The sequence below is a fragment of the Prionailurus bengalensis genome, chromosome A2 (genome assembly GCF_016509475.1).
Source record: "Prionailurus bengalensis isolate Pbe53 chromosome A2, Fcat_Pben_1.1_paternal_pri, whole genome shotgun sequence".
Classification (NCBI taxonomy): Eukaryota; Metazoa; Chordata; class Mammalia; order Carnivora; family Felidae; genus Prionailurus; species Prionailurus bengalensis.
The window spans coordinates 18,124,171-18,245,354 of record NC_057348.1 but is presented as its reverse complement, the minus strand read 5'-3'; the positions used below and the strand labels follow the sequence as shown (position 1 = coordinate 18,245,354).

The 121,184-nt window shown below is 40.9% G+C and overlaps 1 protein-coding gene across 1 annotated transcript; it reads left to right on the top strand.

Moving 5' to 3' along the window:
• The first annotated feature begins 2,918 nt into the window (after nucleotides 1–2,918).
• PRKAR2A (protein kinase cAMP-dependent type II regulatory subunit alpha) lies at nucleotides 2,919–115,946 on the top strand. Its single transcript, XM_043587361.1, has 11 exons — nucleotides 2,919–3,504; nucleotides 63,105–63,140; nucleotides 75,310–75,362; nucleotides 78,034–78,117; nucleotides 83,958–84,064; nucleotides 85,755–85,908; nucleotides 95,060–95,161; nucleotides 95,330–95,404; nucleotides 107,658–107,723; nucleotides 111,223–111,364; nucleotides 112,048–115,946. Exons 1-11 carry the CDS (start codon nucleotides 3,252–3,254, stop codon nucleotides 112,179–112,181), a joined length of 1,206 nt encoding a protein of 401 aa, XP_043443296.1. The 5' UTR covers nucleotides 2,919–3,251; the 3' UTR covers nucleotides 112,182–115,946.
• The last annotated feature ends 5,238 nt before the right edge of the window (nucleotides 115,947–121,184 follow it).

The following is a 121,184-nucleotide window of genomic DNA, read 5'->3' as shown; positions in this document are numbered from 1 at the left end:
CCTATCGGGGCACCTGGGTGGCTCAGTTGGTTAAGCATCTGACTCTTGATCTCAGCTCGGGTCTTGATCACACGGTTGTGAGTTCAATCAAGATTACATGAAATCCACTGTTTCGTTGGACATAATAGTTGGTGCCCCACCCATGTTCATTTTCACCAGACCCACTACTATGGGGCTAACCATGTACCCCACCTGTATTACTGTGTATCCATAGTTGTAAAATCTCTGATAATTGGCCCCATTGTGTTCATGTCTGCCTGTGGTTGTTGGTGTGGCAGTCTGTGCAAGATTTGACTGCCTGCTGGGTAGTGACTCCTAGGACTGGCTTGGAGCTGAGTGCCTGTCATGTCAGTGCTCTGGGAACTCCTCTTCTCTACCACAGTCTCTGTATTTCTCTTGCTTTTGAGAGTCTGTGTTTTTGGCCTTTTCACCCACCATCACACTGTTGGCAGCTGTTTCCCGGTTACTGGCTGCCTGTGGGTCTGGTTGCCACAGTAACCTCCAATGGTGCAGCTGGACAGGCTTGAACAAAGGCAGTCCTAGGAGGGTAAGGGTAGAAGATGTGGGATTCGGGGCCCTAGTATTCTTTCTCTAGGGTACCCTTCTTTGGCCAGCTCAGCTAGGCATTCATGAAGGCCCTTGAGACTCCACTTACTACAGAAGGGCTTCTTGGAAGGTGCAGGGATGGGTCCCTGCTCTTGGACCAGGTGTTAGGGGAGGGGAGCCAAGTAGGGCCTCGAGGCTGGCTGGCTGTCCTTCCTCTCTCTCAGGCTAGTTTGGAACAGCTATGGGTTTCCTGCTTTCTGTTGCTGTCGTTCCTTCCAGTTCCAAAGATGCCCTTTGAATGTCCCGTTTGCTGGATAGATGGTGAAGCTTTGGTGCATCTGAGAGCAAACTGACCTGCTCCTGGCAGAGGCTGATGGAAGTTCCTTGGTGTGACTGGGAGAGCCTACCCACACCCAGCTCTGTCATCAGCCCTGGAGTAGCCTTCCTCTATCTTATTTTGTAATTGAGGTCAGAGTCCTAACTGTACAGGCACCTGTCCCCCTTTAAAACATATAAAACCTGAAGAATGAGCAAACTAGGGAGTGGAGTTATGAATTCGCCTTTCCAAAGGGTTGGTTGTAGGATTGTTTGAAGCAGGCAGATCCTCAGGCGTGGTGGTGCAGTGGGAGTCACACCCAGGTTTTCTGGGTATGTTCTGACTCCTGGAAAACTTGGAAGGGTCGGTTTACTCAAGAGCAGAGAACAGTTGGGGAACCCTGCCCCTTTAGCTTCTTACTGCCTATCCTTAGTGCAGTGTTCATATGCTGAGATCAGAAACACAGCTTTGAAGAAAAGTATCCTAGTTCTGAGACGGGTCAGGAGAACAGTTTCACTGGCTTTGCTTGGTGTGTGGAAACCATTCATTCATTCATTCATTCATTCATTCATTCAGTAAATCTCTAAAGAGTGTGCAGTAAGGACCAGCAGGAAACAAGTTGGATACTATCCCTCCTCTCACAAAGTAGAGGGTCCAAGACTCTTTCTAGGGGTCCAGGAACATAACCAGGGAGACACTGCTATTTGGAATCACAGGCCTACCTGGCCTAGAGCGTGGGTGGCTTCTATACCAGTGGGGATCGGTTGCTCTTATTTCCAGAAGCTCAGTTCCCAGCAGCACTGAGCTCCTGGGTGTGTGCCAAGCCAATATGAGAGGTCTTAGTGCTGATTTTAATTAATACTAGGTAATTACCAGGTGGAGCTTAACCATCCTAAATGCCTTTGAGGTTCCCAAGCCTACAGCTAGTCACTTTCTGGCTGGGCCCAGCAACGAGAGGCAGGACTCTGTCCTATGCCTACCCAGCCTTTTGTCAGCATTGTGACCCAGGGCAGTCACCTTTTTCTATTCCCTTCCAATCTGGTGTGGGTGAAGGGGGCAACTTGGGAAATAGCCTAGCCTCTCCAATTCACCTATGCCCCCTCCCTAGGGGCAAAGGATAACAGTGCCTTGTGGTCTGCTCAACACCATCAGTGTGAGTCCAGGGTGGAGTGTGGGAAGAGAAGAGGTGCGCAGGCCTAGTCCTGGGAATCTTGGTGGGAATGCTCAAGAGGAGGAACAGGCATAGAGGTTGTTCCTGCCCTGGGCCTTATTCCAGTTTCTCCAAGTTTGGCTTAGTGACTCTTCCAGGCTTATTTCTCTGCCTGTGGCTCCCAAATTACTGTATCACTGAAACTCCTACTATCTACAAGGCCTTCCCCGTTTGACATTTTGCAGATCTCTTGCCAGACTTCCGAGGGTCTTGTGGTCATGCCACCATTCCACCCAGTGACCAGGGTGGTCCTAACTTTTTACCAGGCCTCCGAGTCAGCTTGAATGTCACCTCCTAAAGTGGGCCCTCTTGCTCTCCACCACAACTGGAACCACACTGAGGTTTTTTTTTTTTTTTTTTTTTTTTTTAATTTTTTTTTTTAAATTTTTTTTTTTTTCAACGTTTATTTATTTTTGGGACAGAGAGAGACAGAGCATGAATGGGGGAGGGGCAGAGAGAGAGGGAGACACAGAATCGGAAACAGGCTCCAGGCTCCGAGCCATCAGCCCAGAGCCCGACGCGGGGCTCGAACTCCCGGACCGCGAGATCGTGACCTGGCCGAAGTCGGACGCTTAACCGACCGCGCCACCCAGGCGCCCCCACTGAGGTTTTAATGTATGTGCCTGCGTCTGGCTCTCTGGCTGTAGGCTGTGTCCGTGGAGCCTACCAGGTGTTGGCAAACAGGAGGCTCTTAGCGAGTGTTGAAACAATACATGAAAGGTCTTAGGGACTAGGTGAAAAGCACTGACGACTCCCTTTGGCGGGTAGACCACTCATTACCGCGACTCGATCTCGACCTCGGACGGCTCTGAGCCAGCGTGCTGCCCAGCGGCGCACGCGCACTGAGGGCCGGCGGGCGGCGGGGGCGCGCACGCCCGCGGCCGCGTGCGTCACAACCCGGGCTCCTGCCCCGCCCGTCCCGCCTGCCCGCCTGTCGGTCCCCGAGGCGGCGGCGGCGGCTGCCCAGTGACAGCGGCGGCGGCGCCAGGCCAGCCGTAGTAGCGTAGGGTCGTGCGGCCTGGAGACGCACACCCGGCAGAAGGGCGGCGCGAGGAAGGCCGGAGCCGGGTCGCGCGGGAGGAGACCTTGCGGGCACCAGGCGAGAGGCCGGCGTGAGGGAGCGCGGAGTTAGTGGCCGCCGGCGGCCCGGACCCGCCTGTCCTCGCGGCCGCCGCCGGCATGAGCCACATCCAGATCCCGCCGGGGCTCACGGAGCTGCTGCAGGGCTACACGGTGGAGGTGCTGCGGCAGCAGCCGCCCGACCTCGTCGACTTCGCGGTGGACTACTTCACCCGCCTGCGCGAGGCCCGCTTGCAAGCCGCCAGCCCGCCCGCTGCCCCTCCTTCCGGCTCCCAGGCTCTAGAGCCCGGCCCTGGCCTGGTCACCGACGCGAAGGCGGAGAGCGAGTCGGAGGACGACGAAGACTTGGATGGTAGGCGGCGGGCTGGGCCGACGTTCGCGGTGGGGGGACGGAGGGGCGGTGCAGGGGTCTCCAGCGATCTAGAGGGGCCGCGGGGGCCGAGCACACTGGGCTGGGACCTTGGAGCTCTCCAGCAGAGTTTGCCCGGGTTTCCCGAGCCGCGGGCGTGAGCCCCGCGTGCTCCACTTCCCAGCTGCGCTCCACGGTCCTTTGAGCCCCGAGCGCACCGAGTGAGTTGTCAGATTCAGCCTGGGAGCAAATGTGCGCGCCTTCGGCCCGCGTGGTGGCGCGGAGCCCACGTCGGCCTCGCCTCTACTGGGGGACACTTCGCCCGGTTTCGTGCCGAAGACAAGGACGCTCACATCCACCGACTCGCTCGTGTTCAATAACCGGGATGGTAACTTTGGAAATCATTCGTTTTGTGAAAAGTTATGGTGAAAACTAAGCATAGGCAAAAGTAGACAGATAAAGGGTGAAATGAACCCCTGTATGCCACTATCCACATTCAACAGTTTAAATATCTGTCACAAATGTTTCATTTCTACTTTTTTTTTTTTTTTTTTTTTTTTTCCTTTGCTGAAGTATTTTCAAGCAAATACCAGTCGGGTCATTTCGCCTCTGCATAACTGGACATGCATTTCTTTTTCTTTTCTTTTTTTTTTTTTTTTTAACGTTTTTTTAAATTTATTTTTGGGACAGAGAGAGACAGAGCATGAACGGGGGAGGGGCAGAGAGAGCGGGAGACACAGAATCGGAAACAGCCTCCAGGCTCTGAGCCATCAGCCCAGAGCCCGACGCGGGGCTCGAACTCACGGACCGCGAGATCGTGACCTGGCTGAAGTCGGATGCTTAACCGACTGCGCCACCCAGGCGCCCCTGGACATGCATTTCTTAAAATATTCTTAGTATTTCTTAAAATTTCTGAAAATATTTATTAAAATATATGTAGTATATATATAAACTTGAGTAAAACGATTGGATCACATTTGGTGAAGGTAAACGATAATTATCTTGTTTAGCATATAGGGTGTAGGAAAAAAGACAACTCTTTTCTATATCTGGTTTAAGCAAGGCTGTCAAAAAGCAATTCCATTTTCCGTGGTTGCTTTAACCTAAGCTTGGTCAGTTTAACAGTAGAATAATCCTAGTTTTGAACCGCCAAAATTTAGCAAAACAATGAAAACAGAGACCAAGCTAGAGACTTTAGTGTTATTAGAGCATACTGGAAAAAAACAAAACAAAACAAAACTAGTTCTGAGTTGAATCCACATTCAGGTCACACTAACAAGGAGTTAATTATCGGTCATTGCTGTTGGAGGTCGTAAGCTTCAGTGTTGTGGACAACTTCCCATAGTTTATTCACCATTAAGAGTAGAAATGGTTCTTCTGTTTCTTTGACATTGCATATTAAATTATGAGGTTTTTGCCTAAAGTCTCGAAATCAAGTTGTTATTTTCCAAATCTCCTGCACAGATTTGCTTTGTGGTCTAAGAGAAGTGGTCAGACCTGTTTGATTTCAGATTCACTTTAAAATGGGGACAGTGACAATGATCTCCCAGGGATAAATGTGTCTTTAAAAGTTTTATTTCAGGAGTGTCTGCTATGTTTGTTTCATTGACACATATATAAATCACAAAGCTGTAACCTGCTTTGTGAAATTTTTATGTATACACGTTAGTATTTTAGAAATTAGTCCCAGATGAGTGAAACAGTTTACAAGTTTTGTGTTATCTTTGTCATCTTTGATATCTTTTTAAAAATTGAGTTGACTTAAATCTTTGTGACTCTGTGCTTTATTTTACTAACATGTAAATATTTGTTATTTATATTTCTAAAGTGGCTGTGCTACGTATAATTATAGAAATCAACACAAGGTGAACTTTTATTTACAGATAATAGACTAAAAATACATTGCACACAATGAGATACCACTTCACACCCATGAGGATGGGTATTATGAAAAAAAATAGCAAGTGTTGATGAGAATGTAGAGAAGTGGGAGCCCTTGTTCATTACTGGTGGGAATGTAAAATGGTCTGGCTGTTGTGGAAAACAGTTTGGTGGTTCCTCAAAAAGTTAAACATAGAATTACCGTATGATCGAGCAATTTCACTGCTCTGTATATATCCCAGGAAATTGAAAGCAGGGAGCCAAACATATAGTTACATGCCAGTGTTCACTGCAGCATTATTCACAATATCCAAAAGGTAGAAACAACCCCTGTCCTATTAGAAGATGAATGGATAAGTAAATTGTGGTATATACATACAATGAAATACTATTCATCCTTTAATAAGAATGAAATTCTGATACATGCTACAACATGGATGAACCTTGGAAACATTATGCTACTGCAATATGCCAGACACAAAAAGACAAATATTTTATGATTTCACTTATATGAGGTACCTAAAATAGGTAAATTCAGAGAGATATAAAGTAGAATACAGGTTAACTGGCAGCTGGAGGTTGCTGGTAATGGGGTGTTATTGTTTAATGGGTGTTGAGTTTCTGTTCGGGATGATAAAGTTCTGAAATTGGATAGGGGTGATGGTTGCACAACACTGTGAATGTACTTAATGCTGTGAGTTGTACACTTAAATGTGTAAAATGGTAAATTTTATGCTATGTATATTTTACCACAATTTTTTAAATGTTTATTTTGACAGAGAGTGAGCTAGCAGGGGAGGGGCAGAGAGAGAGAGGGAGAGAGAGAGAATCCTGAGCAGGCTCCGCACTGTCAGTGCAGAGCCCTACTTGGGGCTCTGTCTCACCAACTGTGAGCTCATGACTTGAGCCAAAATCAAGAGCCAGATGCTTAACTGACTGAGCCACCCAGGTGCCCCACCACAATTTTTAAAAAGACAAGAAAAGAAATACATATCCAGTGATTAGGAACATTAGGGCAATAAGCCTATAATACTTAAAATAAGAAATAGGATATGTAGTGTTAGATATGTATATAACAAAGAGATTTTGTTTAGTATGGCTAACCACCAATTCAGTTTATAAAATTATATGCTATTTGAAACACTCTTTTAATAACAGTTTTGATATCAAATAGCACATTAAGTATGAAGTATTATAACGAATATTTAACTCTTGGGAAAACCTGAAGAGTTCGGATTTATTTTTTAATTTTTTTAAAATGTATTTATTTTGAGAGAGAGAGAGACAGAGCAAGCGCGTGCATGTGCGTGCCTGGGGGAGGGGCAGAGAAAGAAGGAGAGAGAATCCCAAGCAGGCTCCAGTGCTACCAGCACAGAGCCTGATGTGGGGCCTGAACCCACAAAACTGTGAGATCATGACCTGAACAGAAACCAAGAGTTGGATGTTTAATCGACTGAGCCCGCCAGGTGCCCCAAGAGTTTAGATTTATTAATATGTTTCTGTAACTGCATTCTCATGAGGACAATAATTGGTATCCAGACTTGGTTCACTTCTATAATTATCATAAAACATACACCTGTGGGTCTCCCAGCATATATATATATATATATATATATATATATATATATATATACACACACACACACATTAATATTATATTGTATTATATCATATCATATTATATTAGTAGTATATTTATGTGTTATATATATATTTGGTAACAGCTTTGTGGAATATAATTCACATACTATATAATTCACCCATTTAAAGTGTATAGTTCAGTGGTTTTATTATATTCAGAGATATGTGCAACCATCACCACAGTTAGTTTTAGAACAGTTTTTGTCACCCCAAAAAGAACCCCATACACTTCAGCCATCAACTGCCAACACCTCTGTTCCCCTCTCATCTGCTTTCTGTCTCTGTAGATTTGCCTATCCTGGACATTTCATATGAATGGAATCATGCAGTATATGGTCTTTTGCCATTCATATGAAATGTCCAGGATAGGCAAATCTATAGAGACAGAAAGCAGATGAGAGGGGAATGGAGGTGTTGGCAGTTGATGGCTGAAGTGTATGGGGTTCTTTTTGGGGTGACAAAAACTGTTCTAAGACTTCTTTCACATGGCATAATGTTTTTAAAGTTCATCAGTGTTGTTGCATAAATTAATGTGTCACTCCTTTTTATTACTGAATGTTCTATTGTATGGATATACCACATTATTTTATCCATCAGTTGATGGGCATTTAGGTTGTTTTCACTTTTTAGCTTTTATGAATAATGTTGCTATGAATATTTCATGTGTACAAGTTTTCGTGTGGACGCATGTTTTTCTCTTTGAGATGTATACCTTGGAGTAGAATTGTTTGATCATATGGTAACTCTTTGTTTAACCTTTTGAGGAACTGCCAGATTGTTTTCCAAAGTGGCTGCACCATTTTACATTCTAACCAGCAGTGTATTAAGGGTTCTAATTCCTTCATGTCCTTGTTAACACTTATAGTCTTCTTTATAATTAAAAAAAAATTTTTGTGTGTTTATTTACTTTTCAGAGACAGAGTGTGAGCAGGGGAGGGTCAGAGAGAGAGGGAGACACAGAATCCAAAGCAGGCTTCAGGCTCTGAGCTGTCTGCACGGAGCCCGACATGGGGCTCGAACCCACGAACTGTGAGATCATGACCTGAGCCGAAGTCAGGCCTAACTTACTGAGCCACCCAGGTGCCCCTACAGTCTTCTTTATAACAGCCATCCACATGGATGGAAAGTAGTACCTCATTGTAGTTTTGCTTTGCAGTTCCTTAAGTGATGTTGAGCATCTTTTCAAATGGCTCTTGGTCATTTGTGTATCTTTTTTTTGAGAAATGTCTATTCAGGTCCTTTGTCCATTTTTTAATTGGGTTTTTTTTAAATTTTTGAGTTGTGAGAGGTCTTTATGTATTGTAAACAAGTCCTTTATCAGATGTACGACTTACAAATATTTTCTCTCATTTAGTGAGTTGTTTTTTCAATTTTTGATATTGTTTTGAAGCAGAAAAGTTTTTTATTTTGATGAAGTCTAATGTATCATTTTCTTTTTTGTTTGTGATTTAGGTGTCATATTTAAGAAACCATGACCAAAAGCAAGATCATGAAAATTAACCTCTGTTTTCTTTTAAGAGTTTTATAGTTTTAGCTCTTACATTTAGGTGTTGGTACATTTTGAGTAATTTTTTGTGGACAGTGTCAGGTACTTCATTCTTTTGCATGTGGTTATCCAGGTGTTCCAACACCATTCATTAAAAGATGGTTTTTCCCTCATTTAATTGTCTTTGTACTTTTGTTGAAAGTCAATTGACTGTGGTATGTCATTGTTTCTAACTCCATTCTGTTCTACTGATCTGTGTATCTGTCATATCCCACTACTACACTGATTGGTAAGATTTGTAGTAATTTTGGAATCAGCAAGTGTTAGTTCTCCAACTCTGCTCTTTTTCAAAATTGTTTTGGCTTTTTTTAAAATTTTTTTTTTTTTTTTTTTTTTACGTTTATTTATTTTTGAGACAGAGAGAGGCAGAGCATGAACGGGGGAGGGTCAGAGAGAGAGAGGGAGACACAGAATCGGAAGCAGGCTCCAGGCTCTGGGCCATCATCAGCCCAGAGCCCGACGCGGGGCTCGAACTCACGACCGTGAGATCGTGACCTGAGCTGAAGTCGGACGCTCAACCGACTGAGCCACCCAGGCGCCCCTGTTTTGGCTTTTGTAGTTCCTTGAATTTCTATATGAATTTTAGAATTAGCCTGTCAATTTCTGTAAGGAAAGCAACTGGGATTTTGATAGAGATTGCATTGAATTTGTAGATTAATTTGGAAAGTATTGCCATCTTAACATTATTAGGTCATCTAAATCTATGAATATGGGATGTCTTTCCATTTGTTTAGACCCTCTTTAATTTTTAAAGGTAACAATGTTTTGTAGTTTTCAGAGTATAGGTTTTGCACTTCTTTTGTTAAATTTATTCCTAAGTAATTCATTCCTTTTGATGTTATTGTAAATGGAATTGTTTTCTAAATTTCATTTTCACATTGCTCATTGCAAGTGTGTACAAATAGTTAATTTTTAAAAATAGTGACCTTGTTTCTTGCAACCTTGCTGGGCTTGTTTTCTAGTTCTAGTAGTTTTTTTAGTGGATTTTTTAGGATTTTTCCCCAGCATTTTTACTGTACAGCATAGACCACATAACATAGGAGTTGGTTCAAACAACATTAGCAGAACTTTTTTGGAATTGCTTAATAATGATATTCCCGCAGTTCACATATCTGGATCTCTCAGCAGGATTTTGACACTGTTGAACCACCCTCTCTTGAAATTCTCTTCCTCTTGGCAACTGTGTCTTCATTCACCCGGCTCTCCACCACTTGGCCTCTCTGCCCTCTAAATGATGGCTTATGATCTCCAGAATTTAGTTTAACTTTTTTGCCTCAGTGAACAATTCTTTTCCTGAGCATTTTTACTGCCTTGAACCTGGATCTTCAAAATCAAAACTTTTCTGCTCATACACATACCTATTTATGCTTTTTTTTTTTGAACGGGGGGGGGGTGGGGTGGAGGGTGGCGGGGGGGGGGAGGGGACAGGGACAGAGAGAGGGGCAACATGGAATCCAAAGCACACTCCAGGCTCTGAACTGTAAGCACAGGACACCTAACTGACTGAGCCACCTAGGCACCCCTTTCTTGTCTTATTCTTTATTTTTAATAGAAAAGGTTATAGGCATTTAAAAATTTCTCTAATGTGTTGTCATAATGAATTTTTTTATTGTGATAGACTATACATAAAATTTATTATTTTACCATTTAAAAGTATAAAATTCAGGGGCATTGAATACATTCATTATTTTGTGCAACCAACACCACTATTTTGTTCTTCTTTTTAAAGGTTGTTTTTGACGAGGCTTCTGGGTGGCTCAGTTGGTTAAGCTAAATCCGACTTTGGCTCATGTCATGATCTCATGGTCCGTGAGTTCAAGTCCCATGTCAGGCTCTGCGCTGACAGCTCAGAGCCTGGAGCCTGCTTCAGATTCTGTGTCTCCCTCGCTCTCTGACCCTCCCCCGCTCATGCTCTGTCTCCCTCTTTCTCTCAAAAAATAAATAAACATTAAAAAATAATAATAAGTAAAAGTGTTTTGGGGGAGCACCTGGGTGGCTCAGTTGGTGCCAACTCTTGATGTTAGCTCAGGTGTTGGTCTCCGAGTTGTGAGTTAGTCTCATGTTGGGCTCCATGGTGGGTGGGAACCTACTTAAAAGAAAAAAAAAAAGATTATTTTAGGTTTTTGAGGCTCCTGGCAATTCAATATGAATTTTGTGATCAGTTTTTCCATTTCTGCCAACAAGCCTGTTCCTGGGGCACCTGGTGGCTAAGTTCAGTTAAGCATCTGGCTCTTGATTTTAGCTCAGGTTATGATCCCAAGGTCATGGGATTGAGCCCTATGTTGGATTCCATGCTGAGCATGGAGCCTACTTGGGATTCTCTGTCTCTGTCTCTCTCTCTGCCCCTCCCCACCCCCTTTTGCAAAATAAATAAACGTTTTTTAAAAAGAGGCCTGTTTTTTTTATTTAATCATCAGAATGTTGATTGTTAGTATATACAGCTACAGCTTTTTTGTGTGTGTGTTGTTTTGTACCCTGAAACCTGTGGATTTTTTAGAGTTTTCTGTATATAAGGTCATGTAATTTGTGAATAGTTTTGTTTGTTCCCTTTCATTTTGATTGCCTTTTATTTATTTTTCTTGCCTAATTGCTCTGGCTAGGACTTTCAGTACTATGCTGAATAGACGTGAATCGACAAGGCATCCTTGTCTTCTTCCTGATCTAGCGGGAAATTTTTCAGAGTTTTACCATTGAGTAAGGTGTTAGTTGTGTTTTTTTGTTTGTTTGTTTTTGTTTTTAATAAATGCTGTTCACCATGTTGAGGAAATTCCCTTTAATTCCTGGTTGTTGAGTGATTTTATCATGAAAGGGTATTGAATTTTGTTAGATGTTTTTTGTGCTTCAGTTGAGATGATGTAGCTTTTTCCTTTCATCTTTTAATGTTGTATACTACACTGATTGATTTTTGTATGTTGAACCACCCTTGCATTTTTGGGATCACATTTTAAGGTATAATCCTTTTGATATACTGCTGGGTCACGTTTTAAGGTACTGGGTCACATTTTAAGGTATAATCCTTTTGATATACTGCTGGATGTCATTTGCTGGTATTTTGTTGTCATAATGATTTCTTGCTGCATTTTGTAAATTAAGTGAATATATTATACTCTACTTAATTATTCTCCTTTTAGGTTGCCTCCAGATGTTTGCTTGCATGAAGTTTTTTATGTATATGGGTTTTGATAATTTATTAAAGTAATTTAAGCATTGGCATTGATGACTTCATCCTCAGTTCCTGGCTCAGATGGAAGTAATCTGTTTAACAATCTCAGAAAGACTGTGCAGGTCAGTGGATCCTCATCTGAAAAAGATTCCAAGTCTTACTACCATCACCACAAGGAGTTTTCTAAGTAGTGATTCTCAGAGTCTTGTTAGGCATCTGAACTGTTCCATCCATTTTGAGGTTCTTTTCTTTTGTTTCAAGTCAGCACATAACCTTCTCAGAGGTTTTACATTGTGGCTGGTTAGGGTAACTGTAGTTTGGTGAATCACTACCTCTGGTTCCCGGGGTGATTATTCTGTTATATTTAAGAGCCAGGGCTGCAGCTCAGCTTCCTGACAGAATTGTTCCTCTGGGAGAGCCAACAGCAGTGAGTCAAGAGCAGGAGCCAGCACCCCAAGCTCCACTGCAGCTGTGACCATGTCTTCCTCAAAGATTGCATAAGCCTTTTTAAAATTTTTGGCTTATTCCCCTAGAATAGATTGATAGAAATATAATTATTAGGTCAAAATGTACTTTTTTTGGTCATTTAATAAGTATAGTCATATGCTTTTCAGAAGGATTGTTCCAATCAGTATACACAGTCATCAGCAACATATGTGAATACCAAATTTGCTGTGCCATTGATAGCACAAGGTATTAAAATTCTTTAAAAAGTACTAATTTGGAGAAATTTTTTCTCAATGTTTTAATTTCAGTTTTACTCATTGTAGGAAGGTTGAATGTTCATCTTCATCTAATGTTTGCTCATGTTTCATGTAGGGCTGTATACTTCAGATACTTACTTTAACTGAATTGGTAAGAATTACCCCTTGCTTTTGTTTTAGTTTTTTTTAAGTAATCTCTACCCCCAGTGTGGAGCTCAAAGTCAGGACCCCAAGATCAAGGGTCACACGCTCTACTGACTGAGCCAGCCAGGTGCCCTGACTCATAGCTTTTGGAAGGTGAGAGAGAGAGGAGAGTCAAGATTTACTCCTCCTCACACCATATCTGGGGTGAACCTGGTATTACTTTGGAATACCAGAGGGATGGTGCTGTTAATAAAGATAGTAGATAAAGAAAAGCTGTTGTTTCTGTTCTTATAGCACTTCTGACACTACCTGGAGTTAGTGCAGACCTCACAAGTTAAAGGCTCAGTCCCACAAGATGGCCCCCATACTTCAGATGCTAATCACAAGTCCTGGCCTCCTATACTTCTAACAGACCATCCATAAATTTGGGGGTTTCCATGACCCCCTCCTGGAGTTTGATAATTTGCTAGAATGGCTCACACAACTTAGGAAAATGCTTTACTTACTGTTAGCAGTTTATTATAAAGGATACAAGTCAGGAACAACCAAATGGAAGAGATACATAAGGCAAGGTATATGGGAAGGGGCACAGAGCTTCTGTGCCCTCTCTGAGCATACCACCCTTCCAGCACCTCAGTGTGTTCAACCTGGAAGCTCTGAACCCATTTATTTAGGTTTTCTGGAAGTTCTGTTATGTAGGTATGGTTGATTAAATCATTGGTCATTGGTGATGAGCTCAATTCAAAGCCCTTCTCCCCTCCCTCTAGGTCTAGGGACTGAAAGTTCCAATCACCTGGTTGGTTCCTCTAGTAACTAGTCCATCTCATTAGCATAAGCTTAGGTGTGGTTGAAAGGGCCTTATTATGAATAACCAAAGACATTCCTCTCAATCACTTAGGAAATTCCAAGGGTTTTAGGGGCTCTGTGCAAGGAACCAGGGCCAAAGACCAAGTAAATATTATTATATCACAGTATCACACTGGGAAATTTCAAAATTAATCTTTCTCCCTCCCCTCTTCTCTCTCCTCTCCTCTTCCTTCCTTTCCTCTCAAGGGGAAGACAGAGTTGGACCTACTGCATGAATTTGAAAGGCTTGCAGGATGGCCTGGTAGAAATAGCCAGCAGGCCTGAGTTCCTGGGTGGCTCAGTCAGTTGAGCATCGACTCTTGATCTTGGCTCAGATCATGATCTTCAGTTTGTGAGTTGGAGCGCCCATCAGGCTCTTCATTGACAGTGTGGAGCCTGCTTGGAATTCTCTCCCTCTCTCTCTGCCCCTACCCCACTCGTGTTCTCTCTTAAAATAAATGAATAAACTTAAAAAAAAAAAAAAAAAGAAAAGAAATAGCCAGCAGGATGGTAATCACAGGCCTGGAACTGGAAGACAGGTCAAGGCTAGATGAGAAGTGTGAGGAGCCATCAGTGTGATATGGGAGTGGATGAGGCTGTCCTATCCAGTTTGAAGAGAATAAGGCTGTGACAGTGATGAAGTTTTGGAGGTGATGATGGGGTTCATGGGGTCTGGAGCAGACTGCCAAGAAAGAATTTTTGAAGACGTCTTTGGTGCAAAAAGGTAATCTTATTAAAGCATGGGGACAGGACCATGGGCAGAAAGAGCTGCACTGTAAGTGGGGGGCGGTGGTGACTGTTTTATGGAGTCTGGGGAGATTAAGTCAAGAGGGAGTTTCCAAAGAGACTTTCACATGCTAAAAACTTACTGGAGGCTCAGCTATTGTCAAGTTAAGGTTGTTTTTCCCTCTAGCAAAGCATTAACATTAAGACAGTAGGGAGTTCCTGGACTTTAGGCTGTTGATGGGATTGCCTTTTTTGGGTAAACTGGTGGAGTCCCTTATCTTTAACCATTTGTTTTTTGTCCTTTCTTGTTTCGGGGTAGCCGGGAGTGTCCAAAGTATAGGACACCTGTCCCACTGGGAGGGGGGATGGTGCTAGCTTGTGTTTTGCCCTCAGTCTGCCTCCTCAACATGCTCCCTCAACATGCTCCTCAACATGCTCCCTCAGCCACACTGATCCTGGGACCTCTGACAGACATTCTGGTTTTTTGTTTGTTTCTTGAGAGAGAGGGCACAAGTGAGAGAGGGAGAGAAGGAGAATCCCACCAGGGGCAGAGAGGGAGAGAGAGAGAGAAGCAGGGCTCACCTGGGGCTCATGTTTTGTGCTCATCACCCGAAGTGGGGCTGTGCTCATCCAAAGTGGGGCTCATGTGCACCCGATGTGGGACTCGTGACCTAAGCCGAAGTTGATGCTTAGTGACTGAGCCACTCAGGCACCCCTAACATTCTGTGTTTAAAAAGTATGGGTAAATGCCAAGATTTAAGACAAGATTTAGGGTGAGAATGAGACCCTCATGTGGATGTAGTTTCTCCACATCCTCTTGTCTTATTTTCTTATTTATTTGCTTATTTATTTGTTTATAAGTTTTTAAATGTTTATTTTTGAAAGAGAGAGAGAGAGAGAGAAAATGAGCACGAGCGGGGGAGGGGCAGAGAGAAAGGGAGACACAGAATCCAAAGCAGGCTCCAGGCTCTGAGCTGTCAACATAGAACCTGATGCAGGGCTGGAACTCACAAACTGAGCCACCCAGGGGCCCCATTATTGTCTTTTTAAACAAATAATTTGAGGGACTCCTGGGTGGCTCAGTGGGTTGAGTATCCGACTTTGGCTCAGGTCATGACCTCATGGTTCGTGAGTTCAAGCCTCGCATGGGGCTCTGCGCTGACAGCTCAAGGCCTGGAGCCTGCTTCTGATTCTGTGTCTCCCTCCCCTCAGCTCCTCCCCTGCTCGCACTCTGTCTCTCTCAAAATAAGTAAAGATTAAAAAAATAATTAAAATAATTTGAGTGAAATTCATGTAACATAAAATTCATCATTTATTTATTTTTTAAATATTTATTTAGTTTTGGGGGAGTGCAAGCAGGGAGGGGCAGAGAGAGGGGGACAGAGGATCCAAAGTGGGCTCTGTGCTGACATGCGAACAGCAGTGAGCCTGATATGGGGCTTGAACTCAGAACCGCAAGATCGTGACCTGAGCCGAAGTCAAGACACTCAACTGACTGAGTCATCCAGGTGGCCCCCTTATTTATTTATTTTTAAATGTTTATTTATTCTGAAAGAGAGAACGAGTAGGAGAGGGGCAGAGAAGGAGAGAGAGAGAGAATCCCAAGTAGGCTCTGAGCTGTCAGCACAGAGCCCAATGCGGGGCTCACTCTCACGAGCTAGGAGATTATGACCTGAGCTGAAATCAAGAGCCAGATGATTAACAACCTGAGCCACCCAAATGCCCCAAAGTTCATCAATTTACAGTGAACAATTCATTAGCATTTAATACACTTAACTATATTGTATAATAACCACCTCTGTCTTGTTCTGAAACATTTCTATTACTCCCAAGTAAGTGATAATCCTCCATTAAACAGTTTGTACCCATTTCCTCCTCCTGCCTCCTCCCACCCCTGACAGCCACCAGTCTGCATTCTGTTTCTGTAGGTTTGCCTGTTTTGGACGTTTCATATAAATGGAGTCATACAGTATGTGATCTTTTATGTCTGCCCCTTCCTCTTGGCATTGTGTTTTCAAGGTTCATCTGTATTGTAGCATGTATCAATCAATACTTCATTCTTTTTTATTGCTGAATAGTATTCCATTATGTGTATGTACTGTAATTTGTTTATCTGTTAATTGGTTGATGGACAATTGGGCATTTTCTACCATTTGGCTATTGTGAATAGTGCTGCTATTGCATACCTGTGCATTTCCTTGTTTGAGTACCTGTTTTTAGTTCTTTTGGGTATATACCCATGAGTAGAATTGTGGGCTCATATAACAATCTGTGTTTAGCTTTTGGAGGAGATGCCAAACTCTCTTCTACAGTGGCTTAACCATTTTACCTTCTTGCCAGTGTACTTGGATTTCAATTTCTCCATGTCATTGCCACACTTGTCTTTTTGATTATTGTCATCCTAGTGGGTGTGAAATGTATCTTATGGTTTTCATTTGCATTTCCCTAATGACTAAAAATGTTGAACATCTTTTATGTGCTTGTCCATTTGTATATTTTCTTTGGAAAAATGTCTATTCAGCTCCTTTGTCCGTTTTTAAATTGGGTTGTCTTTGTTGTTGAGATGTACGAGTTTTTTTACATATTTCAGATACCAGTGTCTTACCCAATATGTAATTTGCAAATGTTTTCCCCTATTTTGTGAGTTGTCTTTTTACATTCTTGAAGAACACAAGTTTTAAATTCTGATAAAGTTCAATTTGTCTATTTTTTTTTCTTTTGTTGCTATGCTTTGAGTGTCATACCCAGTCTGCTTTTTATGGATCCCTACCCCAAAAGAGCACCTTGTCCTCTCTAGTCCATTTTCCAGCTAGTAGCCAGAGATACTTTTTTTAATGGAGATCAGATCATATCATTCTTCAGTTTAAATCCCCTCATTGCAAATGGAATGAAATCTACATATCTTCCCTGGTCTACACAATCCTGCAGGATTTTGTCCCAGTCTTTCTCTCTACCTTTTCTCTCTAGCCCTACCCATCCTTGCTTGCTAAGCTTATTTCTACATTTGCCTCACTCTCCCTAATTACTGTATGATTGCTGTGGGCCCTTCCTGAATCTTTCTTTCCTGGCTCTGACAAGCTGGCTCCTCTCTTCTTAGGATTCAGCTTCAGAGAGGCTTTTCAAATTGTCCTGCTTAGAGTGGGTCCTTTTGTTGTTGAGATTAATAGCACCCCAGGTAGTTACATTAGAACTCTAGTAATGATCTAGAATTCTCCTTTGCTTTTTGTTGTTTCTCTATCAGTAGAACAGAAGCTCCTTGAGGATGGGAAGCTGTCTTATTCTTTGTCTCCAGTGCTTAGCTTACACTTGGTCCATAATGGATACTTAATGAGTGAGTTTCTGACAGCTGATTTTGGAGACTGGCATCACAGAGTACACTGGGGGAGCACAGATACGGGAGCAGCAGAAGGGACTGGTCAGTCAGTGGTGTTGGAAGCAATGGAGAGGTCAGCAGAGGTAAGGCTGGTGTTGAAGTGGTTGCACTCAGCTGTAATTCTCAGGGTGTTACGTGCTGGTCACAGCCTGTGCTGTGGTTGGACTGGCCCTTGTGCTTATTATAATTGCAAGACACCCTTCAGCAATAACCATCAGGAAACTTTGAAGAAATAAAGGTTTATTATTTACAGGATGTGGAAATTACACAGCACACGTGGAGCCACACAGTGAGGACGTTGAGGGTGGTTAGCCGGGGAGGGGTGGGGGGAGAGTGCACATGCCTGGGAGTGAGAGCAGGAGCACACACAGGCCCAGGATTCTGCTTTTATTGCGAGTTGAGGGTAGGGGCCTAGGGTGTTCCGGCTCACTCTTTATTGGGGAATTTAAAACATAGAAGGAGAAAAAACAAGTGTTCCAAATCATTTATCAGAATCAACCAAGATCTCTAAAACAAAGGAGCCTCAGTGAGGGAAGGCAGCCTGGCTTTTTATCTAATTAAGTGGCTGGCAATGTGTTTATTCAAGATAGCCCTCTTGAAGTAGATGCCTCCTTGAAGTGAATGCCTAATCAGTGTTTAAGTCAGTCCCTTGCTTTACAAAAAAGAACAAAAAAACTGCATACACTGCACAGGGACAGAGGCTCCAAGTGGAGTTGTGGTGGAAGAGGTCTGGTGGCAGCAACACTGGGAGTGTGTGTGACAGCAGATGGCTGCAGAAGATGCACATAAGGAATGGGGAGTCCATTTTGAAGAAGTGAAGAAAGAACCAGTGATAGCTTGAAAGAGAGGTGGGTGTGAAGGAAGGTTTTTGTTATTGGTAAGACATAGTCCCCCCTAGCATGTTCCTGTCAGAGGAAAGGAGCCAGTGAAGGCAGCTGATGCAAGAAGGCCTTAAGGCTGGGTGGGTGAGAACAGAAACTGGGGACATCTATTCAGAGAGTGGAAAGGAATGTTATTTGTCTTTATTTAATTTAAAAGATAATTTAAGATTTTACTTAAAAGCCTTGTCTTTTACTAGTTGAATCTCATAGAGGTGAATGTTTAAGAAGGGAAAATTATTTCTTGAAACGTGTTATTGATTTTTCTAAGCTTATCTGTTGGCTATTTTTAATACCATGGATCCATGAAAGAGAAATAAATGCATTTAAAAAAAATGTTTATATATTTTGAGAGAGCTTGTTCTGCTCGTGCACGAGAGTGAGCAGGGGAGGGGCAGAGAGAAAGAGAGGTAGAAGGATCCCAAACAGGTGCTGCACTTCCAGCACAGAGCCTGATGTGGGGCTCAAACTCACGAACCGTGGGATCATGACCTGAGCCAAAATCAAGAGCTGGACGCTTAACTGACCGAGGTCAGTTAACTACCCAGGTGCTTCTGCATTTTTTTTTTTTAAAGATTGCTATAATGCAGACTTTATTTGGGGGAAGGTTCTTTTTAAAAAATAACAACTTCTTCATACAAAATCTTTTAACTAGAAATTAATGAAAAGACAGCTTATTGGAACTTAGTTCTTTTTATTTTTTTAATAAAATTAAAAAAAAATTAATGTTTATTTACTCTTTGAAAGAGAGACAGAGTGCCAGCAGGAGAGAGGCAGAGAGACATAGAATCTGAAGCAGGCTCCAGGCTCTGAGATGTCAGCACAGAGTCCAACATGGGGCTCGAACTCACGAACCATGAGATCATGACCTGAGCCGAAGTCAGACACTTAACTGACTGAGCCACCCAGGTGCCCTTATAAATTAAAAAAAAAAAAATTTTTTTTAATGTTTATTTATTTTGAGGGAGAGAGAGACAGAGTGCGAGCAGGGGAGGGGCAGACAGAGAGGGAGAGAGGGAGAACATGAAGCAGGCTCCAGGTTCTGAGCTGTCAGCACAGAGCCCGATGCAGGACTTGAACTAGACAACTGCAAGATCGTGACCTGAGCTGAAGTTGAACGCTCAACTGACTGAGCCACCCAGGAGCATGAGTGGAGAGACAGAGCATGAGTGGAGAAGGGGCAAAGAAAGAGGGAGACACAGAATCCAAAGCAGGCTCCAGCCTCTGAGCCGTCAGCACAGAGCCTGTTGTGTGGCTGGAACCCACAAGCCGTGAGATCATGACTTGAGTCGAAGTTGGACGCTTAACCAACTGAATCACCTAGGCGCCCTTTGAACTTCTTTCAAGTCTCACAACTTTTCACTATCTGATGAGAAATGATGAGCTATTGGGAATTTTCCATATGTTGCTCTTATAAACTTCTTACTGTGTTAAAAAAATGAAAGAAACTAAAAGGTCACTATTATAATGAAAATACTTAGGAAGCAATTATGATAATGAGGAAATCACTAACTAACTTTCACATTGTGGTTTCTGGAAATAGCCAGATATTTTAAATCCGCAGTGAGGTGATTTAGTTTTTTTTTAATGGAGATACTTGAGAATACTGAATTTTAAGTGTTTTTTTTTTTTAAGCCCTGCTTCTAATACTTACTGTTAAAATATTCTCAGTTTTAGAAAAAGAATGATGTCCCTCAGTGATCTGCTCACACACTGTTTTTATTATAGAAAAGAACAGAATAGTTTCCAGTTAGAGAAGTGAGCTACACAGTGCTATGAATCACACACTGCTCCTCTGCCTAGTTTTTCTCTTTGAGAGATATGTTAAGTCCTGTTTTTATCACATGGTAATGAACATATCTGTGACTCTGGTGAGGCTCCTGTGGCCTGTATTCCCTGTGAGGCAGGTGAGGGTGGGGCGTGGCACTCAGTAGCTTCCTGGGTGTGAGAATGTGGGGTTACTGCTCCTTAGGAACCCACTTCATTTGTGCGTCTAAAAGATGTGTGGCCTTCTTCCTTCTTCCAAGCTTTTAGTCAAACTGAGAACCCTACTGCTCTTTTTGAAAGCAGCTATGAGAATGAATTGTGTGGAAGAAATAATTTTCCAAATACCGTACAAGAGAAAAAGCAGCCTCTTTTTGCATGGCGGCCCTTACTAAGGAAATAGGATTATTAAAAAAATAATTAGAGGACACTTATTCACAGAACACAAAAGATTTACGCTAGCATTAATACAAAAAACTGAGCTTTAGTGGGCTCTTGGGTGGCTCAGTCGGTTAAGTGTCCGACTTCGGCTCAGGTCATGATCTCATGGTTCGTGAGTTCGAGCCCCATGTGGCACTCAGTGCTGACAGCTCGGAGCCTGTAGCCTGCTTCGGATTCTGTGTCTCCTCTCTCTCTGCCCTCACGCTCTCTCTCTCTCTCTCTCTCCCTCTCTCTCTCAAAAATAAATAAATAAACATTAAATAAAAAAACCTCAGCTTTAAAGTATTTTTAGTAATCTACAGGCAGCTTTGAAATGTCCTCATTTGAAGAACCAAATGCAGTTGAGGACACCACTGTGTAATATGTAGGTAAGGACAGGTTGGGCATATGTGCCCATTCTAGAGACTGTGAGGAGCTTGTTTTCATCACCTGTAGCACAGAATAGCCTTAGTTTACAGTTCTGGTGAAGGATGAGATATTATTTCAAGATTAAATGTTTCCTCAGTAAAAATGGATCAAGGCTTCCCCTTCAAATAAAAAGCAACTTGAGGGAAATAATAGGGGAAACATTTTGCTCATTAAATCTTTTTGTAATAATTTTGGATGATGTGGCTCCAGACTAAAATAGGTGTTGGCACAGCTATTTTGTCTCTAGAAATATGTGGTTGGCTAGGACTGTTCTTGTATATCGTATCTTCAAAATAAGTTTTTCTCATGTCATTTTTCCTCTTAGGTGTAAAACTTAGTTTATGATTCTTTGGAGTTAAAAAAAAAGGGGAGGGGAGTGTTCACAGCCCAGTAACTAAAACTTTTAGCTTCTATTATTTATTTTGCATTTAGGGTTCCACTTAAATGAATTAAAATAAAAAAAATAGATGCCTTGAGTTTTTCTCAGTCCAAGCCCTAATACCTGCCTGGGAGGTTGTTAGAAACAGTTTTAAGATGTGATACCCCCACAAGATACTATGTGTGAAGACAATGATTAATGATGTTCAAATTTGGACAAAAAGTTTTTGGCTAAACCAGTGGCTGGAGAATTACTGTTCAGTTTGCAATGTTACAATTAAAGCATTTCCATTTTTTGAGACATCCAGTATTTTTATTTTTATTAAAAAATTTTTTTTTAATGTTTATCTTTGAGAGAGAGAGAGAGAGCGTGCATGAGCACGAGCCGGGGAGGGGCAGAGAGAGAGGGAGACACAGACACAGAATCCCAAGCAGTCTCCAGGCTCTGAGCTGTCAGCACAGAGCCCGATGCGGGGCTCGAACTCAGGAACTGCACGATCATGATCTGAGCCGAAATAGGACGCTTAACCGACCAATCCACCCAGGTGCCCCAAGACATCCAGTATTTTTAAAGAAAAGTAAAATTATGATTAGGGGAAGATTTGTTTCATACCATAAATAGGCATACTTGTCACCTTTTGCCACAGTCTTGATGGCTCCTTTGGGAAAAATTATTGAGGCTCTTTTGTTTGGTGATTCCATTATTATTAACAAGGAGGTGATTTGTCTTGCCATTACCAGGCCAACTCTCAACTACACAAAAGAGAAAGAGAAGCCCGATCTGGTTGGTGATGTTATAGAGTTTTGTTGCAATCACTAGATAACTCTTGGAATATAGTTAAATTTAACGTATAAAAAATTTTTTTTAATGGTGTGTAGTCTACTAGATGAGTGGTATCTGAAAGTGGTATCTAATAAATGAGAATGGGATTTAATGCTCCTAAAATGAGTGAGCATCTGTGGTCTTAGATATCTTTACATTTGTCTTTATTTTTGTAAGTTGGCGAGAGAATTTTAGCAGTTTGTTTTTGTTGTATAATAAAGAATGTGCTTGGCCTTTGTGCCTTCCGAAATTCTTAGACTTTCCCAAGGGATGGAGTGTCTTTCTTATTCATGAGTTCCTTGGATCACACCTGAGTTAATGTTAATGGGATAATTCAGAATGGGGCCTGGTTACCAGAAGGACCAGCCATATAGTTAGAGGATTGGGACTTTGAGCCAGTCTGACCTCTGGGGAAAAGTGGGGCTGGGGATTGAGTTTAAAATCATGTGGCCCAGGATTCAATCATGAATATGGAATAAAACCCTGAAAAAAACCTTTGAACTCTAAAGCTTAGTGGAGCTTCCTTTTTGGTGAACACGTTTATATTCTAGGAGGGTGATGTGCCCTGATTCCAGAGGGCATGGAAAACTTTGTGTTCAGGACTCTTTCAGACCTTATCCTGTATATTTCTTCATTTGGCTAGCCCTGATTTGTATCCTTTATAATAAAATTGTAAGTATAGTGCTTTCTGGGGTCCTGTGAGTTGTTCTAACAAATCATACCTGAGTTGTGGGAACCTCTGAATTTGTAGCCAGTAGGTCAGAAATATGATTGTCCTGGCGACTCCCAAAGTGTAGTTGCATCTGAGGCGGGGGCAGTCTTGTTAGGGACCATGTTCTTTAACTGTGGATTTTGATGCTACTCTGGGTGGTTAACATCAGAATTGTATTGAAATCCACCAATTGGTGTCAGAATAGTTTTATATTCCTTCTACAATTCTACTTAAATTGGTGGCCATATGTGAGTTGGTGCGAGGATATATACATCAGAAAGGAGATTTGGCTTTTAGTCCTTTTCAGCCTGGATGATAGGAATAATTCATTCAGTCCATTTATATTTAGTGTCTATGTGTGCCAAGGTTGTGCTAGACAAAAGGTGGCAGGGAAGTCCCTGTCTCCACTCTTAGGAGATTTTAGTGTGATGTAGTAGACATATGGGGTTTTTGTGTGTTATGATAGAGAAGGAGTGCTCAGCCCTTGAAATGGAGCTGTCTTCTTTGAGTCTTGGACAATGGCATTGGGTTAAAGATGGATCTTTTTAGTCAGTGGGCACTTTAGGAGCAGAGAGGTATCACATCTACTAGTACACATGAGGCAGGGGTTGTGTCTGGCAATGGTTATTTCAGAATAAGTGACTGTGTTTAGTGGCTGGATGTGTTAGGGCAGTGTTTTGTAAACTGTGTAAGTGAACCATCTGTATCAGAATCACCCTGCCCACAGAACTGCTGATTTTCTTTTTTGTTTTTTTTTTATGACAGAAAATGTTAATAATTGACAATAGCAAGAAGAATAGTGTAATAAACCCATCTACTCATCACCCAACTTCATGGTACTGATACCATGGCAACCAGCTCTGATTTATAGTGCTTGCTAGTTTCCCTTGGGGAATATTTACCCATGTATTTACCGTGCCAATTTCAAGTTCCCAACACAATTTCATTGAACAAAGAGTTGCAAAGAGTTGGGGAAAGATTCTTTTTTTTTTTTTTCTTTCTTTTTTTTTTTTTTTTTTTTCAAATTTTTAAATGTTTATTTATTTTTGAGAGACAGAGACAGACAGAGTGCAAGGAGGGGAGGGGCAGAGAGAGAGGGAGACACAGAATCCAAAGCAGGCTCCAGGCTCTGAGCTGTCAGCACAGAGCCCGATGCAGGGCTCAAACTCACGAACCATGAAATTATGACCTGAGCTGAAGCTGGACGCTTAACCAGCTGAGCCACCCAGGAGCCCCTAGCTGAGGAAAGATTCTTGGAAGCAGTTCTCCTGATCTGGTGTGAGCTTGCACCAGTTTTGAGTCATTCCTACTTAAACCACCTTCCTCCCAGATAATTAAATAAAATTGTAGGAATAATTTTATCCATAAATATTTAACCTTATATCTTTAAGGACTAGTTTTAAAAATATACCCATAAAATTTTTATTACCTCTAAAATAATGAACAATATTTCCTTAGTATCAAATAGTCAATCTGCATTCAAACTTCAGTCTCCAAATGAGGTCCATAGGTTACATTTGGCTGCATTATCTCTTAAGTCTCTTTTAAACTATAGGATCTCTCTTTCTCCACTCCCCCATTCTCACTCTCTTTTTTTTTTTTCTTTTGAAGCTTATTTGTACAAGGAAGTTTATTTTGTAGATATTTTTCAGTCTAGTGTTTACTGATTGCATCCCCATGATGTTTGCATCACAGTTCCTCTCTCCCATTTTTTTCTCTAAATTCATAATTAGTACTAGAGCAGTGGTTCTAAAAGTGAGGTTCTAGGATCAGCAACATCAGCTTCAACTGGGAAACTTGTTAGAAATACAGATTCTTGGTCTTACTCTGTTGAATCAGAAACCCTGAGAATGGGGGCCTGCAATCTGTATTTTAACAAGATCTTCATAATGATTTTGATGTACCCTAAAGTTTGAGAGCCATTGTTGTGTAGGCTTGATCAGATTCAGGTTTGTTCCCCACCTGCTACCTCCCACCACCTCCACCAACTATTTCATAGCTTCTGAGCTTCCATTAGAAGGCACATAAGGCAGGGTGCCTGGGTGGCTTAGTCAGGTAAGTTTCTTGACTTTTGTTTTTGGCTTGGGTCATGATCTTACAGTTTATGGGTTCCAGCCCTGCATCAGCCTCTGCACTGACAGTGCAGAGCCTGCTTGGGATTCTCTCTCTCTCTCTCTCTCTCTCTCTCTCTCTCTCCCCTCTCTCTCTACCCCTACTCTACTTAGTCTCTCTCAACATAAATAAATAAACTTAAAAAAAATTAAAAAAAAAAAGAAGGGACATAAGGCTAACTGGTCTCTCATTTATGATGCTGATGAGCATGTTGACCATTGCCTGGATTGTATCCATTAATTCACTCAAGTTTCAGATGGCATTAATTCTGTCATTCTTTCTTACTGCATACTGGAATGTTTCTGTAAAGAAAAACTTCCTCTCATTAACTTTGGTCACTCTGCAAAATAGTTTGTTCAGGAAAGACTGGATAAATGCGGAGTCTTTTCTTCTATTTACCTGTTTTCAGAATAATAAATTGATTCTCTGGCATCCTCCAAAGATGACCAATGAAGTCTTTGGCAAAATACCATATAAACTAAATTATTTTAATTGTATTTGGTGTTTTAGTCCATTGCTATATGTTCTTATTTGATGCTCATCCCATTTTTTGTGTAGTGGAAACCTCTTTAAGTATATTTGTTTTGCGGGGGGGGGGGGCATGTGTGCGCTAGCACACAAGCAGAGGAGGGGCAGAGAGAGAGGGAGAGAGAGAATCCCAAGCAGGGTCCAAGCTGCCAGCACAGAGCCCAATGTGGGGCTCAAACTCACGAACTGCTAGATCATGACCTGAGCCAAAACCAGGAGTCGGGTGCTTAACCAACTGAGCCACCCAGGTGCCCCAATCTTAGCAGTTTTTTATAGCATCTGTGATTTCTGGTAGAAAATTTCCCAGTCTTGTTACATGTTTAGCTCCAGACCAGCAATCAGCAATTTCTTCAAGGAGCCTTGTTTCCTTTTATGCAAAAATGGGGGAGACCATAATCTGGATGGTAGAGATACTCATTGCTACTGGGTTTAGTTATATTTCCAACTCAAATTCAGGACTATACTGCTTTTACTTAACCTAATTTATATCCTTTCTCTAATGCCAGAAAATCCCCGTGTTCAGTAACATAATTACTCATTTTCTTAATCCCATAATGCACATGAAACAGTCTCAGAATCATAAGGCTGGAAGTAATGATGTTTGAAACAAACTGTTGAAGATTTTCTTGAGTTCTTATTATCTTTAGGATATATCCCACTAGGGTATCAAGTTCAAGTCTCTTGAAACAGTTATTTTTATGGTTTTTCTCTCAATTCAATACACAGTTTGCTTTATGTTTTGGGGATTGCTTTTTCAAATTCAAAGTTAAATCTGCAAAAAAAAGGTATATTCAGAGAAGTCTGGCTTCTACCCTTAAAGCCTCCACTTGATTCCCTCCCTCCTCTGTAGTAATGGTTTTCAACCTTGGGAGGTTTGTTTGTTTGTTTTTGTTTTTGTTTTTGTTTTTTTGGTGTTTATTTATTTTGAGAGAGAGGGCAAATGTGCCAGCGGGGGGTGGGGGAGGTGGGGGTGGGGGTGGGGAGGAGGGGGGAGGGCAGTGAGTTTGGAGTGAGAGAATCCCAAACAGGCTGTGTGCTGTCAGCCCAATATGGGGCTCAGTCTCACAAACCATGAGATCATGACCTGAGCTTAAATCAAGAGCTGGACACTTAACCTGAGCCATTCAGGGTGCCTCAAGCTTGGGTGCAATCAATTCATTATTTGAGGAGAGGAATTGAAGGAGAGTGAGACCAAGCATCAGTAATTTTTATATGATTCCAGGTGATTCTCATGGATAGCCAAAGTTAAGAGCTACTGACATTTAATTTTTTTAATGATATATTGTTCCATTAAAATGTGTGTGTCGGGGCGCCTGTGTGGCGCAGTCGGTTAAGCATCCGACTTCAGCCAGGTCACGATCTCGCGGTTCGTGAGTTCGAGCCCCGCGTCAGGCTCTGGGCTGATGGCTCAGAGCCTGGAGCCTGTTTCCGATTCTGTGTCTCCCTCGCTCTCTGCCCCTCCCCCGTTCATGCTCTGTCTCTCTCTGTCCCAAAAAAAAAAATAAATAAACGTTGAAAAAAAAATTTTTAAATGTGTGTGTGTGCATGCACACACATGTACACATAAGAAAATAGATCTATTTTGATTCCTTCTTTTTCTTTCTTTTTTTACTTTGAGTATAGTTGGCATACAGTGTTACATTAGTTTCAGGTATGCAACAGTGCTTCCACAAGGTTATGTATTATGCTGTGCTCACAAGTAAAGCTACCATCTGTCCCCATAAAATGCTATTACAGTATCATTGACTATATTTCTTATGCTATCTATGCCCTTTATTCCCATGACTTATTCATGCCATGTCTGGAAGCTTCTATCCCTTCACCCATTTTGCCCTTCCCTCCCCTCTGGCAACCATCAGTTTGTCCTCTATATTTATAGGTCTGGTTTTGCTTTTTGTTCGTTTATTCACTCGTATTTTTGGATTCCACATATGAGTGAAATCATATGGCATTTACCTTTATCAATCTGGTTTATTTCGCGGGACACCTGGGTGGCTCAGTTGATTAAGCGTCCGTCTCTTGGTTTTGGCTCAGGTCATGATCACATAGTTTCGTGAGTTTGAGCCCTGTGTTGGGTTCTGTGCTGGCAGTGTGGAGCCTGCTTGGGATTCTGTCTCTCTCTCTCTCTCTCTCTGACCCTCACCAGCTTGTGGTGTCTTTGTCTCTCTCAAAATAAATAAACTTTAAAAAATCTGACTTATTTTGCTTAGCATAATATTGTTTAGGTCCATCCATATTGCCACAAATGGCACAATCTCATCCTTTTTATGGCTGCATAATATTCCATTATATATATTTATACACATACCCCACATCTTCCTTATCCATTCATCTATTAATGGACACTTAGGTTGCTTTTATATCTTGGCTATTGTATATAATTTTGCAGTAAACATAGCATTGCACAGATCTTTTTTGGGGGGGAGGGGGCAGTAGGTAGGCTTCACATCTAGCATAGAGCCCATCATGGAGCTGGAACTCATGACCTTGAGATCAAGACCTGAGCTGAGATTGAGTCAGATGCTTAACCGACTGAGCCTCCCATGTGCCCCACATATATCTTTTTGAATTAGTGTTTCCTTTTTTTTTTTTTTTTTTTTTTTGGTAAACACTCAGGAGTGGAATTATTGGATCATATGGTATTTTTATTTTGAATTTTTTGAGAAACTTCCATACCTTTTTCCCTTCTTTCTGAAACACAGGGAAGTATACTGCTATACTCTTCACTGAACAACATGACCCAGAGGGAAGTTGTGACACACTGTGCAGTTTAACAAGCTCCTCGGTTATCTTGCCACCTGCTAAAGCTGGAGGGAGAATGCCAGCGTAATAGATGTTATAGGACTTAAAAAAAGAAAAGTGACAATTGAGTAATTTTTATTCTAAAATGTATTTTTAGGGGCGCCTGGGTGGCTCAGTCGGTTAAGCGTCCGACTTCGGCTCAGGTCACGATCTCACGATCCGTGAGTTCGAGCCCTGCATCGGGCTCTGTGCTGACAGCTCAGAGCCTGGAGCCCGTTTCAGATTCTGTGTCTCCCTCTCTCTCTGCCCCTCCCCTGTTCATGCTCTGTCTCTCTCTGTCTCAAAAATAAATAAACGTTAAAAAAAAAATTCAAAATGTATTTTTAAAGTACAAAACTAGAAATTCTAAACACATTTATATAATTATAAAAGTTAAGAATACTGGACATCATGAACACATACATGTGTGACTTGGAATCTACAGCTTACATTGCATGATTAAGATTTACTAACTAGCATGATATGTGATTTCCATTTAATTGCTAGTCTGTGACATTTGTTGTGTGCTCTTATAACTTGTGAAATTTTGTTTATAAGAAAATTAAAATGGCTTAATTTTTTAATGTTTTTTAAATTGATTTATTATTTTTTTGAAGTAGACCTCATGCCTAATTGTAGGGCTTGAACTCATGACCCTGAGATCAAGAGTTGCGTGCCCTACCAACTGAGCCAGCCAGGGGCCCCAATTTGGTTTTTATTTGACCATAAAGTTTGTTTGTTTGTTTGTTTTTTAAATATTTTTGAGAGAGACACATACAGAGCACAAGCTAGGAGGGGCAGAGAGAGAGGGAGACGCAGAATCTGAAGCAGGACCCAGGCTCTGAGCTGTCGGCACAGAGCCTGATGTGGGGCTCGAACTCACAAACCGTGAGATCATGACCTGAGCCGAAGTTGGACGCTTAATCAACTGGTCCAACCAGGCACCCCATTCATTTATTTTTGCCTCAGTTACTGAGGCCATGTTTTCCTTTCTATTCCAGTCCAAGAACTCAGTAGATATTGTGAGTGCCAAGTGATATCCTTTTAGTTTAAAACAGTCTTTGGCCACACAAGTTTGGAAAATGCTGCTGTGGTTTGGTGACCCATTAATAAAGCTTTATAGGGGCGCCTGGGTGGCTCAGTCAGTTAAGTGGCCAACTCGATTTCAGCTCAGGTTGTGATCTCAAGGTTTGTGAGTTTGAACCCCACATCGGGCTCTGTGCTGACAGTGCAGTGTCTGCTTGAGATTCTCTCTCTGCTCCTCCTCTGCACTCTCTCTCTCAAAAAATAAACTTAAAAAAAAAAAAGCTTTATAAATGGGAGGGACACCATCATGTTTGTACCCTAGGCAAGCAGTGTGAAGAGCTGGTTTGAAGCAGAGCCAGAGTGGATGCTGGGAGACCCCCTTATAATCCATTATAATGATACAAATGAATAGTGATTAGGGCCTGAACTGAGCCAAGTGAAAGAGTTAGTGTTACGGGTTAGCAGGAATGTTATATTAAAAAAAAAAAAAAAGGATGTTTTCCTTAGTTGAGTCACCACTTCTAAAATTTGTTATTCTGTTTTTCAGGTCCAGAAAATAGATGCTTTAAATATGCCCATATATGATCAGTCCCTTGATGACTGACTCATGTTAATTAAATTCACTGGAAACTGACTTACACTAAATCAGGCAGACCTTGCTTTATACCCTTGCTGTGTCACAGCACTGACCTTTAGTATTTTCATTCTTTTTTTTTTCCTTAAGTTTATTTGTTTTGAGAGAGAGGGAAAGTACAAGCTGGGGAGGGACAGAGAGAGACAGAGGGAGAGAATCCCAAGCAGGCTCCACGCTGTCAGTGTGAAGCCCAACGTGGGGCTTGATTTCACAAACTGTGAGATCAGGACCTGAGCCAAAATCAAAAGGCAGACGCTTAACCAACTGAGCCACCCAGGTGCTCCTTCAGTATTTTCATTCTTAAAAGGGGAATCCTTGACTATTCATCAATCGTGGTGAACATTAAAGATAATGATTACTATATACTTATCATAGTGACTGGTATGATAACTATAATTGGTTGGGCAATCTTTTCTGTTGATCTTAGAACTCATATCCTTGAAAACCAGGGAATGTGCACATATTAAAATCTTTGGTTGGACGATCAATAAGAACTTTTTATTTTTTAATTTTTTTTATTATTTTTTTTTCAACATTTATTTATTTTTGGGACAGAGAGAGAGAGCATGAACGGGGGAGGGGCCGAGAGAGAGGGAGACACAGAATCGGAAACAGCTCCAGGCTCTGAGCCATCAGCCCAGAGCCTGACGCGGGGCTCGAACTCACGGACCGCGAGATCGTGACCTGGCTGAAGTCGGATGCTTAACCGACTGCGCCACCCAGGCGCCCCAATAAGAACTTTTTAAAAAATATTTATTTATTTTTGAGAGGGGAGGAGGGGCAGATAGAGAGAGAGAGACAGAGAATCCCAAGCAGGCTCTGCGTTGACAGTGGGGCTCGAGCTCACGAACCATGCGATCATGACCTGAGCTGAAATCAAGAGTTGGATGCTTAACTGACTGAGCCACCCAGATGCCCCACTACTAGCCTTTTATCAGCCAGTTCAAGGGTTTCCTTTTCTGCACACCAGCAACCCTATAAGGTAGGTTCTGTTACTATCCTGATCTTTAAAAATGTTTTTTTTAATGTTTATTTTTGAGACAGAGGGAGACAGAGCATGAACGGGGGAGGGGCCGAGAGAGAGGGAGACACAGAATCAGAAGCAGGCTCCAGGCTCTGAGCTGTCAGCCCAGAGCCTGACGCAGGGCTCAAACTCACGGACCGCGAGATTGTGACCTGACGTGAAGTCGGACGCTTAACCGACTGAGCCACCCAGGCGCCCCTATCCTGATCTTTTAGATGAGGAAATTGAGGCACAAGGGTTAAGTAATTCATCCAAGGTCACGCTGCCAGTAAGTGACACAACACCGGGATTTGAACTCAAGTGGCAAGACTCAGACTCTATGCTCATAACCTCTTCATCTTACTGCTTTCTAGGAACTCAGTTAAGTACTTGCTATATGAATCGGGTGTTCACAATGCTCATCTGTACATGTGGGGTTCAAAGAAAACAGGTTTTTCCTTTTAGGACAGTATTTCCAGCAAGGCAGAAAGCAATTTCAAAGTGTTAACTTTTCTCTATTCCTGTTACCATTGTCTTGGTTTCACCCTTCCTCTCTTGTCAGGACTATTATTGTAGGCCCATTGCTGGTCTTCCCACTGTGTGTCTTATTCCCTTGGTGTCTTGTTCCTTGGTTACTACTGGAATCATTTTTCTAAGATGCATATATGACCCTGTTACTCCCCTGCAGAAGACCCTCCTTTGGCTGTCCAGTGCCTATAATCAGTCAGAGAATGAGCAATTTAAAAAAGCATGAGCAGTTTTTCTGTCCTTGCTCCACTTGGCTTGGGACAGGTTCCCATTCTGGAAAAGTCATTGTGCTGGGGCAGTGGAAACACTATGATTTTCCCAGCTTGGATCATCTACCCTGTCCTGTGGCCTATTTGGAAATGAGAGTGGGGGGCAGGGTTGATGTGAAGCCCCACAAGGACTTGAAATATTGATGAGGCCACTCCTAAGTGGTAAGTCCAGATACCTAGATAGAAAGAGGAAGGGGTACTAAGTGATGCCATGGGGGTGAAGGTGGGCTTACAGTTAAACCCTGTTGCAGCCTTCAACTCCTCCTCTGCGTTCTGGCTTTAGTTGGGTCCATGCTCATTTTGCTGGGCAATGGGCTACAGAAGAGAAGAGCATTCTTGCCTGCAGGAGCTTATCATGGGATGGGGGTAGCAAACAGGCAACGTGATGTGATGATCCCTCTCCAGGAGAAAGCTGGGGAATTCTAATATACGGTATATTGCTGTGGTTCCATAATTAAACAATGGTGGATTTTTTCCCAAAAAAATATAAACAGGCATTGTATTTAATGACAGCTCTGCTTTTAGTGAGTTGTCTAATTTAGATAAGTTATATCCTGGCTTAACCACTTCCTAGCTGTGTGACTTTCTGTTTGAGGGCACTTCTCTTAGTCTCAGTCTCCTCAGCTACAAAATGGGATGGTAATACGGTTGTTGAGACAATTACATTCGCTGATGCATTTCAGATTCTTGGCACAGTACTTGCACATAGTGGAACTAAAAAAATTGTAACTAAAAAAAATGTATGAACAGGGTACACACGGTGAAATAGTAGCTGTGAAAAATGTGAAACTGAGTTCCAGTTTTTAAAAGATGTACAATTTTGAAAAAATACAAAACAAAACTATGATACCTCTAGCATTTTACCATCATAGCACCTTCATACATAGGGTCATTGAGTCCCTTCTCAGGTCATTTGTGGTGAGTAAATACTGTTCTCATTGAATTTGTGAGGATACCAAGGCCTCAGAGAGGTTAAGTTCTGAACTTTAGAATGCAGACCTGTTTTTGACTTCAAATCTTATTATGCCTCTTCTATTTGTCTTGTTCTGCAAAGTCTTGTTAAATATTAAGAATAAATGACTGATATTGCAAAATGACAGATTAAAGGATGGTGGTACAGCTTTTGTCATGAAAATATGGCAGATACTCCTTGTGTAAAGAATTTGATAGGCTTAGATCTTTGGCTTTCACTTTTCTTAACAGGTTAGGCTGATATCTGTTGGAAAGAATGCCTGGGGTGTGGTAAAGGTGGAAATGAATGTTGGCATATGAAGGAAAATAAATAAAGAAGCCTGACTTGCATCTTTACACCTTTGCATTGGGGCTGAGGGTAGACGAGACAGAGTCTGTGTTCGGTGGTACCTCTTGGATGCAGTGTGTGTTAATGTTTATGGAATAAACAGTGCCTTTGGGAGTGGAAAATGACTTACTCCCCCTCTTCTAAACTGCAACATTTATGTACTTGGAGGATTAAGAATCTTCCAGTTTCAAGGTACCTGGGTGGCTTAGTTGGTTAAGCATCCACCTTCAGCTCAGGTCACGATCTTGTGGTTCGTGAGTTCGAGCCCCACATTGGGCTGTTTACTGTCAGCTCAGAGCCCGCTTTGTCTCCCTCTCTCTCTGCTGCCCCCCCAACAATAAGTAAACATTAAAAAAAAAAAAAGAATCTTCTAGTTTCTTAGTAGCATAGCATCTCTAAATGCCAGTGCTTTCAAAAGAAACAAAAATCTGAAATGGAATATATAATATTCAATCTTTCATGTAAATATGCCAACATTTCTGAATATCAAATGGCTTTAGAACTGGAGAGTTGAAACCACCCATTTTATTCATATCCTAAAAGACATGTTGAAATTCATGATTAAATATTTACAAAACTCAAAGCTTGAAATTAGAAAATAAAAATGGACTAGCTGTTTGCTACTAGAGAGAGCTATGCTTTGAATTGCTGGAGAGCTACTCTGATGTAAGGGCTTCATAAGCTTTGAACTACTCTGATTCTATGATATGTTATCAATTTTTAGCAATGGTTCTCCACTTTGGTGCACATCAGATTTATCTCCTAGAACTTTATGGAAATACAAATAGAATAAGGCATTGAAGAATGTTTAAAATTAGCAAAAAGCTCAAACTTAGTTCAAAATTCAAAATACATCTTTTTTCTTAAAGGTCTTTGTGGGTGACGGACCTTCTGCTGTTTTTGTTTGTTAAAATTTTTTTTTTTTTTTGAAAGAGAGAGAGAGCATAAGCAGGGAGGGGCAGAGAGAGAGGGAGACACAGAATCCGAAGCAGGCTCCAGGCTCCAAGCTGTCAGCACAGAGCCTGATGTGGGGCTTGAACTTGTGAACCATGAGATCATGACCTGAGCCAAAGTCAGACACTTAACTGACTGAACCACCCAGGTGCCCCCTGAATTTTTTTTTTTTAAGAGAGAGAAAGTATGCACACACAAGTAGAGGAGAGGCACAGGGAGAGGGAGAGAGAGAATCCCAACCAGGCGCAGGGCTTGATCCCAGGAATCTTGAGATTATGACCTGAGCCGAAATCAAGAGTCAGATGCTCAACTGACTGAACCACCCAGGTGCCCCCAAAATACATCTTTCTTTTCTTTTCTTTTCTTTTCTTTTCTTTTCTTTTCTTTCTTTCTTTTTTTTTTTTTTTTTTAAGTTTATTTATTTATCTTGAGAGACAGAGACAGAGATAGTGTGTGTCAGGGAGGGGCAGAGAGGGAGAGAGAGAATCCGAAGCAGGCTCCACACTGACAGTGCATGACGGCTGATGTGGGGCTGGAACTGAAACTCAGGAACCGTGAGAGGATGACCTGGACTAAAGTCAGACGCTTAACCAACTGAGCCACCCAGGTACCCTAAAATACATCTTTCTTAAGAGAAGCTGAAAACTACAAACTTGTTAACTTTTTAGGTGGATAGAAAGGATTATAAAGCCCATTGAATATCCTATTCAGTGACCTTTCACTGTTAAAATTCTTGATAACTTCCCTCCTTTGCCTTATCTGGGTTTACTTAGAACATTTAACATGGCTCACAGCAGCTACCTAAGTCACATAAAACTTTCTGGAAATTGCAGTGTTGTCAATCCCAAGGAAGAACTAAGGCTCTGTTGCCCAAATCTCTACTCAAGTGGACTCTGTCTTCTATATCCAAAAGCTGGAAGAGGTACTCCTATCCTCTCCAATGAGTATCACACCCCAGTCTTTGTCTCTTATCTTTAGTTCTTTGTGCTTTAATATGTACTGAGTGTTATGTCTAAGTTGATTACTGTGCTAACACAAGATTAGACTAGGTTTTTTCTGTCTGTAGAAATCAGTTGTGTTCACAAGTTCTCAGAATCTAAAAAATCTGAGCATATTTCAGAGCTAAATTTTCATTTTTATTATTTTTAAATGTTTATTCATTTTTGAGAAAGAGAGCATGAGCGGGGGAGGGCAGAGAGAGAGCCAGAGACATAGAATTCAAAGCAGGCTCCCCGTTCTGAGCTGTCAGCACAGAGCCCCATGTTGGGCTCAAGCTCACAAACTGTGAGATCATGACCTGAGCCAAAGTGAGACACTTAACTGACTGAGCCACCCATGCTAAATTTTTAAAAGTTTAAACAGAGCACAAGTCTTCAAGTAAAATAGTAAAACCTTTTTCTGTTCATAGTTCCAGTAATGCCAAATGAGAAAAGGGTATGATAAATTATTTTTTTTCCTATTAATATACCTCAGAACCTACTGAGTCCGTGCCTTATTTATTGTATGACAGGATGTGTTTGTTTGTCACCACAGCTAGATTATAAACTCCACGAGGACAGGTGATTTGTTTGGCTCTCCACCCTAATCCCAGTGCCTAGTGTAAGTAGGACTCCATAAATATTTATTGAATGAAAAAGGATGATTTTTTTTCCTGCTTTTCTCTGGACTCTTTCATTTCCTCCCCATGTTCCTTGTATTTAATATTAATATGATTCAATGTTTTTTTTAATGAGTTTTATTGATAACATATGCTGTAAAAGTCATTCATTTTAAGCACACAATTCAACTATTTTTAGTAAATTCACAGAGTTGTACAGTCATTACCACAATTTTAGAACTTTTTATTATCCCCAAAGTCCCTTGTGCCCATTTGCAGTCACTTCCCTTTCCCACCCCAGTCCCAGGCAATCAGTAATGTACTTCTGTCCTTCTGGTTTTACCCTTTTTGGGCATTTCATATAAATAGAATCATACAGTATGTGGTCTTTTGAGCCTGGCTTCCTTTACTTAGCATACTTTTTAAAAATCAAGAAATTCACATAACATGTAGTTAACTATTTTAAAGTGTACACTTCAGTGGCATTTAGCATATAGTACATTCACAGTGTTAATGCAACCACCATTCCTCTGGTTTCAAAATTTTTCCGTTGCCCCAAAAGAACGTCCTGTACCTAGTAATCACTCCTCATGTTCCCCTTCTCCCATTCCCTGGCAACCATCAGTCTGCTTTTCTTCTCCATGGACATATGGATTTACCTTTTTTGAATAATTTGTATTCAGAATATGAATCATACAATATTGGAGCTTTTGTGTCTGTCTCCTTTCACTATGTTCTCAAGGTTCATCCAAGTTGTACCATGTGTCACTACTTTATTCCTTTTTACGGCTGATTAATATTCCACTGCATATTCTACTGCAGTTTATCTGTTCATCTGTTGATGGACATTGGGCTATTTCTACCTTTTGGCTATTGTGAATAGTACTTCTGTGAACATTCATAAACAAATATCTGTTTGAGTACCTGTTTTCAATTCCTTTTGCGTATATACCTAAGAGTGGAAATGCTGGGTCATTTGATTATTCAAATATACCTTTTTGAGGAACCACCAGTTTGCCACAGTGACCACACTATTTTACATTCCCATCAGGGGTGTTCAAAGGTTTCTGTTTCTCTGCATCCTTGCCAACATTCATTTACCAGTTTTTGGATTAAAGCCATCTTGGTGGGTGTGAGGTGGTGTCTCATTGTGGTTTGATTGGCATTTCATTAATGACCAGTAGGTAGTGTTGTTGAACATCTTTTCATGTGCTTGTTGCCTCTTTGTCTTTTTTTTTTTTTTTTGAGAATCATCTATTCAAGTCCTTTGCCCATTAAAAAAATTGTTGCAGTATGTAGTTGACATATAGTATATAGTTCTACTATAGTATGGTATAGTAATTTGACAATTCTACATAATGTGCAGTATGTAGTTGCCATCTGTCACCATACAAAGTTATTCCCTATGCTGTACTTTCCTCCCTGTGACTTATTTTATAACTAGAAGTTCTTACCTTTTAATTCCCTTCACCTATTTCAGTCATCCTCCTACCTGTCCCTCCTCTGGCAACCACCAGTTTGTTCTCTGTATGAGTCTGTTTCTGTTTTTGTTTTTGTTATTATTTCTTTGTTTGTTCACTTCAATTGGGTTGTTAGTTTTGTTGTTGAGTCATGAAAGTTCTATGTATATTCTGGATATTAAAACCTTACTAGATATATGATTAGCAAATATTTTCTCCCATTCTATATGTTGTCTTTTCACTCTGATGTCTTTTGATGCACAAAGTTTTGGTGTCAAATACATGAATCTGTTGGCAAATCCAAGATCATGAATATTTACTCCTATTTTTTTCTATTTATAGTTTTAGCTCTTATATTTAGGTCATTGATCCATTTTGAATTAAACATTTTTTTAATTTTTAAAATTTATTTTAAAGAGAGCCTCCAGGGGTCAGGGGTTGAAGAGCAGGCTCCACGCTCAGTGTAAAGCCTAACATGGGCCTTGATCCCACAACTCTGGGATCATGACATGAGCCAAAGTCAAGAGTTGAATGCTCAACTAACTGACCTACCAGGCACCCCCATTCTGAGTTAATTTTTGTATGTGGAGTTAGGTAGGGTTCTAGTTTCATTCTTTGGATATCCTGTTGTCTCAGCACTATTTGCTGAAGAGACTGTTTTTCCCATTGAATGTTGTTGGCACTGTGGTTGAAAATCATTTGGCCATAGATGTTTGAATTTATTGCTGGACTCTAAATTCTATTCCATGGGTCTATATGTCTGTCCTCATGCTTGTAGTACAGTGTTTTGATTACTGTAGCTTTGTAGTAAGCTTTTTTAAAAAAATTTTTTTAATGTTCATTTTTGAGCGAGAGAGTGTGAGTGGGAGAGGGGCAGAGAGAGAGGGAGACACAGAATCTGAAGCAGGCTTCAGGCTCCAAGCTGTCAGCACAGAGCCCGATGCAGGGCTCGAACTCACAAACTGTGAGATCATGACCTGAGCCGAAGTCGGACGCCCAACCGACTGAGCCACCCAGGTGCCCCTGTAGTAAATTTTGAAACTGGAAAGTCTGAGTCTTCCTTTGTTTTTCTTTTTCGATATTATTTTGGCTATTTGGAGCCTTTACAGTTCCATGTGAATTTGAGAATCACCTTTTCCATTTCTACAAAAGAGGCCATCGGAATTTTGATAGAGATTGTGTTGAATCTGTAGATCACTTTAGAGAGTATTGCCATCTTAACAATATTAAGTCTTTTAATCTATGAACATGGGATGTCTTCCATTTAGTTAGGTTTACTTTAATTTTTATGGGGTTTTGTTTGTTTGTTTTGTTTTGTTTCTGTGTTGTATATTTCTGTAACATTAGGGTTGCTTAAATGAATCTGTATTTCTTTTGTAGGTAGAAAGAAACAAAGGGGTTACATGGGTGGCTCAGTCAGTTGAGCATCCGACTCTTGGTTTCAGCTCAGGTCATGATCCCAGTGTTAGGGGATTGGGCCCTGTGTCAGACTCCATGCTGAGCATAGAGCCTGCTTAAGATTCGTTCTCTCTCTCTCTCTCTCTCTCTCTCCCTCCCTCCCTCCCTCCCTCCCTGCCCCTCTTCCCTGCTTGTGCTCACTCTCTCTAAAAAAGGAAAACATTTAATTTAAAAAAAAGAGAAAACCAAAGATAATTAAAAAGTAAATCCAGTGTAGTTAGCATATAGTATTATATTAGTTTCAGGTATATTTCTTTCAGTGATGTTTTGTAGTTCTCAGTGTATACATCTTTCATTTCCTCTGTCACATTTATTCCTAGGTATTCTTTTTGGTGCTATTTATTTTTAAATGTTTATTTATTTTGAGAGGGAGGAGGGAAAGAGAGGGAGGGAGAGAGAGAATCCTAAGCAGGCTCCGTACTGTCAGCACAAAGCCCCACATAGGGCCCAGTCTCGCCACCGCAGGATCAAGAGTTGCATACTCTACTGATTGAGCCTGCCAGGTGCCCCAGAATTGTTTTCTTAATATCCTTTTTGGATTGTTCATTACTAATATATAGAAACACACTTGATTTTTGTTTGTCGATCTTATACCCTGTAACTTTGCTGAATTCATTTGTTAGTAGTTTTTAAATGGATTCTTTGGAATTTTTCTGTACATAGAATCACATTATCTACAATAGAGACATCGCTAAATAGCAGTGGCGAAAGTAGGCATCCTTGTCTTGATCTGGATCTTAGAAGAAGAGCTTTCAGTTTTGCACCATTGAGTATGATGGTAGCTGTGGATTTTTTTTATAAATACTCTTTTTCATGTTACTGAATTTCCATTCCTATTTTCTGACTTGTTTTTTATCATGAACAACTGCTGAAATTAATTAAATATGTTTTTTGCATCTATTAAGATGATCGTGCAGTTTTTTCCTTCATTCTATTAATGTGGCACATTACATTTATAGTCTTATGATGAACTACTCTTGCACTCCTTTTTTTTTTTTTTTTTTTTTTAACTCTTGCACTCCTGCAATAGATCCTACTTGGTCATGGTGTATAATCTTTTTAATATGTTGTTGGATTCAGTTGGATTTGCTAGTTTGGGGTTACTTTTTTTTTTTTTTTTAGGATTTTTCATCTATATCCATAAGTGTTACTGATCTGAAGTTTTCTTTTCTTGTGGTATCTTTGTCTAGCTTTGCTATCAGAACATTGCTGGCGTGATAATTTTGTATTAGGAAATGTTCCCTCCTCTGCAATTTCTGGAAGAGTTTCAGAAGAATCAGTCCATGTTCTAAGTGAATGAAAGTATGACAAATGACATTCAATTTTGTTTTTACTGTCATTATTGAGCTTGCATATGAGTTTTTAATTTTTCTGGCATTTATCACTAAGTTTTATTTTGAATTTTGTGGTTAAAAAAATTTTTTTTTGTTTACTTAAGTAATTTCTATATCCATTGTGGGGCCCGAACTCATGACCCCAAGATCAGGAGCTGCACGCTTTCTGACTGAGCTAGCCAGGCGTTCTGAATTTTGTGATCTTTTGTACTCTCTGCATAGACATTTACTTCATATTTCTTACCTGTTCAAATCGCTGCCCTGAACTTCCTTTGCATTTCTATAAACCTCGATTTTAGTAATCATTTTATGTAATTGATTTTTGATTACTGCTTAATAAGTTACTTTTTTTCTTGAGAAAGAGAGAGCACATGCACTCACTCTCCCACAAGCAGAAGAGGGGCAGAGAGAAAGGGAGAGAGAGAATCTTAAGCAGGCTCCATGCCCAGCACAGAGCCCCAGGCTCCATCTTACGACTCTGAGATCATGCCTGAGCTGAAATCAAGAGTTGGACTCTTGGAGCACCTGGGTGGCTCAGTCAGTTAGGTGTCTGACTCTTGATTTCAGCTCAGGTCATGATCTCGGTTGTGAGGTGGAGTCCCACATCAGGTTCCATGGTGGGGGTGGAGCCTGCTTAAGATTTTCTCTTTCCCACTGCCCCTCCCCCCCCAAATAAATCAATAAATAAAAAATTAAAAAAAAAAGTAGTTGGATGCTTAACTGATTGAGCCATGCAGGCACCCTTCCGTTACATTTTTAATACTAATTCCTTACTAAATGTTTAGGCCATCTTAAAGTATGTTAACAAACACAAATATAAAGTTAGCTGTAAATGAGCTCATTGTATATTCTTTTGAGAGGGTCACAGATCTCAGCTAGGAAAAAAAAAAGTATTTTTTTTAAGTTTATTTCTTTATTTTGGGGGGGAGGGTAGCGAAGGAAAGAGATCCCAAGCAGGCTCTGCTTTGGCAGTACAGAGCCTGATGTGGGGCTTGAACTCACAAATCGTGAGATCATGACCTGAACTGAAACCAAGAGTTGTACACTTAACCAACTGAGCCACCCAGGTGCCCCTATGAAATTTTTTTAAGAGATACTATGCTAAGTTCTGATTCTCAATACTGTTTTCGGTGTTCAATAACAAAGAGCTCGTGGTTCATAGTTCTGTTTCGTTTCATACTTTACATTAAAATAATCTATTTCTGGGGCGCCTGGGTGGCGCAGTCGGTTAAGCGTCCGACTTCAGCCAGGTCACGATCTCGCGGTCCGTGAGTTCGAGTCCCGAGTCAGGCTCTGGGCTGATGGCTCAGAGCCTGGAGCCTGTTTCCGATTCTGTGTCTCCCTCTCTCTCTGCCCCTCCCCCGTTCATGCTCTGTCTCTCTCTGTCCCCAAAAAAATAAATAAACGTTGAAAAAAAAAATAATTATTTCTTCTAGCAGTATATATTGTTATTTTTAAACTTAGAAATCATATAAAAGCATAAACAAAATGTAGATTGTCCCTGATTCTACCACCCAAAGAAAACCATCATTAATATTTTGGTGGTTTTATTTTTTATTTATGCATAGGTAAAAACATGCATGTAAAAGCTGACATCATATAGCATATTCAGGCAGCTTTTACTCTTTTCCGCCTATAATGAGCATTTTTTCCTTGTTCTTAAATTGTCTCCAAAAGCATGATTTTTTAAAAAGTAATTTCTACACCTAACGTGGGGTTTGAATTCACAACCCAAGATCAAGAGTCACATGCTCTACTGACTGAGCCAGCCAGGTACCCCTCCAAAAACATGATTTTTGAAAGCTCTGTAATCAGTCATGGATCTGCTTAACCATTCTTTTGCTAATAAACATATTTTCTAATATTCCAGATATCCACATTTTCATTCAGAACTCATTTTTTAACTTCTTTTGAAATAATTTCAGAAAAGTTGCAAATAGAGAATTCTCATATTCACATCCCCCAAATGTTAACATTTTACCACATTTGCTTTGTCATATTATTTCTGTTATGCACACACATTGTTTTATTGTTTTTGTTTTTTGAATTATAATAGGGCTGGGACTAGCATGAGGAGAATGAGGCATTTACCTTGGGCACAAAATTTGAATGGGTGCCAAAAAACTCAGGAATCAAGATAGATTTTTTTTTTTAATTTTTTTTAACGTTTTATTTATTTATTTATTTTTTTTTTTTTTTAATTTTTTTTTTTCAACGTTTATTTATTTTTGGGACAGAGAGAGACAGAGCATGAACGAGGGAGGGGCAGAGAGAGAGGGAGACACAGAATCGGAAACAGGCTCCAGGCTCTGAGCCATCAGCCCAGAGCCCGACGTGGGGCTCGAACTCACGGACCGCGAGATCGTGACCTGGCTGAAGTCGGACGCTTAACCGACTACGCCACCCAGGCGCCCCAACGTTTTATTTATTTTTGAGACAGGGAGAGACAGAGCATGAACAGGGGAGGGTCAGAGAGAGGGAGACACAGAATCCGAAACAGGCTCCAGGCTCCCAGCCGTCAGCACAGAGCCTGACGCGGGGCTGGAACTCACGGACCGCGAGATCATGACCTGAGCCGAAGTCGGCCGCTCAACCGACTGAGCCACCCAGGCGCCCCTCAAGATAGGTATTTTAATATAATATTGAAATAAACATTAAGAGGGGCGCCTGGGCAGCTCAGTAGGTTAAGCGTCTGACTTTGGCTCAGGTAATGATCTCATGGTTTGTGAGTTTGAGCCCCGCGTTGGGCTCTGTGCTGACAGCTCAGAGCCTAGAGCCTCCTTCAGTTTCTGTGTCACGCTCTCTCTCTGCCCCTCTCCTGCTCATGTTCTATCTCTCAGAAATAAACATTAAAAAAAAAAACTAAAATAAAAACGAAGAGGTGGTATTCTCTTACATAATCACAATACAATGATCAAAATCTAGGAAATAACTTTGATATAATGCTAGTACCTAATATCTCATCTATAGATATTCAGTTTTTATCAGCTGTCCCCATAGTGTTCTCTATAACAAACAAAACAAAACAAAACAAAACTTTTTTCTGATTCAGGATCCTATTATCCAAAATCAAATGTTGTCATGTCTCCTTAATCTCCTTTGAACTAAACAGTCTTTATCTTTCATGACTTCTGAAGAGTGTTGGCCACATATTTTATAGAATATCCTTTGATTTGGGTTTATCTGTCATTTCTTCTTGATTAAATTCAGGTTATACATTTTTAGTAAGAATACTACAGAGATACTGCTGTGTCCTCAGTGCATTACATCAGGAGACACAAGGTGTCTCTTTTGTCCTATTACTGGTGTTGTCAGCTTTAATCACTTGGCTAAGGATGTATCTGGCCAGGTTACTCCATCATAAAGTTACCATTTTTTTCTAATTAGTTGATATCTTGTGGGGAGATGCATTGAAACTATAAAGATCCTATTTCTCCTGGTACTTTTTACCAACTAGTTTTAGTATCCATTGATGATTCTTGCCTCAGTTATTTATTATGATGCTTGCCAAATGGTAATTAAAAATTTTTTCCATCACTCCTTTCTCATTTACTGGTCAGAATTTTACTCTAAGAAAGAATTTTCCCTTCTTACTTATGTATTTATTTATTCTATTATTAATATATATCAGTATGGACTCATGGATTCTTCTATGAGTTATATTCCATTACTATCATTATTTATCTTATTAAATACAGGGTTTTGTTTTGTTCTCTTGCTCAGGTCATAGTCTACTGTACATTGGCAGGGCTGGGTCTCTGCTCCCCACACATTCAGAGACCCAGGCTCCTTAATCCTCTAGAATATCTGGGGAATTAATTAAGCCCTAATGCCCTAAGACATCTATTCATGAGTTAATTTCTCTGTGATTCTGGAAATGGTACTTATGCTATGCCATCCTTGGGAGAACTGAGGAATTAGTCACTCAAATCATTGTATGAAGGGCTTAATTCTCTCAGGAAACTCTGGTTGGGAGGGGCTTCTCTGGAAATTGAGTCTTCTGCTGACTCCTCTGCAACTAGTTGAAATAGAAAGAGAATGTAGAGGTTCCCATGGGAGGATTTTGAGGGGTCAAGCTGGAGTTGGTGACATCAATCACCAGTGTTAACTTGGCCAGAACAGTTCAATATTGTCCCTAACTGCCAGAGAGGCCAAGAAACGTAGTCTAGCTGTGTGTCCAGTAGGAAAAGAAGACAGGATTTGGTGAACCCAGAGTAATCTCTGATATGCTTCCTTTGACTCTGCTTCCCATTTCTATAGTTTATAGTAATCTGACGCCACATGTCTATTTCTTGTTTGTTTCTCCCATTAGAATGTAAATTCTATTGATTAAGGAATTTTATTTATATACCTCCTGATACAGTAGCTGGCACATAATAGGCAACATCTTGAATTAATTATCTCAAATACTACTGTATAATGTTCCAACATTAGAGTGCTCTTGCTATCTTTAGTCCAACAAAACAGAAGGAAAGGATATCTTGGGAAGGCTCATAATAGCAGAGCCAATGAGATATTTATCCCTGCTTTGTTGACGTGAGAAAAGTTGCAGTGCATTCCAGAGCAGTGATATTTAGCCTGTGGGTTGTAATTCATTACTGAGTTTTGAAATCAATTTAGAATGCAGTGACCATCATTGGGTGTTTTGTTTTTGTTTTTGTTTTTAATTTTTTTAAATGTTTATTTTTGAGAGAGAGAGAGAGACAGAGTGAGTGGGGAGGGGCAGAGAGTGAAGGAGACAGAATCCGAAGCAGGCTCCAGGCTCAGAGCCCGATGCGGGGCTTGAACCCAGGAACTGCAAGATCATGACCTGAGCTGAAGTCGTACACTCAACCAGCTGAGCCACCCAGGCGCCCCGGGTTTTTGTTTTGTGTTGTTTTTTGTTTTTAATGTTTATTTATTTATTTTGAGAGAGAGAGATCCACATGTGTGTAAGAAGGGGAGGGGAAGAGAGAAAGAGGGAGAGAGAGAATCCCAAGCAGGCTCAACGCTGTCAGCACAGAGCCCGATGCCAGTTTCAGTCTCATGACCCAAAGAAATCATGATCTCAGCCAAAATCAAGAGTCAGACGCTTAACTGATTCAGCCATCCAGGCGCCCCACGAGCATTGTTTAAAAAAAAAAAAATCAAATAGAAAATATTAGAGTTTATTGCATGTAATAAAATTACTTTTTTTTTTTTTTGAGAGAGAGAGAGCATGTGCAGGGAAGGGGCAGAGGGAGAGGGAGAGAGAATCTTAAGTAGGCTCCACACTGAGCATGGAGCCAATCACAGGGCTTAGTCTCATGACCATGAGATCATGACCTGAGCCAAAAATCAAGAGTCAGATGCTTAACCGACTGAGCCACCCAGGGCACCCCTAAGGTTACCTATTTTCAGTTATTATTGTATGTATATATGAATACTGGGTTCCCATATTAAATGGCATTAAATGTGTTTTTTAATTGTGGTAAAAATACATAGAATGTATAATTTATTATTTTAAATATTTTTAAGCATACAGTTCAGTAGTGTTAAGTATATTCATATTGTTTTGAAACAGATCTCCAGAACTTTTTCATGTTACAAATCTCAAACTCTGTACCCATTAAACAACTCCCTTTCCCACCTTCCCTGCTCTCCCAGTTCCAGGTAACCACCATTATCCTATCTGTTACCATATATTAGATGTATTTTTTACTATCCAAAATATGTTTGAGAAATATTGGTCTAGGACATCAGCTACATAGTGTCTACTCCAGCTCAAACAGCTGTGTGTCTATTGTATGTCAGGCCACTGTGCTAAGTGCTGGAGATTCCAAGATGAGGTAGACATGGCCTCTGCTTTTGAGATGCTCCCATTCTATCTGGGGACAAAGACCAACAAAGCAAGCATTGTTTGCCAGGCAGAGAAGACAGTAATATTTTATAGGCCAAGTTAAAGGAGAAACAAAGCCACAGAAACCTCAGAATACAAAACCTGTAGGCAGAAAGTGGCAGGCATTAAGATCAGGGAAGTGAAACAGGAGATTGTGAAAAGTCCTTGAAAGAAATATTTTGGATGATTTTCAAAGAGGCAAGTTATCAGAGGTTTTATTTATTGAGGGAATGATGTGGTTAGTAGTCTATATTTGGAAGATTGGAGCTGTATGGAAGTTCTCTGGCGTATTCTCTGGGGGTATTTTTTTTTTTTTTATATTTTTAAATGTTTATTTTTAAGAGACAGTGCAAGCAGGGGAGGGCAGAAAGAGAGGGGGACAAAGAATCCAAAGCAAGCTCCAGGCTCTGAGCTGTTAGCATAGAGCCCAATGAAGGGCTGGAATTAAGTCAAAGGCTTAACTGACTGAGCCGCCCAGGCACCCCTGGGGTATTTTTTTAAAGTTGAGGCTAGAGGAAGCATAAAGAGTGGACACAAATTTCAGGAGCAGACTAAATCTTGAAGCCCAAGATTGAATGTGTGTGGGGTGGGGGAAGGGTGATGTGGTGAGGCAGAGGGAGGAGGTACAGATAGGCTTCAATGGTGATGGTGACCAGGAGACCTAGTACAGATTTGGCCTTGGTTATTCAAGTGCAAACTTCCAGAGTCAATGAGAAATAGGTCTGGAGCTCAGGAACAAAGCAGGAATATACAAATGGATTTGAGACGTGTATGAGGAGGGGGAGGAGGAGATCACCATTCTACTGAGATTGGTGATGTAGAATCAGATCTGATTCCGTTGGGCTTCAGGTTTATCAGGTGTGTTTTAAAAGTTGTCTTTGCGTTTTGCTCTGGAGTTTTAACTAGCGTGCATAGTAATTCTAGCCATGGAGGAATGGAAAGAAACGGTAGCAGGACATAAACTATGAACCAATTGACAATTGAACAACTACTGATTTTTATCATGGCGAGTTATGTTTACTTGTTAGGTGGTGGGTTTTGTCACATCTTCTCATCCTGCTGGATATGTAATAACATTTTTCAAGGCAAACGAATATGTCCAGGACAAGCCTTTGTGATGATGAATATGCCTATGCAGATGTCTTCACTCATAAACATAAATTTTAAGTTATTCTCTATGATTAAAGCCACTTTCTGCTTGTTGACAGATAATCTTTTGAAAAACAGAGATCTAAGACCAGCAAGAGAACAATGATTGTGAAGTCCAGATTGGCTTTTACTGATCATGGACTTGAGAACTGATTGTGACATCAGGTCACAGAGGAGCAGAGATTATTTTCTAAAGTTGTTAGTGAATGCAATCCTGTTAGCTCTTCAAAAATAAGGATTTTTAGCAGTAGTAAAAGAGTTTACATCAGCCATTAAGAATCATATCAGAGCCATGATGAGATACTTTATACCCACTTGTTACTATAATAAAACATATATAATAACAAGTGTTGGCTAGGATGTGGAAAAATTGGAACCCTCATGCACTGCTAGTGGGAATGTCGAATGGTGCAGCAGCTTTGGAAATAGTCTGGCAGGTTCTCAAAAGGTTAAACATAGAGTTACCATATGACCCAGCAATTCTACTCCTATGTATATACCCAAGAGAAATGAAAACATATATCCCCATAAACATGTACACACGAACCATGAGATCACGACCTGAGCCAAAGTCAGATAGATGCTTAACAGACTGAGCCACCCAGGCACCCTGACAAAGAGAACAGTTTTAAAAAGAACTGTTCATGCTGATCTTAGAAAAGTACTCAATTTTTCGACCTGGTTTGTCAATAAATTTCGATTAGTTTGAAAGTATTATTTTTTGATAAACTGAGGTATTCTCAGAAATTATTCAATTAGGTAAGAAAATTATTCAATTAGGACTCTAGATACACATTTTTAAAAATTAATTTATTTATTTTGAGAGAGAGAGAGATAGAGAGGGAGGAGCAGAGAGAGAGGGAGAGAAAGAATTCCAAGCAGGCTCCACACTGTCTGTGCAGAGCCCAGTGCAGGGCTCCATCCCATGAACTGTGAGATCACAGCCTGAGCCAAAATCAAGAGTCAAGACACTTAACTGACTGAGCCACCCAGGTGCTCTAGGACTCGAGATACACATTTCTGTTTTTTAATTAAAAAAAAAAAAAATTAATGTTTATTTATTTTTGAGAGGGGGGAGAGAAAGAGAGCATGAGTTGAGGAGTGGCAGTGAGAGAGAGACACACAGAATCTGAAGCAGACTCCAGACTCTGAGCTGTCTGCACAGAGCCCGATGCAGGGCTAAAACTCCTGAACCGTGAGATCATGACCTGAGCCAAAGTCGGACACTTAACTGACTGAGCCATCCAGGCATCCCTAGATACACATTTCTAATGGTGGCTTTTAACTTCATTTGAAAAGACATTTTAGGCATTTCAAGAAAGAAGGTACTTTCACAAAGTTGCATGGATGTGAGTGTTAGCCAGTTATCCTGCTAGCATCCTCTGGGTGATTCTTGATGTTAACCTTCTACAGTTACTTGTGTGGCAGGCTGAGAGCATGGGCTGTGAAGCTAAGACTGTCTACCATCAAGCCTGGTTCCACCTTTGTTAGTAGAGTGAGTTATTTAGCCATTCTGGTCTTTGATTCTTTATCTTTTAAGCATGACCTTGTAAGATTTGTGTGAGAATTAAGTGACTTCATACCTATAAAGCATTTAGGCCAGAGCCTGGCTCATATATGTTAGAAACTGTTACTCCATCTCCACGATTTCAGGCATTCTTTGTCATCTTGATGGGCCGAATTTGCTTTTGTTTCTGTATTTATTAGGAGGATTAGGTTTGTAAGTGGCAGAAAATCTGAACTAATAGCACTTAAAGAAAGCCTGAGGTGTAGCAGCCCAGGGCCAGTAGGACAGGAAGCTTTAAGAAGTTGCCAGGAATCCAGATCATCCTATCTTGCTACTCTGCGAGCCTATTCCTACTCTTCCAGAGTTAAAAGTCAAAAGATAATTAAAACTGAAATTGGATGAGCAAGGCAATTGTTATTTGGAAATTTAAAGTAAATCTCAGGAGAAATACCCAAAAAGTTGATGTGGTTGCCTCTGAGGAGCAGGAATTAGGAGTAGGGAGAGATGGATTGGAGGATGGCTGTGTTTGCTGATGTTGTTTTCTTAGTTATAGCTTATAGTACTATTTGTCTTTTAGATTTGTGGTATGTAATAGTTTGAAGACAAAATTGTTAGAAAATTAGAATCCTATACTGTGCTTGTGCAGCTTTTTTTCACGTAACAGTGTCTCTTGAAGGTCTCCCTGTCAGCTCATATAGGTCTCTTGCATCCATTTTAATGGCTACACAGAGCTGCATACTCTTGCTATACCAACATTTCATTTCCTTCATTTCTTTTTTTAGACCATTTCTTTCTTTCTTTCTTTCTTTCTTTCTTTCTTTCTTTCTTTCTTTCTTTCTTTCTTTCTTTCTTCCTTCCTTCCTTCCTTCCTTCCTTCCTTCCTTCCTTCCTTCCTTCCTTCCTCCTGGCTGCTACATACAATACTAATTCCTAGAAGTGGAATTGTTGTTAACTCAAAGGTAGTTCGCATTTAAAATTTTGACAGAAACTGCCAAATCGCCTTCCAAAATTCTAAGATCACTCTGATAACTGTGTGGGGAATAGATTGAAGTGGAGCAGGATTGGCAGTGGGAAGATAAGTTCGGAGGCCTGTTGCAGGTCATCCAGGCAAGAAATGGTGTACTTCAGGCTAGGGTAACAGTGGAGCTGCAGCAAAGTAGATTGGTATAAGAAATAAAGTGAGAGGGAAAACAGATGGAGTTGTTAATGCGGTAGATGTGAGTAATGAAAGAAGGGAAAGAGTCAGTGATGATTCAGGTGGAGCAGTAACATCAGTTAGAGTCGCTATCAGTGTGAGATGAATCCTGTTTGTCACGGCCAGACCAGAGGACTTCATAGATACTGTACCACTCTGACATTTTATGATTGGGGGATCTTTGACAGCACCCTTATTTATGGATCGAATGATATCCATATTGAATGGAGAAATAGAGAAAAAGTGAAGGAAGAATAACAGCATTCTTCCCCTTCCCTGATCCACAGAGAAAGCAGAATTTGTGAGTGTGAAATCATGGTGGATTTTTTTCTGTCTTCTCTTTTCCTTCTTCCATGTATGTATGCAAGTAAATCATTTCTATACCCAACGTGGGGCTCAAATTCACAACCCTAGGATTAAGAGTCACGTGCTCTTTCTGAGCCAGCCAGGCGCCCCTCCTTGTTTACCTTTAAAAAATATATATTGTTACTGTTATGTTTTTTAGTGTGAGCCAACAATGAGCTCTCTAGTTTATTGACTGATTGGGTCTCAGAACCCTAAGCAGATTGCCCAGCACTTTCCTTGCCTTACTCTCCTGATACCCTGCTTCTCCCTCATCTGTGTTTCTAGTCACCCTGGGACAGTCACACTCCGCTGAAAACTTTCTTGCCTTTGGAGCTTTCCTCAGGCTGTTTCATCTGCTCAGAGGTGCACTTTGATCCCCTGGCCTATGAGGGCCTGGCACAACTGCCACCCGTTGGTGGCAGTCCTTCCTGGCACTCCCCTTTTTGTGATTCACCACTCTTATTGGCCTGCTCTCACAGCTGCTTTGCATGCCACTTTTGAGTTTTACTCTGCTGTGCTGTTATACTGGTCCCCCAAACACAAGGCCCTCATTAATATCCTACTCTCATCGCCTACCTCTGTACACAGTTGGTGCTGCTAACATCCTGCCAGCCCAGCTTTTAAGTTCAGTGTACCTGCTGTTTGCCTTTCCAACAGTCGTAGAATGTTGTGTCCTTCTGAGCTTTGCCCTGCCTTAGTTGTGCTGATTATGTTCTCCAGGTTTTTATGCTCTTTCCTGCTACATTCATAGTGAAAAGTCTTTTATCTTGTTGAATCACATGTTTGAATTTATTTTTTTAAATTATTTTAATGTTTTTTCTTTTTGAGAGAGAGAGAGAGAGAACGCAAGCAGGGGAGGGGCAGAGAGAGAGGGAGACACAGAATTTGAAGCAGGCTCCAGGCCCTGAGCTGTCAGCACAGAACTTGATGCAGGGCTAGAACCCACAAACCATTATATCATGACCTGAGCTGAAGTAGGTGGCTTAACTGACTGAGCTGCCCAGGAAGCTCCACATGTTTGAATTTAAAACAGGAGACACTTGGGGCGCCTGGGTGGCGCAGTCGGTTAAGCGTCCGACTTCAGCCAGGTCACGATCTCGCGGTCCGTGAGTTCGAGCCCTGCGTCAGGCTCTGGGCTGATGGCTCGGAGCCTGGAGCCTGTTTCCGATTCTGTGTCTCCCTCTCTCTCTGCCCCTCCCCCGTTCATGCTCTGTCTCTCTCTGTCCCAAAAATAAATAAACGTTGAAAAAAAAAATTTTTTTTTTAAAATTAAAAATAAAAATAAAACAGGAGACACTTTTGGAAATGTTTTCAATTTCTCTAGCATGTTCTTAATGTTATTCTTCACATATAATAGTCTACCTGTTCCAGGAGAACCATGTTTTAATTTTCAAGGCATGTCAACATTTAGTAGTTCCTTTCATCAGGAATGATGAACTTTAACTTCCACCAAGATAGCATTTTTAATGTTTTTGAGGCCATGTTTTCAGACCAGGTAATCTACATTTTAAGTCTTTTTATCCCCTATCAGTATGTGTTTTTAATGAAAACTGAAGAACATTTTAGGCAGTGTTTTCTGTTGGAGGATTTTCTTATACCTGCTATGCTAGTTGAATATTCATCTGATCCACATAAAGTCTGATGGGCTGTTTCGAGCTAAGTAGTGGTGAAATTAGAACAAGGTGGTCTCTTTGACTGCTATAGTTATTAACATTCTCTGGATGCCTTGGCAGTGTATCTTGCTCCAACAGCAGCTGTTTCTTCTGGTCCTATAAAACCTTGGAAGACATGTACTAATTTAAAAATAAATTGTACATCGGTTTATCAGGCAGCATGTTCATCCACTCATTCATTCAAGCTAAATGCCTTAAGACTCTTGTTTTTAATTACATTTTCCACTACAAGTCAACTTTTCCTTTTTTATACTTTTGTACTCTTTTGTAGCAACAGAATGCTTCAGAAATTTAAAAAATCGTTTTGTCTTTTTTGCATAATTTATGAAAATAGTGATTTTAAGTCTGCATTTAAAACTTTTAGGGGTGCCTGGATGGCTCAGTCAGTTAAACGTCCAACTTTGGCTCAGGTCACGATCTCACGGTTTGTGAGTTTGAGCCCCACATTGGGCTCTCTGCTGTCAGTGCAAAGCCTGCTTCAGGTCCTCTGTCCTCTTCTCTTTCTGCCTGTTCCCCGCTTGTTCTCTCTCTCGCTCTCTCTCCCAAAAATAAATAAACATTCAAAAATAAATTAAAATTTTAGTTCCATATATTATGAAACAATGAATTTCAGCACATTATTTAATTTACTTTAAAAAACTATGCATGCCCTTTTGATTTTAGCCGTTCTGACAAGTATAAGGTGATATTTCATTGTGGCTTTTATTTGCATTTCCCTGACAGTGTTGTTGAGCATCTTTTCATGTGTCTTGGCTATCTGTATGTCTTTGGAAAAACATCTATTCAAGTCCTCTGCTCATTTAAAATTTTTTATTTTAATTTTAGTTTTTATTCAAATATAATTAACATAGTATTACATTAGTTTCAAGTTTACATTATAATGATACAACCATTCTATAAATTACTCAGTGTTCATCACAATAAGTGTACTTTTTTTTTTTTTAATGTTATTTTTGAGGGAGGCACACACACAGCGTGAGCTGGAGAGGGGAAGAGAGAAAGGGAGACACAGAGTCCAAAGCAGGCTCCAGGCTCTGAGCTGTCAGCACAGAGCCCAATGTGGGGCTCAAATTCATGAACCATGAGATTATGACCTGAGTCGAAGTCGGACACTTAACCGACTGAGCCCCCAGGCACCCCACAGTCAGTGTACTCTTAATCCACTTCACCTGTTTTACTCATCCCCCTTCCTACTTCCCCTCTGGCCACCACCAATTTGTTCTCTGTATATGAGTGTTTTTTGGTCTGTTTTTATCTTTGTTCATTTTTCTTATTTCCTAAATTCCACATATGAGTGAAATCATACGGTAATTGTCTCTCATTTTTTTTTTAAAGATTGTATTTTTAAGTAATCTCTACACCTCCCATGGGGCTCAAACCCACAACCCCGAGATCAAGAGTCACACTCTTCACCGACTGAGCCAGCCAGGTGTCCTGTCTTAATTTGGGTTTTTGGTTTTGGTTTTTTTGTTTTGTTTTGGGTTGGGTTGGGTTGGGTTTTTTTGGTGTTGAATTGTGTAAGTTCTTTATATTTTGAATATGTAAAAAAAAATTTTGGGGGGGCGCCTGGGTTCCTCAGTCGGTTAAGCGTCCGACTTCGGCTCAGGTCATGATCTCACGGTCCGTGAGTTCGAGCCCCGTGTCAGGCTCTGTGCTGACAGCTCAGAGCCTGGAGCCTGTTTCGGATTCTGTGTCTCCCTCTCTCTCTGCCCCTCCCCTGTTCATGCTCTGTCTCTCTCTGTCTCAAAAATAAATAAAACATTAAGAAAAAATTTTTTTAAATAAAAAAAATTTTTATAACATTTATTTATTATTGAGAGACAGAGACAGAGCATGAGCATGGGAGGGGCAGAGAGGAGGAGACACAGAATTTGAAGCGGGCTCCAGGCTTTGAGCTGTCAGCACAGAGCCCAGTGCGGGGCTCAAACTCACAAACCCTGAGATCATGACCTGAGCCGAAGTCGGACGCTTAACCGACTGAGCCACCCAGCCTCCCCTATGTTTTGATATATTAGATATATCATTTGCAAGTATCTTCTCCTATTCAGTAGGTTGCTGTTTTGTTTTGTTGATGGTTTCCTTTGCTGTGTAGGAGATTTTATTTTGATGTAGTCTCAATAATATATTTTTGCTTTTTTTCCCTTGTTTCAAGAGATATATCTAGAAAAATGTTGCCATGGCTGATGTCAGAAATTACTGCCTTTGTTCTCTTCGAAGATTTTTACGGTTTCACATCTCACATTTAGATATTTAATCTATTTTGGCTTTATTTTTGTGTATGGTGTTAGAAAGTAGTCCAGCTTCACTCTTTTGCATGTAGCTGTCCAGTTTTCCCAGCACCATTTATTAAAGAGAAGCTGTCTTTTCCCCATTATGTGTTATTGCCTTCTTTGTCATAGATGAATTGGCCATTTAAGCGAGGGTTTATTTCTGGGCTCTCTCTTCTGTTCAGTTGATCTATGTATCTCTTTTTGTGCCAATACCATACTGTTTTGATTGCTACAGCCTTGTAGTATATCTTGAGATCTGGTATTGTGATACTTCCAGCTTTGTTTTTCTTCCTCAAGATTGCTTTGGCTATTTGGGGCCATAAAAGATGAGATCTTGCCATTTGTGACTACATGGATGGACCTAGGGTATTATCTAAGTGAAAAAAGTCAGACTGAGAAAGACAGTACCATATGATTTCATTCATATGTGGAATCTAAAAAACAAATGAATAAACAAAAAGCAGAATTAGACCTATAAATCCAGAGACAGTTGCCAGAAGTGGGATGAGGAGATGGACAAGGTGGTGAAGCAGAGGGGGAGATACAGGCTTCCACTTATGGAATGAATAAGTCATGGTAATAAAAAGCACAGCATAGGGAATATACTCAATGATATTCTAATAACATTGAATGGTGACAGATGGTAGGCTACACTTATGAGCATAGCATAATGTATAGAGAAGTTGAATTACTATGTTGTACACCTGAAACTAATGTAACAGGTCAACAATATTCAAATTAAAAAAAATTAAATAAGGGGTGCCTGGGTGGCTTAGTTAAGCATCTGACTCTTGGTTTCGGTTTAGGTCATGATCTCATGGTTTATGAGATCAAGCCCCACATCAGGCTCCACACAGCACAGAACCTGGTTGGGATTCTCTCTCCCTCTCTCTCTCTGTCCCTCCCCCACTCATGCTCATGCTCTCTCAAAATAAAGAAACATTAGACAAAATAAAATAAGTACATGTACAGATAAACTGTAAACATAAGTTTTATATAAATTTAACATAAATATACATATACTTTAATAGAGATGATAGAAATTTAAAAATTCAAAAGAAAAAAAGACTCTGCATGCATTTAATTTACTTTGAATTGGTTATACAGAAACATGATTTGACAACAGAATAAAAATGAAATGATAAAAATGAAAGTCTATCATATTTGATTTGAGGGGCTACATTGAGATTAATTTTTAAATATTTATTAGAAAAAATTGCAACCCTACTGAAAAATTGAAAGAGCAAGTGAACTCCTAGATTGACTGCTTGTTAATGTTTTGCCATGCTTTGCTTTCTCTCGTACTTCCTCTTTATATACACATGCACACGTGTACACACACATATACATTATAATGTCATTTTTTGCTTTACACATATTTACATTTTTAAAAATTGTAGACAGATACACAGAACCTAAATTTACCTTTTTTTTTTTTTTTTTTTTTAATTTGAGAGAGAAGGGCCAAGTGCAAGCAGGGGAGAGGGACAGAAAAAGAGAGAATCTTAAGCAGGTTCCACACTCAGCACAGAGCCCGGCACGGGGCGCAACCCTGGTACCACAACCCTGGTACCATAACCCAAGCCAAAATCCAGAGTCAGTCGCTCAAATGACTGAGCCACCCAGGTGCCCCCAAATTTACCTTTTTTAAAGTAATTCACTGCCCGGGCGCCTGGGTGGCGCAGTCGGTTAAGCGTCCGACTTCAGCCAGGTCACGATCTCGCGGTCCGTGAGTTCGAGCCCCGTGTCAGGCTCTGGGCTGATGGCTCAGAGCCTGGAGCCTGTTTCCGATTCTGTGTCTCCCTCTCTCTCTGCCCCTCCCCTGTTCATGCTCTGTCTCTCTCTGTCCCAAAAATAAATAAACGTTGAAAAAAAAAATTAAAGTAATTCACTGCCATTAAGTACATTCATAACAATCACCACCATCTATCTCTAGACATCTTTGGGTATTGCAAAACTGAAACTCTGTACCCATTAAATAATAACTCCTCCCTCTCCCCTCCCTCTTAGCAACTGCTATACTCGCTATTTCTATGAATTTGATTATTCTAGGTACCTCATATAAGTGGAATCATACAAGATTTGTCTTTTTTGTAACTGACTTTATTTAGCATAATGTCTTCAAGATTCATTCGTAGAATCTTATAGCAAGTTTCAGAATTTCCTTCCTTTTAAAGGCTGAATAATATCCCATTGTATGTATACCACATTTTGTTTATCTTTTCATCCATTGATGGATACTTGGGTTGTTTCCACCTTTTGGCTATGTATGTGGGTGTACTATAATATCTCTTTGAGACCCTGCTTTCAGTTCTTTTGGATACATACCCAGAAGTAGAATTGCTGGATCATATGATAATTCGTTTTTAATCTTTGAGGAGCAGCCATACTGTTTTACACAGCAGCTGCACCATTTCACATTGTGGCCAAGAATGCAAAAAGATTCCAATTTCTTCACATTCTTGCCGCCCTTATTATCTGTTCTTGTTTTGTTTTGTTTTGTTTTTTAATGTTTATTTATTTTTGAGAGAGACAGAGCATGAGCAGGAAAGGGGCAGAGGGAGAGGGAGAACAGAATCCGAAGCAGGCTCCAGGCTCCAAGCTCTGAGTTGTGAGCACAGAGCCTGGGACACTGGCCTCAAACTCCCAAACCACGAGATCATGACCTGAGTGGAAGTCAGACTCTTAGCCGACTGAGCCACCCAGGCACCCCTGCTCTTGTTTTTTGTTTGTTTGTTTGTTTGCTTTTTTTTTTTTTTAAATAGTAGCCATCTTTAGGGGTGCCTGGGTTCCAGCCTTCCCCTCAGTCTCTGTGCTGACAGCTCAGACCCTGGAGCCTGCTTTGGATTCAGTGTCTCTCTCTCTCTCTTTCTCTCCCCCCACACCTTTCCCACTTTCTCTCTCTCTCTCTCTCTCTCTCTCAAAATTAAATAAGTATTTTTTAAAAAGTGTTTAATAGTAGCCATCTTTAAAAGGTGTGAATTGGTATCTCATTGTGATTTTCATTTGCATTTCTCTATTGATTAGTAGTATTGAGTATCTTTTCATGTGGTTATCTGTCATTTGTACATATTGGTTTTTGTTGTTTTTGTTGAGTGGTAGGAATTCTTTATTCTGGATGTAATAGATACATTATTTGAAAATACTTTCTCCCATTCCATGGGTTGCCATTTCACTTCATTGTGTCTTTTTTTTAAATTTATTTATTTTGGGAGAGAGCATGCAAGCTCGAGAGCTGGGATGGGGAGGGGCAGAGAGAGAAAATCCCAAGCAGGCTCTACACTCTGTCAGCACAGAGTCTGAAGCAGGGCTTGAACTCAAAAACCATGAAATGAGCTGAAATCAAGAGACACTTAACTGACTGAACCACCCATGTACTCCTGTTGTATCTTTTGATACACAGAAGTTTTTCATTTTGAAGTAGTCCAGTTTATTAATTTCTTTTTTGTACCTATGCTTTTGATGTTATATCCAAGAAAACATCGCTAAATCCAGTGTCATAAAGATTTTCCTGTGTTTTCATCTAAGAGTTTTATAATTTTAGTTTTATGTCTTTGGTCCATTTTGAGTTCATTTTTATATATGGTGAAAAAGGTAAGAGTCCAGCTTCATTTTTTTTGCAGGTGGAGATCCAATTTTCCCAACACCATTTGTTGAAAAGACTATCCTTTCCCCCTTGGGTGATTTTGGCACTTTTATTGAAAATCAATTCACCACAAATATGAAGGGTTTAGTTCTGGGTTCTCTATTCCATGGGTCTGGTCTATATTTCTATCCCTATGACAATACCATATTGTTTTGATTACTGTAGCTTTGTAGTAAGTTTTGAAATCAAGTATGAGTCCTCCAGCTTTATCTAATTTTTCAAGAATAGTTGGGTACTTGGGATCCTTTGAGATTCTACATGAATTTTAGGATGGATTTGATCATTCCTATAAAAAAAAAAGCCACCATTGGAATTTTAATAGAGATTGCATTGAATCTGTAGATTACTTTGGATAGTATTGTCATCTTAACAATATTATGTCTTTTAGTCCTTTAATATGGGATGGCTTTCCATTTATTTCTGTCTTTATTTCTCAGGCTTCATTTAGGTACAATGGACAAATATTTAAAGATATTTAGGGGCGCCTGGGTGGCTCAGTCAGTTAAGTGTCCGACTTCGGCTCAGGCCATGACCTCGCGGTCCATGGGTTCAAGCCCCGCGTCGGGCTCTGTGCTGACCGCTCAGAGCCTGGAGCCTGTTTTGAGTTCTGTGTCTCCCTCTGTCTCTGACCCTCCCCCGTTCATGCTCTGTCTCTCTCTGTCTCAAAAATAAATAAACGTTAAAAAATTTTTTTTAAGGTATTTAAAGTGTACAACATGATGATTTGATATATAATGCAAAAGGTTTATTTATGTCTCCTTTAATTTCTTTTAGTAATGTTTTGTAGTTTTCAGTGTACAAATCTTTCACCTCCTTGGTTAAATTCATTCCTAAATATTTTATTCTTTTTGATACTGTTATGAATGGAGTTTTAAAAATATTTTCTTTTTGGATTGTTCATTGCAGTTGTATAGAAATACAATTTTGGGTGTTGATTTTTCTTAACATTTATTATTGGGAGAGAGAGAGAGAAAAAAAGAGAGAGGGACAGAGCATGCACATGTGTGACCAGGGGAGGGATAGAGAGGGAGAGGGAGGATCTGAAGTGGGCTCTGTGTGGACAGCAGAGAGCCTGATGTGGGCCTTGAACTCACGAACTGTGAGATCATGACCTGAGCCAGTGGGAGGTTTAACCAACTGAGTCACGCAAGCACCTCTTGCATGTTGATTTTATATCCTGCAACTTTGCTGTATTCATTTATTAAGTCTAACTTTTTTGTGTGTGTGGATTCTTCAACGTTTTCTACATAGAAGATCATGTCATTCCACAAGCAGATAATTTTACTTTTTCCTTTCTAATTTGGATGCCTTTTATTTCTTTTTATTTCCTAATTGCTATGGCCAGAGCTTTCAGTAATATGTTGAATAGAAATGGCAAAAGCAGGCATCCTGTCTTGTTCCTGATCTTAGGGGGAAACCTTCAGTCTTTTACCATTGAGTTGGTATTAGCTGTGGGTTTTTCATATGTGCCTTTTTCATGTTGAGGAAATTCCCTTATATTCTCCTTTATTTTTTACATGAAAGAGTGTCATTTTGTCAAATGCTTGTTCTGCATCATTGAGATGCTGATGTAGTTGCCCCTCCCCACCTCTTCATTCCATTAATGTGGTGTATTTTGCTTGACATTCTTTATTTTGAGCCACCCTTGCATTCCTGGGATAAATCCCACTTGGTCATGGTGTATAATCACTTTAATATGTTGCTAGGTACTATTTTTTTAAGGATTTTGAGGATTTTTTTATGTCTATATTCATAATGAATATTTTGTTTACTTGCAATGCCTTTGTCTGTCTTTAGTATCAAGGTAATGCTGGCCTTACAAAATGAGTTAAGGGGGCACCTGGGTGGCTCAGTTGGTTGAGCGTCCGACTTTTGATTTCAGCTCAGGTCATGATCTCAGGGTTGTGAGATTGAGCCCTTTGTCAGGCTCTGTGCTGAGCTTGGAGCCTGCTTAGGATTCTCTCTTTCTCTCTCTCTCTCTCTCTCTCTCTCTCCCTCTCCCTCTCCCTCTCCCTCTCCCTCTCCCTCCCTCCCTCCCTCCCCCTCTCCCCAACGTGTTTGTTCTTTCTCTATCTAAAATAAAAAAAATAAATAAAATGAAAAGTTTTTTAAAAACTGAAAAAAATAAAATGAGTTAGGAAGTATTCCCTTATCTTTGATGTTTTTGGATGAGTATAACAGGGGTTGATGTTAATTCTTTAAATGTTTAGTAGAATGTACAATGAAGACATCTAGTCTTGGGCTTTTCTCTGTTCAGGGATTTTTTTTGTTTGTTTGTTTGTTTTTTTTAGAGAAGGAGAACAAGTGAGCAGGGGAAGGAACAGAGGGAGAGGGAGGGAGGGAAGGAGGGAGAGACAGAGACAGAGACAGAGAATCTTAAGTAGGTTCCACACTCCGAGCCCCATACAGGGCTTGAACTCATGAACTCATGACCTGAGCCAAACGAAATTAAGAGTCTGATCCTCAACCAACTGAGTCATCCAGGCGCCCCTGTCAGGAGATTTTTGATTACCAGTTTCATCCCCCTATTTGTTACAGATTGTTGGGATTTTTCTATTCCTTTTGTGTAAGTTTTGGAAGTTTGTGTATTTCTAGAAATTTGTCTATGTCCTCTATTTCATCTAGGTTATTCAGTTTGTTGGCATACTATTTTCAGAGTATCATAATCCTTTTTATTTCTGTGTATTCCATTGTAGCATCCCCACTTTAATTTTAGTAATTTAACTCTTCTTTTTTCTTAGTTAGTCTAAGTCAATCAGCAGCTTATTGATTTTGTTGATCTTTTCAAAGAATCAACTTCAGTTTCACTGATTTTTTTTTCCTATGCTTTATTTTAGTTTCTCTCCACTCTGAATTTCCTTATTTCTGCTGCTTTAGGGTTCAGTTTGCCCTTTTTTCCCCTACTTCCTTAAGGTATACACTTAGCTTATTAATTTGAGATTTTTCTTCTTTTTCTTTCTTTTTTCTTTTTAAAATTTTTTTTAAAATGTTTATTTATTTTTGAGAGGGAGAGAGAGAGACAGAGTGCAAGCGGGGGAGGGCAGAGAGAGAGGGAGACACAGAATCTGAAGCAGGCTCCAGGCTCCGAGCTGTCAGCACAGAGCCCGACACGGGGCTCGAACCCACAAACCACGGGATCATGACCTGAGCTGAAGTTGGACGCTTAACCGACTGAGCCACCCAGGCACTCCTCTTCTTTTTGAACATAAGCATTTATAGCTACAAATTTCCCTCTTCGCACTACTTTTAGTACACCCATAAGTTTTAGTATATTGTTTTTGTTTTCATTTATCTCCAGATATTTTCTGATTTTCCTTGCGATTTATATCTGTACATTTACATCAGTATTATTGTAGTAAGTTGTTGGTAGTGATGTTTTACAATTTCCAGCACTTTTAGATGTTATGTACCCAGAGAAGTTGCCTTGCATCATAGTTTTTAAAAATTTCAATGTGTTATTTTTTTTCCTAGAAATCCAAATTTTTTCAATCCTCCTTGCTTTGTTTTGGTTGTATCTTATTCCTTTATTTATGCTTTGATTCCCCTTTTTGTCTTTGTTTTAAACATTCTGTTCTGATTTTATAGTAGTTCCATAATTTTAATATCTAATCCTTTTTTGAGATACTCCCTGATAGCACCCATGCCAAATTGTTTCATTGTATGTTTTATAATTTTAGGTTATATACTGATGTTTAGTGGGGTTTTAATTATGGAAGTCCCATGAGGCCTGGATTGAGAGTGTAAACTCTTACACATTTCATCTAATCTATTTGAGTGACAGGAACGTGTGATTTAAGTGATTGAAGGAAACTCTCCCACACATCTCAAGCTAGAGTGCACGTTTCGTGAAACCAGGAGTCTTTGTTTTATCTACTACTGTCTCCCAAATTGTCTACTAACAGTGCTTGTCATGTACTAGGTACCCTACCTATATCTGTTGAACTGAATTTACCATCTTTCTTTGCTGGTGGGTGCATTAATTTTGACAAATCCACAGTTTCACTGAGGAAGTGGGAAAGGACTATCATAGGTACTTTCTATCAATAATGGCTCGGGTTTTCTTTTGAAATTTTACCTGTTTGTTCCAATAACATAACTTTTACCCCAAGCTATACAAAAAGATAATTCTTGTTCTGTTGTGGTGAATAAGCATTTGTCTCTTTCCTGAGTCTATTTTTGTTGAGGCCTCATATTAGTTGAGTTTGGCTCTCTGAGCCACCTTCAATTTATTTTTCACTAATCTTCAAATTTCTCCTTTTATGGAGGGTGAGAAGGGATATTTACATAATTTTTTAAATTAAGATAATCAGATTAAGCTCTGAAAGTTAAAAAAAAAAAACAAAACCTCACCTTGGGGAACTTGGCTGGCTCGGTTGGTAAAGCATGTGACTCTTGATCTTGGGGTCATGAGTTCTAGTCCCGCATTGGGTGGAGTTTCCTTTAAAAAAAAATCTTAAAAAACAAAACAAAAAAAACCCTACATTATTCAAATGATATAGTTTAGTACTGAGAATTTAGATAACCACCAAACATAAGGAATGATAGGTAAAAAGCAGGAAAAATTAGCAAAGAGAAAATTTGTGTTTATTTTTCAACCTAAAGACATGTGGTACATTTTTCTGATTAATACACTGACCATGGGCAGGAGAAAACCTACCCGTATTGAGTGAGAATATAACTTAACAGCTAATTTCTTTTTCACTTTAGTGTAAAACTTATTAAATTGTTTTAAAATGAAATTTAAATGCTATTATTTGGCAGTCTTGGGATTATCTTTGAAGAATATTAAAGAAGAAAATTTAACTTTTTAATATCATTACCAATAAATTTAGTAGACTTTAAAAAATTTTTAGCATTTTATTTATTTTTGTGAGACAGAGAGACAGCATGAGCAGGGGAGGGACAGAGAGAGAGGGAGACACAGAATCCAAAGCAGGATCCAGGCTCTGATCTGTCAGCACAGAGCCCAACGCGGGGCTTGAACTGACGAACTGTGAGATCATGACCTGAGCTGAAGTCAGATGCTTAACCGACTGAGCCACCCAGGTGCCCCAGTAGGCTTCTTATTCATTTGATATGATACAAATTATTATTTTTAAGAAAATTTTTAAGTTTACTTATTTACTTTGAAAGAGAGAGAGGGAGAGAGAGACAATCCCAAGCCGTCTCCACACTGCCAGTGCGGAGCCAGATGTGGGACTCGAATTCACGAACCATGAGATCATGGCCTGAGCTGAAATCCAGAGTTGGATGCTTAACCGACTGAGCCACCCAGGTGCCCCAATATGATACAAATTAGATGAACATGAATGTAAACAAATAAATTTGCCACCTTGAGTACATTGAAGTTATAATGAGCTTGTTTTCAAAAAGATAAATTCTTCTTTATATTGCCTTTATATGATCATGTTGAACTACTCTCTGTGGTTGATTATAGAAGAGTATGAATTGACCCAACGTTTGGTATTAAAGTGCTTTTAGTTCTATTGTTAAAGGTGGGGTCATGTGACATAATGATGCCTGAACATTGCTTCTTCTTTGTTTTGCAGTCCCAATTCCTGGCAGATTTGATCGGCGAGTATCAGGTATGTTTTCTCTTTCATAACATACTGCCAAAATGCTGTTTTAAGATGGGATTATTTTAAATAAAAATAAACTGATCTTGTAAATAAAAAGATAAGTTAGCAGCATTACAAAACATTATAAAAATTACCTGCAATTCCTCCATTCTGTTTCAAGTTCTGAGTATATATGTACATATTAGTTTGTCTCATTTATGTCATTAGTATTTTTCCATGTTCATAATTATGACTTCTGAAAACTACTTTTTTTGTCAACACTTGCATATAGCTCATTGCAACAAGTGTACTTCTTAATCCGTATCACCTGTTTAACCCATCCCCCCACCCACTTACCCTCTGGTAATCATAAGTTTGTTCTCTATGGTTAAGAGTCTGCTTCTTGGTTTGCCTCCCTCTCTCTCTCTCTTTTTTTTTTTTTAACAACGATTTGCTCATTTGTTTTGTTAAATTCCACATGTTAAATTCCAATGTAAGTGAATTCATATGCTTCTTAGTCTTTCTGTGACTGACTTATTTCACTTAGCTCCATCCATGTCATTGCAAATGGCAAGATTCCATTCTTTTTTATGGTTGAGTAATATTCCATTGTATATAAACACCTCATCTTCCTTATCCATTCATCAATTGATGGACAGTTGGGCCATTCACATAATTTCGCTATTGTAGATAATGCTGCTATAAACATTGGGGTGCATGTATCCCTATGAATTAGTATTTTAAAAAAAAATTTTTTTTAACACTTATTTGAGAGGCAGAGTACAAGTGGGGCGGAGGAAGAGAGATGAATTAGTATTTTTGTGTTCTTTGGGTAAATACCTAGTAGTGTGGTTGCTGGATTCTAGGGTAGTCCTGTTTTTAACTTTTTTTTTTTTAATGTTTATTTTTGAGAGAGAGAGAGACAGAGACAGAGACAGAGTGTGATCTGGGGAGGAACAGAGAGCAAAAGGGAGGCAAAGAGTATGAAGCAGGCTCCAGGCTCTGAGCTGTCAGCACAGACTCATGGACCTCAAGATCATCATGACCTGAGCTGAAGTCGGGCGCCTAACCAGCTGAGCCACCCAGGCGCGCCTATTTTTAACTTTTTGAGGAACTTCCATACTGTGTTCCAGAGTGGCTGCACCATTCTCATTCCCATCAACAGTGTAAGAGGGCTCCCCTTTCTCTACATCCTTGCCAATGCCTTTTGTTTCTTGTGTTGTTGATTTTAGCCATTCTGACAGGTGTGAGGTGATACATCATTGTAGTTTTGATTTGTATTTCCCTGATGATAAACGATATTGAGCATCTTTTCATGTGTCTGTTGGCCGTCTGGATGTCTTCTTTGGAAAAATGTCTATTCATAAAAACTACTTTTTGTATTGCTATTTCTCTGGTATTCTAGATTATGCTGTATTAACTTCTTGCATACACTGTTGAACCACTAAAATTATTTCCTCAGTTATAGTGCTGAGTAGCACTCTCTGGTCGGAGACTTGAGCATTGCCTGGATTTTTCTGTGTATTGCTTTCCAGAGGCATTCTACAGAATAGACTGCAGGGAGAAAGAACACCCTACAAAGGCCTCTCTTCTGCCACCGTCTCACTGATATAGGTGGTGCCTACTACTTTAATTTAGATGTAAAATAGTACCTCAGATTGTTTTATTTGGCACTCCTTTGATTATTAACAAAAATGAGTGTTTTCCAAATATGAGAAATGTGTTTTTATTTTCTCCTATGGGACTAGTTTGGTAGTATTTTTCTCTTTTATCTATTATGATCACGATTATTTTTTTGTAAGTTTGAGCAAATTTCTGTCATCATTTTTAACCTTTTGAAAGTTTCAATGCAACATTTCCCAAGTTGGTTGTGCTGCTTATTTTAATTTTGCTATTTTTTATTGACTCGAATTTTAATATGTGACTGGTACCATGAACACTGCCTAGCACATAGCAAGCACTCACTAAATATTTATTGAATATATATATCTTCTTTTTTTTCGTGATTTCTCTGAAGCTAAGAAGAGTCCTCCTTTTTTTTATAGAACTGATAAATATATTTTCTGCAAGTTTCCTTATAAGTAAAATGTTTGAGTTTTGGATACATTTAGAGTTTCTATGATTGTATAGTAGGGAGGTTAATGTGTTTTAGAATTACTATGTGAGCTGTATGTATCACATCATTTTTTTTTTAATGTTTATTTTTGAGAGAGAGACAGAGTGCAAGTTGGGGGAAGAGCAGAGAGAGAGAGAGAGAGAGAAAGAGAGATGCAGAATCTGAAGCAGGCTCCAGGCTCTGAGCTGTCTACACAGAGCCTGACACAGGGCTCCAACTCCTGAACTGTGGGGTTATGACCTGAGCCGAAGGCGGATGCTTAACTGACTGAGCCACCCAGGTGTTCCTCATTCTTTTTTTTTTTTTTTAATGTTTATTTATTTATTTTGAGAAAGAAAGAGAGTGTGTATGCTCACATTTGAGCGGGGCAGGGCAGAGAAAGAAAGAGACAGAGAGACAGAGAGAGAGTTAGGGAGAGAGAATCCCAAGCAGGTTCTGTGCTGTCAGTGCAGAGCCTGACTTGGGGCTCATTTTCACAAACCCTGAGATCATGACCTGAGCCTAAGTCAAGAGTCAGATGCTCAACCAACTGAGCCCCCCAGGCACCCCTCACATCATTCTTTCATATCTCTTCATTCTTGGGAAGGTTTCTTGATTTTAAACTATCATATGACCTAATTTCTAGTAACACTTGGAATCCCTTTTCTATCCCTCAATCCTTTTCTTTGAGAAAATCTGCTCATTTATGTTTCAGAAAGCCTTTGGTAAGTTGTACACCAAAGTCTGTTGAAAGGAGATAGAAAAAGATATGTTCTTATGTGTAAAGAGACAGCTACAGAGAAGAAATAGAGTGGCAGTTAAGGTTGGTGTGAGATCTATATGCACTATTATCTCCCATTTCTGTTTATCCTTGCCCTATACCCCTTTTTCCCCAGACAATTAGTGATATCTCTTGACATGTGTAAGACAGATCTCGGAGATGAGAGAGTACAGTGACATCTTCTGCAGAGGTCACAGGTGGTGTTAGTTCATGAATTGCTGCTTGGGCTTTCTGTCAGTGTTGTTCAGGCCTTGAACTCTGTGGAGAACCCAGACACGTACATGATATTATCCCTCCTCCTTAGAGTTTACAGTCTTATTGAAGATTTAAAACTTTTTATTTATTTATTTATTTTTAATTTTTATTTTTTTAATGTTTATTTATTTTTGAGACAGAGAGAGACAGAGCATGAACAGGGGAGGGTCAGAGAGAAGGAGACACAGAATCTGAAACAGGCTCCAGGCTCTGAGCTGTCAGCACAGAGCCCGACGTGGGGCTCAAACTCACGGACCGCGAGATCATGACCTGAGCCGAAGTCGGCCGCTTAACTGACTGAGCCACCCAGGCGCCCCTAAAACTTTTTAATATTGGGGCGTCTGGGTTGCTCAGTTGGTTAAGCGACCAACTTCAGCTCGGGTCATGATCTCGCAGTTTGTGAGTTCGAGCCCCACATCGGGCTCTGTGTTGACAGCTCAGAGCCTGGAGCCTACTTCAGATTCTGTGTTTCCCCCTCTCTCTACCCCTCCCCTGCTCATGCTCTGTGTCTCTCTGTGTCTCAATAATAAATAAATGTTAAAAAAAATTGAAAAAACTTTTTAATATTATTCAAATGTTAAGTGAAAGTAAAAGATTCTTAGAAGAATCAAAATGATTATGCAGGAGAGAAAATAGCCTGTGGGAATAACTAACATTTTTTTAGTGCAGACTGTGTGGTAGGTGCACATTTTAAGATCTCTCTAATTGCCTTCCTTATGTCCTTGAACATAATCCTCACATTAGTACTATGAGGTACACGCCATGATTATCCCCAGTGGACAGATGCAGAAACTGAGGACAAAGCAGAGGTTAAGTCACTCGAACAGTCAAGGTGATAATGTACCCAAAGGTAGCACTGTCCTGAGTACTTTCTATCTCTAAGAACCCTTCCTTGTACCCTCTGACCCTCTCAGTCAGTTTTCATCTAAATCCCCTAAAATCTCAGCCTATTCTTGGAGTGTATTATTTTCCTGATCTAGCTGAAGCTTGGCTTGCCCTACAGGCTTCTCAGATGATGGTTCTTCTCTTCCATTTTCCTTGTAACATTGATGATAGATGGGTGAATGTTTCTGTTGTTCCTTATTGCTTCCAAACCATTCTCTCTCCCTCCTCCCTAAAACCCTCGCCTTCAAACCTCACGTTATTATATTCTGTCAGTTGCTTCTCTTCCTTGTTTTAGTTATCTAATAATCCATGGGCTGTTTCTTCTTATTTCCATCTAGATAATTCTTCAAATCTTGCCCTCCATTTCTTCACCTCTTGTCTTCCACCCTACTTCAGCCACTCACCCCCGTGGTCATACTCTGGAACGACGGGCATCACAACTCCTCATACTCAGCGATCCCAGTCTCCCGCTGCCTGCTGTTGCCTGGGCTCTTTTGCTGCCCTGCTCCACCGCTGACAACTTGATCTTGCTTCATTTTTACTGTTCCTCACTTCCTCTTTTACTAACCTTAAATTCCTTGCTCAGTGATTATAACCACTCTGTGGCACATATCCTCAGTTTCCTTTTTCTTTTTTCCTTGCTTGTCTAAAACACATTCTGGTTAATCCCAACTGTCCTCTTAGGCTGTATGTGCACCACAGCTGTACTTGATTGAGGGAAAATACACAGGCCCGTTGGCTGACCTTACTTTGAGTACCTGATCATTAACTTCTAGTAGGCTTTAGATGCCAGCATTCATACTGTGTCTCCATACTTCTTTCACTCTGCTCTCCTAGATAAGCATTTCTTACCTTCTCTCTCCCCAAACCTGTGCCTCCTCCCAAATTCTCATTCCTGGCAGATGATTTTGTTCTCTTAACTAAGGAAATAAAAGCAACAGAAGATAGTTTCCATAGACTCCTACCACATATGTCCTTCCTTACTTGCATTTGAGTCCAGTGTCCACCTATACATTAGATCTCATCCCTTCATCCTTCCAGCAGTTACTGCCTTTCTCCTGCATAATCTGCATCCTTCAACTGGATTATTATTCTCAGCAAAAAAATGTAGCATTGACTTCCCTTTCGTAAAAAATAAAATACGACTTTTTTAAACCACTCTTTACTCTCCAGCCACCACTTTTTTTGTCTCTCTATCTTTATAGCAGATTCCTTGAAGGAGTTGTCCATATTTGCTGTATCTAGTTTTTCTTCTTCTATTCTCTCTTGAGGCCAGTCTAATCAGACTTTTGCTCCCAAATCTCCTCAAAACCATCTTTGTGGATTATTTATATCCTTTAGACTGTCACTTGAAAGACTTCTTCTCACTTAGGTCTTTAGTAAGGTTCAGTACACACACACACACCCTATCTCCCTTACTTTATTTTCTCCTTACTGTTCCTCTCCTCTCTCTCTCTCTCTCTCTCTCTCTCTCTCTCTCATTTATCCTATTATCTAGCTCCCTATGCCAGAAGGTAAGCTCCAATCAGAGAATTTTTGTCTGTTTTGTTCATTGATGCATATAGTTAACACTTAGAACAATGTCAGTAAATGTGGATGGATGGATAGAAGGAAGGAACAAAAGAACAGGTTAGAAATTCAGAGGAGAGGGGCACCTGGGTGGCTCAGTCAGTTGGGCGTCTGACTTCAGCTCAGGTCATGATCTCACAGCTGTGGGTTTGAGCCCCACATCAGGCTCTGTGCTGACAGCTCAGAGCCTGGAGCCTGCTTCACATTCTGTGTCTCCATCCCTCTCTGGCCCTCCCCTGCTCACACTCTGTCTCTCTCTCTCTCTCTCTCTCTCAAAAAGTAAATAAACATAAAAAGTTAAAAAAAAAAAAAAAAAGGAAAAAAGAAATCCGGAGGAGAAATTACTGTGGGCAGAAATAAAATCAAGAGACACTTCTTTGAAGGAGGCAGAAATTGCACTGGAGGTTGTGAAACATGGCTACTGTCTGGCTAGTACCAAGAAGGATGCATTCTAGGTAAAAGGATGTCTTAAGACTCAAAGGGGGATGAACTAGATCTTGCTGCTCTGGCTTTAGGTGAGGAGATAAAAGAAGTTTGGCGAGAGAGGTAGGGAATGGGGCTCCTTATGTGATCCATAGAGTTTAGCAATAACTAGTTGTGTGAAGACATGTGCTGTGTCAGAGATTGCAGAAAACTTCCAACGATAACTCAGTGTGTCTGACCGAATAATAATTTGGAATGTAAAGCAGCATAAAGAGACCTAGCAGTTACTGAGTATGTCCTGTGAGCCCAGCCCTGTGTTTTAAATATATCTCCTCCTATTATTAACCTTTTACATGGTTTTAGTATCATTATCCCATCTCCTCTTACCACTGAAGAGACAGACCAAAGATCTAGGATATAGGGAAATAGTGAATAGTGGTGGGTAGAGCCAAGCTCAGACCCCAGTGCATGTTCAGAGGTGAGGTCTTTCCCTGCTTGACGCTGCCTCTCCATTGCAAAGCATTTGGGATTGAAAGCTATGCCTTCCAAGTTTAAGTTCTAGCACAGCAGCCCTTTTACATCATGTGATAAATTCATCAAATGAAGAGAGTTCATAAATTCTTTAAAAGCGGCTTTCTTGAAATAGTCCTAAAGTAGTATTAACTGTCTTTGAGTTTGAAATGTTAGTCTGATTCTGTTAATTAAAAAATGTCATCCCCAGAAAACCCTTTCATTTATTAAACACATGTTGAAGCTTCCAAGCATTTTAATCAGAAATTTGTGTGTTGGCATCATGCCACGTTTAGGCAGGGAGCATCTGATGAACATGCCCAGTCAGTAGAGTCTGCTGAGAATCTGGTGCCATGGTAGTCACTCAGGTCTGTGTGATAGGTGCTTTTCCTTCACCAGGTGTCTCTGCCTTTTCAGGCTTACATACTTACAGTGGAATACTGATTTTTGTCTTAATATCCTTTCACAGTATTCAGGATTTTTTCCACCAATAGCTATCTTCAGCTGAAATATCACCAAACATTACTTAAGATAACTTACAAATCCAGTGTTAAGTACTGAATTGTGTCCCCCTCAAATTCTTATGTTGAAGCCTAACCCCCCAGTATGACTGTACGTGGAAATAGGGCCTTTGAAAAAAAAGAGGCAGTTAAGGTTAAGGTGTTAAGGGTGGAGTCCTAATCCAGTAGGACTGATTTCCTTATAAGAAGAGGAAGTAGGGTAGCTATTTTTGGTTAAGCATCTGACTCTTGATCTCAGCTCATGTCTTGATTTCAGGGTCTGAGTTGGAGCCCTTAGTTGGGCATGGAGCCTACTTAAAAAAAAAAAGAAAAGAGAGGGAGAGAGAGAGAGAGAGAGAGAGAGAGAGGAAAAGACACCATGAGTGCACCATAGAGACAAAGGACCATGTGAGGACTCAGCAAGAAGGCAGCCATCCACAAGCCAAGTGAAGAGGCCCCAGGAGAAAAACAATGTGCCAATACCTTGATCTTGAACTTCCATCCTTCATAACTGTGAGGAAATAGATTTCTGTTCTTTAAGCCACTCAGACTGGTATTTTGTAATGGCAGCCCAAGCTGACTAATACGCACAGTCTGAGTTAATTCTTCATGGGAGCTCGCAGGACAGCATAGGGTCTCAGTCTGTGACCAGGATCCGGCTCATTTCTTTGTAGAAATGAAAGGGTTTTCTTTCACCAGCACATTTAATGATTCACCTTTCTGGAGAGACCTGGCTAGCTCAGTCAGTGGAGCGTGTGACTTTTTGATCTCAGGGTCATAAGTCCAAGCCCCACATTGGGTCTAGAGATTACTTAAAAGTAAAATATTTTAAAAAATGATTCACATTCTGGATGAAGGAAGCATCAGTTAAAATTTGGAAGAAGAAATTGTGCTGGATAGTCTCTGGTCACTTTGTACAGTTTCATGTTGCTAACCAGTGACATCTGCTGGAGAACTGTGGCAAAACAAATTCCCGTGAACAAGGGATTGTACTACTCTTTCAGTCTTCATTTTCAGTAGGTCTTGAGCATCTCATGACACTCAGTGTAGTTCTTGAGGCTTCAGAGGGGATCACACAGACCCTGGGCTTCTCCCAGGTCACTTGTGCACTGAAACAAGCTCCTTGATGTGTATAAACACAAGGGGCAACAATCACATAGACACTTAATGGATTCTTTATGTAGAAGATGAGAAAAATGATCTGGGATCAAGACCAGGAAGAAGTAGAGAGGTTGGGTGGAAACAGGGAAAAGGCAAAGGGAGGTAAGTCTGAAGTTCAAAAGAAAAGGGAAAAAATTCAAAACCAGTTTTGAAAAATAAAAGCATAATACTTTTCCACAAATTGAAACATCAGTAATTTTACTGGGAATAACTACTTTTGTTTAAATCATACTTCTGTACCTTAAGACTTTAAAACTGTAACATTTGCTGCATCACTTACGTTAATGTCTAAAAATATAAAAGTAAGCTAAGTTGCTGAAGTACTTCCCTTCAAAATCAGAGGAAAAGCAAGGCTGGAAATAGGCTAGTCCGAGACTGTATCATTATCAGTAAAATGCTGTCAGTCTCATCATTGAAGGCTTACTATTTTAAACTTTTTAAGTGAAAATTTTCATACATATGCAGAAATAGAGAAAGTTTGTATAATAATACCTATGTACCCATCTGTCTCCAAATTGAAAGTTTTTAAATGCATGGGGTGCCTGGGTGGCGCAGTCGGTTAAGCATCCGACTTCAGCCAGGTCACGATCTCACGGTCCGTGAGTTCGAGCCCCGCGTCGGGCTCTGGGCTGATGGCTCAGAGCCTGGAGCCTGTTTCCGATTCTGTGTCTCCCTCTCTCTCTGCCCCTCGCCTGTTCATGTTCTGCCTCTGTCCCAAAAATAAAAAAAAAAAAAAATTAAAAAAAAAAAAGTTTTTAAATGCATTTTTCTAAGAAGACATTTTGAGTTCCCGGACCAAGGAATTGGAATAGATCGAATAAAGATCAGATATGAGAATATTTCTGAAGTCAAATTTGATGTATTCATTGGATAAAAGGTGAACGAAGGAAGCCCTGATAAGTTACAGATTTCTAGTTTAGAAAACTGGGCTGTTAATGACAACATTAATCAAGAGCACAGAGAACCAAGAGGCTTGCAGTTTAACATGGTGTCTGTCCTCAGTGCAGCTTCCTCAGATTTCCTACTGAGATACCTGTGAAGAAGCAAAAAGTGGCAGCAGTAGCATCTAGGAACTCAGGAAGCTGTGTGTCTTAATCTTTAGGACAGATCTGAGATAAATGTACACTGACCTCATCTTGTGGAATCAGGAATGGCTGGGAAAAGGCATTTATCTACCTCCCATTGTCGCTTACCTGGCTCAGCTACCCAAAGCCTCTGCCAGCTAGGAACTCAGGAGACCTCCCTGCAGAGCATCACTTGATGCTGTTTTAGGGACTAGAATGGTATTTGTCCTCTTACTCCCTTCTAACTCCCTGATTTTTCTCTGTGTAAGGATATTGGGTCCCTGTTGGACAGGCAGAATATTGATGGCATTACAGTACAAGAGGTGTGGTCCACACTAGAGTACTATAGGCCAGGCAGGGAAGGGAGTCCTGTCTACAGGACATACCATTTCTCAGGTATTCCATGAGTTCAGAGAATCAATGGGAAGGGGAAGCTGGGGTGCGGCTAGACCAAGGCTGCAGTGAGTAAATGTGTTTAAGAAACCAGGAGTTAAATTTAGAGCAGTGTCACTTTGTCCCCTAGTTGTTAGCATTGAGTATAGGGACCAAGAACCATTTGGATTCCTTGCGTGCTAATTTCCTGGTTTATTCTTCTCTTGTTTCCCTTTGGAAAAATAAGTAAAAAAACATTTTGTGTAAATATTCATATTTACATATTTATTTCTCCCCATTCTTAGCTCTCCTTTCTCATAAAAGTCCTTTCTTATGGAAGGCATAGCATACTATATATATTCCTCACCTTGCTTTTTTCCCCTAGAACTCATTATTAGCCCATGGAGATCTTCCTTATTCTTTATTTTTTCTTTTCTTTTTTTTTTCTCCTTTTTTTTCTTTTCTTTTCTTTTCTTTTCTTTTCTTTTCTTTTCTTTTCTTTTCTTTTCTTTTCTTTTCTTTCTTTTTCTTTCTGAGAGAGAGAGAGAGAGAGAGAGCGAGAGAGCCAGCAGGTGTGGGGAGGAGGGGGAGAGAGAGAGAAAGAGAATCTTAAGCAGACTCCACACCCAGCAGAGAGCCCAACAGAGAGCGAGACCATGTGCGGGCTTGACTCAGGACCCTGAGATCATGACCTGAGCTGAAATCAAGAGTTGGATGCTTAACTGACTGAGCCACCCAGGTGCCCCCCTCATTCTTCCTTATAGCTGTATTATTCAAATAGGTAGTTATATCATTTCTGATATTTTGCTATTATAAACAAATGTTCAGTGAATATTTTCTAAATCTTTGAACTGCAATAAAGACAAGTCTTGCAGAAGCCGGCACAAACACAGGTTACCTATTAAAAAAAATCAAGTTGGGGGCCCTGAGTGGCTCAGTCGGTTGAGCGTCCCGACTTCGGCTCAGGTCATGATCTCATGGTCTATGAGTTCAAGCCCTGGGTTGGGCTCTGTGCTGACAGCTCAGAGCCTGGAGCCTGCTTTGGATTCTGTGTCTCCCTCTCTCTCTGCCCCTCCCCTGCTCATGCTCTGTCTCTCTCTCTCTGTCAAAAATAAATAAACATTAAAAAAAATTAAAAAACAAAATCAAGTTGGTTTTTAGATAATATTGTACCCAGAACAGAGACTGATACATAGTATCATGTTTTGTTTCAAATTCATTCTTGGTTTGTTTGTTTTTTTAATTTTTTTTTCAACGTTTATTTATTTTTGGGACAGAGAGAGACAGAGCATGAACGGGGGAGGGGCAGAGAGAGAGGGAGACACAGAATCGGAAACAGGCTCCAGGCTCTGAGCCATCAGCCCAGATCCCGATGCGGGGCTCGAACTCACGGACCGCGAGATCGTGACCTGGCTGAAGTCGGACGCTTAACCGACTGCGCCACCCAGGCGCCCCTTCATTCTTGTTTTTAAAGTCATTCATGTACATGATGATGCTGAGCAATTTTTTTTAATGTTTATTTTTGAGAGAGAGAGTGTGTGCAAGGCAGGGGAGGGGCAAAGAGAGAGGAAGACAGAGCATCTGAAGTGGGCTCTGTGCTGACAGCAGAGAGCCATCGTCAGGTTCCAACTCAACAAACGGTGAGATTATGACCTGAGCTGAAGTTGGACGCTCAACCGACTGAGCCATCCAGCCGCCCCAGTGATGTTGAGCAATTTTAATTGATTCTTTTTGTAATTTATCCATCTGCGTGTGTGTGTGTGTGTGTGTGTGTTTCACAGGTCCTTTATTTTATTTTTTAATTAAAACAATTTTTTTATGTTTATTTAGTTTTTGAGAGAGACAGAGCATGAGTGGCGGAGGGGCAGAGAGAGAGGGAGACACAGAGTTGGAAGCAGGTTCCAGGCTCTGAGCTGTTAGCACAGAGTCCAACGCGGGGCTTATTTTTTAATTTAAATCCGAGTTAGTTAACATATGGTGTAATAATGGTTTCAGGAATATAATTTAGTGATTCATCACTTACATATAACACCCAGTGCTCATCCCAACAAGTGCCCTCCTTAGTATCCATCATCCATTTAGGTTTACCTCCCTCTCTGTTTTTATCTTATTTTTCCTTCCCTTCCCCTATGTTCATCTGTTTTGTTTCTTAAATTCCACATACAAGGGAAATCATATAGTATTTGTGTATGATAATTCCATAGTATCACATGGATATGTGTTTATGTTGCATATGTTGTACTTTGTGGTTTTCCACCCTTGCTTTAAAATTCAGTAAAGATAGCACCTCCTTACTTGTCCTTGCCATTACCATAGGATTTAGTATGTGATACATTTTATCAACTCTGTTCTATTTGGGACTACCAATCCCTAGGAAACTGGCATTTTAGCACCTGATAGAATGCCTGGCATTAGTAGGTACTTAATATATTTGTTAATTGAAGAAAAGGCTTTTAAAAATTACTACAGCTTTAGAAAACATTGAATAAAATGAAACTATGTTCACCTTCTATTTTTCCCGTAAAAGCTTACATCTGTTTTATTCATTTTTCTCTTTATTTTTTTTCCTCTCCAAATTTAGTCTGTGCTGAGACCTATAACCCTGATGAGGAAGAGGAAGATACTGACCCAAGGGTAAGATACTAATGCAAAGGTATTAGGTAGAATTGTTTTATTCCCCACTCACTCTTCTCCTCCTCTATATGCCAAATCTAATCATACTGATAATTAAAATAAGTACAAATTAAAATCTCAACAAGATGCTATTTTTTTTATTTACCAGATTGAAAAATATTAAGAAGAATGTAAACAAGAGTAGTTGGGGTTGTGGTAAGAAGGGGTGCCTAGCTGTAGCTGTCAGAGCCTTAACTATAGTCAAGCCAACTGACTCAGCAGTTACCTGAAGGAGAACTCATCCTTAACAAACAACTGGATCCTTCCTGAGATCCTTCCTGAGGATGTACAAACAGGGATCATTGAGGTGTTGTAATAGTAAAAAATGGAAACAACTTAAATGATCCAAACTAGAGGATTACGAGGGGCTAAATTATGGTACTCAAATCAAGAGATTCTTCAGCCATTGGAAATGATGATACAGGACCAAGTTTAATGGCATGGAATGTTGTTTATATGAGGTATATTTTCTAAAATAAAAAAACAACTTAAAAAAATATATTTATCTGGGGCCCTTGGTTGGTTCAGTCAGAAGAGAATGCAACTCTTGATGCCAGGGTTGTGAGTTTGAGCCCCGTGTTGGGTGTAGAGATTACTAAAAAAAGTAAATAAACTTTAAAATACATATGTATACACACACATATATATTTATTTATCTATCCATCTATCCATCTTTGTACTTATTAATACAAAGAATTATCTCTGGAAGGATATATCCCAAATGTTAACAGTGGTTATGGCAGGACTATGGTACACTTTTGGTCTTTTCTTAAAAACTCAGATTTTTAAACTTTTACATAATTACAAAATTATTTTTATAAAAGCAAATATGAACCACCATTTTTCAAAGATTGATGTTATAAAATAAGCTTTAATGATCTTTCAAGTGTACCTTAAAATGAGCAGTCCATGAAAGATTTCTGCAGTATTCTAATAATAAAACGCTATTCCCATTGTATGACTATAATAGATATGTAGATTTTGAAAAAATTTATTCTGGTTATTGTAAAAATTTTTGGTGACTTTTAAAAGTTAAAACAGGTTTTTTTTACTAACTTTTTAATATCACAAATTTAAAATACTTAATACTTTTGACATTTTGTTATTTCTTGTCAGATTAAGCAACATAGTTTTTTTTAGGGTGAAGACAGGATTTAGGTCTCTGAATTATAACAGCTATACTAGGCACTGATTATTTCTTTTTAGTTAAATAAACATTTATTGACTATCAGTAATAATGATAAAAGTTTTTGAGCACCTACTAAATGCCAGGTACTGTTTTAAATACTGCATGTATGAACTTGTTTAATCCTTCCAACAACACTGATTTAGTAGATAACACCACCACCACTACTAAATTGTTGATGTTTGAACTGCAGCATTTATAGCCATTGTTTATTTGCCATCTCCACTTAGATTTCAGTAGGCAACTCAGACTTAAGGTGAGCTCCTGATCATTTCCCTTTAAACATTTTTCTCCACCCACAGTCTTCCCCCAGCTCAATTTATGGCAGCTCCATCCTCCCTAGAGGGCTCAGGCCCAAAACTTGAGGGTCACCCTCAGCTCCTCTTATTTTTTCATACCTACATTCAGTTTTTCAGAAAATCCAATGGGCTCAGGCTTCAAAACGTATCTAGAATTCCACTACTTCTCAACACCTCCATGGTTACCACCTTGGTCCTAACCACTGCCATCTTGGCACTGGAATAATTGCACTAGTTTCCTGGCTTCCACTCTTCTCTCAAGGCTGTTCTGCAGTCAGTAGCCGGTATGAACCTTTAAAAACATGAGTCAGATCTCTTTCACCTCTCAGTCAGAAGCTTCAAATTGCCTCCATTTGGCTAGGGAAAAGTTCTAGTTCTGTGACTTATAATGCCCTCTGTGATTTGGGCATCACTCTCACCCAGCCCCCCAACTTGGTCTCTTCCTGATCTTTCTCCCTCGCTCTGCATCAGTCACACCCATCTCCTGGTTATTTCTCAAACATGCTCTTTACCTGCCACAAGGCCTTGTTTTCATTTACTGTTCCTCTGCTTGCAGTGCTCTTCCCACAGAGATGTCCACATGGCTCACTCCCTGAAGTTATCCTCATTTCCTTGAGATCTTTACACAGATGTTACCTTCTCAGTGAGGCCTTATCTGCCCCCTCCACACACACACTTTTTATCACCCTTCTCTACCTTGTTTTTCTCCTTAGCTCTCTTATTTTTCTCCTGTCACTCTCTAACATGTTTTACATATTTATTGGATGAGAGCTGGTGTTTTTATCTGTGTGTTGGCTGTGTCCCCAGAAGTGGAACAGTGCCTGGAACCCAGTAGATGCTTAATATTTGTTGAATGAACAAGTCTATAGCCCTCTGCTTTACAGATGAGGACACTGAGGCTCCCGGGGGGTAACTGACTTGCTGCCAGTTACACAGTCAGTGAGTGGCTCCAGGGTGAGTGCTCTTCACCCCCATCACATTGCCCCTCCATGATCAGGGCCCCGCTTGGTATTTGTATAGAATTAAAGTTACAGTAAATGTGCTCTTAATTTTTCCCACTTAGGAGAAAGAAATGTACTGATGTGTGAATAAAGTCAGATTTTAAATTGGAATAAAAATATTTCCCTGGTTTTATTTGGATTGGCAGGTGATTCATCCTAAAACTGATCAACAGAGATGCAGACTTCAGGAAGCTTGCAAAGATATTCTCCTTTTCAAAAATCTTGATCAGGTAACATTGGTTTTTAAAAATATTTTTGTATTTTGGCTTTTCTCCTATTTGTCATTTAAACAGTTTTTCTGTGGGGGTGCTTGGGTGGCTCAATCAGTTAGGCATCTGACGCTTGATCTCAGGTTGGGTCTTGACCTCAGGGTTGTAAGTTTTGTGCTAGGTGTGGAACCTACTTAAAAAAAAAGTTTTTGTCATCTTAGCCTAAGCCATATGAGGTATAAAACTTTAGATTCATCCTCCTTACAATGTTTGCATTGTGTTGACTTCCATAACTCATCATAATGAGCTTTTCAGATGACTTCTAGTATTTCTCTGAATTGCTTTGGTACTTCCTCAAAGACAGTATCCTTCAAGGACCATGCTCTTTGGCCATGTTGAAAGGAAATGCTCAGGTTTATATGACCCTGGCTGAAAGCGTTTGGAGGGTCTGAATTTATGCTGCAGAGTAATTTATCCAAAGTTGCTAGTATGGAGTTCTCTTCTCTGGTAGCAGTTAACCCACTGGAAGTGTGTGACTTCTTCTCAGACCTTGAATGTGGGGCACCTCTTGTGATTATTTCTCAGCAAAGAACTCAGGCGTGGGGAGTGGTGTGTGTCCTCAGGGCTCTGGCGTAGGACCTGTGCTTGAACCTGTCTTCCCTCCCTTGATGGAGATAGAGAGCAAGAGCTTTATTAGTCTCAGGCGGAATAAAACAAGGCCCATGACCTCAAGGAAAGGCTGGTTGTGAGAAATACTGGTCTGTGTCACTTATTTTCCCTAGAAGATCCATCTGTATCAAGGGAAAGAGGACTTGCTTCTTTATCTACTGAACAAAATCCCTTTTACTGTTCTAAGGGAAGTTGTTGTGTCAGTCTGATATTCAGAGTTTTCTTAGTGTTGAAGAATACCATTATACCATTTTATTTTACCATTTTAATGTTGAAAAATGGTAACGAAAATTTCAGATTTAGTTATATTTTTCTGGCATTTTTGTCATGAAAATATTCAAATACAAGTTGAAAGACTTTTATGGAACACATTTATCTACTGCTTTGATTCTAACATTAACATTTTACTATGCTTGCTGCATTGTATACCATATACCCATCTTTCAGCAAAGGGGTCAGTAAACTTTTTCTTAAAGAACTAGGTAGTAAATATGTCTGTCATAACTACTCAACTCTGTTATTATAGCAGGAAAGCAGCCATAGACAATACATAAATGAAAGGATGTGGCTGTGTTCCAATAAAACAATATTCACAAAAACAGTCACCTGGGTGATTCAGTCCATTAAGTATCCGACTTCAGCTCAGGTCATGATCTTGCAGTTTGTGAGTTTGAGCCCCATGTTGGGCTCTGTGCTGACAGTGCAGAGCCTGCTTGGAATTCTCTCTCTCTCCCTGCCTCTCTCTGCCCCTCCTCAGCTTGTGCTCTCTCTCTCTCTCAAAATAAATAAATGAATTAAAAAAACACACACACACATTATTTACAAAAACAGGCAGCTGTTGCTGGCCCCTGCATTAACCCATCTTACTTTTTTGGGTTAATTTCATAGTAAGTTGCAGATATCATTATACCTTCCTTTAAACACTTTGGCATGAACTAGAGTTCAATATTTGTTTGTAAGTTTTTTATATACAGTTTGCATACAATGAAATCCTTAAGTTTTGGGGCCCCTGGTGGCTTGGTAGGTTGAGCGTCCAACTCTTGATTTTGACTCAGGTCATGATCTCACAGTTCATGGGATCGAGCCCTGTGTGAGGCTCTGCGCTGACAGCACAAAGCCTGCTTGGGGTTCTATCTCTCCCTCTCTTTCTGTCCTTCCCCTGATACCATGTACGAGCACATGTGCACACTCTCTCGCTTTCAAATACAACATTTTTTTAAAAATGCATGAGTTTTGGGGCGCCTGGGTGGCTCAGTTGGTTGGGCTTCTGACTTCAGCTCAGGTCATGATCTCGTGGGTTTGAGCCCCATGTCAGGCTCTGTGCTGACAGCTTGGAGCCTGGAGCCTTCTTTGAATTCTTTGTCTCCCTCTCTCTCTGCCCCTTCCCCTTCTCTCTCTCTCTCTCTCTCTCTCTCTCTCTCTCTCTCTCTCTCTCTCAAAAATAAATAAAGATAAAAAAATTTTTTTAAGTGCATGAATTTTGGGGTGCCTAGGTGGCTCAGTGGGTTAAGCATCTGACTTCGGCTCAGGTCATGATCTCATGGTTTGTGAGTTGGAGCCCCGTGTTGGGCTCTGTGCTGACAGCTCAGAGCCTGGAGCCTGCTTCAGATTCTGTGTCTCCCTCTCTCTCTGCCCCTTCCCTACTCACCCGCTGTCTCTCTCTCAAAAATAAATAAACATTAAAAAAATTTTTTTTTTAAAGCATGAGTTTTATGTACATTCTCTGAAGTTTGATAAATGTTGTACACTTAGGTAACCCAAACTCCCTAACAAGTTATGGAAGATGGCTACCACCCCAAAAGATTCCCTCATGCCCCCTCATGATCAATTCTTGCCCCTTCCTTTCAGAGGCAACTACTATTTTGATTTATTCTACAGTAAATTAATTTTGTCTCTCATAGGATTTCATATGAATGGAATCCTACAGTATGCACTCTTGTGTATGAGACTTCTTTCACTCAGTTTTCAAGGTTCATTCCTGTTGCATAGATCAATAGTTCATTCCTTTTCCTTTTTCACCTTTTATTTTGAACTAGTTTTAGACTGACAAAAAAGTTGCAAAGATAGTACAGATTTCCATATACCTTTCATCCAGATTCCCCCAGTATTAACATCTTACATCCCCATAGGACAACTATCAAAACCAGGAAATTAACATTCTTACAATACTGTTTATTAAACTAGAAACCTTATTCAGATTTCACCAATTTGGTTTTTTCTGGTTAAGGATCCAATCCAGAAAATCACATTGCATTTAGTTCTTAACTTCTCTTCAGTCTGCCATGGTTTTCAGTCCTTTCTGGTCTTTCATGATCTGGACACTTTGAAGACTACTGGTTTGTTATTTTATAGAATGTACCTCAAATTTGGATTTCTCTGATGTTTCCTCATGACTAGAGTAGGTACACACATTCTTAGCCAGCCTGCAACAGAAATTATATTGTGTTCTTCCCTGAACATAGTATCAAGGGGTCATTGATATCAGTGTGTGTTATTGCTGGTGATGTTAGTTCATTCCTTGTTTGTTGCTAAGTAGTATTCCACTATATGAAAATACTAGTTTGCTTATCCATTTTTCTGTTGATGGATACCTAGTCTCTTTTGTTGTTGTTTTGTTTTGTTTTTAAGTCTCTTTCTTGTTGTTAGCTCTTATGAATAATGCTATGGATATTTTGTACAAGTCTTTTTTTGAATGTTTTTCCCCCCCATTTCTCTTCAGTAAAATACCTGAGGGAAAAATTGCTAAGTCATAGGGTAGGTATGTTTGATTTTATAAAAACCTGCCATAACTTTTTCAAAGTGGTTGTACCATTGTGTATTCCTTCGGCAATATAGGAGATTCCCGATTATTCCATATTCTTACCAACACTTGTTACTGTCTGTCTTTCAAAATTATAGCCATTGTGGTGAGTATATTTGTTTCAGTTTTTTTTTTTTTTTAAGTTTATTTATTTATTTCGGAAGAGTGGTAGGGGCAGAGAGAGGAAGGAGAGAACCCCAAGCTGACAGCACAGAGCCCCATGTGGGGCTCAGTCTCACAAACTGTGAGATCATGACCTGAGCTGAAATCAAGAGTTGGACACTTAAACAATTGAGCCACCCAGGCATCCTTATTTCAGTTTTTAAAAATTTATTTCCTGGGGCTCCTGGCTGGCTCAGTCAATAGAGCATGCGACTCTTGATCTCAAGGTCGTGAGTCCAAGCCCCGTATCGGATATAAAGCATTCTTTAAAAAATAAAAATAAAAATAAATAAATAAAATAAAAATTTATTTCCTGGGGCACCTGGGTGGCTCAGTCAGTTAAGCATCTGACTCTTGATTTTGGCTTGGGTCATGATCTCACAGTTTATGAGTTTGAGCCCCATGTTGGGCTCTGTGCTGACAGCAGATCTGCTTGGGATTCTCTGTCTCCCTCTCTCTCTGCCCCTCCCTGGCTTGTTCTTTCCCCTCCCTCCCTCCCCAAAATAAATAAACATTAAAAAAAAATTATTTTCCAAATTTCTTGTTTGAAATTTTCAAATTTACAGGAAAGTCAAAAGAATAGCTCCATGAACACTCATGTACCCTTCCCCAGTTGTTAACATTTTGCCACATTTCTTGCTTTTGTATATGTACACACACGTAAATACATATGAGCTGCTTTTTTTTGTTCAGCGCTATTTATGAATATATTTAAGACGTCTTGACTCTTAGCCACTAAATACTTTATAAGATGTATTTTCTAAGAACAAGGATATTTTCCTGCATTAGCACAGTACCACTATTACCATTGGTTCAGTATTGTTATTTAACATCCAGGCCATATTCTGATTTTCCCAGTAAAATTTTCTATAGGTTTTTTGTTTTATTTTTCAATCCTGAATCACACGTTGCTTTTGGTTGCCCTGGTGTCATTTTAGTCATCTCTAACCTAGAATTCTCCCCTTATACCTTATTGTCATGACACTGATGTTTTTGAAGAGTCCAGGCCAGTGTAAAGTTACTCAAACTGAGAGGCTGCCAGTGGACAGCCCACAGGCCAGTTACAGCTAGGTGTGTTTGGTCCATATTATACATGAAAATTTGAATTGTTACCTGTATTTAAACATGAGACTTTGGCAACACTGGGCTCACATTCCACGTGAATGTGGAATGTACAGGAATAGCACTTCCTTTTTAGTATTTGTCAGCTTTTACAGTATTCAACACACATGGGACTGTGGAACTAAAGACATGCTTTTAGTGATACTCAAGTTATTTTAGGCAGCACAGTCACACTGACAGAACACTAAATGACACGGAATTCTGCAGCCGTACAATTTTTCCTTGTCAGGTCTTCAGTCTACATTCCTCCAAAGATAAAGTCTTTCTTTGAGCTGAAACTGATATTCTTTAGTGCCCACTGACAGTCACTGATCTCCCTCCCTGACAAAGGGATGCTGCCCCTAGACTGAGACCACTGTTTTGTTAGAATTTAATAGCCGTGTTTTGTTGTCATTATATTTATCAGTATAGTTACCTTCTGGTTATAGTTATTGGTGAGTAAGCAATTGTACGTGTTGTATATAAATGATTGAAGCAATAATAGCTGTCCAAGAACAGATGTCAATTTTGGAGTACCTGTTGTGCGATAAATAGTTCCTTTAGGTTTTTCTTTTTTAGTCATAAAAATCAATGAGCTAGAAACTATTAAACCCTTTTTAAAATATGGATTAACTGAGGCTTGGAGAGGTTAAGTGATGTGTGTGGCTAGTCAGAGCACTTGTGCTGCTCTGTGAGGTAATTTCTAAGTCCATCTCAGCCCTTTAGATTTGATGATCCTGTTAAGATCAACACCTACAGGAAGATGGCATCACATGGCTTTACAGATGACATAGTAGAGCTATCAAGGCACCTGACAGTCATGTGGGAATGGCTGGGAGAATGGACACCAATGATTTATATACCTATTTTTGCATAAATTATGAAATGTTTTTTCAAAGCAGTACTGCCTCAGAAAACTTGGCAACTGTGCTGTGTTCATGGAGATACAAAGCTGAATGGTCACAGGAAAAACATTTGTTTCAGACAGCTTTTAGGTTTTTGCTTGAATATGGGAGCAGTCTGATATGTGTACTTCCACTGTGTAGTCACAAACTGAGATGAGCATAGTCATTTTTTTCCCCTAGCAAATGTAAAAGCCATATTTTCTCTTTGTGTGTATCCCCTGCAGGAACAACTTTCTCAAGTCCTTGATGCCATGTTTGAAAGGACAGTCAAAGTTGATGAGCATGTCATTGACCAAGGAGATGATGGAGACAACTTTTATGTCATAGAACGGTAGGAGATGGAGCTTTGCAGTCGTGTGGCTACAATTATTAAGATTCATGATTCAGGGCAAGTGCTTTACCCTATGCTTTTTTGTTCATCCCAGAGAAGAGTTAGGACCAGGTGTACAAGCTTCTCAAAGTTTGTGCCTCTTGCCCACAGCCTGCCCCCTCTATCTACTGCTGTCCTTAGTCCTCAATACAACCCATATTTGGGTTGCCATTATCAACATTAAAAAGTCTCTTACAATTAAGCAAGATGTTCTCTATAAACATGTTACTTGCCAGTGTTCAAGTGAATTGATTTCATAAAGAAGCCATTTTGCGGGGCGCCTGGGTGGCTCGGTCGGTTGAGCGGCTGACTTCGGCTCAGGTCATGATCTCGTGGTCCGTGAGTTCGAGCCCCGCGTTGGGCTCTGTGCTGACAGCTCAGAGCCTGGAGCCTGTTTCAGATTCTGTGTCTCCCTCTCTCTGACCCTCCCCCGTTCATGCTCTATCTCTCTCTGTCTCAAAAATAAATGTTAAAAAAAATTTTTTTTTTTAAGTTAACACATATTTAAAAAAAAAAAAAGCCATTTTGCTATATTGTCACTTGGATCTTTCAGTCCCAGCCTAATTTTACACATGAATACACTGCCTCACCCTTCATGTCCCTGGCCCCTTCTGGCTCTGTTCCATGTATAAGACATATTGGGAGACATGAAATATATGGATTTGATCTGCTGGCCTTAGTGTGTCATAAGCTCTTGAGCTGTTAATACCATCTCGGCAGCTCCTTCTGACCCCCTCTCAGACCTGACAGGAACCACCCTCTTCAGATTATCTCCTATAGAATGTCTAGAAATGGTTATCACCAGGTAAAAGGGTCTCTTTAAGGAATTTGCTATATGTTGTTAGTTCTCTTGCAGAAACATTGATACGTTTAAGTTTGCCTCAGTGATGTATTGAGAGCACCTGTTTGTCTAAATGTTTGTCAGTTCTGAGTATTATTCTCTAGCAGTCATTAGTAGTCAATAGATAGAAAATTGTACCTTTTGGTTTCTTTATTTTAATCAATTCTATATCCTGGTTTTCAACAAATTATAAAAGGAATCCCATATAATCATTTTGATCCCTTCAGCAAAAGCATTTGACAAAATGCAACACGTTTTCATGATAAAAACTCTCAGCAAACTAGGAATAGATGTGGTTTTTCATCAGTCAGATTAAAGGAATTTATTTTAAAGCCTATAGCCAACATCATTGTTAATGGTGAAAGATCGACTGTGTTCCCCTTAAGATCAAGAACAAGACAGGGATATCTGCTCTTATTTCTATTCAGTATTGTACTGTAGGTTCTAGCCAATGCAATAAGACAATGAAAAAGGAGAAAAAGAGGGAGGAAGGGAGGGCATATAGATTGGAAAAGGAAAAGTAAAGCTGTCTTTGTTTGCTGATATCATGATCCTCCCTAGAAAATCCCAAGCTACAAAAAGGCTACTAGAACGCTACAAAAAAGCTACTAGAACTGATAAGTGAGTTTATCAAGGTCACAGAATACAAAGTCAAAATGCAAAACTCTTTTGTATTTCTGTATACTAGTAAAAATCTGTTGGAAATCTCCTGTCTTAATCGTTTGTACCTTCTATTCATGTGCCACCTGCCAGGTTCTTAAGTTTATTATTAGAAGTAATAAATGAAATTATTTCTTGTTATGCTTCCAGGGGAACCTATGATATTTTAGTAACAAAAGATAATCAAACTCGCTCAGTTGGTCAGTATGACAACCATGGCAGTTTTGGAGAACTTGCTCTGATGTACAACACCCCGAGAGCTGCTACCATCGTTGCCACTTCAGAAGGCTCCCTTTGGGGACTGGTGAGTTAGAGAAGTGATTCCTCTTGTATGGCACAGTATTGATTCCCCTTACTTCTGGTTTTCTGTCCTTGGGCTGTTGGTTCACACTATATTTTATAGCCAGTTCTCTAAAAGACATTATGAAAGGTCTTGCACCAATGTGTTTTTCCATTTCTCCAAAGTGATTTGTCAACAAACCATTTACTCCAGATTACAGGGAAAAGACAGTCTTATGACCTTGCAGTCATGTCAGCTCTTATTACACTTTCTGTTCATGTTTTTATTAGAAAGAGAGCGAGGGGAGGGATAACTCTCTATACAAGAGGCAGCCTAGAAAAAGAATTGTCATGGAAAGCTCTGCCAACAGTGTTTTCCATCTCTAGGAGTCACTTTTCTCTATGGCCCACCACCCACTTGTGCATTGGTCTATGCAATATCCAATAGGTTTAGGTGACTAGAAAGTCTGGCTGCCATATTCTGGGAAAGAGAACTCTCCTAGAATGTCTACAGCACAGCCCTACTATGATCCCTGTCCTGTATTGTCCATAGTCCACCTTGCTTCCTTCAGCATCATGAAGCCTTCAAAACCTATAACTCACTTCCTTCTTTTTTTTTTTTGAATGTCTGTTTATTTATTTTGAGAGAGAGAGAGAGCATGCACAAGCAAGTGGGAGAGGGACAGAGAGAGAGAATCCCAAGCAGGCTCTGCACTGTCAGTGCAGAGACCCACGCAGGGCTCAATCTCACGAACCGTGAGATCGTGATCTGAGCCGAAATTAAGAGTCGGATGCTCAACGAACTGAGCCACCCAGGCACCCCATAACTCACTACCTCCTTAAACATAATAATTACCCTCTTGTACAAATTCCAAATTTTAAATATCACTTTTAAGGTATTGACATCTGTGATAATTTGTTTACGTTTACTTTACAAGCAGAATTAAATGTATACCATAGCATTATCAACATAGTTCTCAAATGAAATCACCTATTAAAGACATAATAGAGCACCTTTCTGTGATATACTGATGTAGAACTAAGGATGTTCTGAGAGGAGTGTCTGGGTGGCTTGGTCAGTTGAGTGTCTGACTTTGGATGACACGGTTCGTGGGTTTAAGCCCCATGTTGGGCTCTGTGCTGACAGCCTAGAGCCTGGAGCTTGCTTTGGATTCTTCGTCTCCTTCTCTCTCTGCCCCTCCCCCTCTCGTGCTCTATCTCTCTCTGTCTCTCAAAGGTGAATACATGTTTAAAAAAAAAAAAGAATGTTCTGAGAGATGAAAGATACAACAGCTTCAGAAGAGATCACACACTCGGGGGCCCAGTGATTGAAAAATCCAAGGGTAAATCATAGATCAATAAGTAATGGGGGGAAATAAACTGAGTTTTAAAATGCATTGATGTCCAAGCCAAGTACTGGTCCAGGCCAAGGTGGAATAGTCCCATTCCTCAGTAGTCTTCTCTCTTAAAACTAAAAAAAGTCCAGATATCATATAACAAACAAACTTAGGAAGACCCTGGAAGATGGAAAGAAGGTAGAATGGCTAGAGATCGTGGGATTTAAGAACAAGAGAGTGAGTTTCTTGGGTTTTCTTTATTGCTTCCCATATATATCCCAGGTGGCGTTGTGGAAAAGCCTTCAACCTAGATCCACCAACAAGTACATACAAAAACAACCCCAAGAAAAGTCTGATCGCTTTAGCTAAAGGAGCAGGAAAAGAGCAGCCTAGCAGAACAGATAATACCACCCTGCTCCAGCCAAATACCAAATACCGGTATTTGGAAAAACTGCTTCTACCTCTCCACAGTGTCACTGGGGCCAGCAGCAAGCTGAACTTACAGGCTTACCCATCAGCAGAGAGGCAAAATGAGGTGATATGTGGTGTCACTAGTTGGCACTCCACTTTCCCTGCCAGGGTGTGTCAATGGGACCCAGAGGGGAGATGAACATTCACTCCCACATGTACATGCACACTGTACCTAAACAGTGCTGCAAAATAAGATTAAATCAGATACATAGCTTCACAGCATAGTACACCAAATGTCCAGGATAGAATAGAAAATCACTTGTTATACAAAGAACAAGGAAATTCTCAACCTGAATGAGAAAAGGCAATCAACAGATGCCAACACCAAGATGACAAAAATATTGGAATTAGCTGATGATAATTTTAAAGCAGTTGTCATATAACCAATTATATAAGCTATCAACAAGCAATTATGAACACACTTGAAAAAAAACAGAGAAAAAATTAGAAGGTGTCAGGGTGCCTGGGTGGCTCATTTGCTTAAGCATCCAACTCTTGATTTTGGCTCAGGTCATGATCTCGCAGTTTGTGGGTTTGAGCCCTGCATCTACAGTGACAGCTCAGAGCCTGCTTGGGATTTTCTCTCTCTCCTTTTCTCTTTCCCTTCCTCTCTCTCTCTCTCTCTCTCTCTCTCTCTCTCTCTCTCTCTCTGTCTCTCTCTCTCTAAGTAAATAAATAAAAATAAAATGTCTCAGTGGAGAAATAGAAGATAGAAAGAGAATCCAAAAGGGAAACTTTAGAACTAGAAAATACATTAACCAAAATAAAAACTCACTGGATGGGCTCAATAACAGAATGAATATGGGGGAGGAAAGTATCCATGAACTTGAAGATAGAAAAATAGAAATCACCCAGTCTGGACAACAGAAAGAAAATAGACTTAAATGAAATGAACAGAGTGTGTGGGACAGTAACAAAAGATACAATGTTTGAATTAATACAATCCCTGAAGGAGAGGAGAAAGAGTATGGAACTAAAAAATTATTCAACGAAATAATAATTGAAAACTTCCCAAATTTGGTGAAAGATAATAAACCTGCAAATTCAAGAAAATGAGTGAATTCCAAATTGTATAAACCCAAAGAAATCTATGCCAAGACACAACTTAATGAAACTTCAGAAAACTAGACAAAAAATTTCTTAATCTTTATTTATTTTTGAGAAAGAGAGAGAGATTGGGAGGGGTGGAGAGGAAGGGAGATAGACCATCTGAAGTGGGCTCTGTGTTGACAGCAGAGAGCCTGATGCAGGACTTGAACTCACGAACCATGAGATCATGACCCAGATGCTCAACCAACTGAGCCACCCAGGTGCCCCTAGACAGAAAAAATTTTGAAAGAGAGAAAAAAATTCATTAACTATAAGGGAACAACAATTTGAATGATACCAGATTTCCTAGCCACGAAGGCCAGAAGGGAGTGGCAGAGCATTTTTCAAGTGCTGAAAAAAGAGAACTGTCAACTCAGAATGCTGTACCTAGCAAGAATATTCTTCAGGAAGGAAGATATCCTTGGGTAGAAGGAAACTAAGACTTTGTCACCAGCAGGCCTACCTTAAAAAAAAATGGCTAAAGGTGGGCTCCTGGGTGGCTCAGTTGGTTAAGCATCGGACTCTTGTTTTTGGCTCATGTCATGATCTCACAGTTCATGAGTTCAAGCCCTGTGTTGGGTTCTGTGCTGACAGTGCAGAGCCTGCTTGGGATTCTCTCTCTCTCCCTCTCTCTGCCCCTCCCCTGCTTGTGTTTGCTTTCTCTCTCTCTCTCTCTCAAGATAAATAAATAAACTTAAAAAAAAAGGGGGGGGGTTGCTAAAGGAAGTTATTCATAGAGAAGGGAAGTGATACAAGAAGGAAATTTGGAACATGAAGAAAGAACGACAGAAGAAGTAGACTATGGGGAGATATAAAAGACTGTCCTTCCCCTGAGTTTTCTAAATTATCTTAGATGCTTAAAGCAAAGTTTTTGTCTGATGTGGTTCTCTGTGTACGTAAAGGAAATATTTTAGACAATTATACTCAAAAGGAGGGGGGAGGGTAAAGAGATCCAAATGGAAGTAAAGCTTCTACACTTTACTCAAACTACTAAAATGTTGACATAAGTAAACCGTAATAAGTTACATATATAAGTATAATGCCTAGAGCAACTGCTAAAATACTATGTGCAAACAGATGTACTCAAAAGCTCTACAAATCATACCACCTTACACCTGTCAGAATGGCTAACATTAACAACTCAGGCAACAACAGATATTGGCGAGGATGCGGAGAAAGAGGATCTCTTTTGCATTGTTGGTGGCAATGCAAGCTGGTGCTGCCACTCTGGAAAACAGTATGGAGGTTCCTCAAAAAACTAAAAATAGAACTACCCTACGACCACTACTAGGTATTTACCCACGGGATACAGGTGTGCTGTTTTGAAGAGACACATGCATCCCCATGTTTATAGCAGCACTATCAACAATAGCCAAAGTATAGAAAGAGCCCAAATGTCCATCGATGGATGAATGGATAAAGAAGATGTGGTATATATACACAATGGAGTATTACTTGGCAATCAAAAAGAATGAAATCTTGCCATTTGCAACTACGTGGATGGAACTGGAGGGTATTATGCTAAGTGAAATTAGTCATTCAGAGAAAGACAAAAATCATATGACTTCACTCATATGAGGACTTTAAGAGAGAAAACAAATGAACATAATGGAAGGGAAACAAAAATGATATAAAAGTGGGGGGACAAAACAGAAGAGACTCATAAATATGGAGAACAAACTGAGGGTTACTGGAGTGGTTGTGGGAGGGGGGATGGGCTAAATGGGTAAGGGGCATTAAGGAAGCTACCCCTGAAATCATTGTTGCACTATATGCTAACTAATGTGGATGTAAATTTTAAAAAATAAAAAATAAAATAAAAAGTTCTATAAATCAAATTCTAAAAAGTGTTCAGGTAACCCACAAGAATAACAGGAAAATGATACAGAGGAGCAAAAAACAAAAATAAAACAGGGGAACAGCAGAAAACATATAGTAAAGTGGTAGACTTAAGCCCTAATGTATGAATAATTACTGTAAATATAATGATCTAAGTATATCAGTTAAATGACAGAGACAAGTCTGCATGAAACTCACTCAAATAAATGATGTAAGTATATTGCAAGTAAAAGGATAGAAATATATATATACACACACCATGCAAACATTAACCAGAATAAAGCAGGAGTAATTATATTAATATCAGATAAAATAGACTTCACAGCAAAGAAAGTTACTGGGGACAAAGATTACATAAACATTACATAATAATGAAAGGTTTAATCTGCCAAGAAGACATAGCAATCCTAACTATGTATACACCAAACAACAGAGCTTCAAAATACATGAAGCAAAACCTGAAGTAAGAATTGAAAGAAGAGGGGTGCCTGGGTGGCTCAGTCGGTTAAGCGTCCGACTTCAGCTCAGGTCATGATCTCACGGTCCGTGAGTTCGAGCCCCGCGTCGGGCTCTGGGCTGATGGCTCAGAGCCTGGAGCCTGCTTCCGATTCTGTGTCTCCCTCTCTCTCTGACCCTCCCCCGTTCATGCTCTGTCTCAAAAATAAACATTAAAAAAAATTAAAAAAAAAAGAATTGAAAGAAGAAATAGGCAAATCCACAATTAGTCTGCTGAAGTGCAGACTTCAACACCTCTGTCTCCAAAGGTGGTGGAACAATTAGACAGAAAATCAGGAAGGATGTGGAAGAACTTAACAGTATCGTCAACCAAAAAGATCTAATTGAAATCTATACGACACTCCATACAACAACAGTAGAATACACATTCTTTTCAATCAAGCCTATGGAACATTCACCAAGACAGACCATATCCTGTCATATAAAATAAAACTTGACAAATTTAAAAGTTGAAATCAGACAGCATATTCTCTAACCACACTAGAAGAAATCCAGGAATTAATAACAGATAACCAGAAAATCTCCAAACACTTGGAAATTAAATAACACATTCCCAAATAACCTCTGGGTCAAAGAGAAAGTCTCAATAGAAAAAAAAATATTTTTTAACAAATTGAACTGTAAAAGCACCTGCCTCATGGTTGGGGTATGAGAATTCAGCAGGGGCATAAGACAGGCGGCCTTGGTGCCACACAAGGTAGGGGCTGCAGAATGGGGACACCTGCTCTCCATGATCGTGGTGCTGCTTATCACCATTCTCGTCCTGAAGCTTCCTCTCCTGACATCTCTGCCCTGTCTTTCTACTTTCTAGCCTTATCCTTTGCAGTCTTTTCTTCCTTTTGCTTCTGTCTTAAGTGGCCTAACAATATGCCCTTCTGAACCTGGGTGGCTCAGTTGGTTAAGCATCTGACTTATCTCAGGTCGTGATCTCATGGTTCATGAGTTTGAGCCCAGCATCCCGCTGTCTGCTGTCAGCGTGGAGCCTGCTTCAGATCCTCTGTCCCCCTCTCTGTCTGCCCCTCCCTCCCCTGCTGGTTCTCCCTCTTTCTCTCTCTCTCTCAAAAATAAACTTAAATATATATATATGCCCTTCTGGCCTCTGCTTTTCTCCTTCTTTGTTCACGTACTTAATAGCCCAAGCCCTCTCAAAAGCTTTAGAACCGCCTCCAGGATAGTGATTCCCAGAACGTCCTCTACAGCCTGACTTCTTACTTGTAACTTGTAAGGCCTTGTAAATGCCTTCTGAGGCCAAAGCAGGGGGGTATTGTCACTTGAGTTTCTCAAGTTGGATTCTACTTTCTTTCCCTTACTGGGGGCAGCTGCCACCATGACCACTACACTTAGTCCCTGCTCCCACTTTGTTTTGCTAGAGTAAAAGTCGATAGAAACCGTCTTAGGGAACACTTGCAGTCACGGGAGAGGGCGGCATTCCTTCTCTTTTTTAAACTTCAGGCTCTTTGCTGGACTCTGAACACTTGCTGCCTGCTGGAGCCACTATTTCACAGTTCAAGTTTCCTCTTCACAGCTCCATTGGAAGTTCCCAGAAAGCTGGCTTGGTGTCTGGTGCTTTTTCATGCCCTCTGCAGCCACGGGAGCTGGCCTTGCATAGCAGAAGGATGGAAGTACACATAGAAAGGGTTGGAACACAAATAAGTCACTGTGAGAGCTATCAGTTGTTTTCTCTTCAGCTAGAAAGAGTTTGCTATTGCAATTGTGGCAATCTTTGTGACTTTATAGGTAGGTGTTTTAAATACTGGATTTTTCTGACAATGCCTACTCAAAGAGAAGGAAGAGAATTTTATAATTTCCATTTTCTCACTTCTGATTGCTTGTTCTCTTTCCATAGCACTCATGCCTAGATTGGCCCAGAAAACATGTAGAAACTGAAGTCTAAAGATAGTAGAGTAATATTCCACAGTATGACAGTAATATTTTAAATGATACATCCCTAACCTTGGACTTTAAAAAAGTAGTGGCAAATGATGCAACCCATTAGAACAATCCAAGATTGAATGGCTCTTTTCAAGCAGACAGATGGAGAAGAAATGGAGCAGAATTTGGCTATATACTGGAGAGCAGACATGACTTGTACAGCAGTTGAGAGGGAGGGTTGCAGTCCGCCATAGCTCATGCTAGGAGTATAAGGCCTGTCTGTGCCCTCAGAGGTGCGTATTATTTCCATTTTAGGATATGGCAGTCCTAGCCAGGGAAGCCATGGGGCTGGGGTTAGAGGTTTGCAGGGCTTGGGCACCAGGTTGAACAGAGTTTCAACTCTCAGGGAGCTGCATGCCTCTAACACTTGGGGGGGATGTAAGGGAGAGGGTGTCATGCCTGTGACTGCGTGATCCCCAACATGGCTGTATCTGGTTGGTGTACTTCAGTCTGGCTGCGCATCAGAAACCCTAGGGTCTGTTGTGGCCCAGCATCTTTCCAGGGGAGCCTTCCCTCTCCTTCCTACTCCACCCCAGCCCAGGGGACACATGAGTCCAGCCTGGCCAGGCACAGTGCAAACTGCCCAGCCATATGATTAGTTAGTTCATCTAGGGCAGGGGACCCAGCGTGAGCCAAGGAGAGTCAGGCCAAAATCTGAAACCTCTAGGGAAGAGAAATGCCTACATTCCCCAGGCCTGGGAGTTGGGGGGTGTGGGTCTAGAACTCCTGGGGGCTGTGTGGTCAGCACCTTCTGCACAATGGGTCCATGAGGAGGAAAGCAGGCAGGCAGCAAGAGATGCAGGACTTTTTAATTAGTTCTGTGCACAAGTACGTTCCCTCTAATCTGAGCCAGTTTTACGGTGACAATGGCCTGATACTCACAGAGAATGTTCTGAGCAGCAAAGCTGTGAACTCATGTGTAGGCCCTGCAGAGGGAGAGGAGAATCATAAAGCAGCAGATCTAGGGTGGACCTGGGCATCTATATTTTTAAAAGGCTCCTGGGTGATCTCAACTCAGTTGTCTTCTGTGTGGTGTCTCCACCCCACTACCACCCCATCATAGAGAATACTAAAATAGAAAACCTACAGTTAAACATGTCCTAACTCCCTTGCTGTGTTTCATTCTGCTGGCCTTTAGGATTTCATTATGTACTCTGAAAGAAAAAAAAAATCTTTCCACTCCCGACAGCCTGAGGTAGACAAAAGGTACAATTAACTTAGATACAAGAAACCTAAAACTAAACAATTAACCTTCTCCTGACTGTGTGTCCCTCCCTACACACATATACACGTATCTGAGAGGAGCCTGGCTATAGCTCTGGTTAGCTGTCTCCATGACTTGCTGGGGTCGAGTGACCTTTCACATTCCTGCCTCCCCTCTCTCTCCATTAATTTAAATCCTCCCCTTACTCTAGGTCTCCCCAAAATTTATATTTTTGCAACAAGACTATCTTTGATTACTCCAGCCTAACTGTGACTAGGGACACTCTCTCCCTCCTGAGAATTCTCATGACACTAACTCTTGTCTTTATAGTTCACCTAGCACATTTCATATGCTGTCTTGGACTGTAGCTTTTTTATTCCCAATATTTTATATTGTCTCCCCATTGAGATTGTAAAGTCTTTCAGGGCAAGAGCCCTCAGATTGTTTTATCTCCTTTTTCTAAAGGTGCATCTTTTCACACCGAACAATGACTGTGAGCTTCCAAGTATTCGATTGGGAGTTTTGTATTTTGTATTCTATTTATGACCCATAGGTGGCACTCCTGGAGTACCAGATAGCAAGCAATGATGTGTGGGACATCTGTCTGACACAACAAGCTACAAGTCTTTTTCTTCCAGCATTGACTCAGATTAAAATGTCATCAAACACTCAGTTGGCCCGGTACATTCCATGGTCCTCTGATATTTGCTGTCACCCAGTTAATTAAACCATCCATAGATGTTCTCTTACAGAGGCATTTACCAGAATTTTCATGTTCTTTCTTGTAGGACCGTGTGACTTTTAGAAGAATCATAGTGAAAAACAATGCAAAAAAGAGAAGGATGTTTGAATCATTTATTGAATCTGTGCCCCTCCTTAAATCACTAGAGGTAAAGTGTATGAATAAGAGTCTGTTTATGGAGATTTAAGATTTAAAACTAATCTATTAAGTTTTCAAATTGTACTATTCTAACCCATTTCTGTGTTGTATAGATATTATTTGTGACTTTCAGTTGAGGTCTTTTCCTTAGAGTTTGTGAGTATGTCCATTGTTTCAGGTGTCAGAACGAATGAAGATTGTGGATGTAATAGGAGAGAAGATCTATAAGGACGGAGAGCGCATAATCACACAGGTGAGTGGGGCCCTGTGCAGCTCCTTTCCTGAGAGAGTCAACCCTCCTGAAGGACTAGTGCAACCCTTGTCCTCTCACTTTGGGAGCTCATGTTGCCATCTACTAGGGCACATTTCCGCAGAGTCCTCTGAAGCCCGTTGATGTTCCTCTCACGGACATATGCACATCTCTTGCCTCCATTCACCTTTCTGTGGCTTCTGGTGTTTGTTCTTTTGGACATAGTTCTCTTTTGACCCTGAGTAAACTTCATCCATTGGTGTTAAAGTCTGGAGAAAGTTGAAGGGTTGTGCCCTTTACCTTCTATGTTTGGCACAAAGGTGCCCTCTTAGCCAATCCAACACAAGCCAGCCTTCAGTCCTCAGTAATTGATCAGATTTGTAAGTTGTCTTTAATGTTTCCTTTGTGCCTTTCTCTCTTGTGACTCTTGGATGCTGTGAGGATCATCACACAGTGACCTGGATCGTTGTGACGAATACTGTGTAATAATTTTCCTTGTCTGCTATGATGATGTTTTTAATTATGTGTAAAGACTTCTCCAGGTGTAAACTTCTGCCTGTGGTTTGGTAAGAGCACTGGGAAGATACCTGGTTGGCCTGGGTTGGATAGTGTTCCCCATTATGAAGCCAGAGCTGGGGCTAGGAGGAGGAAAGACAGATTGGTGAAGCCTAAATCCTGAGCCCACCCCTGTACCAGGCTTATTAATCACAGCAGGCAAGAGAGAAACTCCCAGAGAAAAAGGACTAACAAAAAAACTATATGGCCTTTTGAAATGCCTTTGTTTTTTAGGACTCCTGCTGTTAATAATTCCTTCAATTAGAAATTAGTTTGATTCTCTAAACACTTATTACAATATACAAGTAGGACCAGATATAAACACCATAATGAAGGAATGTGTAAATGACAGAATGTAGGAAAGGAAGTATTCTGTAATGTTTTGTAGGGGAAATGCCATTTGGGCTGGGCTTAAAGAATAAGTGCAGCTTCAGCAGTTGAGGTCAGGGAAAGGTCTTTCAGGGCAAGAGAACAATGTGAACAAGGCCTGTGGGTGTGAGCTGTGTTCCAGGACAGGTGTCCTGGTATGGTAAGAATGTAGCACTGAGTTGCAGGAATGGGACCTGTTGACTAGTCACATTTGCTTCTGAACCTGAGATGCTTTAATTTACTCCCAAAGGGCCTTCATGTTCATCCTGAAAGCCCCAGGCCTTCAGGAGGTATGTCAGCAGGTTTTTAGAAGGTATGTCAAGAGGTATGAGAAGCTACAGTGTTTTCTGGAGTGTCTGTGCTCTTGAAGATGAGAGTGCTAGATGGTGCCGAATGGGCACAAATTAAGATGACCTCAGCTTATTATAGACCCCTTTTGACAGTGTCCCTAGACAGGGGTTTCCAGGTGAGGTCCCAAGAACAGCAGCATCAGTGTCATCTGGGAACTTGATAGGAATCATTAGAAATGAAGTTCTTGGGCCCCACCCCAGACCTACTGAATTAGAAACTGTGCTTTATGTTGTTCTGTTTGTTTTGGCAGCTTTGTTACAGTGTATTTTATATACAATAAAATCGCCAAATTTAAGTGTACAATTCTAGAGTTTTGTAGCCATCCCTGCAATCATAGTACAGGGCATTTCCATCACCCCAAGAAGTTTCCTCACTTGTATTTGTAGTCAATCCCCTGCTCCACCCCCTTATTCCTGGAAGCTCCTGATTTGCTTTTCAACACTACAGAAGTTCCTTTTCTAGAATTTCGTATAAATGCAATCATAATGTGGTCTTTTGTGTCTGATTTCTTAGCACAATGTTTTTGAGATTTTTTTCATGTTGTATGTGTCAGCAGATAGTTTATTTTTATTGCTAAGTAGTATTCCACTGTACGGATATACCATAATTTATCTTTCCATTCACCAGTTGAGGGAATTGGAGGTCTTTCCAGTTTGGGGCAATCATGAATAGAGCTGCAGTGGACACTTTTATACAAGTCTTTGTGTGGATATATGTTTTTATGGAATTGCTAAGCCATATGGTAAAAGCATATTTAACAACCTGCCAAACCGTTTTTAAAATGCCTCTACCACTTTGCATCCTCCCAGCACTGTACCAGAATTCCAGTTGCTATGCATCCTCATCAACATTTAGTATCAACAGTCTTTTTACTTTTAGCCATTCTAGTGGGTATGAAGTGGTGTCTCATGTTGGTTTTAATTTGCATTTGCCGCATCTTTTCCTGTGACTGCTTGCCATCCTTATGTTTTCTTTGGTGAAGTTTTTGTAAATCTTTTGCCCTGTTTACAGTTAGGTGATTTGGCTTCTTATTATTAAGTCGTAAGAGTTCTTTATGTGTTCTAAGTACAAATTGTTTATCAGACAGATGATTGGCAAATATTTCTTCCAAGCTGTGGCAGTGCCTTGTCTCTTAATTTTCTTAATGGCAGTTTTTAAAAAGCAAAAGTTTTTAATTTTGAAGAGTCTAGTTTGTAGGTTTTTTTTTTTTCTCTTGCAATTCATTCTTCTTGTGTCCTATTTTAAAAGAATCTTTGCAAGGCCAATAAAATTTTCTCATAATGTTTACCTTTAGGCCACCATTTAATAAATATCATGTGAGACAGATGTAGTTTAAAATTTTTTTAGCAGCCAAGTTTTTTTCAAAAGGTGAACTTAATTTTAATAATATGACATATTTAACTTAATATCTTTAAATAATACCACTTCAGCATCTAAGTGATATAAAAATTTAATGATAAAATATTTTATATTCTTTTTTTTTCTCAGTCTTCAAAATTCAATGTATATTTTGTACTTACAGCACACCTAAATCTATAGAAGCCACATTTCAAGTGCTCCATAGCCACATGCTACTATGTTGAGCAGAGTGGTTATAGATATCTCCTAGTTTTAACTCCTACATTTAGATCTGTGATCCATTTTGAGTTAATTTTTATACTGTTGTAAGATTTTTACAAGGTTTTGCATGTGGATGTCCAATTGTTCCAGTACCATTTGTTGGAAAGATTATCCTATCTTGTTGCCTTGACACTTGTACTGAAAACTATTTGGCCGTATATTTTTGGGTCTATTTCTGGTCTCTGTTCCATTGATCTACATGTCTGTCTCTGTGCCAATACTGCACTGTCTTGATTATAAAAACTTTTTATACTAAGTCTTAAAATCAGATAGTTTAAGCCCTCCAAAATTTTTGTTCTTTTTCATAATTATTTTGGTTCCTCAATGCTCTTTGCATTTCTGTATATATTTTAGAACCAGCTTAATACTTTCTACCAATGAGATTTTTCAGGGTGGATTATTGAAACTATAGATCAATTTGGGGAGAAATTGACATTGTAACAATAGTGAGTGTTTTGTGTCAGTCTCAGGCCATCAGTAGTGATGCTGTCAGCTAGGAATGCCTGGGGCACTCACCTCGTCCTGTACCACTTCTCAAAAGTCCCCACAGACATTTCTCCAGAGCCAGTGTTGTGTCTGGACTGGCCCTTGTGGTTCTTGTTGTGACTGCAAGGCTTAGCAACAACCATGAAGGAACTTTGAAAAAATAAAGTTTATTACTCACAGATCCTGGAGGGTATATGGCACACCCAGGGCCACACAGTGAGGTCACAGGGTAGGAGTGGGGGACCTGGAATTCTGTCTTTATTGGGGATGAGGGTGGGCTGCCCAGGGTTTGGCAGGTTCACTCTTTATTGGCAAATTTAAAACGTAAGAGCAGGAATTAGGGTTGTGGGAAGAGAAAAGTGGGGTCCCTCAAGTGGTCAGTTTTCTGCATTTCTCAGGGCTTTCTAAAAGAGAAACTTCATGGGGCACCTGGATGGTTCAGTCAGTTAAGCGTCCAACTGTTTATTTCAGCACAGGTCATGATCTCATGGTTTGTGAGTTCAAGCCCTGCATCAGGTTCTGTGCTGACAGCACAGAGCCTGCTTGGGATTCTCTCTGCCCCTCCCCCGCTCATGCGCCCGTGCTCGCGCGGGTGTGCTCGCTCTCTCTCTCTCTCTCTCTCTCTCTCTCTCTCAAAATAAATAAATAAAGATTTAAAATAAAAGGGAGACTTCATAGGTGGGGCAGCCTGGCTCTTTATTTAGTGTGGCTGGCAATATGTTTATTCAAGGTAGGTGTCTTTGAAATGGTTGCCTCAATAATCAAAAGCTTGGTGTCAGTCACTTACATTCTAATCAAAAAGCTTACTGTCAGTGGTTCATGAACTTAGTATATCTATGTAGGTCATTTTTTTTTTAATGTCTATTTTTGAAAGAGAGAGCAAGCACAAGGGAGCGGCAGAGAGAGAGGGAGACAGAGGATCCACTGTGAGCTCTGTGCTGACAGCAGAGAGCCCAATGTGGGGCTTGAATCCATGAACTATAAGATTATAACCTAGCTGAAGTCGGACGCTTAACCGACTGAGCCACCCAGGTGCCCCTAGGTTACCTTTTACTTTTTCTCTGTAGTATTTTATACTTTTCAAGTCGTACACATCTTTGTTAAATTTATACCTGGATATTTTACATTTTTTACGATATTGTAAGTGGTTTTCCTTTCTTCAGTTTCTAATTATTTATTGCTAGTATATAAAAATACACTTGAAGGGGCGCCTGGGTGGCTCAGTCGGTTAAGTGACCAACTCTTAACTTCAGCTCAGGTCATGATCTCATGGTTCGTGAGTTTGAGCCCCCATCAGGATTCACGCTGTTAGTGCAGAGTCTGCTTGGGATTCTCTCCCTCTCTGCCCCTCCCCTGCTTTCTCTCTCTCAAAAATAAATAAATAAACTTAAAGAAATTAAAAAAAAAAAAAACTTGGTGAAATGTTTGAAAAGCATTTTCAAAGGTTTTTGAGAGAGAGGAAGGATATCACTATGAGAATTGTGTTCTCAGAGTATAGTTCTGGCATCAGTGAAAAATGAATTGGCTTCAGCTTCATTGAGTAATCAAGGAAATGCAAATTAAAAGCCACAATGAGAACTATTTTTTTAAATTTTTTAATGTTTATTTATTTTTGAGAGAGAGACAGAGTGAGAGCAGGGGAGGGGCAGAGAGAGAGGGAGACACAGAATCTAAAGCAGGCTCTAGGCTCTGAGCTGTCAGCACAGAGCCCGATAATGGGGCTCAAACTCACAAACAGTGAGATCATGACCTGAGCCAAAGTTGGATGCTTAACCAACTGAGCCACCCAGGCTCCCCAGTGAGAACTATTTTCATACCTATTAGTTTGGCAAAAGGTAAGAATCTGATAATTCCAAGATGTAGCAGGAAGTTTTATTCACAGTGAAAGGAGAATAACTTAGCTGAACCCCTTTTGAGAGAAGTTTATCCTTATTCTATAAAGCTGAATTTATTCTATAATCCAGAAATTTACTTTTTAGATGTTTTCAGAGAAATACCCTCACACCTCAGAAGCTGCTCTGCCCTTCCTAGTCACAGACCTCCACTATGTCTCTATGCTGACTTTATCATAGTCATATATTTGCTTTGCTTTATAATTTTTACCACCTGTGTATAAACAATATGTCTAAGTCTTGCTGTCTTTTTCTTTAATTTCTAAATTGGAATTAGAATGTATGTATTCTTTTATTTGTACCTTCTTTTGCTCAACATTCACCCACATTGTTGTGTGCAGCTGTAGTTTGTTGGTTTTCATTGCTGTATAGTATTCCAGCATGTAAATAAACTATTTGCCTTCCCACTGCTGATGGAGATTAGGTGTGTTTCTAGTTTTTAGCTGTTATTAACAAGACTTCAGTGATTACATTGATTTGATTTGATTTTCAAATCTTAAAGCAGCCTTGTGTTGCTGAGATAAGATAAACTGACTTGGCCATTGTGTATCCATTTCATATGTTGATGAATCCAATTTGTTAATATTTTGTTTAAGATTTTCATGGGGCGCCTGGGTGGCTCAGTCGGTTAAGCGTCCGACTTCAGCCAGGTCACGATCTCGCGGTCCGTGAGTTCGAGCCCCGCGTCGGGCTCTGGGCTGACGGCTCGGAGCCTGGAGCCTGCTTCCGATTCTGTGTCTCCCTCTCTCTCTGCCCCTGCCCCGTTCATGCTCTGTCTCTCTCTGTCTCAAAAATAAATTTTAAAAAAAACGTTAAAAAAAATTAAAAAAAAAAAAAGATTTTCTGGCTGTGTTCCCAAGTGAGGCTGATACGTAATTTTCCTTTCTTATAGCAGCCTCGTCAGATTTTGATATCAGGGTGTTAGAATCGTAATGGGATTCTATTCTCTTACTATTATCTGAAGAGTTTGTATAAGACTAGAATTCCTTGGATATCTTAAGGAACTTAGTGATGTTTCTTTTGTGGGAAGATTTTTTTTTAACTTATTTCAGAGAGAGAGAGAGAGAGAGAGAGAGAGGCAGAGAGAAAGGGAGAGTGATAATCCCAAGTGGGCTCCATACTGATGGTGTGGAGCCCAGTACAGGGCTTGAACTCACAGAACCATGAGATCGTGACCTGAGCCAAAACCAAGAGTCAGACGCCTAACCAACCGAGCCACCCAGGTGCCCCTGTGGGAAGATTTTGACCACAAATTAAGTTGTTAATTGTTAAACTATTTAGGTTTTCTATTCTTCAGTGTGTTTTGGTAAGACCTATTTTGCTAGGGATTTATTCATTTTATCTAAAATTCAATGTTTTTGGCACAAAGTAGGTCAGAATGTTCCTGTAACACCTTTTAAGTATCTACAACATCTAGAATGATCCCATCTTAATTCCTGATATTGTCGTTTTGTGCCTTCTCTTTTTTTTTATTGTTCAATCTTGCAAGGGGCTTACTAATTCTTTCAGTCTGTTTTAAGAACCACTTTTTTGCCTTTTATTAATCTGGTTGAATGTTTTCTATTTCATTACTTTCTGTCTTTATCTCATTTCCTTTCTTCGACTTCGTTTTGCTATTTTTTCCCCAGTTCTCTTGAATTGGTTGCTTAGCTTTTCACTTTCTAGCCTGTCTTCTTTTTCCAATATGGGCATTTTAGTATTTTTTAAGTTTATTTATTTATTTTGAGAGAGAGAGCACAGGAGGGGCAGAGAGAAAGGGAGAGAGAGAGAATCCCAGGCAGGCTCCAGGCGGCCACCACAGAGCCCAATGCAGGTTCTCGAACCCACAAACCATAAGATCATGACCTGAGCTGAAACCAAGAGAAGTTTCCCTACATCCCTGAAGATCAGTGATGGTCATCAGCATTTAGAGATTGCTGCCCTAAGCCCCCTTGGACAGTTGTGCTTGGATGCTGTGACTCTTCAGCATCGGCATGCCACCAGTTTCTTCCTACAGCCCAGCTTTCTTCACAGGTCATTATGTCTGAGGGTGGGTGCCTTGCTAATGCAGGTGTCCAGCAAGGGCCCAGATACTGTGGAAAGAACAGAAGCCACTGCTTATTGCAGGGGCTGGTGGGAGGCTAGTGTGCATCTCTGCCTGTCTCTAGGTGTTCTCCAGACCACATATGCTGTCAGGGAGGCCCCTGGCCAGCTGCCCACTTCAGAGTTTTCTTTTATTTCATCCTTTCAAGTTCATCAACACAAATTTTTATCTGTGGGGTTTTTTTCTTATTATTTTTTTAATGTTTATTTATTTTTGAGACAGAGAGAGACAGAGCATGAACGGGGGAGGGGCAGAGAGAGAGGGAGGCACAGAATCTGAAGCAGGCTCCAGGCTCTGAGCTGCCAGCACAGAGCCCGATGCAGGGCTCGAACTCACAAGCTATGAGATCGTGACCTGAGCCGAAGTCAGATGCTTAACCAACTGAGCCACCCAGGCGCCCCTGGGTTTTTTTTTTTTTTTATGTTATGTTTATATACTTTGTAGTGTTTTCATAATTTGCTCATTTATCCTAATTGATGGAACGTTTTACCTGTTCTCTGGATGATATGGACAGAAGTTGGTTTGTACTTTATAAAAAGTATGTCTCATGTATTCAGCATTGAAGTACCGTTTTGTTGGGGTGCCTGTGTGGCTCAGTCAGTTAAGCGTCTGACTTCGGCTCAGGTCATGATCTGGAGGTTCGTGGATTAGAGCCCTGCGTTGGGCTCTGTGCTGACAGCTCAGAGCCTGGAGCCTGCTTTGGATCCTGTGTCTCCCTCTCTCTCTGCCATTCCCCAGCTTGTGCTCACTCTCTCTCTCTCTCAAAAATAAATAAACATTAAAAAAAAAAAAAAAAAAAGGAAGTACCATACCATGTCCTGAATTAGAGTTTCGGTCATTCTTAGGATGGGATATGGATCCTATATCATCATTTGTGAAAAAAAGACATTTATTTAATATAAAGCCCAGTGAATTTTAGCATATGGATGATAACATAGTCAGTGCCTGCCACATAGACATTCATAAGCTGTTTATTGAAACACCTGATATGTTCACAAAAAATATAAAATAGGAGGGCACCTGGGTGGCTCAGTTGGTTGAGCGTCTGACTTCGTCTCAGGTCATGATCTCGCCATTTTCGAGTTCAAGTCCCACATTAGGCTCTGCTGACAGCTCAGAATCCAAAGGCTGTTTCGGATTCTGTGTCTTCCTCTCTTTCTCTGCCCCTTCCCCGTCGCACTCTGTGTGTGTGTCTCTCTCTCAAAAATAAATGAACGTTAAGAAAAAAATGTTTTAATAAAAAAATTATAAAAATGTAAAATAGCAGTACCTGGATGGCTCAGTCAGTTAAGTGTCTGACTTTGGCTCAAGTCATGATCTTGTAGTTCATGAGTTTGAGCCCCACATTGGCCTCTGTGCTGACAGTGAGGACCCTGCTTGGGATTGTGTCTCTCTCCCTCTCTCTCTTGTGGTCCCCCTCTCTCTCAAAATAAATAAATAAACTTTTTAAAAAATGTAAAATATAGTCTGGCTTCTTTACTCCTAAATATACAATGGAATGTTCTTTCTGTGAGATGTATACTCAGATGCTATTAGCAGACTTAACAATTTGAAAAGCAGGGACATTCTTCCATTGAGCTCCTGTTTTTTGCTACTGGGGTAGTCATCTCATCCTGCTCTGTCTCCCTAAAAACTGAGAGGCATCCTGCAAAGTCTGAACAGCCAGGTTGCATGCACTATCTATCACTGGACCTGAGAGAGGCAGGAAATATCTCTCCTGGCCCATCTCTGTCTCAGCCTAACCAGGCTGTTTCATGAGGCTGGAAATGCAAACAGTACCCCTCAGATGCCTCAAAAACAGACCATTTTCAGTTGATCGTATCATCATTCATGGTTTCATTTTTAATTTTTTCTTCTTTTTTTAAAATTTTTTTTTAACGTTTATTTATTTTTGAGACAGAGAGAGACAGAGCATGAACAGGGGAGGGGCAGAGAGAGAGGGAGACACAGAATCTGAAACAGGCTCCAGGCTCTGAGCTGTCAGCACAGAGCCCGACGCAGGGCTTGAACTCACGGACCATGAGATCATGACCTGGGCTGAAATCGGACGCATAACCGACCGAGCCACCCAGGTGCCCCTTAATTTTTTCTTCTTAAATTGTTTGTGAACTATGATAATCCTTTCAGGTGATGTATTAGCAAATTAGTAAAATTAAAAGGCTCAGGGGCGCCTTGGTGGCTCAGTTGGTTAAGCATCCGACTTCGGCTCGGGTCATGTTCTCATGGTTCGTGGGTTCGAGCCCCGCTTTGGGCTCTGTACTGACAACTCAGAGCCTGGAGCCTGCTTCAGATTCTGTGTCTCCCTCTCTCTGCCCCTCCCCTGCTTGCTCTCCCTCTGTCTCTCAAAAATAATAAACATTAAAAAAAATTAAAAAAAGAGGATCAGAGATGGTCCTTCCTCTGGTCCAGAGAAAGAGAAGAGCTTTTACCTAGGCAAGCCTCATTGTTCCTCGTGGTCTGGATAATATTTCTTCCCATTTCCTCTCAACCTTGAATCCACCAGCTATTCCTCTACCTCCTATGACAGTTATTTATCTTCTGAGCTTCTGAGGAAACTCATCTGTAAAATGGGGTAGTAATAGTACCAATTGTATTGACTTCTTGGGCAATTGCATGAAGCAGTCAGTGCACATGTGGTACTCACCAGAGTGCCTGCTGGGAGTGAGCTCTGTTAGCAGAGCACAGCATTGTTAGCAGATTCTCTTTTATTTGAGCTCCCCTGTTCATCAGGCTCATTCTTCACACCCTGTAGACATGCCTGAGTCTTTCTTCAGGATACACTCACGTTCCTCCACTCACTGTTTTCGCTCCAGCTACCAGCTTCTCATCCCTTTCACAGCCAGGCATATTAGAAGTGTGGTCTCACAGTGTGGACCAGAGGAAGCCAGACATGATAGGCCATGTAGGATTCCATTTATATGAAGTTCAGGAACAGCCTTACTTTCCTTAACAGGAATTAAGGAAAACTGCAAGGGGGGAAGTCAGATACGGTCACCTAATAGTCGGAGCAATGGTAGTTTTGACTCGATAAGGACCCCTTTGGAGGCCAGAAAGGTTTTCTGTTTTGATCCAGGAGGTGGTCACACAGGTGCATAAATGTGTAAAAATTCATCAGGCTGAAGCCTTGAAAAATTAGCACTGTAAATTATGGCTGTTACACATCTATCTAAACAAAAAGAGCTCAGGTACCACCCTTCACCACCTGTCACTTTTGTGGCTCATCCCTACCACTCACCACCCTCTTCTTGGTCACCAGAATGTTTCTGCACATTTGAATCTTTTCTTTTTAATTTTTTTTTAACCTTTATTTATTTTTGAGACAGAGAGAGACAGAGCATGAACGGGGAAGGGTCAGAAAGAGGGAGACACAGAACCTGAAACAGGCTCCAGGCCCTGAGCTGTCAGCACAGAGCCCGACGCGGGGCTCGAACTCACGGACCGCGAGATCATGACCTGAGCTGAAGTCGGACGCTTAACTGACTGAGCCACCCAGGCGCCCCGCACACATTTGAATCTTTATCTTGACCTCCAACAGCACTGAATACTGATAATCCCATCTTCCTTTGTGAAACTCCCTTCTTGGACCTAGAAGCAACCTCCTGGTGACCCAACCTCTGGCTTCCCCTTAGTTTCCTTCATCAACTCTCAGGGAGCTATTTGGGTAACACTAGAACTTCATGTTGATTTAGCCCTGCTGGGTACAGGGTACCTACCCAACACGGCAGCACAGAAACCCACAGACAGCCCTTTTTAAAGTTGTGCTTTTTACTCACATAAAGCAATGATTATTATCTAATGAACTGGGACTAGATTAACTACTCAAGAATGGCAACCTCAGCTGTAAGATGTCCACTTGGAGATCTGTGCAGTGGCCAACGACACTAAAGTCTTAGGAAAATTCAGAAGTATAGACTCTACTGAAGACATAAGACCCACATGGAATGAGAACACAGGACTAGTATTGAATTATCCAGTGTAGATGGTTGTTGCCCCAAACGTTAAGAGGAAGGGGTCAGATACTGAAGTTGGCCTGAAATCCTCTTCTCAGTGTCTGCTTGCCTCTCTCCCCTCATTCCAGCCTTTGCTCAGATCTCACCCTCAGATGAAACTCTGCTGTATACTGTAGCCATCTCCTTCCCTAGCACTCCAGATCCCACATTGCTCCCTCCCTGTAGTATTTAATTGCCTTCCAACACAACAGTATAATTTGCTGATTCATTATGTTGATTGTTTACAGTTTGTTTACCATATTAGACTGTAATTTCCACAAGGGTAAGGATATTTGTTTTGCCCACTGATATGTCTCACATGCCTAGAACAGTGCCTTGGCACATAGTAAGTACTTAGTTACTTGTTGAATTACCTGAATGACTGGTTCAGCCAAGTGGTTTAAAATCCAAACAAGTGAAAGAAAAGCCTGAGGCTTATAAGGTTGACATCAACCCACATCACAGTACCTCCCTCCCCAAGGCAGGGCTTTCTTCAGATCCACACTGTCCTCTGGAGGGCTGCATTATCCTTGAGCCCCATGCCCAGAGATAGCCAGGAGTCACCTTGATACTGTCTGTGGCAGCCTTGGCGACTGGTCCCAGTCACAGGTTTCAATAGCAGACTAACATGAGCAGCAAAGATAGTGATGCTGTGCGCAGTTGGCAGCCTGGGCATATTTGTGGAGAGAAATGTGAATATTCCATGTTAGGAAGTGAGAGATGTGTCAGTCATAGTTGGACTGAAGTCCCTGGTGACCAGGATCCTCTCATTTTGTTCTGAATTTGTTAGGCACTGATTAATTTGTAGAGTTGGAAAATAAATACAAATTGGAGTTTGAGCAATGAGAAAATTATCTATTTCTGTGTCCTGTGCCAATATATAGCTCTGATGACCTCCTCTCCCTTTCCAGGGTGAAAAGGCTGATAGCTTCTATATTATAGAGTCCGGCGAGGTGAGCATCCTGATCAGAAGCAAGGTGAGTCTGTGTGTGACGAGGCAAGTTATGCCAGGTGCGTGCACAGAAAGTAGCTGTTTGCTGTAAATGGGAAGTGTGTCTAGTATCTAGTGTCATTGTTATATGAGGCATGTGACTGGCAAAGACCCATGTTTAAGTCCCTCCAGTGATAGGGATTTAGTATATTTCTCTTTGTTCCTATTGCCTTTGCATCTGTTACATAATTAATGATATGAGAAATAATGGCTACAGATCCATAAGAAAAAGATAAATACCCCTAGTAGAAAGTGGGGGGAATACATGATAAAGACATACATGTGGGTGTTGAATATGAAAAAAACTTCCTTTCTAGAGCACTGGAAGGGGAGGTCTGTAGGACCATTGTTATTATACCATTTCATGGATAGGAAGACCTAAAATGACCAATAGATAGGAGGAGTAATCCTTATCATAAATCCGTCATCACCAGATTTCTCTGTTCAAATTTTTTTTAAGAATATAGAATATTTAGGGGCACCTGGGTGTGGTTCAGTTGGTTAAATATCCAACTCTTGATTTTGGCTCAGGTCATGATCTCACAGTTTGTGAGATCAAGCCACGTGTCAGGCTCTCAGCACCAAGCCTGCTTGGGATTCTCTCTCTCGCTGCCCCTCCACAGCTTACACTCTTTCTCATAAAAATAAACATTTTTTTTTAAATTTTTTTTTTCAACGTTTATTTATTTTTGGGACAGAGAGAGACAGAGCATGAATGGGGGAGGGGCAGAGAGAGAGGGAGACACAGAATCGGAAACAGGCTCCAGGCTCTGAGCCATCAGCCCAGAGCCCGACGCGGGGCTCGAACTCACGGACCGCGAGATCGTGACCTGGCTGAAGTCGGACGCTTAACCGACTGTGCCACCCAGGCGCCCCAAAAATAAACATTTTTTAAAAGAATATAGAATTTGTTAAAATAGTTAAATATAATACTGACCTAATATGAAGTCTCTTATAGAATATCTTTAGTAAAGGTTATATAGAGAAGGATAAATATGATTACTCCCTGTAAGGTGGCTTGATTCGTGATTAAAAGTGGTCTGCTGGGGGCGCCTGGGTGGTTCAGTCGGTTAAGCATCCGACTTCGGCTTAGGTCATGATCTCACGGTCCATGAGTTCGAGCCCCGCATCGGGCTCTGTGCTGACAGCTCAGAGCCTGGAGCCTGTTTCAGATTCTGTGTCTCCCTCTCTCTCTGACCCTCTCCCGTTCATGCTGTCTCTCTCTGTCTCAAAGGTAAATAAACGTTAAAAAAAAAAAAAAAATGGATCTGCTGTTTCACATGAAACAGTAGGTTGAAACATCTATGTTCTTTTACTTATTGTTTTTGGACTAGTGATACATGTTTGCATATTTCTCAAATACTCATTGACACTTCCTGATCACAGCCTAGTGGTGTTGGGTGTGTGGGACCAGCAGCACTGTGGTCCTGGGGGTTGGGAGAGGTTGTCAGGAATGCAATCTTAGACTCTGCCCCAGACCTACTGAATCAGAATCTGCATTGTAACAAAACCCTCAGGGGGCTGGTGTTCACATGACCATGTGGTAAATGCTACTCTGGAGAAGTGACTAGGTGGGCACAAACGTGTCTGCAGCCCCAGAGAATGCTACAGAAATTGGAAGTGGAGTGTTGGCTCCAATGGAGCATATCAACTGCAGAGCAAACAGGTCAGGGCAGTAGTGTGCAAGGAGGGTTATTTGCCTATAAGTTAAAGTAGCTCTTAAAGATTGAGACTAATTCTTATAAATAAACTCTAAATAATCTTTTTACTTAAACAAATTATTGCTTAGCTTGGCAAATGGATTTGTAAAAAAAAAAAAAAAACAAACAAACAAAAAACCTCTAGATATTAAATATAATATAGTACATTATTTTCAGTAATTTGATAAGCATAAATTACAACCTGCTCGATTTCTTAATACAAAGTTAAACCACTAAATTTCCAGATTGAACATTATAAAAAATTGTTTTTAGTTACTCAGCTCCTCTAAAAAAATGTGTGGTGGTAGGGGGGGAAACCACTAACTTAAACTGTTTTTTTTTTTTTTTTACTTTTTTAAATTTACGTCCAAGTCTTTAAACTATTTTTTTTTTATTTTTCTTAATCTTTATTCACTTTTGAGAGAGACAGAGCATGAGCGGGGGAGGGGCAGAGAGAGAGGGGGGCACAGAATCCGAAGCAGGCTCCAGGCTCTGAGCGCTCAGCACAGAGCCCAACGCGGGGCTCGAACCCATGAACCATGAGATTATGACCTGAGCCAAAGTCAGATGCTCACCTGACTGAGCCCTCACCCAGGCACCCCTAAACTATTTTTAAGTTTGTTTTTGAGAAAGAGAGTTTGCATGTGTGCATGAGGGAGGAGCAGAGAGAGAGAGGAGAGAGGGAATCCCAGGCAGGCTTGTTAGTGCTGAGTCCAGTGCCAGGCTGTACATGAACCTCAACTTGGGGCGTGAACTCAGGAACCGAACCATGAGATCATGACCTGAGCTGAAATCAAGAGCTGGACGCTTAATTGACTGAGCCACCCAGGTGCCTTGGGAACCACTAACTTAAGATGTAGACAGTACCTAAAAAGAAAATTTGTCACTGTGAAGTATTGGCCAAGAAAGACATGATCTCAAATCAAGAAGTAGCCTAGGGGCGCCTGGGTGGCGCAGTCGGTTGAGCGTCCGACTTCAGCCAGGTCACAATCTCGCGGTCCATGAGTTCGAGCCCCGCATCAGGCTGATGGCTCGGAGCCTGGAGCCTGTTTCCGATTCTGTGTCTCCCTCTCTCTCTGCCCCTCCCCGTTCATGCTCTGTCTCTCTCTGTCCCAAAAAAAAAAAAAAAAAAAAAAAAAAAACGTTGAAAAATAAATAAAAAACATTGAAAAAAAAATTACAAAAAAAAAAAAAAAAAAGAAGTAGCCTAGGATTGTGACTTTACCTAAGAGAAACACCATTTAGACATCATTTAGAAGGAATTTGCAAATGACCTGTCTTTTCCCCTGTGCCTCAGAAGTCAGCATCTACCAAAAAGAGAGCATTCATATACATATATGTATGTATAATAAATAAAAATACATAATAAATATATTTATGTTAATATATAATATACTGATGTTATATAATCGTGTAGTATATATTAATATTATATATTATATATATAGTTTTATTTATATATATATATATATATATATATATATATATATATATATATATAAATCTTCCAAAGAAAATGGTCTGCTCTTTACCTCTTGATATTTATCCATTACCTCTGAAAGGTTGTTAGGAATTGGATGAAGCCCGAGGTAAAAGCCAGCTCCTCTAATTAAACCAGAGACTAATTAGCCCATGCAGTTTACATGGTGCAGTTAGCGTCTCTGCAGAGTGAATGTCTAAATAATTGTGTTAAGTGTACTGAGACGGGACTGCAAGTGTGTGTGACTGGACATGTCCAGCTGTGATTCTGGAATCAGTCTAGGTCATGTTTTCCACCTGCCCTAGACTAAAGCAAACAAGGATGGTGGGAACCAGGAGGTCGAGATTGCCCGTTGCCATAAGGGGCAGTACTTTGGAGAGCTTGCACTGGTCACCAACAAACCCAGAGCTGCTTCAGCTTATGCAGTGGGAGACGTCAAATGCTTAGGTAAGAAAAATAAATTCTTTATGCATAATACTTTTTTTTTCTAACATGCAGTATTTTTTTCCCAGCAGCAAGCCTTGACTCCACCAGTGCTCTCACACATCCAGGCATGAACAGCTTGTGGGACCAACTAGAAATGGGTATATATCCTTTAGCAATACAGCAGTATAGCCTGTGAAAAGAGCAGAAATGGAGGCAGGTGTCCAGGATTCTGTAGGGATCAAGAGAAAGGTGCTGCCGGGCTCTGCAAAGTCACAAACCGAGATGACACAGTCAGGCTGTACTCAACGTAGAAACATCCCTCCTTTTTCCAAGTGCCCAGGATCCCGCAGTCTTATCCCCTGTAACGTGAATGGGTATATTTAATAAAAAGTTTGCGGGGTGCCTCGGTGGCTCAGTCAGTTAAGCATCCGACTTCAGCTCGGGTCATGATCTCACAGTTCGTGAGTTTGAGCCCCGCGTCGGGCTCTGTGCTGACAGCTCAGAGCCTGGAGCCTGCTTCAGATTCTGTGTCTCCCTCTCTGTCCCTGCCCCCCCCCGCTGCTCATGCTCTGTCTCTCTCTGTCTCAAAAATAAATGAAAAACATTTTAAAAAATTAAAAAGAAAATGTTTGCATGTGGGAAATGATTTTGAATTCATGATGTAGAGAATTCATTCTCTCGTGCACCTCTTTTTAACAATGCAGTTATGGACGTGCAAGCATTTGAGAGGCTTCTGGGGCCGTGTATGGACATCATGAAGAGAAACATCTCACACTACGAGGAACAACTGGTGAAGATGTTTGGCTCCAGCATGGATTTGATCGATCCCGGGCAGTAGGTGTGCCACACCACAGAGCCTTCTCAGTGTGACACCAAAACCTTCTGGTCAGCCACAGAACACACACAGAAGACAGACACAACAGAACTGTTCCTGCTGTTGCCACCGCCACTGCCATTGCTATGGCCGTGGGCATTTAGAAAACTTGAAAGTCAGCACTAAAAGATGGGCAGAGGTTCGACCCATACCTCCTCCACTTTGCTTCTGAAAGCCCATTATTAGACCACTTGTAATGATTATTCCAACCCAGTTGTCACACCTTTGGTTCAAAACGGCATGTCTCTCCAACAATTTAAGTGCCTGATACAAAGTCCAAAGTGTAATCATCTTCCTTTCCTCTCTGGCTGCTACTGTTGCTGTTGGAAGTCACCACCTGTGTATAACTGTAGACACCCACCCCCGACCTTTCTCAAGGGAGGAAATGTTGTAGCCCTCGATCTTCTCCTTTGTCCTTTGAGAAAGTCCACACGTTTGTTCACAATTGTAGCCTTTGGTTTTACAGTAGAAAATGGCAGCTGGTAGGACCGAGGTCTGTGGTCCTGTGGCATTGTACTGTCTGCTGACAGCTATACCCGTGACAGCTGTCTCCAAACTCACAGTGCTGTTTAGGAAAGGGCCCTGCCCAGGGCCCAGCAGGTCAGTGCGCCAGGGCACACCGATTGGTCATGACGACCTGTGTTAGAGCAGAAAATTTGGGTTCAGCACATTCTTCACGTAGCAGAGAGCCAGGGAAGGTTTCCTGGGTTGGGGTGTTTTGTTCTGTTTTAGTAGGTTTTGTTTTGTTTTATTTATCTCTGTGCAGTTTGCATGAGTGAATCACTATGCGTTTCTAAGGAGCCAGGGTCTGGATGTGCCATCACTTTATCTGACCCAAATACTTCCCTGGGCGACTCCTGCCATCTTGTTCCCAGTTGTCCCTACCAGCTAATGGCGGTGTGCCAGCAAGAGGTCGTACTACTAAAAAGAGAGCCCTTTCCTTCTACTCCGGTGTTATCACATAGCTTTGCTGTTGAACTATCAATTTTAAACTCTTTAAAGAAGAAGCAGCTATTTTTTTTTTGAAATAAAAAAAAATTATTTCTGTGTTTAGGGAATTCTTATTAGACCTATTTGCGTGTATCAGTTTGTCAGCTGACTCAGGCATTCATCCTGAAGATCAACGCTTTGTTTTTAAAAATCAGAATTACTCACAATTTCATAGAATTACTGTAAAAACCTTTCTAATTAAGGTGTTGGGATATTTGGGGTTCCAATTATTAACCCCAGAGGAAAGTAATTTAGCTTATTTTAAAACTTTTTTAGCCTTTTAATTCTATCAGGTAGAATGCTGATGAATTATCCTAATTAAATATATTTCAGAATGGATTTTTTTTTCCTTCACAATGACTTAGAATCAAGAAACTACAAGAGATCCTAAGAGTAGTGTGAAGGCTGCATAGAGATAATTTGAATGTTGTAGCCAAGTTTATATTAAATCAAGAGGCCCTTCCCAATATGATTTATTTTTTAAATTTGTGTCACTCAATAGATCCCTAAGAGATCACATGCTGGGGCTTGAGTCATTCCTGTTATAGATAGTGATGGAGCCCACATGTCACTTCCATTGTCCACATAAGCCAGGCTCTCTGCTTTTGCCATGGACGGTGTGGTGGAGAGATTTCCGGAAGGGTGACCTACCGCAACTTTGGTAATTCTCCCTTTTTCTTGCATTCTGTGATGTGAAAGCAGAAGGACTCTTTCCACACTGCCCTAGGTAGCCTGCATCGCAGGTCTCAGAATCGTGAGAGGTTGTAACTAATACCCCAAAACAGGCAGCTAGCACTGGGAAAGCCCATGTGGTTTTTCCCACGATTTTCCAAGGTTGTTCTTCTCCAGGGTGTTGCTTTATTATCAAGTAAGTTAGGAAAGCAGATCTTGCACTTTAGCAGACAGGAATCACCCCTGTTTATTGCAAAAGTGGCAGGTACATTGAGCTTTAGGAGCGTCACAGAGGTCTGGCCCCAACTATGTGAGGACACTGTTTAAATACTGAGCAGATGCCCTCTTTGTACCCCCCATGCCAGCTTTAGTTAGGGCTGGCTGTGAGCTTAGTGCCAGAGTCACTCCTGCAAGCTGCTAGGCATGGGCCTTTTCAGCCTGCCTCCTTGCACATCCCAGTTCAGTCTTCCTCTTCACAGAAGCCTCTTTGATACCCCCAACTCACTGATGGTTGCTGTTTTACAGAGTAAAATCCATCAGTCTTAAGTCCTCCTGCTCTAACTACAGATTGATACATAGATCATGAGTCCAAACCCTCACTGCATACAGGGCCCTTTGGGGGTTTGGCTTGAGGAAGACCTTAAAAGGACCAGGGTGAGTGAAATAGGATACAACCATTACCAAGGTGCCAGGAGTCTGACAGTGTCCCAGTTCTCTTTGCAGCATGGAGATTCAAAGGTGGCAGACCAAGCTCAGCTGAGGGCTCCAGTGTCCACATTATGGCAGGCAAGCCCTGAACTGTTGGGTGAGCCTCAAGGGGAGGAGCATATTAGGAAGAGATCCCTGTGTTAATTGTTTTATACTGTTCTCTTCCATGGGTTAGAGCTTCATGCCCTCTTTCCTGGATTTTAGCTATTGTTTGGGATGGTAAAGAATATTCCTGAGAGCCTTGAGGTCCAACCTACAGTATTATCCTTCCTTCTGGCCTCAGTTTATCACACCCACTCTCTTCTTTTGGCTGTATTCTCTGAAGAAAGGGTTGACGTGGGCTATCCTCTTAGTTGATAGTCTTTATATATAAGTGCTATAGATTCTCAAGTGAGAGTGCAGTTTTTCTTTGAGCAGTTTAATGAGTGAATTCAGCAGCAAAGTGGCAAGAAATGGCTCTGTAGCCAGGAGGGGTCATGTTCATCCTCTTATTGCCCAGATTCTCTGCTCACAATGGTAGTCAGTGAGAAATGCCACTGGTGCCCAGCAGCACCCTGGGCACACAAAATTTCCATGTCATGTCGCAGTGTAGAAACAGTCTTCTCTCATTTCAAAAAAGTGAAAGCATTTTTGCACAGAGAAGAAGGGAAAAGACCCATGAACGTCCTCTTTTAATTTTTGTTTTCAGTGGGCTAATGTTGAAATTTTTGTTCTTGACACGTACTTGTAAACCATTCTTGACAAGATACAAGTTGTTTGGTTTTTCACTACAATTACCTCTTGTTCCTCCTGTCTTGACTGCTGACGTTCCTCAATGATTCTAATGTCTATTTTATGGGAAGCAGCCTTCCCCTGTGGGTTTCCTTTTACACACTGCAGGGCTATCTTTATACGTAAAAAAAAAAAAAGAAAAAAAGAAAAAGAAAAAAAGAAAACTGTCACTAACCTCATGGGGGATTTGCAGAAAACCATTTAGCCCACCTTGAGCAAAAGGTAGATTCCTCATTGTTTTCTTAAGCTCATTGTAATAAAAGAAATCTAATTCAGCATTATTGTGCTACCTCAAAGGTAAAATGTTTTAAGGTCTTTTTTTTGGTCCTGAGTTCTACACATAGTGTTTGAAATGTCTGTCAATTGGAATTGTTTTTAAATCATTGGGGACAATCTTATTTTAACTGTTTTACACTTACATTTTAATCTCAGAAGAATGAGTGATTAGAAAGTGATCAATTCTTGCTCTGTAGTATTGAACATATAATTAAATCATTGTTTGCCATAAACAAGGTTGGGTTTTTTTAAAAGGAAACTCTAGGGCTCGGCTTTGCTCTTGGTTAATAAAGGCTGACAAATCATGTCTGACTTTCTGGTGCAGCCCTGTGTTGTTTGTCCTCTCATTTCAGGGTTCCAGGCCATAATAGTACCCATCTGGCAGATACATTGTTGGGATTGGGATGTGAGCTCTTGAAAATTAGAGAGGAGACCTGGGAATATGTATTAGGGTTCTCCAATAAGGATTGTGTGTGTGTGTGTGTGTGTGTGTGTGTGCGTGCGTGCGCGCGCGCGTGTGTGTGTGTAAAGAGATTTATTATAAGGAATTGACTCATGCAATTATGGAGGCAGGCAGGTCTCATGATCTGCATGATGAGCTGGCAAACTATAGACCAAGGAGAGCTGATGATTAAATTCTAGTCTGAATCTGAAAGGTTAAGAACCATAAGAGTTGATAGTGTAGTTCCTTTCCAGAGGCTGGCAGGCTCAAGATTCAGGAAGAGCTAATGCCCCAGTTTGAAGGCAGGCAGGAAAATTCTCTTACTTGAGTGTCAGTCCTTGTGTTATATTTGGGCCTTCAACTAATTTGATGAGGCCCACCCACATTGGGGAGGGCAATGTGCGTTACTTAATCTACTGATTTAAATGTTAATTTCATCCCAAAGCACCCTTACAGAAACTCCCAGAACAATGGTTGACCAAATATCTAGGCACCCCATGGCCCAGTCAACTTGACACATAAAATTAACTATGACAGCATGGTATTTGAGTTGTTGAAGATGGTGTGGAAGGGCATCCAGTATATCCCTTGCAGGGAAGATAAACTCACCAATGAAGCTCAGCGGAAAACTGTCTGACAGTGTTACTTCTACCATTTCCTTCTCGGTAACGTGGCTGTAACAAGAACTAGCGATGATTCTGTGATAACTCAGTGTGCCTGCGGTTTCTTTCCAAGTGACCAAAAGAAGCTGTTCTATGATAAAATCGTGTTCCAGTTTGATCTTGCCTTGACCTGGTGGTACACAAGTGTCAAGTAGTGGGTGAACATACAAAATATCCCCTAGGGGCTCAAGAAACTAGTAGTTGAATTCTCTCAAAGCCAAAATGGCCTTTAAAATTAAATGGTTTGGCCTTTGTGGTTTTAGTGGTGGTGTTGCTATGAACAGTTATTAAGCGCCAGGACAATGTTAAGATCATACTGTTCACAGTCTCAGAGTACATGTCACTTGAGGACTTTGCTTTCTTGAATGTTCTAACATGAAGCTCTGAATTTGCTCCATCAAAGGTACCTGAATATATCCTCGGTGATCTTAGTGCATTCATTTTATAACAGAATTAAAACAGTTTACTTATATTGTGATTAAGGAATCTGTGGTTGTCTCATAAGGCATCATGTTAAGTATAAATTTTACTTCCTTTACCCATCTCCTCTACAGACAAATGCTCCGTCACAGATGACGGCACAGATACTGTTACCTGGTTATATGGGGGATATGCAGGTAAAATGCAGGGTGTTGACCAGGAACACACTGAATAATAACCACTTGTGAATTTAGATGAGTATTACCCAAGTTCTAAATGAGAGTGTTAGAAATTCGGTCTGAACTCAGTTTATTTATTCATTGGGCACATTTTGGTGACCTGCTGTGGACATTCCTGACACTGTGTTTAAACTCCAGGAATTAGCAAGAACAATGGTAGTAAGATTCACCAAGGCATTCTGGACCTTTCTTCCACTGATGATGGAGCCCATGTTTCCAGACTCACAGGCAGCAGCCCGGATCTCCTATTTCAAGGATGATCATGTTCCCAATACCTTATTGCTTCCCTTGGTCATGCTGTTTTTCTCCTTCAGGGCTGCCATTGCCTCTTCGTAAAGTGAGTGCCAAGCATGCACTATCCCTCACTGCTCTAGCCCACATCACGCCATTCTGGTTACACAAGCATCTGAGGCACTGTAAAAGGAGAAAGACTAGATTTGAATTTGAAGGAGACTCCCTCCAGGTAGGGACTCCTCAGAAATTGTCACCATCATCCTAGTCATCCTAAACATCATGGTGAAACTTGGCCAGAGATGCCTTTTGGGTCTAGGTTGCATTTTGTAATGTCATGTGCTAAAAAATCAAACTTTTCTGAAATTTGTTTCTACTGTGTGACATTTCTACCCCTTTTTCTTTGAGTTCTTCCCAACCAGAATCCTTGCTCCTGTGAGCACTTCTTTCTCTTCTATCAAACCAGTTATCTGGCTTGTCTTTAAGTGCATAAGTCAAGCAGTGCCCAACCCATTTGTAGACTAGAGGGCAGGAGGCTGCCCAGGCTGGAGTGTGAAACCAAAGGAGCTACCCACAGACACTAGGAAAGCCAGGACCTGACCCCACCAATCAGTCCATCCTGATAGGCAGAAGGATGGGCATTTGCCGGTCAGCTGTTGAGGAAGGAGGTCTAGATAGTACCAGCCAAATCTCCATGGCCTTCTTGGCCATCGCCCTACCACTTCCTCCCTGTGCAGAATTGCATTGAGCCAAGGGTCAAAAGTCACTGTGTGCTCTGCAGAAAGCCAGATCCAACAATCTCTTTTCTGGCCAGGTCCTCAGGCCCCCAGAATGAGGAAGCAGGGATTTGCAGTTGGTTATTTTTCTGGCAAACTGGTAAAAAGGCAAAGCTTAAGTCTAGACCCACCAGACAAGCAAACCAGCACTTTCCAGCATAACATCCAAGCATAGCTAGCCTGGACGTTTTCATTTTGAAAGTGAAAGGCCTAGGCTCGAGGGGACATCTGCAGCACACTCTCCCATGCCTGCCATGAGCCCAGCCTGGGCAGCTGGAGGAGTGGGGGACCTGATGCCGAGGCTCGGATCTGTAGGACAATCGGGGCAGAGGCCTTTGGGGCAGATGTGCATCAATCCCAAGCAAGATGGAATCGCACATGAGCCACGTTGGACTCCTGGCATCCTGTCCCAGAGCTGGCCCACAGCCCCATGCCCAGGATGCAAAATGAGGCCACACACAGATTCATATGACCCCAGATGAGGGGCTGTTGAAGCTTCCAGCTCTGGAAGCCAGAGTGCTCTCCTAACCAGGACAGAGCTGGGAGACAGAAAGCACATGACCCCAGCCCCCCAACTCAGGGCACTGACCCTTCAGAACTCAAGATGGCTCCACTGGTCTGGCAGCTCCAGGCTAAGGCTGGTCAGATGAGGAGTTGGAGACCCTCCAACACCTTGGCTTCCTCCTCTGTAAAGAAGGAAGCAGGCTATTGGAGGGCATCCACTCAGCTGCCCTTGGCTTTGCCTACATGCCTTGGCCCAGTGGAATTCCAGTCCGGCCCCTCACCTGCCTGGGCTGGGCCTAGGCCCAACCACAGTAGGGGGCTGGGGTTCAGTGGCTGGTATGGTCTCTCCCTTGTGATCACTTTAAGCTGGGCATCTCTGGCTCACAGCAAAAAGCAGGCCCACTCCCTGACAGAGAACTGGCCTCACAACTGAAAACCTATGTGAGTTATTCTCATACCTGAAAAATGGATAAAGCTAGTTTTATATCCCAGGAGGGCTAGCCTTGCGCCTGGGAACTGGTCATGGGCCAGGTTTACAAAGTGAAGGCAAAGGTACATTAAGAGTGCCACAGTACGGCTCGCTGAGACCAGGCGGCCTTCCAGCACAATGGGAATTTCCAGTGTCCTTTGTGGCTCTTCGCAGCCTGGACATGGTGAGGACGAGGTGTGTGTCCAGGACAATGTGCTAGGAGCTGCCTCCATCTTGGTCCTGTGGGAGCCTTTTCTTGGTAATTTTACTGCCTTTTGTTCCATAACAACAACAACAACAAAATCGGGAGTGATTTGCAGCCAGCCCCTCCCCAACTGGCATACTTCCCAGAGCTATGGATGCAGGGGAGGAGGTAGGGTTGTGGAGGACCTGAGTCCTGCCCCTGCCCTGGTGGGAACATCATGTTCTGAACTGGGCTCGGAGCTGCCTGTACAACCCTCTGACACTGGGGACCTTGGGAGCCCTGGGCCCCGGGGGGTGGAGTTGATGGAGAATGGCCAGCTTGATTTAAGGAACAGGTAGGGAAGGGTTTCTGATAGATAACTGACCCCAGAACAGCTCTACCCACACACTCCCTCCCGACCCTTTCCCTGGCCCTGGCCCTGGCCCCAGCAGAGAGGAGCCCTCCCTTCCTCAATCCCAGGCCAGGGCTGTGTGGGAAGAACAAAGTGGTCCCCAACTGGGATCTCTAGCACAGAAAGGCTGCCTCCATCTTCTGGTCCAACTCTCACTCCTCCACTTTTGGACAACTTCTTTCGCCCTGGCAGATCCCTTCCTGGGGCCCAGCTACTTGCACCCCAGAGACAAGGTCTCTGCTCAGCAACCTCCGCCACGCTTCATCTCCAGGCCCCTTGCAGTGCTCGCTGCCTGGCCCTTGGCTCATATCTAACCTTTTGTGCCCCTGCCCCCTCAGCAATGGCCTCACCTCGTCTTTAAAGAACACAGAAACGATGGGTCAGAAGCCCCGGGCTCCTCCTCCGTTCCCCACGTGCCCCCCTAGCTCCTGCCCCACTGTTCTCTTTTCATGGCAAAAGCCTTGAGACTTCCCTATAATCGCCTCCTCACCTCCTGTTCTGGCCACAGTACAGCACCGCAGTCCCCAGAGATTTACAAGAGCGGAGCCAAAGCACATGCTGGCTCCCCAGAGTCTTAGCTGAAGTCACCACAATGGACTCCTCCCTCGTGCTTCAAGGACCGACCACCTTCTCGGGAACATCCAGTTCTCCTGGTTTTCTTCTCACCTCTGTTGCCAGCTTTAACTCAAACTACAGTTAAATAAATGTTGAGTGTTCCAGGGGCGCCTGGGTGGCTCAGTCGGTTAAGCGTCCGACTTCAGCTCAGGTCATGAACTCACTGTTCGTGGGTTTAAGCCCCGCGTCGGGCTCTGTGCTGACAGCTCGGAGCCTGGAGCCTGCTTTGGATTCTGTGTCTCCTTCTCTCTCTGTGCCTCCCCTGCTCTCACTCTGTCTCTCTCTCACTCTCTCAAAAATAAAGATTAAAAAAAAAATTTTTTTTTTTTTAAATGTTGAGTGTCCCAGGGAGGGTTCCACTCCACTCCCCACCCTGGGACCCTTCAGCATTTTGTTAGAAGCAGTGTGGCTTTGGGTGTTATCTCCATGCTGCTCAACCCCAGGTTTATACCTCCACCTGGGACACTGCTGAGCTGAGTGTCCAGTGGTCTGGGCTGGGATCCCTCCCCTGGGCTCCTCACTCTCCACCCACTGGGAACCTTCTGCAGTGTTTGCTTTGCTTTGCCTTTTTTTTTTTTTTAATTTAAAAAATTTTC

Excerpts from the sequence above, each read along its gene's own strand:
- PRKAR2A (XM_043587361.1), top strand. The coding sequence starts at position 3,252 with ATGAGCCACATCCAGATCCCGCCGGGGCTCACGGAGCTGCTGCAGGGC. Across the intron at positions 75,363-78,033 it reads AGGAAGATACTGACCCAAGG|GTGATTCATCCTAAAACTGA; the intron begins GTAAGATACTAA and ends TTGGATTGGCAG. Across the intron at positions 78,118-83,957 it reads TTTTCAAAAATCTTGATCAG|GAACAACTTTCTCAAGTCCT; the intron begins GTAACATTGGTT and ends TATCCCCTGCAG.